The sequence below is a fragment of the Tenrec ecaudatus genome, chromosome 13 (assembly GCF_050624435.1).
Source record: "Tenrec ecaudatus isolate mTenEca1 chromosome 13, mTenEca1.hap1, whole genome shotgun sequence".
Lineage (NCBI taxonomy): Eukaryota > Metazoa > Chordata > Mammalia > Afrosoricida > Tenrecidae > Tenrec > Tenrec ecaudatus.
The window spans coordinates 51,163,034-51,293,287 of NC_134542.1; the positions used below are offsets into that span (position 1 = coordinate 51,163,034).

General features: G+C 38.3%; 1 protein-coding gene across 4 annotated transcripts; it reads left to right on the plus strand.

Moving 5' to 3' along the window:
* Positions 1-48,519: 48,519 nt before the first annotated feature.
* Positions 48,520-116,929, plus strand: TFPI (tissue factor pathway inhibitor). Of its 4 annotated transcripts, none has more exons than XM_075529918.1 (9): positions 48,530-48,891; positions 70,815-70,944; positions 81,309-81,506; positions 86,322-86,354; positions 89,485-89,661; positions 93,473-93,553; positions 99,873-99,953; positions 114,504-114,683; positions 114,989-116,929. In XM_075529918.1, the coding sequence occupies exons 2-9, from the start codon at positions 70,815-70,817 to the stop codon at positions 115,093-115,095; spliced, it is 987 nt and encodes a 328-aa protein (XP_075386033.1). In that variant the 5' UTR covers positions 48,530-48,891; the 3' UTR covers positions 115,096-116,929. The 4 variants fall into 4 exon arrangements, with proteins under 4 accessions (XP_075386034.1, XP_075386035.1, XP_075386033.1 ...); XM_075529917.1 differs by having other exon boundaries at positions 48,533-48,791; XM_075529919.1 differs by lacking the exon at positions 86,322-86,354 and having other exon boundaries at positions 48,520-48,791.
* Positions 116,930-130,254: the final 13,325 nt, after the last annotated feature.

Genomic DNA, 130,254 nt, shown 5'->3' on the forward strand with positions numbered 1-130,254 from the left:
ACTACTCTTTTGCCCAATTTATTCCCTTTTATACTTCCTTATGTATACACATTTCTATATTTCTACTCTCTTTCCAAAATTATACTTTTAGCCAGAAAATATGCTAGGAACTCCTTTCAAATTTACAACCAATAATGGGGCGGGGGGAAATTGATACTTTCTCAAAAAGTTAAACATAGAGCTACCCAACAATTCTCTTCTTAGGTGTGTACAAAAGAGACTAAAAAGAAGCGATACAAACTGATGTATGCACGTCAGTGTTCCTGGAAACTCTGTTCATAATAGCCAAAAGGTAGAAATAAATGTCTGTCAACAGAGGAATACATAAATCCGTGCAATGGATGCTGCTCTGCCACAAAGAGAAAAGCAGTCCTGATACATGCCCTCGCTGAGGCCAATGTCAGTCACAAGAGGACAAACATATTCTCTCACTAATGTGACATATCTAGAATGTATAGAATTAAGGGTTTAGTAGCGGTTGCCAGCGTTAAAATGAGTTGTGAAAGGTGAAATAACTGCTTAAGAAGCAGTGATAATTTTTATGGTGATAAAAATTTTGACAACAGATGTTAATAGTTGTACAATATGATTTATATAGTCTCATTGTACTGTAAACATAAAAATGTTGGATTATTGAATGCCGTATTAATTATATTTTACAAGAATAAAAAGGGAAATGCATATGACCATGTATAATCCACAATGCAAGTAGGCATTGTAGACTTCAGTCATATATGTATTATAATTAAGACATTCAAATGTCAGACACAATCAAAAGGACATATTTGTTACCTAATTTGATTTGAGCCAGGTATCATGAACATTATTTTATAAAGAGGGAAAACAAGATACAGAAGCGTGTTAACAATATTTTTTAAAAGTTGTCACTAAGTAACTATAATGTAAAACATCTTCGATATTTTCAGGAAAAACCATCTAGTTATTACGCATATAACCATCTTACTATACTAAATGTTTACTCACTGGTGCTTTACGTAAAGCATGTTGGCAATCTCTGTCACTGTCATTTCACAAAGGGAAAACAAATGACTGGACGCCCTTTCGACACACATGGCAGAGGCCGCCAAGTAATGAAGCCGCCACACTGATTCCAACCTGTCCTGAGTGCTCACGCGGTTTGTCCAGCTGCACTGCTCCTGTCCCTGCAGGCTTGCCATCTCCACGGTGCTTGGGACAAAGAGGAGGTGCCTGCTCCTGTAAAAGTTCGGTTCATAGCCTCAAAAGTCCCGCGCAGCATCGCTGTGAATCAGAATCTACTTATTGGCCATGGGTTTGGAGTTTTGCTTTGTTTGCGTGTTTTTGAAGGTCAGTTAGAGAGGTGGGGTCTTGCTTTCTCTCCCTGCCATCATGGAGCTGTGGAAACCTTGGGAGAGTCGACTTTCCTTTAACATCTCTGAATTACTATGTGTTTTAAAACCTAACTCTGCTTTGGAGGGTCCCTTAGAAACAGGTGCAAAAATATCACAGTTGTATCCTCAGGTTTTAGGGAGACATTCTGTAATACAAGGCCAGAAGTATGCAAAATTCATTTATTGTTAATGAATTGGTCGACTTAATTGGTTTTAGTTTGTGATATGGAAGGAAATCCACTTATGCCCATCTTAGCTGCTCAGCTTAGCTTCTAATTTCACACTGTAGTGAGTTTATCTTTGCTCTTCTCGTCACTTAGACTGCTCAGGTATTTCTGCTATGCTTGGTTAATAGCTGTTTGCTTTGGCAAGGGAGCCTTTTCTTTGACCAGCCTCCTTTCTGATTTAGTCAATATATTCTACTTCACTAAATATTCCAATAAAAGGTAATATAGGGGACTAGAAAAAATAACTCATGTGTTCGTCAGGTTGAATCTTGAACACCTGAGAATAATTTGACTTCCTCAAAAACTTTTTATGGTAATGTATACTCAGCATTAGATGATTGTGACATAATGTCACCTGAACCAAATCAAATACATAGGCATCAAGTTGACTGTGACTCAGCGTGACCCTCTAGGCTAGAGTAGCACCACCCCCTTGGATGCCCAAGTCTATACGCTTTCACGGAAGCAAACTGCCACATCGTCCATCGTTTGGTTAATGGCCAGCTGTTTACTATCACCAGGGACTCTTTTGACATAACATTCATCCTCGATTAAGCAATAAACATATCAACAACAATTAAACAACACAAACTGCTTATAGTTGATTTCATCTTCAGCATGTTAACCTTTGATTTTACTCATATTTCCATGTCTGTTCCCATTACATCATGGACATCTAGCAATTTCCAAAATAGTACAGAAAATTTAGTTTTTTCTCAACAATTTTAGTAAACTGTGGCATTCCAAGGAGCCCTTGCACTGTAGTGTTTACATCTGGGACTACTAACTGTGAGGTCAGCAGTTCGAAACAACCAGCTTCTCTGCAGGAGGAAGACAAGGCTTTCTACTCCTACGAAGACTCAGTCTCAGAAAATCACAGGGAAGTCACACCATGCCCTGTCGGGTTGCTAAAAATCAGAATTAACTCCATGGCAGTAAGTTTGGTTTGTGGTTTGGCAGCATTCTAGGGGGTCTCACCAGGAAATTATGTAACACGTATTGAATGTTTTCGATTAAACTCCAAGCTGAGTAATTTCACTTTTAAGTAAAAGAAGACATGTCCTTTCAAACAATGCATGTATCTTCTTATTACAATATACATAACCTTATCACTATCATCTTTATAAGGCCCTGATCCCAGCATCCTGAGACCCCTGCCTTCCTTACATTACAAATTTTGACTTTTTTGGTCACCTTGTTAAATCTTGGTGGAGAGTTTATCACGAATTCTCCCTTGAGCTTTCCAAGCAGCTCAAGGAAAAGTATTAACATAAGCAAAAACATAAAATAAATGATCGTTTTCTTCAAGTAGTGTTTTTAAGAGCATGATAGAATTCTAGAAGTTGGAGAGGAGTCCAGGGAACATTATACTACAGAAAAGTACCTCTGAGAAGGTGCGAAACAACAGCAAACATTTACTGAGTGGTCCTCACCTCTCAGGGGGTTGATCAAAGCTTTACCTGCATCATTTCATTCAAGGTTCCCAAGAATTCCAAGATGCAGATGGGGAGTGTGGAGGAGGGGGATGAAGCAGTTTAGACTTTGACTTGAGGAAAAATTCTACTTCTTTAGCTAAGTGTGTTTAGCAAATTTTTTCATTGTTCTTTGCCCCAGTTTCCTAATTTCTAAAACATCAATCATTGTAGATCTATTTTGAAGGTCATATTCTTTTCTACACACAAAATGACACCATATCTTTCCAATAGAAAACTAACTATGACTATTTTATTTTCCTGGTGGCATTGAGATTATGCATTTGGCTGCTCAACACATGCCATGATGCCAACCCCAGCTGTTCCACCGGAGAAAGACGGAGCTTTCTACTCTGTAAAAACCTACAGGGGGAGTTCTTCCCTGTCTGATAGGGTTGCTATGTGGCAGAAGAAATTCCATGACAGTGAGTTTGAGTGAGAGGTAAATTAACAAATAGCTTGATTTTCTTCTGAAATTATACTGTGAGTTTTATTTCTGAATTCATTAAATAATTGTGTCTTAAGAAGCTCCTCATATGCTCTAACTAGGAAAGACATCAAGCAATTAACCATAAGGAAAATCAGGCAGTCCCTGGACTCAATGACATCACATCATTATAACCCCCTAGAGCAGTGGTTCTCAACCTGTGGGTCCCAACCCCTTGGGGATCGAGCAACCCTTTCACAGGAGTTACCCAATTCATGACAGTAGCAAAATTACAGCTATGAAGTAGCAATGAAAATAATTTCATGGTTGGGGGGGGTCACAACAACATGAGGAACTATACTAAAGAGTTGCAGCATTAGGAAGGTTGAGAACCACTGCCCTAAAGTTATCACATAGGATGAACTCAGATGTAAAACATGCAAAGAAAAATTATGCAAATAATTTCATAACTTACCTACAGTAATTTTAAGGGCAATGTGTACTTAGCTATTCCAAAAATGTCTTCTAAAATCATACAAACTAGGATTTCTATCCCCCATGTCTCCCAGCATAAATTTTAATTTGATGATAATTGCCAGGTAGAAAAGTTTAAAACAGAGTCATAATAAAATTCAAGGTTGAGGTATTTACAAAAGAAGATCACAAACTCTAAATTAGGAATATTTGACAGTGGGGAAGAAAGATGGAAGTAACAAGCTTTTAGTATTAATTGCAATATGAGGGCTGGCTGCTCTAGACTCTTTCTTTCTTAAATACACCCCATGGGCTTACCTTATTGCTCTCCTCGCACATGTCATTCTTACTGCTGTGACGCTAGAATTGCATTTCCCATAATTTCAAAACCAGGAGATAATTCACCTTCTGTGCTAAATTGTATGAGGAATGCATAAGGGATCTTACAGAAAAGAGTTATTTTCCTTGTATTAAATATTATGGGTGTTGCGCATGAAGAAAGAATACCGTATTCTCTTAGTTGTGACTGTGGTTTTTCAATATATCCAGAAATGTCTGTTCTTCCTTATGTATAACAATAATTCATTTGATGCAATGAAACATGATTTTTTTTTGTTTTTGAGATATCAATAGCTTACTAGCTGCTAATATACCAAAGTTTCTTTTAGACAAGTTAACACTAGAGAAATCCATTAGTTGCCTGTGCCATATAGAAAGTGACCATGACTTCATTTCGTCTCCGGTAACAGTGCAGGTGTCTGGGCTGTGAAGGAATTAAGCTCTGGATCACGTAACTTGCAGGGACTATTTGAATAGAATTTATGGGCTAAATGAAAAATAAATCTCTAAGACAGCCTTATACCTTAGTCTTCTCAGCGCATACCTGTGATTTCCAGAACCTAGCTTAATTGCTTCTCTTCCTTAATGACCCATTCAGGCAATAATTCTGCTCTCTGAGCAGTTACACTGCTCTCTTTGTTTTTGCTTTTTAGATCATTTACGAATTGGGCAAGTTAACACTGATGCTCTTTTTATAAAAGAAAAAATTCTCCAAGACTCCTGACAGAAAGGTGATGTTCATCTTCAAATCTAAATATTATCTGGAGGTAGGATCCCGGGGAACTGGAGATCCTTAAAAAACAGCGACTTCTGCAAAGGGAGTGTTTTCAAATATCATCCCACTATTTCTGGAGTTCACAAATATTCTTATCAAAGAAATTAGTAAAACCCAAATATTATCATCAACGTGTAATTATTGGTCTCTTCTTTTTCACTATAGATTTCCCCCTCTATAATGCATTTGGAAAAATCTTCAAATGAAAAGGAATGGTGGCCCAATGAGTTTCGTGTTGAGCTGCTGCATATTGTTTAATGTGGCTTCCAGTCACACACTCTAACTCTCAACAAATGATCTTTCTGCATGGCTTCAGGTAAGAAGGTGGGTGGAAGATACTGATAGGACTCATCTTTGTATAATTGTCAGCACCACTCATTGGAAACCCATCTTTCTGAGTATAAAAGGAGTCACCTGGGAAGGAGAGGGGAATCTCACAGCAGCAAGAGCCAAGGGTGGAGTGTATCCTCTGGACCAGAATATCCCTGCGCAGTGAAACTGCGGGATCGGGAAGACAACTGCACCATCAGAGGAGCAGCAGAGCAGAACCACCACCAGAATCCTGAGCACAAACAGAGTGGTGGACTTGCCAGGCCGAAGAGCAACAAGCCTACATGTTTTGAGGCAGGAGTAATGGGAATACTCCGAAAGTAGAGATATTGTATACAGTTCTATTGTCAGAGGGGAAGGAAGAAGGCTGAAAATTCTAACACATCTTTTAAATTCAGAACTGTATGCAACTGGATAAAATTCCCTTGTTAACAGAAAGACTATATCTAATCTTTTTTCACCCAATGCACTTGAAGTTCACCCATGAATGGTTGTGAAATCCCACACAGTTGGATGAACCTGGCAGATCTGCGGAAGGCTGCCTCTTACAGAGTTTGACCACAGCAATTTCCAACCTCACTTATCATACAACTACCACTTAAAGATCTGTTCACTGCTTATTAACATCAGTCGGACCTGACATAAAAATTCCCTGAATGCTTAAAGGAATTTTCTTTATGCTTCTTGTGGGGTGGACTTTATGTCAGAAATCTCTGCATGTACTTGACTCTATACTATATTAAGAATGTGGGTACCTGAGGGAGCTAATGTGTCATTAAACAAGGCATTGTTTCAATGCTCTGTGACATCATGGAAGACAGTCTTCCCTGCCATGTAAGATAGCTTTAACTTTCTGCCTGCGAATCATAATATATATATATATATATATATCTGTAAGGGAAAGCTATGACATTTTTCACTCAATGCCTACCTTTTGAAAGTGACAATATTTTAACAGAAAAAGTCAGAAATTTCTCACTTCAGCTACTTTTTAATACCATGATAATTTGTGATTACATAATATATGCTATAATTATCATTCATTTCTAGTATAGGAGGACTTTTTAAAGTTCATGGAAAAATGGAATTGAAAGAAAATGAATTTTTTTTCAAGAACTTTTGAGCCTCTCTCACATACATTGAAAGTCAGAGACACACTTTCTGGTAGTCAAACATCCAACATGCTCTGGGTTTACAATAGGAGCTTCACGGAGAAATGGTTGATAAAATGCCTTGGTTGAAACTCATTTGGACAAAGACTCCTCATGAAAAAGAACTCATAACCTTCCTAGGTTCTAACAAAGACCCTAAGAGAGGACAGAGCATCTGGATTGGCAGTCCTCTTGTTCTTGCAGGTGTCACCCAGTTTGACCAAACTCCTAGTGGCCCGTGGGCAAGAGAAGGAAACCTTTCCCCACCCTGCGTCATGCTGACAGTTGTTTAACTGGATCCATTGTTGCAGCCATGGGGCCAATCCTCGAGGGTATTCTGTTAGCCCCCCCCCACTAACACTATCAAACACGATGTTGTTTTCTAGGGACTGGTCACTCCTGATAACATGCCCAAAGCTCGTGAGATGAAGTCTCATCATCCTCATTTCTCAGTAACCTAAGGTCAGCACTTCTTCCAACACAGATTTGTTTATCTTCTTCAGCGATAGTTTCCAGTCTGACTGATTCATTGTCCAACTTTTAAATGTGACAAAGGAGATTGGATATCCCGTGGTCTTGCTCAGGCTCACTGAGTTCTCAACGTGACATCTCTGCCCTGCTGCCTGGAGAGGTCTTGTGCGGCAGATTTAACAAGGTGAATGTCTTGACTGATGCTCCCATGGGTGTTGATTGTGCAGCCAATACAGTGAAGTCCTTGAAAACTTGAGTGTTTCTCTGTGTATTGTGATGGTACACTCGTGTGGATTTTTTTTACATTGCTTTGTCATCCACGCTGCAGGCTGCCGCCTTTGGTCGTCTTCAGCAAGAGGCTTCAAGGCATCTTTACTTTCAGCAAACAAGGTTGTGTCACCTGCATATTGCAGATTCTTAATAGGCAAGCTTTCCTCTGATTCTGATGCTGCATTCTGCTTCATGTGGTCCTGCCTTTCCAATGATTAGTTCAGCATAAAGTTCAAAAATATAAAGGGAAAGAGTATTACACTGATGTAAACCTTTCCTGGTTTTAAATCATGGGGCTAGTCACTTGTTCTTTCCCATGACTGTACAGGTTCTACATTTGCACAATTAAATAGTCTAAAATTCCCAATTTGCACAATGTTAGAGTCTATTATGAGCCACAGAGTAAACTATCTTTACATGGACAGTAAAATACAAGTAAACCTCTTTCTGGTGTCCTTTGTTTTCAGAAAGCTTAAATCTGATATCAGCAGTGATATTCCTTGTTCCATATCAGTTTCTGAATTTGACTTGAATTTCAGTCATCTCCCTATCAATGTACTGCTACAATAATTATTTGAATTATCATCACATTTTTATTTGCATATGGTATTAATGATATTGTTCAATAACTTCTGAATTCTGTCAGATCACTTTCTATTTTTTTAATATGCACAAATATGAACAAAATTTCCTAGCACAAACTAGGGCGTGCTTCCAGTACTGCATCAATTTGTTGAAAGCGTTTAAGTGGTACTTCACCAGTTCCTCGAGTACTGTTTTTAGCCAATGCCGTTAGTGCAGCGTGGATGTCTTTCTTTGGTTCTCGATCACACAGCACCTATTGGAATCGCTGAATGTTGACCAATACTTTTTGGGACGGAGGCACTGTGTGTTCCTTCCATGTTCTTTGATGCACTCTACGTCATTGAAACATTTGCCGTTGAAATGTTTGCCGTAGAATCCTCCAACATTGCAATTTAAGGCTTAAATGTTTTCTTTAGCTCTTTCGGATGTGCTGAATGTGTCTGTCCCTTTTGATTTTCTAACTCCCAATCTTTGTATGTTTCATCATGATGTTTCACTTTTTGTTCTTTAACTGAAAAAAATTGTTCAGCTCTTTGGTTCAAAATTTCTTACATTTAGTTTAGTGACTTATATTCAAGAATAAGTCTTTTCTAACATCCTTTTTGGTCTTTTCTTTTTGCTTTCTTCATTATATTGTTCTTGACCGCAGCATGATTGAGATTCAATCATTAGTGTTCAGTACATCAAATATGTTCTTGATATGCTTTTTATATTCAGGTAAGATATACACAAGGCCATATTTGGCTATTGTGGATTTGTTTCCATTTTTTCAGTTTCAACATTATCTCGCTCATGAGGAACTGATTGATGGTCTACTCTACAGTCAGTCCTTTGCCTTGTTTTAGCTGCTGATAACAACAAACTAAAAAAGTAATAATTATACTTTAGTGAGAATTCACAAAACTAAAATTATTCCCTTTAAGTCAGTGGTTCTCAACCTGTGGGTTGCCACCCCTTTGGGAGTCAAATGAACCTTTCACAGGGATTGCCTAAGACTATCGGAAAACACATATTTCTGATGGTCTTAGGAATCAAGACACTGCTCCTCTATATGTCTCCAGGTGGGTCCACCCACATGCAGATATGCCCATATATGAGTACCCAGCATGATGACATCATCATGCCAATCCCATCACATACACCAAGTGCAATTATAGGTGTATGTGACAGGGTTGGCGCCATAATGTACTTATGTGGACCAGTCACACATGTGCAGAAGACAGCTACTGTGTAGAGAGCAGCTGCTGTGTTGAAAGCAGTTACTCTATTAAAAGCAGCTATTCTGTTGAAAGCAGCAGTATTGGAGGTAAAATAACAACTCATGAATTATAATTACTGGGCAAATATAAAATCATATTCTGTAAAATCATCAACTATTACCAAAAAATCTGTACCAGTCTTAATCTGGATGCTGATTGGTCTTTTTATATTCAGCTATGGTTGATGTGAATACTGCCTCCTTGTGATAGTAACAATAAGTAAAAATGCACAGAAAATGGTAAATCAGAGGAAACTTTAATGAACTGTATTGGCTGAATTATGCCTTGTATCATATTTTGTATTACTAAAGCTATTGTTAGGTATTATTTCCATTAACAAACCATCCCATGAAAATGGATCATGTAGAGAAGAATGTTAAAAAAGAAAATTTAGTGAGGGTTTTTTACAGTATAGTTTTACCTCAATAATTACAGCATGAATTGAGAAACCGCAATATTATTTGTTGTGAAGTTCTATCAGTTGAATCTATGAAGCCGAACAAACTAAAATGCCATTTTGGTAGCAAGCATCCAACTTTGCTGGCAAGGATACCAGCTATTTTAGAAGCAAAGCTAATGGACACAAGAAATCCAGACTTGACACTGGTGGCAAGTACTGCAAACAAAATGTGGCAGCCATTGAAGCTTCATATTTGATGGCACTCAGAATTGCCAGAGCTATGAAACCTCACACCATTGCTGAGGATTTACTGTTGCCAGCGGCCAAAGACATTGTTTGAGTTATGATCAGAGATGAATTTGTTATGAAATTGAGTGCAATTTCCATATCTAATGACACTGTCTGCAGAAGAATAGATGACATGTCTGCTAATATTTTTGATCAGGTCATTAAATCTGTTCCACTTCCAATATTTAGCATCCAGCTTGATGAATCTACAGACGTTGCAAACTGTTCAGTTACTAGTTTATGAAAGTTATGTTAATGATGGTGACTTAAAAGATGAGTTGTTTTTTTGCAAACCTCTTGAAATGATGACTACTGCACATGATGCATTTGACACAGTTGGTTCATTTCTGAAAGAGCATAAAATCGCTTTGGAAAAGGTTTGTGGTGTTTACACAGACGGTGCTCCAGCCAAACTAGGATGTTGATCTGGATCTCAACGTTTAGTACTGAATGAGTCAACAAAAGTCATCAGAACTCACTGTATGTATGACTCATTGACAAATATTAACAACAATGACGCAGCCACAAGAGTTACAAGTAATGAAAATCATCATAGGTTCTATCAATTGTGTAAAGCAAGCACTTTAAACGGACGACTGTTTTAGCAACTGCGCAATGAGTTGGATGTGCCTAGTAATGCTCTGCTATTGAAGTGAGATGGTTGTCAAGAGGAAAAGTTTTAAAATGTGTTCTTGAGCTTCATAAGGAACTCAAAACTTTTTTTAATCAGGAAGCAAGACCATAGTTCAAAGCACTTTTCAGTTATAAAAGTGAACTGCAAAAAATAGCTTACTTGGTTGACATATTTGCCATCTTTAATGAATTAAATTAATCACTGAAAGGACCAAATGCAACATGCCTTGATTTATCTGAAAAGATCTGATCATTCCAAATGAATCTTCAGCTTTGGCAAAAAAAATTGTGATAATAAAATTGACATGTTGCCTACCTTATCTACTTTCTTTGGGGAACATGACATTGAACCAGATAAAGGGATTACAGTGACAGTTTCTGTGAAAGAAGATTTGCATAGGCTTGCAGCTGAAATTTCATCATGCTTTCCAAATCTACATGATGCCCCCATTTGTACTTGCCTATTCACAGTCAAGGTTGCAAGTGCTCCTGAGAAAGCACAAAAGTAGTGTATTGAACTTATTAACAGCGATGCAGCCACAACTGATTTCTCTACAATGCCAGTTACAAAATTCTGGATCAAGTGTTTGCAGTCATACCCTGTTTTGTCTGAGACAGTGATGGCCTTCCGCTTCCATTTCTAGCAGCCTACATTTGTCAAACCGGGTTTTCTAACTTGTTGGTTATCAAGTCTAAATACAGAAGTAGACTTGTTGTGGAAGATGATCTTCATTGTGCTCTTGCAAAGACTGCCCTGTGAATTTCTGATCTGGTGAGAAAGAAGCTATCTCAACCTTCACACTGACATAGGCTTTTCACGCATACTGTCACAAAATGTAGCAATGTAGTTTACTGTTGTTATATTAAGACTGGTACCAAGGCTACATCACACTTCAGGATAAAATTACATTTATTTGTAATTAGAAATAAATATTTCACAACATATAATTACATATTGTTTTTGTGATTTATCACTGTGCTTTAACTATGTTCAATTTGTAACAATGAAAATACATCCTGCGTGTCAGATATTTACATAATGATTCATAACAGTGGCAAAATTACAGTTATGAAGTAACAAGGAAATAATTTCTTAGCTGGAGGTCACCACATGAGGAACTGGATCAAAGGGTGGTGGCAAGGATGTTCCTTTGAGGACTAGGGTTGGTTTGACACAGCCATGGTAATTACAATTGCCTCATATACATGCGAACATTGAATATTGAATAAGGAAGAGTGGAAAAGAATCTATGCATTTGAACAGTGGTGCTGGAGAAGGTTATTGGAAGTACCATGGACAATCAAATCTCTCTTAGAGAAACACTGCCAGAATGCTCTTTAGAGGCAAAAATGAGAAAGTTCAGGAAGGGCCAGTCCCTAGAGAAGAGTAGAGAAAGACAGGCTTTCTACTCCATAAGGAGGCACGGTCACAAAACTCACAGGGGTAGTTCTGCCCTGCTCTATGGGGTCACTGCAGATTGACATTGAAAGGCAGTGAGTTTGGTTTCTTTGGCTTATTCCATTCAAAACATTAACTTACGTGGCCATTATGAAGAGCAGATGAAAGATGTTTAATATAAAACAATTACATAATTCAAGAACTGGGCAATCATACATTTTTGAAAAGTCAGGAGAAAAATCCCAAGTAATTACCTGTTCTATTTTTGTAGTAAAGTTTGAGACACACTAAAAGCTTATCCAGAGTTTTGAGCTGAAGAAATGTTCCAATGTCAATAACTTATTTTCACTTTGCTTATATAGTTTGCTTCTCCGTACTATGTATCTTCCTCCCACAAAAGCCCAATACAAGCACCGCCAACCCAATTAAAATATTGAAGAATCAGTCTATATGGGTCACTGCAAGCTGTGTCACCAATTTAGATTGCCAAAAGATAGTTTGAAAAATCTCTCTTTTTTTGTAACTGATCAATGTTACTCCGCAGTATTTCATTGATTTCACTCTGTATAACTAAGTCTACACTTTTCTTGACTTTTTGAAATTGTGTTTCAAACAAATATTTAAAGTAATTATGTTTGTTTATCCCTATAACCATTGTATAATTATATATGAAATAAATAGTTCAAGTGCTTGAAATAAAATTAAATAAATGAATAGATAACTCTTTAAGCAGTCTGTGTTAGCCTGGGTAGACTAGAGAAACAAATCCATGGACACACATATGTGTATAAGAAAGAGATTTACATACAAGAGCAATTGTACATTGACAAAATATCCCAGCCCAGTACAGATAGAGCCCATAATTACGATATTAGCCCATATCTATGAAGTCCTCTTCAAATTCACACAACACAAGCAATGACGCCGAATGTAGAAGATCACAGGACAGTGTGTAGAAAGTCCTTGGATCCAGTGGCATTGGAAACATCTGAGCCCTGGCAAGGGTCTCTGCATCAGGATGGGTCCATGTGTCTTGTCAGCTGCCATGTCTCCCAGCGTGTGTGCAGAGAGTCTCCCACCTCCCAGGAGGAAATACCAGATTTCCCAGAATTCTCAGGAGAAGGCCATGCCCACATGGAAGCCTCATTGACTATGATCCGATTGACAGGCTAGACGCCATCCCTTCACTCATAAACATCTCAAATTGACAATTATATAATTACCACATAGTCTACTGTCTTAGAGAAAAGGATCAAGAACATGAAAAGTAAACATGAATTTCCAAGTTATATGGAAATTAAACTAATTAATGGAAAAATTAATCTATTATGTAGTATTATGTTGAACAGTATATGCAACGCATATATGTATAAAGTCACATGATTACCACATCATAACTTAGGTAACTATGTACACATTGTATTCATATAAATTATGATCATGGAAGGGGTACAGAGAAGCTTGTTTTTTAATCCTACATTTTATTTAATATATTTTAATAGAAATTTATTTCATTTACTTTTATAAAGCCATACCTATCATGGCACAATTTCCCATACACTAAAGGAGCAATTTTCTGGCTATGGTTCTCATGAAGCCCTGTAGGTGTGCTGATGATCTCTTCTGCTGGGTCCTAAAGGTCAGCAGTTCTAAACTGTTTGGATACTCACAGGGATTTTCTTGTCCTAGAGTGTTGGCCTGAGGCAGTGTGGACAGGGTGGCAGAGAGGTTGAGTGGAGTATTTTCAGTGTGACCCTGGAGAACGGGTACGTGGATCAAGAGCGAGTTGTGCAAAAAGAACAAGGGGACAGTGCAAGGCAGATAGCAGGGATGTGCCCTCCTCATACTTACTCAAAGTGCATGCCCAGAGGAGATAAAGAAGAACAAGGCACCAGGATTGGAGGAGGTGTGCAGATGAGACAACCTTGCTTACTAAAAGTAAGGAGGACTTAAAACACTTGCTGATGAAGATCAAGGATTTCAGCCTTCAGTATGTAATACAACTCAATTTCAATCAAACAAAAATCCTCACTATCGGAACTAATAGGGAATATCAAGATAAATGAGGAAACAATTGATGTTAAATATTTCATCTTGCTTTCTTTGATCCACAGTCAATGCTTATGGAAGCACCAGTCAAGAGGTCAAAGAAGCCATTGCATTGAGTAAATCTTTTGCACAAGACCTCTATAAAGTGTTGATAAGCAAGGTGGTTACTTTGAGTAGCAAGGTGCCCCACCTCCTATCCATGGTATTTCCAATTGCTTCCCATGGGTGTGAAAGTTGAACATTGAATAAGGAAGATCAAAGAAGAATCCACGCATTTGTATTATGCTGCTGGTGAAGACTATTGAAAGTGTACTGGACAGCCAAAAGAATCAACAAATGAGTCTCGGAGAAGTTGAGCCAGATGCTCCTTAGAACGAAGGTAGGAGAGGCTTTGTATCACATACATTGGACATGTTATCACAAGAGATCAGTCCCTGGAAAAAGACATCGTGCCTGGTAATGAGGAAGGGCAGAGCAAAAGAGGAAGAACCTTGACAGTATGACTGACACAGTGATGTAAAAATGGGCTCCATCATAAGAGCAATGTTGAGGCTGACTCAGGACCAGATGTTTCTTTCTGTTGCACACATAGGGTCGCTGTGAGTCAGAAATGACTCAATGATATCTAACAACAATCATACACTCTGCTCGTGATTTTAGTAACCTAGTCATAAGGACATTCCAGAAAACAAAGACACAAACAGAAAATTGCTGCCATCGGGCAAATAAACCATCCTGGTGGCAGGAAGAATTAAGCACATGAATGTGAAATGGATGGTTGAATTCTATTAACTGAGTCTGCAGAAAGAGGAGGCTGTCTGCCTCAGAATTCCCCTGGGGGAAACTGTCCTCTGTCCTCCACGATTCTAACTCAAAGACCCCCTCCAGGACAAGAGGAAATGGCCTCTGTGGGTTTCTGAGATCCCTGGAACCTCTTATGAGAGTACAAAGATCTGTGTTTGTTCCTCAAGTGGCTGCTGGTTTCCACCTGCTGGCTGAGCAATTAATAGTCCAACACATAACCACTATGCTACCAGAGCACATACATTTTCTATTAAATCTTCATAATATATCTTAATATCAGATAAGCTCAATATACTCTTGTGCTTCAAATCTCTCCTCCCTACCTGTGGGCCTTTATTCACACTTAAAAAATTAAATCAAGTGATCAAATTGCATAAAAGTCTTTAGATGTATTAATTTTAATTGTATTGATTGGTTTCATTTCAGAAGCGTCTGAATTTTGTCCCAGAATGTCCAAGCACTAGCTTTATTATGCTGGAAACAGATGGTCATTCTACATGTTACTCTTGCCATACATTTAAAATTTCCTTCTACATCTGGCAAAGGGACACCTGCAGAGTGAAGGAACACTGGTGGCGTAGTGTGCTACGTTTTGGGCTGCTAATGGCAAGATCAGTAGTTCAAAATCATCCGCTGCTCTGCAGGAGAAAGTGAGGCTTTTCTACTCTCCTACCTACTCGCTGCTCAACTTACTTCGAGCAACCCTACAGGACAAGGGCGACCTGATCCTTTGGGGTTCTGAGACTTTATATCATTATGGGATTAGAGAGCCTCGTCTTTCTTCCCCTGAGCAGTTGGTAGACTCTTTCAAACCACTGACTTTGTGGTTTTCAGGTCAATGTGCCGCCCACTAAGCCATCAGGGATCCAAACAGTGACTGTCTCCGAAGCTCACAGGAACCGGTCTACTCTGCCTATTGAGTCACTGGAGACTGTGATCAACTCGAGCGACTTGGTTTTAGGTAGTAGAATTGAGATTGCATGAAGAAATATAAATTCAGGAATGTATGGGAAAGCCTGTGTTTATATTTTTTGTTCTGTAGAGGACGAGCGACTAGGGGAAGGTCAGTGCATATCCAGACAATTCAGATCTTCTGTCACAATAATCCTAACGTTAAAAACATTAATGTGTAACCTCCTCTCTGGGAGATGGGCAATGGGGAGGTGGGTGAGGGGAGACGCCGGGGAGTGTAAGATAAGATATAATAATTATTCATAAACTATCAAGGGACCAGGGGTGGGATCGGGGAGGGAGGGGGACGGGGGAAAAAAGGGAAACCGAGCTGATTCCAGGAACTCAAGTGGAAGGTGAATTATGAGAATGACGAGTGCAACGAATGTATAAGGGTGCTTTGCTCAATTGATGTATGTACAGACTGTGATAAGAGCCTTATGAGCCCCAATAAAAAGATTTAAAAAAAAAAACTAAAACTGGTTTCTAAAATCCATGTATTTCCATTTTTAATTATAACAATTGTATCCATTTCTTATCACCATAAATGCCATATTCGATGAAAATTATTATTTTAAAATAAAATTTTGGAGGATTGAGATTGTAAAACAAAAAATAACTATCTCCTTATCACACCTTGCTTCTCTCACCAATAACACTTCAGTTCCCTCTTTACAAAGCAAACTTCAGGCTAAAATTCCATGGAGTATTTTGATTTCCCATAAAGAAAAAGCACATTTTAATTGACAAAAGCATTCTGGACTTGTTGGCAGCTATAAGCTCCATTAAAAATGAATAGCTCAAAGCCTAATTTTGTTTATCTTATAATACATTTTCAGGAAAACTTATTTTCACGAGGAATTATTAAAACATTAAGTTTATGGGACCTTTGAAGTAGGATGCATTACTTTTAAAAATAGCTACTATAATCCCCCTGTCTATAGAGCTACAACACTTTATAGTTTGGTTTACTTTCTTCAATCAAGATATATTTATTTTCCTCCCTTTAAAACATAGCCTGCCCTTGTTACTTGCTTTGATCAAGAGAATGAAATAGATTATTCTTGACTTGCAGCTTCCATTATCACCTTCTGAAGATTTTGTGGTAACAATATAAAGACATTTGGGCCAAGCCGCTTAACATGTGAGATTGAAGCGAATTGTAAATTCAGTCTGTTGGTTGTTAGCTAGGGCTTGGGAGATTATTACCTATAGGCCTATAGATTCATCACCTCTTTATTTACAGGCTTCCAATGAGTAACAATAATGAAAAAAATCATGAAAATCAGCATAGACTTCATGTGGCCCACAGTAAAAACAGATTTACGATCTGATGCCTTACAGTCTAGATTTATGGCAGCTTTGTAAGCTGCTCTGTTTCCGGTGCTTGGCTGTCAAAGCGTGAGCCACGCTGTCACACCAACCAGAGCCAAAGGCTTGTCTCTGACTGGCTTCCGTCCAAAGGCAACTCTGCATTCATTAATGCCACCTTCATTCCATCTCACTCAACAGAACTAATCAATATTCCCATATGCCATCTATAATGACTATAAACATGAAACACTTTTATGGATTATAAGGTACGATGAAGTATAAAGGAGCCTGGGCGGTGCCATGTCTAGGCATTGGGTGGCAGTTTACAACCATCAGCCCTTCTGTGAGAGAAAGATGAAGCCGTGCACCCTGTCAGATTTACAATCTTGGAAACCCTATATGAGGCTGTAGTGCTATGAGTCAGGTTAACTCTATGGTGTGAGTGTGTGTGTGTGAGGTTTATGAATTCTAAGGTAGACTGGCTGCTTTTCAGGGAAGCGAACGATGACTTGATGTTGTCTGGTGCCATGCAGTCAGCTCTGAAGCTGTGCCGCCTGATATCTATAACAAGACACAGCACCGCCCTACTGCTTCCGCACCAATTATCCTGGTTGTTCCTGTGCTCGAACCCGTGATTGCGGGGCGCTGTCAATACATCTCATGATAGCTCCTCCTCCGCCTCCTCCTCCTCTTCCTCCTCTTCTTCTCTTCTGCTCCTACTTCTGCTGACATTCTGCTGTTCCAAAGATGAAGACCTCCTCTAAAGAATGATGTCCTTGACAAACTCAGAAGCCTTTGCCTCGTCCCTAGTCTTTCTGCATCTGCATGCTGCCACCCTGGGTGACCCTACTGAGAGTTGAAGCACCTGTGCCTTAGCTCTCCACATCCCAGCAAGCCACAGCCACCACAGTACCACGATGGATAAGCAAGCGAGGAAACGTACAGCGAGTTTCTAGAAGAGAGTGGATTTTACCAGAAGAGTGACTCTAGGAGTCATTCAACATCAGCCTTACCAAAACAAAGATAAATCACTCCCAAATTAAAACCAGTCCACGGGATCCCCAAAAGACCCAATTTCCCATCTAGATTTAGAAATAATCCAAATTCAAGAAAGTTGATAGAAATACTTAATATTATGGAAATGTCAATATTACCTAAAGTTATTGATATAGTGAAATTTTGATCCAAATAGCAATATTCTTCAAAAAAGGGAAAAATCATCAACTTTATATGGAAATGAAATATACTCAGAATAAGCAAAATATTACTAAAAAACAAAATCAAAATAAGGGCCTCTCACTCCCTGATTTTAAAACCTGTGACAAAGGCACAGCAGTCAAAGTAGCTTGGAATTGGCACACTAGATATGTAGACCAATGAATCAGAGTAGGGAACCCAGAAATAAAACTAAACTCCTACTGATACTTGGGTTTTGATCAAGAGCTAAACCACATTAAATGGAGAAGAGAGAGACTAATGGTGCTAGAAAAGGTGTCACTACGAAAGACTGAAAAAGGACCATTCCAGAGTTTAAAAAAAGATGAATTAAAGACTTAAATATAAAGGTCATCAATGAAAAATAGGAGCAAACTTATGAGCCCTAATACAAGACATGAACAGTGCATGAATCTCTTTGTCGAATCAATAGTAAACATTACTTAGAATTTACTGAACACACAACAAACTTAAAAGAATCTATAACAACTGTTAATATATAGAAAAGGATTTTCTGATGTGCATTTTACCACAAAAGGAAAAAATTAATTTGCTTTATAGTCATTGAATATAAACCACCTAGGTTAACATCACTTCATTTCACAGGATACACTTCATCCATCTCACAGGATACACTTCATCCATCTCATACACTCCATCCATCTCACAGGATACATTTCCTTTGGTTCTTTTCAATATGTTCTTTGAGGCAAACCAAATTTTCCAATTAGCTTTTATCACATAAAATTTAGCATGTACCATGAACTACACAGTAGATAAACATGAATAAGTAATGAAAAGGCCATGAATTTCCTTAATTTGATACAACTATTTGTTAGCACAAGTATGTAGGATCACAAAAAACATCAGGATTCTTATATGGGCAGTTCAAAAACGCTGTGGAAAATGAAACTAACAGGATTTTTCCACAAACTTTTTGAAGCCTTTGCATACATTGCTACAGTGAACGAAAAATGGTGTCATCGTTGTGGAAAACAGTGTGACAGAGCCTCAAAACACCAACAATAGACCTACTACCAGTGGTCCCAGACTGAGATATATACCCCAAAGGCTTGAAAACAGGAACTCATAGAAAGCCTTATAGACTAATATTCATTGAAACATTATTCACAAAAGTCAGAAACAATATACAGACTCATATACCTAGGAATGAATAAACAAAACATGGCACATAGGTAATGGAATATGACTTAGTCAGTAGGAGAAATGAAATCTTGATGCATTCTACAATACGAAGGGAGTCTGATTGCTTAGTGAAATAAGTCAAGCACAGAAGGACAAATATTATGTGACCTCGCATATATAAAGAAGAATAAAGGTAAATAGATAGAGTCCAAAGTTTATTAATAATTACCAGGCTTAAGGGGGCCAGAGTGATGGAAATATCAAAATAAAGGTAGGCTTGTTAGCAAATGTTTTGCAATCACAGTCAACGAGGTGTACATTTGTAAAAAGTTAAAAGTGTGGTTAGTATATATAAAATGACGAGAAACTAACCAACCAGCAAAAAGAGTAGATTCTGCAACTAAGTTGTAGGCAAAATCGACTTCAAAGAACTTGTTTCTTTGAAGATTTGGGGTCAGGGTAGCATAGGTCATTCAGGTTAATTGGCCTGATAATTCCTTTGGTGATTAGTTATATTTTCTGGTTTGTTGTATAGTGTCTAGCTCGGGTCTTAAAAACTTTCAAGTACTTGTCTTAAGCACAATCATTTCTCTCATTTAGTCTGGAGCAACAGATAAAGAAGGAAAGTCAGGGATAGGAGGAGGATAAGGAAGATGTGTTACCCTGGTGATATTCAATGAGGGTGTTGATTTGCTAACCACAGTCCACAATTAAAATCAATCAGCCCTTGACAGAAGAAAGATGAAGCAGCAGAGGTGAATTAATACAACAGCAAGTAAATTGGCATTTTGACTGGTTGATGACTCCCAGGATAGACAGGCTATATGGCAGTCACAGACTTCAGTTCATAGGACCAAAGGTCAGTGGATGAATCAGATGCAGGGTCCATACTCAGAAAAAAAAGTCTTTTGACAATGTCTAGTTATTGTGAAAACAGGCCTCACCCGAGGAAACATCCTTTCAGTTGATTGGATGAAGGCAGTGATCTGAGTAAGGGAGTTGGATCCCACCCCTAGTCTTCTTACAACTGATGGACTTCTCAGAAGCAGAGCGCATTAACTAGGTGATTCGGTGATAAAATTGTCTTAGATCATATCATAGGGATCCCCAGGTCTTACCTGCCAAACCAAGGAGGATCCTGACCCAACCAAATTGATTCAAACCTTTAACAATTACAGAAAATATAAATTTTTCCTTTATGTTTTTGAAGGTTTTTATTAGAAATGACACTCCAGCAACCAGTAATAAACATCAATGGTAAATCATGTTGAGAACTGTGTTAATGTATCTATGTTGCTCTTGGAATATAGTCAATAAGTAATAATTATTGTTTAAAATGTTTAGTATAATACAAGGTTTTGAACACAGGAAATCATTGGCACATTAGGAGAGAAAAGAAAGAAAGATCAAAATAAATATCAGAATAGACTGAAAGCTGCTATTAATCACAGAGTAGGTAAGGAAAATGGGAGAGATGACGTGAAAGAGCTGAACAGAAAATTGCATTTATTTATTTGCTATTTTATTTCATTATTTTTTTCTCAATAATTTATTAGGATCTAATCCAGACATCATATCATTGCACAGTTCAGTCGTATCAAGGAGTGTTATACAATCGCTACCACAATCATTTTCAAAATATTTTCTTCCTTCTTGACCTCCTGATATCAGCTCCCTGTTACCCCACCCCTCTCCCGACACACTGCACCTGAACCCTTATTCTAATTACTGTCTCTATAGAGTCACCTATCCTGGTTTCATATACTAAAAAACCGAGAAAATGCATAACAGAGAGTCAAGAAGGCTGTCAACAGAGGCAAAATACAACATAAACAAACCCACAAATAACAAAATATCCCAGAAAATATTAAAAACCAGATCAAGCACAATGTATATCAAAAAGGATCAAATAACAAGATTTCAACCTTTCAAATTATATTTATCACTTGAATCTACTATAGTCATTTCTTCAATACCCTCTTTCTGACAACCAGGTTATTTCCATCCCTCAATAATGGCTAAAGGGAAATCACTAGAGGTTTATTTCCTGTACAGATTCTGCAAATGTATTTTGGGCTTCTACTGTCACCCATTGCCTCAGAACAAAAAATCTGAAAGGGTAGTTCAGAAGACAGAATAAAATATTGTAAATAAATGTGCCAAGACCTGGCATTAGCAAACCAAAGAGGAAGCACCTGTTTAGCATATTAACATTGAAATTACTCAAAATAATTTCAAGCTTCAAGTTGTAATATTGAAAGGTTCTATGGAAAAATATTGAATACTGCAGGAAGCATCAAAAGTAGGTGGAAAAAAGGACAGGTTCACTGTATCAGAATAGCTATTAGACACTGAGTCTTTCATGAGATTCAGTGAACAAGACCAAAAACAAGAATGGCCCTGAAGAAATAAGTTCAACCTGAACTGAAAACATGGGCCCAAAACAAAGTCCCAGGTCCTGATGGAATAATAATGAAAATGCTTCATCCAGCAGGTGAAACACTGGAAGCACTCACTCATTTGTGCCAGGAAATTTGGAGGCAGCTACTTGGCCAACTGCCTGGAAGAGATCCATACTTATATCCACCAATGCCAAAGAAAGACCACCAGCAGAATCCTCAAAGTGCAGACGGTGTCGATGATTCACAGGCAAGGAAAACGGTCTTCAGCTAGTCCAACAGCAGTTGCAGCGGTTCATCGTCAGGTAGCTGCCAGAGGTTCAAACTGGATTCAGAGGAAGAAGCGGTACCAAGGATATCATTGCTGATGTCAGACGAAATTTGGCCGAAAGCAAAGAATACCACAGACATGTTTACTTGTGCTTTAATTTCTAGGTCAAGATATTTGACCCACGTGGATCAAGTTCTCATGCATAGTAGTCTGACAAAGAGAACGAGGGTATACTGCAGGGTTTAAAATCAGGAAAGGTGTACATCAGGGTTGTATCCTCTCACCATACTTATTCAATCTGGATTATATGGAGAAAAATGCAGCATAGAACCTGGAGGAAGGCTTATTAACAACCTGCCATGTACAGATGGCCCAACCTGGTTCCTGAAAGTGAAGAGAGCTGCAAGCACTTGCTGGTGAAGATCAAGGACTGCAGCCTTCAGTGGGGATGACAATCCAATACAAAGAAGACCAAAATCCTCACCATTGGACAAATAGGTAATAATATCAAGATAAATGGAGAAAAGATTGGTGTTGTCAAGTATTTGTTTTGCTTGTATCCACAATCAATGTATATGGAAGTAACCGTCAAGAAATCAAATGCACTGCATTAGGTAACTCTGTGGCCCAAGACCTCTTTAGAGTATTGCAAAGCAAGGATTTGCTTTAAGATGCTCCTGACCCAAGCCATGGTATTCTCCATTGCATCATATGCATATGAAAGTTGGACATTGACTAAGGAAGACTGAAGAACAACCGATCCCTTTGCTTTACGGTGCTGGCCAAGAATATGCAAAGCCCCAGGAGCTGCCAAAAGAACACGCAAATTTGTCTTGGAAGGACTGCAGCCAGTATGTTCCGAGAGGCAGATGTGGTGAGACTATCTCGCATACTTTGGATATGTCAGGCGAGACTAGTCCCTGGAAAAGGACATTATACTTGATAAAGTAGGACGCCCTCAGCAAGGTCGACAGTGTGGCTCCCACAATGGGCCCGACCATGAGAACAATTCTGAGGATGGTACAGGACCAGGCAATGTTTCACTCTGCTGTACACAGGTAGCTATTAGAGTTGATGGAATGTCGCCTAAAACAGTGTATTGTTTTCTATTATTTTTATTTGAAAAGTTTGCCTTTGCTTGGTTTTGATTCTGTTTGTTGTATCAATTTTAGGTTCCCGAATCTCATATTCAATTCGTCTCTTGAAATCATAGAGTGTTTCGAACTTGTTTATTTCCATTCAGCACAGAGATCCAGTTATGTCCCAACTCCTATATGGAGACACAAATGCTTAAAACTTGAGAAACTCCAGGTAGCTCCAGCATTCATCTGTATTCTCAGTACCTGCAGACACCACCGAATTCAGTTTCTATTGTTATGTCTTTAAAACACACATCTGAGAGACCCTAGCATAGAAAACCTCAGTCTATTTGTTTTTATTACATACATCCTATTGGGTGCCTAATAATGTGGCTTGTATATGCAATTGCAAGACTTGTACATTATTTGCTGTATGAGTAATATTACACATCGGACCTCCCATCCATTTTAATCCTAAGGATGGATGGAGAAAGAGGGAAGAGAGGAGAGGGTGTGTGTGTGCTTTGGATTTGACAGTGAAAGGGTCTGGGAAGAGATACTTTTTAAAACATACTACGTTTGTTGCACGCTTGAGTAAATGAAGACCACTACCATGTCCAAGCCAAATTAGGTGAAGTCTTCCTTACAGCAGGCTAGCTCGAACTGAAGGGGCCATCAAAAGGAATGACCTGCCATGCTCCACCTGACCTTGTCTTTGGTAGCGGCAAGGGGAGTCGGGGGCACAGAAAGCAGGCAAAGCAAGTTAAAAATCCATACATTACAGAAGTAAAAATAAAGCGTATTTGGTAAGAAAATTGCTGGTGCCTTGTTTTACAACGAATATCTGGATCTTGTCTTTAGCTAAGGCAACTCAGTCAGGGAAAAATAAACCCAGCTGCCCTGGGAAGAAGGATAATTCCTGGCTGGTATTCCATTGCGATGATAAACACAGGTTGCCTTGGACAGAACAAAGGCATATCAGGACAGGATTCCTCAGCGAGGCTTTGACAAGAGGAAGAGGAATATTTTGAGGCATTTTAACAGCCTTTAGGTTATTTAAAATGGGGTGACAGGAGACCGGCTACTTCACATTTTTATAGAAGGAACCAGGAAAATGACTGTCTCAAGAACCATTATAAGAGAGGCTGGAACATCTTTTGACTAAAATTCAGGAAGTGCTCTAAAAAAACATATGAAATTATTTGGATATAAAACTTTGGTTTAAAATATTCTGTATATTTGTCCAAAACCATAACACAATATTTTGATTTATTTCCTCAATGATGTTAACTTTGAATTAATGTTCTAAATTTTAGAATGAGAAATTATATGTATAAAAGTTTCAGTACTAAACATTGCTTGATATGTAGTCACATATCTCTCAATAAAGGATGTTAAGTAAATTACCATTATGTCTTTAAGTATAATAATTTATGTAACATCTAAATCTTATTTCATTATTTAACACATTGTTTTGAATAATTTCTTATGTGCTAATGGATACTTTGGGTGATGGTGAGGTTGCTAATGGGTTGGTTCCAACTCATTGTGACTCACAATAGCAGAACACCCTCTGAGTCAGGCTAACTTTGCTGTGTTTAGCTCATCACTGCAATCACTGGCTCCATACATCTTGCTGACACTCTATAATATGCACTGTAATATACTTGATACTAGCAATGAATAAAACAGACAACAGACAGGAATTTTCAAAGTTCACAACTAACTAAAGTAAGTAATGCATTCAACACTATATGGTATAGAGGTGAATATGGAAGTGGGAAGCATAAAATATGTGTTAATATAATGCAGAGTAAGATACACTAACCCAGTATAAGAATCCCGGGGGAAATAATGCCTTAGAAGAGAATCCCTTAACCATCTAATGGCGGGTAAATGAGGCATGTATAAAGCACAAGAGGAAGTCTGGAGAAAGAGGCTTGGTATAGCATTTTTTGAGATAAGCTAATCTTTTATAGGCCATTTTATCTGGATGCAGTGGCAACCTAGGATGCCTTTTTTTTCCCCTAGATATATTATTTTCTGAAGGAAGACATTTTTTTAACATTTTATTAGGGACTCATACAACTCTTATCACAATTCATACATATACATATCATTTGTATAAAGCACATCTGTACATTCCCTGCCCTAATCATTTTCAAAGCATTTGCTCTCCACTTAAGCCCTTTGCATCAAGTCCTCTTCCCCCCCTCATGAGACCTTGATATTTATAAATTATTATTTTGTCATATCTTGCCCTATCCAGCGTCTCCCTTCACCCCCTCTTCTGTTGTCTATCCCCCAGGGAAGAGGTCACATGTAGATTGTTGTAATCAGTTCCCTCTTTCCAACCCACTCACCCTCTACCCTCCTAGTATTGCCACTCACACCCCTGGTCCTGAAGGTATCATCCACCCTGGATTCCCTGTGCCTCCAGCTCCTATCTGCGCCAGTGTACATCTTCTGCTCTATCCAGACTTGCAAGGTAGAATTCGGATCATGGTAGTGGGGGTGGAGGGGGAGGAAGCATTTAGGAACTGGAGGAAAGCTGTATTCTTCATTGGTGCTACATCGCACCCTGACTGACTCATCTCTAGACCCCTCTGTGAGGGAATCTCCAGTGGCGACAAATGGGCTTTGGGTCTCCCCTCTGCACTTCCCCCTTCATTCACTATGGTAAGATTTTTTTTGATGATGCCTTATACCTGATCCCTTTGACACCTCATGATCGCATATGCTGGTGTGCTTCTTCCATGTGGGCTTTGTTGTTTCTGAGCTAGGTGGCCACTTGTTCACCTTCAAGCCTTTAAACCCCAGATGCTATATCTTTTGATAGCCAGGCACCATCAGCTTACTTTACTACATTTGCTGATGCACCCACTTTGTCTTCAGCGGTTGTGTCGGGAAGGTGAGCATCATAGAATGCCAATTTAATAGAAGAAAGTATTCATGCATTGAGGGAGTGCTTGAGTAGAGGCCAAAGGTCCTTCTGCCACCTTAATACTAAACCTATAGATATAGGCACATAGATCTATTTCCCCATCCTCATATATATATTTGCATATGTACATGTCTTTGTCTAGACCTCTATAAATCCCCTTTGCCTCCAACTCGTTCCTCTATTTCCCTTGACTTTCCTCCTGCCCCACTATCATGTTCCGTCCCCCCCTGGGTTACAGCTATACCTCTTTGTTATGTTACCTTACCCTTGATCATTCCCTACCAGGCCTGCCACTCCCACCTCACCACCAATTTGGATCCCATGTTGTTCCCTTGTCCCTGGGTTAGTTAACACCACTTCCTTACCCCCCACCTTCCCCTATCCCAAGTCCCCCCGGAATTGTCGGTCCCGTTGTTTTTCCTCCAGATAGTTCATCCAGCCTATCTTATTTAGACAGGCCTGTGGAGATAATAGCATGCACAAAAACAAGACAGAGAAAAACAAAGCAACAGTATACACCAAAACAACAACAACAAACTACTAACAAAGAACAAAACAAACACATCAAGAAAGAAAAGCTTGTAGTTAGTTCAAGGATCGTGTTGGCCTTTAGGAGTGTTTCCAACAGACTGGACTGGAAAACACTCCTAAAGGCCAACAAACGATCCTTGAAGGAAGACATTTTAAACACAAAAAATATCTCTAAGTATTACCATGCAATGGACTACAATGGAAAATATATAGGATGAAATCATTTCAATTTTATATTTAGGACTTCAGTTCATAGATTAGTACATTGTTGTTAGGAGCTGTTGAGTCAGTTCAGACTCATAACAACCCTACGTGCACGGAACCAGGCTCTGCCTGACCCTGCGTCACCCCTACGTGCACAGAACCAGGCTCTGCCTGACCCTGCATCACCCCTACGTCAACCTCACTGGAATTCCTCTGTTGGATCCCATTGCTATAACCAGGGTGTCAATCCATGTCATTGAGGGTCTACTCTCTGTCAATGGCTCTATTTTACTAAAGAAGCCCTGGCGGTGCAGCTGCTGTCAGGAAGAAAAGGAGGCAATTGCTGCTGTAAACATCAACTCTCGCTGAAACCCCGTCAAGCTTTCTGAGAAATCTGTTGCTCTGTCCTGTAGGATAGTGATGATTACTTAATGCACTTAACAGCATTGAGTTTGGTTGGTTTTGTTTGTTGTTGTTGTTTTGCTTTTGTTTTCTGGTTTGCTACTTTATAATGCATTATGTCCCTCTCCAGAGGCTGGTCCCATCAGATCAAAATCCAGCCACCCACGCGTCTATGGTAGAATCATTCATTCTTATGGAAATCCATGGTATATTTGATATTCTTCATTGATACTAAAATTCAAATGCATGAATTCTTGTTCAGTCTTCTTTATTTATTTCCCAGTTTTTGCATCTATATGAGAGGATTGAAGGAACTTTCATTTTACAGTTGGTTAAGTGTTGAAATGCTAACTAAAAGGGTAGTGGTTTGAAGGCTCCCAATCACGCCATAAGAAGGAGATGAGTCTGTTTGCTTTGGTAAAGATTTACCACCTCAGAAACACTATGGAGCAGTTCTACTCTGCTATAGAGTCTCTATGAGTCAGCATCAACTCATATCAATGAACTGAAAAAGTATCCATTTTCTATTATGTAAAGACTCTGCTTGAACAAAAAGAAGAACAAATGAGACTCACTATCATTGAGTTTATTCCAACTCAGAGATACCAGTATCTATTAGGAGCCCTGATGGCAGGGTGGGTTGTTGTTGGGTTGCTGACCACAAGGTCAGCCATTGAAAACCATTACCCATCCCATGGCATAAAGAGGAGGCTTTCTACTACTGTAAAGATTGCCAGCCCAAGAAACTCAAATTGACCATTCTGCTTTGTCCTATAAGGTCCCTCTATGAGCATACACAAAATGAAGTGTCCAGGAATGCTTGCTTATTCTTCACAATATTACCCAACATTTCTTATGAATGTTTTTCATAGTCAGTAAAAGAGGTAAATATTGTTCTGAAGTCCATTACTTCCTATCAATGTCCATCTGCATCAGCAGTGATGTCCCTCATTGTAAGTCTTTTCGTACGTTCAGTTTGGATTTCATCAGTTGTTTGCTTCGATCATTTGTTAATTCCTTTTAGCATAATTTCATTTGTATGTGATATCAATGATCATGTTTAATAATTCTCTTTGATGACTTTTTCTGAGTTTAACCAGAAGTGTGGAATATCTGGCCCACAGGATCATATATCAGAAACTAAATTGTCCACTTATAGAGACCCTATAGTATAGGGTAGAACTGCCCCAATGCCCCATCTTTCTCCCTCAGAGGGCCTGGTGGATTCAAACTGCTGACTTTACTGTTAGCAATTGATTGCTTAGCCGCTGTGCCACCATGTTCCCTTCATGGACAGACAAGCCTGTGAAAGCATGACTACTAGCTAATATCATGTATCTCACCATGGGTTAAGTAACGATTTGACCAATATGACCTATGGATAATGGTATAAATAGAACAGGTCCTCCACCACCCCTTGTTTAAATTTTTGGATCTGTTCACAACAAAATATAGTGAAGAAAGTTTTTGAGAGCAATGGATGGTTACAGGTGTGTTTTTCAGTAATGCCCTTGTCTTTGGCTTGTTACTGTGCCTTTGAAATACCTTCTATGGGCCATGGGGAAAAGGATTTTGAGGTCAGGGCTAATATCAGTTTTTTTTACTCAATAACTGGAAATCTTCCAAAATCATTGTAGCTTTGCAATAGCAGTTTTAGATGGACCAAACATTTTAAGAAATCTCGGGAAATCTTAAAGAGAGGGAAGCCCATCAATCTCAACAAATGAAGAGCTGCTGAGAGATCGGTGGGAAAGGCTTGCAGGATTCCTGTTGATGCAAAGCTATTGTGGAGGGGTCTCACCTGGTTCAGTGTTTTCTGTTTTAAATGGACATCTGCCCTCAGCAAGCTTTTAGTTCCAGGTGTGCCAAAACCATTTCTTTGAGATCAGTCTTTTAAAAGCAAGATTGAGGCAAATTAAGACAATTTTATGGAACTAATCAAAACCAGGGTGAACCTTTGATTTACTAATATGATCCATATAGTAAGATTCATTTAACACTGTGACTTCATAGGGGATCTACTAAACTCGTTAAATTGAAGGTAGCGTCTTCATCTCCAGAGGTCATGGAGAATCGTTTTGGGAATTTGAAAAATATTATCTTGATAAATTTTCTTGAAGGAAATATGACAATCACACAGGCTTACCAGGAAGAAGTTTTAAGAAAATTGAAATCTGTATTGATTAAAACAAACAAACAAAAAACCACAGGAAAGGGGTTTGTTTGTTTCCTTTTTGTTTTTTTCTTTTTTGCTTTTCTTTGTGCCAATTTGCAAACTCATTCTTCAAGGGTGTCAAGGACTGTCTTATGAGAATTTTAATGGGACACCTCACCCATCCACTCTACAGCCCTGGTTTTGCCCCTTCAGGCTTATTTTTGTCAAAGAACCTTGAAAAGGAACATGATCTGATGCAATCAAGATCCACTTTGACATGTTGTAAATCAAACAACCCCGAATCTTTCAGTTAAGGATTAAAGACACAGGAATACTACCTTCAAATGTGTATAGGCCTGGCTTTCTTATATCCAGATATATTAAGAAAGAACAGTTTCACAGTTTGATATTTTCATTTAAGAAAGTTTCTGATTTTGTACCAATTCTTCTTGACTTATTCTCATACATATAATGTAACAGTATGTCAATTATAAAATAATTTTAACTTTTAAAATATAATATTTATTATTATACTTCATATGTATTAAACCTTAATTCATTATTTGTGAAAAAAATATTGCTCAAAATAGCTCTAATATGAATGTCTTAAAGAATTAAGGATTTTGTTATTTGAAGTATGTCTTTGAGAACAGGAACTTATCATGTAAAACATTTTTTTTCTGTAGTTCTTGCTTTGCCATGTAGATTAGACCTAAATCCAACTGAAAAGAGGATATGAAGTGGATTTCTTTGTTAATGAAGTGCTTAATTAGAAATTATTTTTCACAATGATTGTCTTTATGAACAAAGTGTTATATTTGGTAAAGCAACAGTGACATCCGGTGACTACTCAGATTTATTCAAGGAGTGAAACTTAAAATTCACCTTAATATCAAAATAATAAGATTGTAACATATTCACCTATATATTTTCTGTGTATTATAAGTGTTTTAAGCTTGCATCAATTTGACAATATCATTGGATGAAAATCTTATAAACAACAATACATTCTCAAAATGGAAAAAATAAACCACAGACTGGGAGAAAATGTTCACAACACATGTATCATATAGAACTTATAATCAAAATATATAATAAATTTTTAATAAAATTAAAAAATCTATTTAAAAATTGGCAAGAGCTGAATAGATAGCTCTCTAAAAAGAGTGTACAAATGGGAAATAGACAAATATAAAGTATTCCATGTCATTTATCTTATCATAAGGAATTTAAAAGTGAAAACTGACAAAGTAGTGTCACATACCTATTAAAATAGATAATAATGGAGGAAGGCTGGAGCACACATGACCTTAGAGCGAAATGGATTTGAACCTTTCTTGATTACGACTATGACTAATCTAGCTTCCTAGTCCTGCTACAACATGCATATCAAAAGAAGCAAAGAGTGCCAGTCCAGGCCATCAGTTCTAGGGAAGGCTCTCTCATATCTGGTTCGGAAGATGATTCTTATTCCTTTCGGAAAAGGTTCCCAGTTTTTGCGTGTGGCCTTTTTGGCAATTATCGTAAGGCATCTATTTCCGCATCCCTACCATATTTATGTTTCTTATCTCTGTCTCCGTTATCCTTAGTACTCAGAAATGATTAAGATTTAGAACATGTTATACACCGAACTGGTCTCCTATCAAGTGTACAAATCTTGTACAAAACGTCCTATTTCAAAACAGGATTACATTCACTTGTACAGGATTTAGTGTACTAACACATATTTGGGGAGTGATTCAATCCTTAAGAGACCATCAGTTTGCTGTACTGTGGTGCCTGAATAGTTGCCATGATGCTAAAGGCTCTATTAATATAATAATATTTCAGATAACTGCAAAGTAAATCGTGATAGATATTTCCAGGGGAGATTTCAAACAAAGGCAAAAGAGGAAGAAAAACTTTACAATATACTTCTAAATATTAGCAAAAGAAAACATTATGGTTAAAACCAAAACATTTTCTAACGCATTCATGGAAAATGAGAGTCTCATACTGGACCTGCTCCAACTTGTCATACATGAAGATGTCATCAAAGAAAGCATGTCTGTGTTCTGCAATAAGATGAAAGTTGTTAAAATACAACCGGGGAAGCGCTGCATTCTCAAAATAGAGTGAACCTTAATGATGTAGAAGGATCAAGGCTTTCAGAATCTGCATTTACTGATATGGCACTTCTTGAAATGAAAATAAATAGCTGCAAGTATTTATTAATAGTTGGAACATGGAATGTAGGAAGCATAAATCTAGGAGAGTTGGAAGTTGTTACAAATAAAGCAAGATACAGAAGCATCAATATATCCTAGGCATTAGAAGCATTGGTGAGTGTCAATGGACTGGTATTACATGTTTTGAGTCAGATAGCCATATAATCTACTATGATCTGAGTGATATATTGCAGAGGACTGGAGTCACATTCATCATCAAAAAGAACATTTCAAGAACATCTATCCTGAAGCATAATATTGTCAGTAATAGAATAACGTAAGTAAAACTACAAAGAATGTCAATGTGTTAGGCTCGGTCCTCTAGAGATGCAAAACTAGTGGTACATATATGAAGGAAATTTGATATCAAGAAAATGTCTCACACAATTGTTGAAGAGGGTAAGTCCAGGATGGTTCAAGTCCCTGGGTTGATGGTAATCTGGAGGTTTCTCCTGACTTAAAGTGTTGCAGGGACTAAGGAAGCTAGAGGTAAAAAGACCAACCACAAAGCAGAAAGACAACAGGGTGAACATCTGGATGAATCCACGGTTAGCAAGTCAGGCTAGTGACTGCTGAGTCTGACGAATCTAAGATGGGCAGGTCAAATAGCAGGCTACAGATGGCTCCCAGGGTTGGCAAGCAATATGGTGGTCCATTGGATCAAGACCAAGTGCAAAGAACTAGAGATTGATGAGCCAGATGCAAGACCCAGATCCAGCAGGAAGCAAACAAGCTCTCCACAGTGTCTGCTTATTCAGGAATCAGACTACATCTGCTAGGAAACTTCATCATGGGGAAACTATTAAGCCAAATCATTTAGGTTACTGGCCCCACTCAGTTGATTCAAAGCCTTACTATCATAAACAGAGAGTACAGCTGTGATTCAAATTTACACACCAATCATTACTGACAAAGATGAAGAAATAGAATATTTTAAATAACCTCTTCAATGTGAAAAGGTTCAAATATGAAACCAAGGTGTGTTGGTAGTGACTAGTAAGTAGAATGGTAAAATTGGAAACAAAGTAGAATTGGTTTTTGGTAGAAAAGAGATTGCAGGGTAGAATTTTGAAGATAAACAACTTTGTTGCAAATGCCCTTTTGAAACAACATAAATGATGGCTATTAACCTCATCAAATGGAAAATCCAGGGATCAGATTTGCCACATTGTGGAAAGACACTAAAGAGAGACTTGATAGAACAGCAGACAATGAATGGCTCAGATATAAATTCAAAGTAAAGCAGTGATTCTGTTTCCTTTAATATCAGAAAAAGTGTACCTCCGGCTTGTATCCTTCCACCATGGTTTTTGGCATTAGTACTGAACAAATAATATCAGAAGCTACATTTTATGAAGACAAAAGTGGTATCAGGATTGGAAGGAGATTCTTAGAGATCCTTCAATATGCAGATGAAAAACCTTGTTTGATGCCAATAAAGAGACCGTGAAGCACTTCCTGATGACAGTCAAAGATGACAAGGATTTCGTTTCACGTAGATCCACTATCAATGCCTATGGAAGCAGCAGTCAATTAATCCAATGAGGTATTAACAGTGGGCATATTTACTGAAAATGAGCTCTTTAACGTGTTGCAAAGATAAGATCACAATTTCGGAACAAAGGCATACCCTTAGTATTTTCACTCACATCCCGTGCCTGTGAAAGATGAATCATGGCTAAGGAAGAACAAGGAAGAATGGATGCATCTGCATCATGGTAATGGTGAATAATATTCAATAAACCACGGACTGCCATACAATGAACAAATTTATCCTCGAAGGGAAGCCACAGCATTCCTTGGAATCAAAGATAACGAGACTTCATCTCTCCTATTTTGGGAAGGTTATCAGAAAGGAGTGGCTGCAGAAGGACCTCATGTTAGTCAGAGGGTCTGCTAAGAGGAACCCTTGAAGGAAATAAAATAGTGGCTGCAATAATAGGACCAAACGTAACAAGTGCTGTGGCCATAGCGCAGGGCCAGGCAATGTTTGCTCGGTTGTGCACCCGGTCTCTGTGAGTGGACACCCACAATCACAACCAATGGCGAAGGCCCCGGCTGGGGCTGACTTGATAGTAACAGTAACAATGACTACGGGAAGTAAATATTGTTCAAAAGTAGAAGGTTTCAGGCGGGGCAGTGAGTAGTCTTGAAAAACTTACACAGAATAAATATACAAAGAAACATTTCAAGATGGAAAGGAAATCCCTAACTTACTCACATAAAGAAATGGTCATGTTTACTGAAGATTAGTTCCAGGTTTAGGAGCATATAAGTAAGTGAGCCCAAAAACAAAAAGAAAAAAACCACAAGGAAATGCACTACTTATTTGTCATCGAAATTGTAAAAGAAAAGGTAAAAGCATTCTCTGATTTTCATATAAACACAAAAAATCGAAACTGATGTTATCATTCATGCTCCATAAAGTTCTGTGAAAGAATGAAAGTGAGCATTGTCTTTGCGCTGGCTATGTTTAGCCAACTTCTGGGAATAATGAATGTCACCTGGCTTCGGAGTGGCTTCTCCTTTGAAAGAAAAATTACTCTTGTCAAAGCAGTTGAAATAGATATTCTTCCCAATCCTGGTGGATTTTTTTTAACACCTCACTTTCTGTGATGTCTAATGAATCACTAATATATGAAGTTGACACAATACATCCCATGAATTGCTTGAATTGATTTCAATGTTAATGGGCCTGAATATACAAGCACAGTTATTTTTAATTAACCTCGACTTTGTATGCAAAAAGGACAGCTGCTATTTATCACTGTGCTTCTATGGGGACACAGAGGATGATTTGGGCCTTCTTTATCCCATGCTATGTTACTAATTAATCAACTTCATTCTGTTTACATTCCACAATACGTCTTTAATCTGAAAGAAAGGCGCCATTTAAATCCAGTTTCTCCATTTCTTCCCACTTTCGATTCTTTTAAAATGTTGAGGGTCTGCAGACATGTTCTGATTATCCTTCTTTCTTCTTACCTCCATAAGATTTCCTACAAAGCCAGGTTTTGTTGTGTTTGTTTCAAGAGTTCTGGTTAATCCATCCGTGTTTATGACTGCATCCAACCCAAACCAGATGTTAATTCTGCCACAACTGGATATGCCACTGAAGAAAGTTGGGAAAGTTTATGTGTGACGTTACGTGGACAAAAGTTACATTCTATGTCTGCGCATACCCCTGATCCTTGAAATGAAAGATGGATTAAATGTAACTTCAGAGAAAACAGGAATGCTTAGATGATTTGTTTACTACTAAAGCCCTATCACAAGTATCATTAATCGGTAAATGAATGATTCCGTAAATGCTCTATTTTATATAAGGTGGGAGGTAGAAAGGTATTATGGTTTTTAAGTACTAGATATTAAAGGTTATAGCTAATGCTTTCAAATTATTAAATTAAAATGGTTGTTAGATAAAATATTTCATAAAAGTAAAACTTAAAGATATATTAAAAATTTTCATACGGCTCTTAAGTTTAGATGAATAATAAATTAAATTCACACAATTCATAAGTATTTATTTGTGCCCAGTAATGATCTTTCCTGAATTCATATCAGTAAAATTGATCATTATGATATAATCAAGTTCATCATATTGTTAATATTCTACTAAATGTAATGATCTAAAAGATTTAAAATGAATACATAATTGCCTTTAAGTAAATTCTATATAAATATCCTTTGGCTAAATAAAAGCAAATTAAGTTCAATCAAACATTTAATTTTTCTATATTTTCATTATATTGATTTCATTAAAAAATTCTTTTTCTAAAAAGCTCAAAATTAGCTCTTGAAAAAAATGAAAGCAAAAAAACTAACTTTTTTACTGTTTGGAAATTGTAACTAACTTTTAAGAAATATTTCAAGTAAAACAAAACTTATTAGTAATTCTAATATTCATTGTCTAATTGCAAACGAAAACAATCTTACTTGCTCTTCACATGCTAAGTCTTGGCCCATATATATTAATATCACATTTATATAAATTTCTTGATAAGGAAATGGATTTATCAGACTGAATTGCTTCAAATTCCTCATTAATTAGTGCACTTCCCCAGAAAAAGGAATTGGACTCAAATGAAAAATAAGAAAATGGGCAGTCAGCACCATTTGGGATGATAATATTTAGCATTCTATCATCCATCACTTCCCTGTGATCTTAGAGGAAAGGAACTGACAAGGTAATTACTCTGCTTTCTTGTATCTTGGAGGAGCATTTCTGTCGTTCATGTGCTCAGGATGCACAGAATTATATAAACTGAGGGAGATTACAACGTAAAAGTCTGACTAACAGCACCTTAATCAAGTGGTCAAAGTGGACATCCACCATCAATAATGAGACAAACCAAAATCAAGTATCCCCTGATAGAATGAAATGATAACGAAACAGTCTGTACTAGTTGTACAGAAGATGCAACCAGAATTTACTTATGCACAAACACGACTCCCAAACCAAACTCACTGCCACTGAGGCAATGCCAACTTACAGGGACCCTATAGAACTGCCCTCTGCGGGTTTCCAAGACTAACTCTTTAAGTAGAAAACCCCATCTTTCTCCCACGGAGTGATTGGTGGTTTCAAACTGCTGACTTTATAGGCCACAGCCCAAGGATTAACCACTTAGCCACCCGGGCTCCTTGGGCAAACAATAGATCAACATAAATTAGGCATGTTCTAAACTTACCTATAATTCTCAAAGTCTCCTATCAAAATAACCTATATGTCCATGTACTGACATACAATGTATCTTATGATATATATATTAAGATTTAAAAAAAGGATTGGATTACAGAAACTCAAATTTGTAAAGGAATACAAATACAAATAGTCTCTGAAACATTTAATAGTGGCCACTTCTGTAAGAGGTTTAAGTTTACCTTCCTGCTTTTCTGTACCATATCTTTTGCTTTTACCTATATATATATATATAGTATATTGTACGTAATATATAGTATATAAATATATATTGTAAATTAATTTTTCCTTTGACTATTGGAAACGAATACTTAAGTCTCAGAAAATGTAAAAGTACTGTCAAGCAAAACCAAAACTACTACTACTTAAAGTTAATGAACACAGACTGTTCATGAAGTGCAGGTCATGAACCTAGAACCTTGTCCTTTTCATGCCATTAAGAAGCTATGGATATTTGAGGAAGGTATTTCAATACTTTGTGATTAATTACTCATCTTTATAGAATAGGTAGCTTGGAACTCTAAATATCCTTAAAATATCATGTAAGATGCATAAAACATGTTGTCAATAGAGGGCAGTAATTAACCACAAATAGTTCCATGTTTTCTGTGAGTCGGGATGTAACAATTTTAGAAATTGAATTTGAAGAGGAATAGCACTACTGTTTTTTCTATGTTGCCTACTATTTGCTTCATACCCCATTCTTTTCTTCTTCCTTGTCTTCAGTGAACTAAACACATCTTTGTCTGAAGCAACTGAAATCATTTAGGTTAAGAGGAGAAGACATAAGAAAGAAGGAAATATTGTAAAGCAAGTCTCTTTAGGACAAAGGAGGCCTTGCCAATGAACTCTGAACACCATCGACTGTTTTATAGAAACCTGTGTGCCAGATGTTAATGTAGTAGAGGTCACTGGATTGAACACAGTCACTGGAATATGACAGATGTGAATTTTAAACCATGTTCAGGCACATATTGCCTTAGTACTAAAACTGGCCATTTAAGTAAGTTCTCCAATTATCAGATGCTTGCAATTTAAAATAGATTCACTTGCTTATATTGTTGTAAAGATCAAAATATTAATTTGGAAGAGGTATATTATAGTGCCAGGTATATTCTCGGTTTGAAAAGAAATTAATGGAAAACTTCCATTCTCTTTTAATTCCATTTTTTCCATGAACTTATTGAAGTACTCTTGTATAATAATAGGTGTTCAGTAATGTTTATGATTATTTTTGAAGTGGCATCAAATAGTTATTGTTTTAGAAAAACAAAGTTTACATTTTATCCTTAAATATATGTATACATGCTTGTGTGTATATTTGTATTTTTATATTCCTCTAATAAAATTATATTCATGGTTTTTGTATGTTTGAACCAAATATTGGAAACATTCTTTAATTTTTTAAAAAGGGTAAGTTAACTGTCATTTCAGTGGTAAGGCTTTTGGAATGGAAAATAAAGGTGAGATCAACTAGGATGTTAACACTCATAAATCATTTTTTAAAAATTCAAACAATCAAAATTTAAAATGGGGAAAGAATATAAATAACAATTTCACAAAGCAAAAAATAAAAATGCACAATTGTAAGGGAAACTTGACTGTTATTCAATCAACTGCAAATGAAACATTTTGCCCTATTTTGTCTTAAAACTGAAAAAATGCTTTTAATCTCACTGAAGGTATTAGCGTTTAGTTATGTACTATCTTGGCTGTGAATTTGAGTAGTAGAAATGTATCTAAAATATAATTTATCAGCAATAAGTTCTACTTAAATAATTTTAAAACTAATAAGTATATGAACCAGCCTAAGATTTACCCAGAAATTGTTCCTTCCTCTTTCTTTTCAACTTGCCTATTCTAATGGCTAATACTTCCCAATGCATCTTGGTTGCATACTTGATCAATTTTTAGCTGAAGTAGTTGGTCAAATTCTTCACGTCCTTCATCAGCAGCTTTGGTGGTTGGTGAATGAATTTGACTTACAGTTGTATGGACCAGTCTTCATTGTAAGCACAGAGAAGTTATTGATTCCGTCACAGACAGCACTGTATGTCAAGACAGAAAGTGAGATATTCTATTCTGAAGATGAATGTGATGCTATTCCTAGTGATTACATCACTCCAAATACAGTTACACAATATGATTTTACAATTTTAAATGGCCAATATTGGTTTACTTTCGCTCATCAATACCTAGGATATCAATCTTTATAACTTTAATTTCATCTTTGATGATTTCCAATTTTACAATAGTCATTCTTCATACATTCCATTGTCTGATAATACTGCATGTTTGAAGTGGTTTCTTCTCATTTTGATATGTTCACCATCAGTGAATGAAGGACATCTGTATATCTTAGATAGTTCAACACAGTTGAATAGCTTTCTGGTGTTCTCTGCATTCAGTCTAGATTTGTGTAGTGTTAGCAATGAAACCCCTCTTTATCTGAATCTGGTTTTTCTGGTAGTGTCCTGTTGGTGTAAAACATTTTACTTCTGAAAAAATTTACTTGCATGGGATATTAAAGAAATATTAGCCAGTGATTTCTTTTACCTTTTTTGGAATGGAAATAAATATGGCTGTCTTCCAGTAAATTGGTCAACTTATTGTCTTCCAAATTTTTTGAAGTTCAGTGAGTTTTTCCAGTATTTCACTCATTTGTTGAACCATTCTTTTTATTTGTTGCAAAACTCATTCACCGAGAAAAAATTGTGTTCATTATTAACTCAGCTTACTGCATTCAAATGAATGTTCCAAGAAGATGGAGTTTATCAATGTCATTTTTTATTGTTTCCTTAAATCCTAAAGCAATCCTTGTTATATAATTAGTGTTCAATAAATATATCCATGTGGCAAAATTGTGTGTATTTTATGTTTTTACATATTTTTCTAAAAAGATGTGTGAGATAGTTTATTGTACCAGCTTGGCTGATAAACACAAATGGGATTAATTGAAGGGTGGAGAGATAGTGGCTCAGTGAGCCTTGCCTTTCTTGTCTCTCTCTCTTTAATCATTGGACCAGTGTGCAGCTGCCTTGCTTGTTCTGTGCCTCAATTTAAAGGGTACACTACCTGTGGGACACCTAGCCTGTGGACTGTGTCGCTGTAAGTTGAGGTCCCTTTAAGACCACACGAATGGAATTTACATCTCCGGAGCTGAGGACTGACAGTTGGTGACCTGGCTGACAGTTGGTGACCTGCCTGGCTGTTTGCTGCCTGTGCTGGGATAGCCTAGCTCTCTCTTTACAGAGGACTACCTGACGGCCCTCAAGACTTGAAGGACTGCCGGTGTCTCACAACTCTCACGGGAGTGAGTCGCACAGAGCCATTTGTACTGCTTTATAATTTAACTGTTCATTTCTTGTATTATCTATCTATCTTTATAAATATATATATAATTATCAGCAATCTGGTTTTATCTCGCTAGAGAACCCTGTCTAACACAATATATAGAATATATTAAATGATATTTTACTTACAGGAAACAACAGTTTACTTTTCTAAGACAATCATTATTTTTATCGATATTTGTATGACTCTTACTAGTAATTCAGTCAAGCCCTATAGCTGGCAACGATTCTTGCTTCTTCAGATTGTGGCTTCTACACTAGACAAAGGGAAATGCTGCGGCCGCTGCTGCTGCTGCTGCTGTTGAGTGCAGTTGACTAGACTCCCGCTCACAGCAGTACGATCTACAACGCAACAAGAGTCCCAAGTCTTGAGCCAATTTCAAAACAATTGTTGCTATATTGGGGTCCATTGTTGCAGCCATTGATAAAGTGTAGTGCGTTATAATAGCTTAACTGCAAAAATTTTAGATTTAGTATTTTTTAAAATTAGCTCTCTGTGTACTATCATTAAACAGCCCTGGTGATATTGTGCTTAAATCTCTTGTCTGCTGAGCAAAATGTCAAGGTTTGTACCCTCAAGCTGCTCTGTGGGAGAAAAATGTGATAGTCTCTTTTGAGAAACACTTAAAACGACAGGGTTTAACTCCTCCAAGAATATCAAAACAGCTGTTTTGGAATGCTATAAATCTAAGCATGCAGAATCTTTCAGAACAGAGTTGAGAGAGATAAATGCTACATTCAGAGGTGTATAGACCAGGGGTGTTCAATACGTTGATCACGATTTACTAGTTGATCACAAATGTAGTGTGGGTAGATTGCATAGCTTTTTAAAAAAATAGACATAAGCCTATCGTCAATCCCGTCAGTTAATCGATATACAGCACAGCCAATCAGGTGCAATCTTAGGTGTCAAAACACATGCGCACACAACTGCCCTAAGTGCAGCAAAACTGACAAGCTAGGTGATCGCCAAATTTTAGACCTTGATTTTTTTTCTCTCTTAAACATAAGAAAGAGTATTAAAATGAGTGGGGGAGCTGGACCAAGTAAAGGCAAAAATGTGTCACTTTCATACGGAATGGAAGATTTTGACACCACAAGCCGACATTCAACTGAAGTCCAGAGCGCAAGAACAGTTCTGGAACTTACTCGCAGAGGGAAAGTACCCAAACATGAGAAAATGAGCTACCTCATTGACTACATTTTCAGCTCTACTTATATATGTGAGTTAGCCTTTTCCCACACAAAGATCATTAAGTCCAAGTACTGTTCCACCATGACTGATGATCATTTGGAAGTGTGCTTGAGGAAGGCTGTCAGCAGCTACTGTCCAGACGATGCATCCCTGGCTCATTCCATTCAGTGCAAGTTATCAGAGTTAACTCAGGTCATGACAAAAAATGTACACAGTTCATTGTGCTGTGCTGTGCAATATGGACTCATGCGGTTATGCAAGGTACATAAACAAACATTGTACATATACAGAATTTTCAATGCATTTATAAATAAATGCAATAAATAAATATAAGTAGTTCACATGCTGAAAAGGTGTGAGCACCCCTGGTAGATATTAAGTCTGTGTTGAAAAATAATAAACACACAATCTGATAGATTTGTTTCTTAAAGGTTTTTATGATTCTGTGACGATCCTTTTTGACAAACTGTCATGTATTTAATAAAACATACCTTGATTACGTAGAATAGTTTTAGCACATAGAGGCATAAAAGCTTTAGGGTTCTTTGTTAAATACAACATTACGTCTCCAAAGACACTCAAGCATACAGAGAATGTATACTGTGTAGATGAATGCGCTTTCTTCATCAGATGCTTTTCACGTGTGGCAGAACTCAGACAAGAGATCCTTTAGAAATTAGAACACGCTTTTCAGAGTTTATGAAATTGTATCTGGCAGGGAGTTATTTTTTTCTCTCCTAAGAAAGAAAGGAAGAATTAAGCTTGGAAAGAGTCTTGATTTTTATTTTCCACAAAAAGTGGGGGAAGAAATAAAAGAGACAGATCTTCTTTGCTAGATGTCAAAAACTTTTACAGTAGAGGAAAAAATGTATTTCATTGCAAAAACAAAAAAATAGGAGAGGGGAAACTAAATTTCTTGTGTGTGCGTTCTCTTTTGCCAAAAATTATTTGACCCAAGATTTATGTTTAAAGTTGTAAGACTATAGATGTCTCGGCTTGAGTATTATCATAGTTTTGGGTTTCTTTAATCATACAGTTCGCATTACACAGAGTTGTTGTTACTTATCTTGGAGATTCTGTAAAGTACCCCATGAAAACTAAAGTTTATTGGTTTTACTCAAAAGAAAAACAAATGGAGGCAAAAGATTTCCTGCTGGGAATGACTTTTGAAGGCATTTTTTAGCAAACTATCTAGCCCTGGCTGCCAAAAGAACACATGCTAAATTTCACAAGACATGTCAAGAAGGTCACTGGCTTTGTGGGAAAGACGATTGACCAAAAAATAATATAAATAGAAAGCAAACAGATTTAGAGAATCTTTTTATTTGTTTCAGAACTGCATACATATTTATGGGATTTTCACAAAAGGAATTGGACAGCCTATAGTAGAACCCTGGACCTCGACACTCATCCATTCTAGAAGGAGCGTCGAGATGTGATGCAGTCCAGTTCTGAATCAATTTTTCCATAAGAAGTAACTGAAAACAGGTTAATCTGTTCCCAACCACCAACTTTTTACCCAACCTTTCCTTTTATACAAAAAATTACACAGAGATTTCAAGGTAAATAAGTTCAGAGTTAAATAATATAATGTAAATAAGAAACAGAACATTAAAGGTTTTAACAACTACAATATGACCCATACCTTGAGACTGATGAGGATCTGGGTCTGTGGACACTGGTGTGGAGAGGAGGGATGGAGAGAGAGTCAACCGGTAGCTGCTTTTCAAGAGTTTCCCCAACCACCCTACCCCCGCCTTCTTTGTCTTTTTCACTAGGACCTAGCTGGCATTCTCTAAGAAAAAATCTAATGTATCTAATGTGGTCTGCTGTAGGCATTTGCTTAATTGCTTTCTAAAAGGGTTATTGCATTTTCATCAACAATATCGATAACACGGTTCACCACTTCCATAAAATGATGATTCTTTTTTTAAAAAAACGATTTCTTAGGACCCACTTTTAAAAATCTAGAATCAGTACAAAACCCCACAAAAACTAAGACAATTATAGCAAAACGCTAGGAACACAGCCACAAAAGGTTTAAACAACGCGCACTAACGCCATGTGATGGAAACATGAAGTGCTTCTGTTCACAAAAACCACGTGTCTTGGGTCAGACTCCAATATTTCATTCGAGCTCTGATGCAAAATGTTCTCGACATTTGTGTGTGGAAATCCAACTATGTCGAGGACCAGGGTCGTACTCTACACTGAGTTGGGGGGCGGGGACCCCTTAAGAAAGTGTAAGGTTATTTGAAATTCCACCTTCCTATGTAAAAGAATATATGACAAAGAAAGAAAGGAAAACTAGCTAGAAATACAGCTTACTTTATTTTTTCCACTGTGAGAGATTTTTTTTAATATTCATAAGTAGCAATAAAAAACTCATTGTAATTCAGTTCCTACCCATAGCAACACTAGATTAGGTTTCTGAGCTTGTCAATCTTTAAAGGAGCTGACAACTCATCTTCCTCCCACAGAGTGGTTGGTGGGTTTGAATCCTCAACCTTATGGTCAACAGCCCAGTCCCTTAACTCATTGCACTATCAAGAGTTTCTCACAAGTAGCAATACCACATTATCAAATATAATGCCTGGACAAAGATCATATAAACATTAGTATTCACCATTGAATTAGTTAATATGTTTTGTCTATTGAAGAAAAACTACTTTTCCAAGCTCTCCAAATTTTGACAATATAAATTATCACAGATTTTTTCCCTGAATCATCTTCCTGGGTTACTTAGTCCTCAAATTATGACAGGACTTTTATGGTTCATAAATAACAAGAAACTATCATTCTTTAATTATCAAAGGGACACCTTATTATTACAAAACATAAACCACTAAAAGAACAGTAATATAATGGTTCTGATCATCAAATTTGACTGTGTGTTTTTGTTTTGAAGTCCATGGAAATATTAACCTAATTTGAGAACATTTTTATTACTACAAATGAAATATACATGCGTGAAATCATTATATTTCTGAATACACTGCTGTTATTACTACACTGCTTAAATAAGAATTTCTAAAACACATTTCAAACTAATTCATGTTTAAATTTTATTCATACTCTTTTGTCAAAAGCATGTTTTCAGAATACAGTCCGCTCAAGTTACTCCTTCTCCTGGAGTAACTTGAAAGACACAGCCAAAGTAAAGGAGAGGGGAGATTCAGAGGGCTGGGACCAGAGTTACTTAATCAATAGTATGGGTTTGGTTAAAAACGACTCCCTGCCATAGAGTTCATTTGGACACATAGTGACCTATATACAGTAGGGTAGACTGCCCTGTGGGTTTCCTAGATTATACATCTTTACAGGAGTAGATTATACATCTTTACACTCCCATGGAGTGGCTAATGGTTTCAAACTGTTGACCTGGTGGTTAGAAGCCCAATGTGTAACCATTACACTGCCAGGACTCTTTGATTTGAGTCGAGATACCAGCTGTTGGTGAAGGAAAAGAGACTAGGAGAGGCATTATTGATTGCTGCCTAGATTACGTTGCTATACAAACATTCCCGAATCAAAGAGCTGCTAGCAACAAAGCGTTCCTGTATCACCTCTTTGGTGATTCTTTGTGTGTGTGTGTGTGTGTGTGTGTGTGTGAGTTATCTGTGGGGTACATGTCTTAAGGATCTGGTGTTGCTAGGAGAGACATGCTAAGGATGGGTGAGTTTAGGACACAGAAATGAATTTTCTCACAATTTAAGGGGCTGGAAGTCTTAATTTGCGGCAGCAGCTCTCTTCCTCTGCTGATTCTGGTGGAAGGTCCTTGTCTCTTCCCAGCTTGTTTCTTTGTGGCTTGGTGATCTCATTTGCTACAGCATTGCTTGTTTGCTTAATCTGCTTTTATATCTCAAAAGTTAAAAATGATTCATTTAAAACACATATCACACTGATTTTAATCCTGCCTCATAAACAAAGGAATGAACACTTATTTTTTAATGTGATCATATGTAGAGTAATAGAATTTGCAACATAATTGGGGCGGGCACAATTAAATCTATAACAGTGCTCCCTTTCTGTTGTTGTTGTTGTTGTCCCTGTGAAATCATAGTCCTTATATGGCAGCTTTCTGTGGTGGGAGGAGGGAGGAGAGTAGATCCACAAACCTTATAAAAGTCATATTGCTTCTAACATGCCTCATGAAGGCAACACAAAAGATACTGTACTGCATGAAGTGTGAGGGAGAAGGTATATGGTGCCCAGATATCAGAACAGCATCTGGAGTCTGAAAGGCTTGTTTCTAAACAAGCAGCCATCTAAGTGACATGTCAACTAAGTCCACATGGGAGAAGCACCCCAACATCCGTGACCCAAAAATTGTAAATCACATAGTCCAAAGCCAAAGGATGGAACAGAATCAGAGCCTGGATTGTAGGATTCTGGTTTGCACAGGGTAAGGAAGACAGTGTAAACCCAAGGTCCTTTCGGGAGATTTACTTAAGAAATAAGCTTCTGGTGACTTTCCTCTGCCCAAAATGGAGGGATGGGGAACAAACAACAAAACAAATTACCAAACAGAGTACTGAAGAAATGACTACAGGAGGTCACAAAGATAAACCTGACTTGAAAGGTTAAACTCTTGTCACTTGATCCCCTTTTACACATGTTGGGCCTGATCTGGTTTTCAACATTTTCTCTGTTTGGCTGTTCGTTTTTATTTTTCATAGTGGGTGTGTCTCTGATGTATTTTGTCATTGTGGGTAGTCCTCTTGGTCTTTTTGTTATATATTTTTCTGGGGTTTGTTATATGAAACCCAGGGATTGAGAAACCTATAGAGACAGCAAGTGGAATAAGGCTTCCTGGGGGTACAGTGGGGAAAGTGGGGGTCTTTGGGGGAGCTGATATCAAGGAGTTCTAAAAGGAAGGAAATGTTCTGAAACCGATTGTGGTAGCAATTTTATAGTACTGCTTGATGTGAAGGAACTATGGATTGACATGGCATCTGGATTCGTTCCAAATAAAATGGTTTTGAAAAAAACAAACAAAAATCTACCTCCATCTAGAAATTAAGAAAATAAATGTTCAAGCGAAGTAAATCAGAGGTCGACGGCAGCGGCGATGGCTCTGTGGCAGCTTGGGACTGACATGCAAGTCCCACAGACACCCTGGTTCCCCAGAGGCACCTCAGGTTCTCCTTGGTTCAGTCAGCAGTCTCCGTCCATTTCTGTCACTGCAGTGGCCATTTAATAAGGATGCTATTAAATGGCGTTATTCAGAAATGGTGTTATTCTGATGTTACTCAGGAACTTTTTGCAGACAAGATAAGCGAATACAAATCAAAGCAACATCGGAGGACCTGTTCACACTGGTCCAGAAGATCAGCAGGAGATAGAGAAGGACAGATTTAATAGACATAAGTCGGTCCCTCTCTTCACATTTGAAGATCCCAACTTTGAAACCGATGAAAAACCTCAATCTTGAAGCAATATGTAAAACTAGTCTGGAAATCTGTCATGGATTAGTTGTATAGTTAAGCAGTCATCAGAATAAACACGTTTGCAATTTAAAAAAATCCTGTAGATCTCTTAACCTCAAACTTACACTTCATACATACTATAGACATCTAAACTTTTAAAAAATGCACCCGCTCTAAAATTTTGCTACAAAAGCCAACTGGATTACACTGGTAATATTTTCATTTAAAACGACCTGATATATATTTTACATTTATTTGTACCCTCCCCTTTTAACTCAGGTAAATAAGACCAAGAGGAAAACAAAACAAAACAAAGGGCTTAGATCAGTTGCTAAATTGACGTCCAAGCACATGGAAGAAGAAAGAACACGATCTAAAGTGAATTTTTTTTTTCATTCCAAAGCAGTGAGACGCGTCCAACAAACAAAAAGATGCCTCTCAGCGAAGCCCAGCAAGCACCCTAGGTCGGACGGAGACCAAGGGCCTTTCCAAACTCCCGGGGCGATCTCTCTCCCAAGTTTGCCGAGAACCAGCTGTCGTTTTCACTGTGTGTCTATCTTCTCCATATCCAGCTTACACAACAACCAAACCCACCGTGCAGTTGACTGACAACAGACCGCGTGATCGCAGCTCACGGCGTCCCCGGAAGCCAGAGCAGAACCACCCGGTGATCTCCAAGACCTTAAGTCTTAGGAAGCAGGAAGTCACAGCTTTCTCTCCTGGGGCGGCTTGTGATTACGAACTGCTGACTTTGTGTTTAGGGCTGCACCTCCAGGGCTGCCTTCCCGACTTAAATGGCCACTTCCAAATGAGAAAAACAACAACAACAAAACCCAAACTCACTGGCAGCGAGTCGGGCTGACCCCTAGCTACCGGCTGTGGGTGTGCTTCCAAGCTTGTAACTGTTTCTCCAGAGTAGAAGTCCAGTCTTCCGCCAGCTTATATTGACCCTATTTTTAAAACCTCGCTCATCTAGGCAATTCCACCTCGAAGCAAGCCTGTGGGACCACCCTTGTGGGTGTCCGAGGCTGGACTTCTGCACGGGTGCAGCGCCTCCTGTTTCTCCCGGGAAGCAGCCAGTGGGAAATAACCACTTACTTCGTTAACAGCCTACCTGTCACCCATTGTCAAGCCCCCTCTAGGATTTATAAAACTGTCGCATCGGGTTTCCTGGGATGAAAATTTTATAGGAATAGATTTCCTGGTCTTTACCACGGAGTATCTGGTGAGCTAGCTACTTTCCTAGGGAAGAGAAATGGACAAGAACTTTCTTTTTAAGGTGTTTATGAAAATCAATGTGCCAGGCAGTTCATTATTTAATAAATATTTAAATATTTAAAACTCACAGAGAGCCCTGGTAACAGTGGCTATGCATTGGCCTGCTCACCGCAAGGTCAGCAGTTCAAAACCACCAGGCAAACCTCTGGAGAAGATGAGGCTTTCTACGCCTGTAAGGAGTTAGAGTCTCAGAAACCGGCAAGGGCAGTTCAACCCTGAGTGAGTTGAGTGAAACTCAACAAAAGGATCTACCTACTGCATGGAGTCCATCTCAACTCATAGTGACCCTATCAGAGTCAGACGATTTACAGCACAAGAGATCCAAAGAAGAGATCATAAGCAGAGAGCAAAAGAAAGGAAAAAATTACCGAAAAAAGTGAACTTATGATGGAGAAATAAAGGAATGGCTTTTCTGATCCAATGGCTTTAGCCTTTATGGCCAAGTGGCTTCTTTCAGGCTATTAAATGTCCAGTAATGTTAGTTCTGATGTGACCGTATCTCAGTAGGTAAATGTGGAGGGGAAACTGCATGTCCGTTTTAAAGATAATAGCAGTACAACCATGATAATAGTTAACATATATATTGAGGCTTTGTTGGCTATGTCCCATGAGATTTAAATATATTCATCCCTTCAGTGCTCATATCAAACATGTATTATGCCTATTTTCAGGAAAAAGAAACCTTGGCCAAAATTCCAATACTAGCAAGTAGTCGAGGCAGGGTTCAAACCGCAGACTTTCTGGGATTAAGGGAACCAGGCATTGCCTCCCTAATCAGAGACTTTCAGTAGTCCTTAAAGATTTTCCGTAAATACACGGATACCGTGGCTGACATCATTTGGAGAAAATAAAATGTTCATATGATTAAGGGACACAGTGATGACAAACATGCAATGTTTAAGGACAATCTGAAAAGCAAAGTGCTGCTCTTGCAGCCGCTGCTGCTTGTTTTTCATTTCTTTAAAGAATCCTAAAAAGTTAAGAGAATAATTATTCACAAACAGCAATGTCTGAACTCGTGGTGTCAACTGTCCTTTGTCATTTTCCTTCGAGACAGAAAGGCAACATCAGCGTTGGCAACATCAGCCTAGCTACGGTCAGAGCTGAGTGACCTCAACAGGAAGTTGCTGGTGGTCCCTGAGACACCCAGGCTCCGCAGGGCTGGATGGACAGGAGGACGTTGGCTGGGTAGTTCCCACTCGCCCTTCCACTGCGTGCAGGGCTGGATCGACTTCCTCCCATTATCCTCTCCTCCCAGGCTTCTTGATCTGTTTCGGGGAAGAAGCATAAAAGGTAAATATTCTCTTTATTGCCTGGAAGGGAAAACAGCTTCAACTGTGTTTTGAAAAGAGGGAAAAAATCTTTTCAAGAACTTTCTTCAGAGATTTTACTCGTGAGTACTTGGCAATATCCTTTGTAACTCTTAAGAAATAACTTTCATTGCTTTTTTTCTAGGGAGTGGGCGTTGGTGGGGGTGAAAACAGGCTGCTAGAAGGCAGAAAACCCTGTTGGGGCGCTTTCCTCCAAAATGAAAATCACTGGTGCCCTGTAAACAAAGTAAACTTACATTTCAGCGCAAAATTAAGTTCTCAGCATGTTTCATTTAATTGTCACACAAAGAACAGATTTGTAGTCAGGCTTTTAGAATTATGAACCGTGTGTTTTATGAAGATGTTGAAATGCATCCTTTTAAGTGTGAAGCATGCTGTAACAATTATTAAGTGTTGGTTGATTGGAATAATTTTGAGGGTTTGGCTTGTGTTAACTTTATTTAGTAGTATATCAAGAAATAAGCAGAACATCTAACAGCTGTATTTTAAAAGACATTTCTTTTATAGCCATTAGTCAATGCTACTTAAAAGGAAATAAAGCATTAGAATTATCATATTGATTAAATATTTTAAAAATATATTATCTAACCCCTCTAAAGAAATATTCAAAGACTAAAATTCAAACTCAGGATGCTTAAGTAAGAATATGAAAATTCAAAAGTCTATATAGTACAATTATGGAAATTAAAGCAATAGATAGCATACCTCTAAGATGTACTGTCAGATTCTGGTTGCTTATGATACAATATTAATGGTGCATCTAGCAGCAAGGAAAAGCACATATTCCAGTATACAAAACAGAGCAAGCATGAGACAAGTACTTATTTAAATTTAATGTATATTTTAAAGTACATTTTTTCATTTATATTTTTAAAATTATGAAGAGAGACAACAACCAGTTCCATGTGGGAAAAAAGAAGAGATAAGCAACGGCTACAGTGTGACTCAGTGCTCTGGTAATGAGGCACAAAATGACTTTGTGCAATATGTGATGACATAAAGAGAGCAGAACCCACGCAGGAAACTACAGTTCAGAGTCCTAGGTTATGTGCATCGCAAAATACTTGTGTAAGAGGGAAGAGTCGGGGACGATTTGGGAAAATTACAAATTTTTTCTACATAACAGAATCCTTTTTAGGACATGTTCAAGCTTCTCTTAAATGTGTCATTCTATTGCATGATTATTGCGAAGCATACTATCCATAGCTCATCTAACCCTACACTAAAGTGTAAAAAGTCTCTTGGAAATTATTTTGGCATAAGAAAGTTGTACTCCAGACCTATCATCTAATAAAATTAGACATGTTTAGAGGGATTAACAGAGTTTGATCTTCAGATGGTTACAGAATCTTGTTGGAAATTTTTAGGACATAAACACTGTCATTTGGTTGTTCCCTTTCTATTAGATATTCTGAATTGGACATTTTAAAAGGGTAATTTTGATTATCAGTAAATCATTTGTTTTATCTCCAATACTTAGATGAGAGCCCCCTAGCAATGTTGTAATTTTCCTGATTGTTACTGTGTGCTTTAAGAGAATTCTGTGGACATGAACTAGCTACTCAGATTATTGTTTCGAGATAATAAATCTCAATACGATGAGAGGAAAAGTACATATTTATTCCAGAGTTCCTCACATGCTGGGACAGTGCTCTTAATTCTCCCAGATCCTCAGGCTGTATACTTGGTGTAAACAATCTTCCAACTACGCTTTTGTGGCTGTGTTCACTACTTCTTTCAGCAGTAGCCAACTTGTAGAACCAGATTTTAAGATTCAACTACCGATAATAGTACCAGGAAGCTGAGGACTACCTCGCTGTCTGTGCTCCTCTTCTTCACAGGACCCGCAGTGGTGAAAACAAGGCCCTCCAGTCAAATCTGCTATTCTACCTCTCGGACTCTCCCTCTGGGAGTCCATGTTCTCCCGTAGTTTGAACAATGACATTGAAAACACGTTTGTTTTAATTTTAAAAATTAAAGGGCACCAATGAGCCCTCATGGCTCAGTAGGTTAGGCTACTAACAAGGTCAATGGTTCAAATGCACCAAGTGCTTCCGGGGTGAACGATGAGGTTTTCTTTTGTAAAAATTTACAGGCTCAGTAACCCACAGAAGCTGTTCTCCTTATGGATTGGCATGGACTCGATGACAGGGAACTTGTTTGTCTTATATTTCATAGTATAAGTGCCAACGCTGAAATACTTCTCTCCCAATTGCCCCTCTGATAACCCACACACCTGTAGGAGACTCGCAATAATTGAAATGAACTCTCCAGTCAAAATGTGATAGTAGCATTCTCTCTAGACAAAATAAGCTTATCTGTGGAATAGGGCAATTTCAACACCAGTGATGAAAGTATCCATCAATATGACCCTGGGAAATGAAAAAATCACCTTTTATTATGATGTGTAGTGTGGTACTGACACTATCAAACTGCTCCTACCACCATCCTCGTTGTATATCCCCTCCTTCTAGTTTCATTGCTTTTCACTCTGATTGTTATTACCTTTATGCGTCCTTTAAGGCTATAACTCAATATTTTGTTCTATTTTCTTAAGATAAAACCTAAGGTCATTGCTTTGAGACCTTTATTTTCTTAATATATTTAATGCTACAATTAATATTAATACTTCATCTTCAGCTGCATTTTGATATCTATATTATCATTTAAGATATTTTGTAATTTTTATTGTCATTTTAACATTGACTTATAGATTTTTGTTGTTGTTAGTGGCCTTTGAGTTCATGTCAACTCATTGTAACCCCATTTGTGCAGAATAGAATTGCTCCCTAAAGACTCCCAGGTTGTGACATTGCAAAGCAGATCATTCGGCCTGTCTTCTGGGTCATCGTGGGATGCGTTTAAACTCTGAACCTTTTAGCTAGCACTTAAGCACTTAACAGTTTTCCCAACCCAGGAAACCAAGGAATTACTTAAAAGTGTATTATTTACCTTGAAATATCTGGAGATTTTTCCAGGTTCTTTCTACTACTGATTTCCAATTTAATTAGATTGGGTTCTGATAATATATTTTACATGGTCTAAAAGGTCTTACTTTAGAAGTTAAGCTCTGATACTGTTCCTTCCTCTGAGTACAATATCATTTAAAGTTATCATATATAACCCTTGTATCACTCAGGTTAGAGAGTTTCTCTGGGTGCAGTTAGCTGACTCTTCACATAGATAGCTGCTTGTTTTAAGACAAGCCTCGAAGACCTCAGGTACTATGATTCTTTCTAATATCGGACACCATCTAGTTACTTCACCACATTTTGCTATAGCATTCACACACAAAAGGGTGAGTGCTGAGGTGAGCCATGTCACAAGAACTAACTGTTCTTACATTCTGGCTAGAATCAAGAAAGGTTAATCCATTGATTTTGGTTATGTCCCCGATTCATTTTTGAGACATCATTATTGTTTGATTGGAGTCAACCATAAATCACCCTACAGGATATAAGGCAATTCTATTGATAGTATCATTAGTTTAGTCATTGATCTAGAATTTAAAACACTGTTGAAGAAAGGAATGTATACAGGTGTAGGACACCTTTTTAGACTGCAATATTTGAAAGCCCCAAATCCATTTCAAGGTCCTTACATTGCCTGAGTCTCTGATTCATCTCCTCTGACCACAGTCTCAAACAAAAAAAACAACTCACAGCCATCAAGTCGATTCCAACTCTCAGTGGCCTTATTGGACATGGCACAACTGCCCCAATGGATGTTCTGAGACTGTTGCTCTTCATGGGAGTAGAAAGCCTGGTCTTTCTCCCATTGGAGTCGCTGGTGGTTTTGAACTGCCAACCTTACAGTTAGTAGTCCAATGTATAACCGCTATACCACCAGCTCTCCTCCTCACCACAGTCTAGGGCTGTGAATGGCCTTACTGTCAGACAGAGAGCATTGGAGAGTGACCTTTAGCAGCTGTTGTTCGTCTGGAATGGAACACTTTGTCATTTGGTCTGCCCTTTGACCCATTTTAACGTATTCCAGTTTTTAATATTCTGTTTTCTTTCCTATTGAAGCTTTTCTGTGTTCTATTTGGTCATTGTTATTGCCCCCTTCCCCCCCACACACATATACACACACACACTTTTGTATTTATTTTTCTGTGTAGGGAATTCAGAATGGGTGGATCTGTGGAGAACATGACTGGATTAATAATTACCCAGGGGCATCACAGTAGAGGCTGGGAGGTAATGGGCATCAGCAGCAATGGGTGTAAGAAGAAAGAAAGATTCAAAAGTTACTGTGATGGTTGCACAGCTCTTCTTAATAGGATTGAATTATTGATTTGCATATGTTAATTTGGATTTCAAAAATGAGGTCTTAATGAATTAACACTAGTTTTAGGAAACTGAATATAGTTAATATGGTAAGCGTTCCATATGCACTTGAACAGTACGTGTATCATGCTGTTATGCAATGTAATGTTTTAAAAATATCAATTAGATCAAGTTGGTTTTTAGTGTTAATCAAAAGTTTTAAATCTATACGAAACATATTTTATACTCATTTTAGTGAATATTGGGGGCTGGTTGCTGAACTCTGACTGTAGTTCTGAATTTGACTATTCCCCTTTCCAGTTTTGTCAGGTTTTTGTTGTTTTTGCTTCATGTAGTTTTAATCATTGTTATTAAATGTGTAAATATTTAAGATTGTTTAGCCTTTTGATAAGGAGTTGTGATGGTGTAGTGGATTCTGTGCTGGCCCGATTACCACAAGGTCAGTGGTTAGAATGTATTAGCAATTGAAGAAGACTTAGTGTTCCTGTAAAGATTTACAACTGTAAAAATCCTTTAGGATTGCTATCAATCAGGATTGACTCAGTAGCAGTGAGCTTGGTTATTTATGTTTGGCTTGGTTTTAAATACTTTATAATCAATATTCAATTATTTGGTATATATTTAATACTGTTTTTAGCCACTTGTTGAATTTTATTTACCTTTTTTCATTTCAAAATGACATTATAATTGGTTTCACTTGCTCTAAAATATAATTTTGAATAAGTTTACCCATCCTAGGTTTTTATAGATTAGTGTGAACATGGTATGTTATCTATCTTTACCTCTCGGTCATGGGCGGCCAGAGTGAACTAAGCGTGTGTTTCCTCTGTATGTTTCACTTTGCATAGCTTCAATTGTATGGCTTCAGTTTCACGATCTCTTTTTCTGTACACTATAATTTATTAATAATCTCATCCAGTATTTTATATCACATATTTTAGTATCTGAAACTTTTCACATCTGAAAGTTAAGATCATCGTTTATTTATCCATTTTTCACACTCAATATTTCCTTTAACTTCTAGAACATACAGATTATAGGAAATTCCAGTTTTACTATCCTTGTTTATGAATTCTCTTTTCTATGTTATTTCTGTGTCCATTTGAATTCTTTCAGCTATTTCTCCTTATTGCATGTCAAGTAATTTTCATATAGGTGCCCAATGTTGTGAATTTTCCTTCATTGGGTGATAGAATGCAAATATTCAGGAGCTCTATTTAATATAGTTAAAATATATGGAAACACTTTGTATCTTGGCCTTAAGCTTTGTTGGGCATGGCCATAGCAATGCTTAATCTATGGTTAATTTGCCCTCACTATTTCTGATGACTCTACTTTTAATGGCCCAATAATGAATAATTTTGCCACTTGGGAAATTAACTGATTCCCAGACCTGTGTAGACTCCTGGCTCTGGTCTCTCTCACCTGGTTTGGGCCTTGCTTTGTCTCCACAGCTCACAGAGTGTGCTGAGCTCCTCCTGGGTTACCCCTTACACCAATTCAGCAGAGAAACGATTGAAGGGAAGTTTATTGGAAAAGGGTAGGACTCAGCTCATTTATTTTCATGGGAACACTGCCCTTCATTCAACCTAAGTACAATTAGATAAAAAACAAATTTCATATATTGTGTCTGCCTTTACAGTCTTTTGAAATAGGAAGACAAATTGAGTCCCTGTTAATCCATCATGGCTGGATGATCACTTAAAGCTATATTTTCATGATGGATTTTACTTACCCTGCATCAGTAAATTATTTAACTTTTATGAACTAAATGTATATAAATTTTAAGGGTATGTAACCTATTTCTCCTGAGACACATCCATTGCCTAGTATATCTAGTAACTATGCTCTGTGAAAGGAGCTCTCATGGTACTATCAGGTGAATGTTGAATTGCTGATTTCTAGGTTGGAGGTTCAAACCCACCATCCTCTACATGGGGAAAAGTTGACGCTATTTTCTACCATAAATATTTAACTCTTTACAAACTCCATATTGGTATGGTTAGTTTGGTATGGGTTGGAATCAACTCAATGGCAGTGGATTTTGGTTTGGGTTATGCTTTGCAAGTATATACATTTGCATATTTATTCAATACAAAATTAAATTTCAGTATTTTCTAAAATAGTTCTTTGTTTCTATTTATTCATTTCATTGTGTTTTTCTGATAGTAGGAGCTTTTGAGCAATTTGGTTTGCTCTATTTTGGGGTGACACATGAGTTCTACCTGCTCAAAATCAGCCAATTGTCTCATAGACACTCAAAAATATTAGTACTCAGTATTATTTTCCTGCAGCTCTAGAATTTCATTAAGAGTTGAAAGATTTCTCTTTCTGAGAGTTTCAAATCACAAAATTTCTCAAATCTCTCCTCTCTGATTCTTCATTACTTACTTCCACATATAGCAACCTGGGGTGGGGGCGGGGTTAAGACAATGCACAAATAATAACTTTTGTCTTTTAATAAAAGGAAACATAGTGTCTGGTACATTCTGTTTCATTATTTATCTCATATGAGGCAAATAAAAATATTATAGACATAATTTATACTTTAACATTAGAATGTGGTTAGATATGTAGGTAGAGATATGAACATAATTCACATTCTTATGTATCTAGCTTGAATTCTGGGATCTTAATATAATTCAGCAAAATCATTCAGTCTATGAAAAAAAGAAATAAGTACATACTAAAAGAATTACTGTGAATAATCACACACAATGGTTCTTATCTACAAAGCAAAGTATCAGTTGATATTTAATATATATTAGATACTTTGCAGGGCCCAAAATGTGTGCTATGTGCTGTTTTGCCCTCATTTATAAATTAACCTAATTAATTAATTAACCTAATTATTGGGACTTGAAGTACCTTCCAAAGATATCAAATCTCTGCTCTCCATGTTCAAGAAAATTATAATCAAGAGCATTAAATGGGACATTTCACAAATCATCTGGTTCCTGATATAAGGTTGAGTATGAAATAGGAGTTGGTTAGCACGGGGAGGAAATTTTAGACTAATTTTAGACAAAATATAAAAAAACATAATTTTTTTAAATGTAGTTAAGCTGTTTCTAATCAAGTCCAAACGTTTGACCAAGTGGAATGCCCAGTGTGAGGAGCTACAAGGGACAGAAGAGTTTCCCCTGGGTTGGGAGTTGGTGTTCACAAAGGAAAGCGGAAACTAGTGCAGGTCGTTCCTTAGGCCTGTTTTTGAACGTTAGGAGTCTGACGTTTTAGGGTCTGGATGGACAGGGCCAAAATTTAACATTTTAACAGCTCCTAGAGGACCATGATTCAGCCCCACAGAGTTTCAAGTTCATTTACACTGGTGATTCAGAGACGTTAAACTCAGTATGTCACTGAACATACGGGTGTGGTCAGAAACAGCTGCATTCTCAATATTGAGCTTAACTCTGTCCTTTTAGTGTCTGACCTCCCAAATTCTTCCCAATAGAGTTAAGCCATAAATCCAGGGATTTAAATCTTTCTAGATTTATTTGTACTAGGAGAATTATTCTGAGTGAGAAAATAAATCATTATATTACCCATACTTGGGGATAAACTATTTCATCACTACTAGGAATTATAACAATTTTTTCGGTAAGGAAGAAAGTTATCTGAATCGTCATATATCTAAAACCAAATTATTCCCGTTATTCAGCCTCCCATGTGAGTAATGTAGTGGCAAACCAAGAACTTCTTGCTACAGAACATAGTCTCTCTGGAAGCAACAGAATCAATGCGGGGGAGGTGGAAGGATGAACACTGAGGGACAACACTAGGTAACACTGCCTGAGGGGATGACACCAAAAACACAGTCTATGAAATTTCAGCCCATTGCCTAAGCATAAATGCATTATTTTTTAAGAAAACTATTTCTGTAGTTAGCTATAACAACAAAAACTACCAAACTCAGTGCCATCAAGTCAATTCTGACTCGCAAGAGACCGTAGAAGAGGGTAGAACTGCCCCTGTGGTTTTGAGACTCTATCTTCTTTTAAAAATGAGGTAGTTCACTTATTTTTTGACAAGTTCACCAGCATCAAATGCACACATCATACATTTCACTAGTTCAATCAGAGTCGTACGAATTGTGCGAGCATCACCACTCTCAACTCCAGGGCAGGTCTCCCGCTTTGCTTTGTTCTGGTTAGTGTTCCATTCCTGCCCACCTCCTCGGCCATGTTCCTTTTCGGCTATTTATCCAGTTGTCTTTCTGGTTTACCTGTACTTGATTTCATATGCAGAAAAAAACCTGCAAAGTCAAAACAAAACCCAACAGCCCGACAAGGGCAGAATGAAACTGGAAAAGCTCCATTGAAAACCAAGTAGAAAATAGTTTCTACGAATGGGAACAAATATACATTGTATCAAGAGGGAGCTCAACTGCAGCTAAAGTATTCCCTCTATCATGCACCTTATAACAAGGCCTTTTCTCTTGAGACTTAATCAGCATGGGAGACCCTATGAATGGCTTCAGGACTTTCACTGCCATCCATTGCCTTCTGCAAATCACGTATTAAGAATTTAGACTCTAATACCGTTCCTGCCCCCAGGTTTGGTTTTTATTACTTAGAATCCTTGCATCACTCAGGTTGGTTTGCTTCTTTTGTGTAAACTTGGCTGACACCTCACTTAGATGGCTGCTTGTTTTAAGACAAGCCTGTAAGACCCCAGACACTGTTCTTTCTGATAGCCAGACACCATCTTTCTTTAGCACACTTTGCTCTAGCACCCGTATCTTCAGTGATCACTTTATTGTGGGCAGGCATTGAGCAGGGCCACGTCTTAAGAACTAGTTGTTTCTAGATTAGGATTACCATTAAATGTAAGAGGCTAACGAAGTAGACAACCCCATCTTCCTCCCCCAAACCCAGCTTACATGTATCACTATGTCTATAAAGTTAAAATCTGTGCACCTTTCGTTTTTGAACCTTTCCTTGCTCCCTGGTTAGAGGTATCATTATTAACCCGTTATAATGACACTTTTAATCACATAGCTGTGTCTGTGCACGCTAACACTGCGCGGTATTGTTGGTGTTGCTGCCAAGTGGCTCTATCATCCATGAACTTGTCAAATGTTCTGAAATTTTATGTATATTAGTGTAGTGGTTGGTTTTTGTGAACATATATATTAATAAGGTTTTTGAGAATGATATAACATTAAAAGAAAGAGAAAACTTTTTTAAAAGACATCTCAGTTACTGATAATGTGAAAACTAACAATGTTGCAGTTAACATCATTAATATGGATTAACTATGAGATTATGAAATGTTTATTTATTATGAACCTATTAAATTATCAACATTATGAAATATAATACAATGTAGAAAGATTTTACAAAACAATTTTGTTTTTAGCATTCATATAAACTAAGAAATATTACATTTAAGCAATTTACAACTATGTCACCTACATATTATTTTATGTGTAAAATTGATAGTAAACACTACTAAAGATTCTATATGTTCTGGTAGGGGAGGAGGTCCCTGATTAATACCAGGGATTATCCCAGGAGGTGACACAAACCCTCGTGATGTCCCTCCCCTGTCTGAGATTCAGGGAGGACGCAATCTTGTCGACACCTTAAATTTGATGTTCTCGACCTCAGAATTCCCGGAGAATGAACTTCGATGTTTTAAACCCCACAGTATCGACAAACTGTTACATCAGCTCAGAGGGATTAACATAAGGACCTGTGCGTTGCACTAACCGAACTTTTGAAGTAATTGACTCCTAAAGACAATGCTAAAGACGCCTGCAGCCCTTTGTTGCACAGTGAGTTAAGCGTTGGCTTGCTGACCACCAGGCCAATGGTTCAAACCCATCATAACGATTCCCAGGCTAGGAAGCCCAAGGAGCAGCTGTACTAAGACTACAGAGCTGCTCAGAGCTCAGTGGCCTAGCTGGGAGTGGAACCCCGTGAAAACCTATCTATTCTTCATCCTGTTTTATGAATCTGGGTTTAATTCAGTTTTATATTTGCCATAGCACTATCTCGCTTAGATGTCTGGGGTCTGGGGCAAACCTCTTCTGAGCCCTCCCATTTTGTTGCGTAAGGAGCCCTGGAAGCATAGTGAGCTCTCTTTCGGGTTGGCTACCCACAGGTCGGCTGTTTGAACCCATCCGAAGTTCTGCAGCTGAAAGATGAGATTTTCTGCTTCTGTAAATATTGACAGCTGAGAAACCCACGGGAGCAGCTCTCCTCTGTCCATAGAGTCGCTATGAATCCGAATTGACTTGGTGGCAGGGCATTTTTCATGCGGTTATTGTTGTTGTTCCTCTCTTGCTTTCCATGTTCATTTATCCTCTACCCTTACCGTCTTAACCTCCTTATCAGTTCTTCTCTTGGAAATGTTTCTAGGAACTCAAAAGTGTACAACTACAGGCATCACGCATTTTTTTTCTTCAATAACCCTCTCTTCCTTTTCAGCACAAATTTAGTAATACTATGCGATCCTATTTATAAAATCATGTTGCTGTTTTATAATTTATGTTGCTGTCTTCTACCTCCCTCTCCAGCTCACCCAGGGCTGCACCCACCACTACCAGAATCCTCTTTCATAGGGGCACTGATGTCGCCTTTGTCACTACACCCAGTGCCTGGTTTCTAGTCTTTGTCTCATTTAAAACCTCTGAGTTTGTGGTCTTGTTGACTTGTGACAAGTCTTGACATGTTCACTTTTCCTAAAGTCTGTGGAATTAAACTGTTCCAGGTGTTCCACGTTTTATATCTGATTTGTGTGTGGTTGCTGTTATAGAATGGGATATAAAGTGTATTAGCAGGCCCTATGATGATAATGAGGATCCTTGGTGGTGTCGTGGGCTACTACAAGATCAGTACTTCAATCCCACCAGCTGGTCCAAGATAGAAATCTGAGCTTTTGGCTTCCGTAAAGATTTATGATTTCAGAAATGCACGGGGGCAGTTCTAGGCTCTCCAATTCAGTCGCCTTGACTAGGAAACAACTCGACCACAATGAGTGAGTGATGACGTGAATGAGACCGGAGAGCTGCCTCACCCGCATGCCTCAGCCTCTGCTGTGTTGAACTGTAAGCCGTGATTCACATCCTTCTAATGTGTCTCTCTCTTTTCCCAGTAAAGGTGACTTCTTTCCTTCTGGAAAAGTGTATTATGTGAGTGCAATACCCCATCCATTCAGCCTCCGCATGTGCAAGGGGTCCTCCACTCTGCTCTGCTCACTCTTGGTCCAACTGTATCACGTTTGTATCTGTGATTTCAAAAGTTTTTGAAAATTCACTATTCCTGTACTGCACCTTCCAGGTAAAAAGCCCTTCCAACGTACAACTCTCATATCATGATCAGCATCAATTCTTTATAATGAATGTATAATTCACTATCTTCAATTTTGATCAACATGGTGATGGTCTATAAAGGATCGTAGTTTGCAATTTAACACAGATGTGTCAGTAGACTCAACTCATTTTGTTTAGTAAAATTAAACTTACATCATTAACGGTTATTGATGAAGAAGATAATGATTGGCTTGATACTGGTAATGCTAAAGATGCTTAGGAATCCCATGGTGTGGGAAGAGCCAATGATCAAAATGTGCTTTTTAATTTTAGGAGAAACCCTGTTTTTCATATTTACCACTTTTTGATTTTTTTTTCTGTTACCTGATTTGGAGGCACTCATATTGATTATTCCAAAAAGTAAAATGAGCAATGTCTTTTAAGTCACATCTACTCCCATCAAAATTTTGTCTGAGCTTAGGAGGTATTTAAGGGGCCCTGGTGATCCTGTTAGGCAAGCATTTGGCTATGAACCATGAGGTCAGTAATTCAAACCCACCAGACACTCCATGGGAGGGCAAAGTCTATCCTGCTGCAGTAAATATGCATAGCCTCAGCAACCTATATAAGTGCCGGTTTCTCAGGATCAACCTGATGGCACTGGGTTTGTTTTTTGTGTCTCTGTATGTGTGGTGTCTGGAGGTACTTGCTACATTTGTAGAAAAGTCACAGATGTTTTGAGTTTGCCAATTCTTGATTGTTACTGCTCACGTCCCTAAAGTTCAGTGGCAAATGTTCACATTAAGGAACTTAGAATATTTAGTATTCAAAACTATTGCCAGGAGTTATCTCTACTTTCTAAATACAACCTTTGAGTAACTTCACATAATTTAGTGCAGACAGCTACCTGTGTAAGGAAAACCATCTTCCTCTTTTCAGGTAACAAGAATTGACGGATGTGTTTCTGCTCAATAGCATGAACTTTAATGTTTTCGATTTCCATTGAGACATGACAGTAGAGACAGGGGCAAGCATAAAAGGCCTATAAATCTTTCTGGAAGCAGAAAGCACATCTCTTCCTCAGACCAGTCAGTGGGACTGAACTCCTGATCTTGTCCTGCCCTGCAAGGAACCCCGTGTACCACCAACACACGTGCCCTTGTAGTTCCAGATAACGGATTTGCTAACAGGATTTGGAATATGTTTCTCATTTGTAAATTGATCACTGCCTTTTCTGATCTTATGGATCCTTTCTGTAACCACACATGACACTGATAAATCCATAGATGAGTGCGTAAATTTAATTCAACTAATATTCAAGTATTCTTCAACCAGCGGTGTTGTTAACAATTTTGTCATGTAGAATAATGATTACAGATATTTTATTCAGAGTCAGGGATACCTACTATCACTACAGGCTGTTTTCTTAAAGCGTGTATTTTGAAACTCGGTTCTTTCATTCATCAAATGATGTAGGGTAAGTGTGAAATATAAAAAGAATTTTTATATCATAAAAGTAAAAATTATCACAACCAGAAAAATAAGTAACATCATGATAAATACAGAAAGATTGAAGTTGACAAAGATTTTATCTTGCTTGAATCCACAATCAGTATTCATGGAGGCCACAATCAAGAAATCAAACAATGCATCGCATTGCCTACTTCTGCTGCACAAGCCCTCTTTAATGTGCTGAAAAGCAAAGATGTTACCTTGAGGGCTAAGGTGCACCTGACCCAAGCCATGGCATTTTCAGTGGCCTCAACTGCATGGGAAAGTTGGGCATTGAAGAAAGAAGACAGAATAAGATCCGATACATTTTATTCATGATGCTGGTAAAGAGTGTTGGCAATCCTGCGGACTGCCAAAAGTCACACAAATCTGTCTCGGAAGAAGTGCAGCCCAAATGTGATTTGGACATTGATTTGGGACATGTTATCAGGAACGATCAGTCCCTGCAAAAGGACAGGAGGCTTGCTAAGTCGATGTGCAGGGCAAAAGGGGACGGCCCTGGACAAGATGAACTAACCCAATGGCTGCACCAGTAAGATCCAAGAAAGCAACTGTGAGGATGGCACAGGACTGGACAGACTCAAGGAGATTTAACTACCTGAGAAAGCATCTTAGGACAAGTGTAAGATCATTTTGGAGCACACGTGAGGTAGGAAAAAGCCCAGCCCCCTGCCATCAAGTCAGTACCGGCTCATTGAGGCCAGAGTGCTGCCTCTTTGGTTCCCGGAGTCTGTAAATCGTTAGAGAAGCAGACCGGCTCTTATTTCTCCCGTGCAGCAGCTTCTGTGTCAACACTACAGCCCAGGAGGTTGGCATCTAGCCTGTAACGCACTACACTTCCAGGTTCCCTTAGGAGCGAAAGAGGGGGACAAAAGAGATTGGCACATAAATCGCACTGGGTTTTGTGTGAGCTATAAGTGAGAAAAATAAAATAATAGTGAAGATTTAAGAGTAGAGACAAATATTTCATTACTATCATTATTAAATTGACAGATGCCTAACCATCTCTGTAGTGTTGGGATGATGGAAAAGTAGGCATTTGGGGAGAAAATTTATATAAAGACTTAATCTCTCATATGAAAACTAAGCCCAAATAATTCAATAGTTGACTGTAGTTATGTTTTAAGTGGCTCAACTGAATTAGGAATTTGATCTCTTCAATTCTAGTTTTCATTCAATTGTGAGTTAGTTTATTGCGCCAACCTGGCCGATAAACACATGTGGGATTAATTGAAGAGCAGAGGGAGCCTCCGCCTTTTTGAGTTCTTGGGTCTCTTGCTTTGTGATGGTCGCACCAGGGTGCAGCTGCCTTAACCATTTATCAACTTCAACTGGAAAGGCTCACTTCCTGCAAGACATCCCAAGGAGAAGCCACACATGAACCTACTCTGATGCAGCCCTGGGTGCTGGAGCAGCCATGTGGAGACCCCTGCCAGCACTAAGATGCTTACACATTCACTGACACGGCTCTCCTCCTGCAGTTGGCATTGTTGTGTCTGTTTTGTGAGATGGAGGAGGACTTTGTGGATTGGTGTTGGACATATGGGTTAATGGGTTAATGTTGGACTTGTGGGTTTGGGCAGCACTGGGTTGGGATATTTTCTTGATGCACACTTAACCTATATATATATAACTCTTATACATGAGTTTCTGTGGATTTGTTCCTCTAAAGTGCCCTGACTGGTACAAGTTGATTCAACAATTATTTTAATGTGGTTATATGTGGTTTCTATTTCCTTTGAAGTTACTGAGAGAAAAATGAAAATACACTTGACAAATGTTCAAGTGTAGCTGTGCCTTCTTTAGGGATGTCTTAAATATTTGATCAGGCTTTGACTGCTAGGTGAACTGGGTGAGATTCCGTGCCTTTGTCCCCATCTATTTTACAGGACAGAGTCCCTTCTCAAATGTGGTTAACCTAGGGTTTGGTCTTAAACCAACTTCTTATGTGTATATGGTGGTAGCAGTGTGGAATGTTTTTTGCTAGTAAATGAGTCTATTTCTATTTACTTATTTTAAGGAGAACTGTTTTGTGATTTTTTTTGTATTTGCATGAAGGAGCCTGGCACCATCACTACACAGTTCGTTAAGCTGCTCATTAACTTCCAACTACTTGTTCAGCACATTGGAAATATTTTTATATCAATAAATAGCCTGAACTGTAAAATATGAACCAGAGATAGAAAATAATGTAGGCAGATGAGAAGGACCATTTTTCACTTAATTCCATTGGTGATGTTACGTAGCTATTTCCTCTCAAGTCACAAAGACATAGCATTTCAAAGAAAAATGTGATTGATGTGTATATTTTGAACTCATGTTCTGCTGAATTGGACTTTTCTGTCTATCCCCTCCAAGTTGTTTATTTTAAGAAGGCTCTAGGATAATCCAGTTCTTTCTCTGTCACATGTTATCTGGTCATGTGAGGTTAGAAAATAAATTACTTGTCTTTGCTATCCTGCCCTGTTGGCTGCCAAACGTGCTCATTAGGGTACGTGGACACAGGACACTACTTTTTAAACACCTTTAAAATGATGTGTTACATGAGGGTGCTTCAAATACGTCTGGGAAAAATTCAATTATTTTTAAATTCTATTTTCCATGAATGCTTTGAAGCCCCTACATATCTATGGACTTACACTTCTAATATCATTTCTTAAAGGAAGTACATATAGACAGGATGTTTTATTAATCTTATACCTGAACGAATACCCTTGATTCCAAAACAGTGGTTATGATGGTGACTCAATGGCCGAGGAATGTGCTACCCATAAAGGATAGTTAATTAAGAGGCCTGAGCACTGACTTGCTAGGATGTGGATTGTGACAAATAAATGCACAGTTGCACAGCCTGAGCTCTCCCTTGGGAAACTGAACAAACATTTTCATTCCCACAATGTATTTATTTTAAAAATGTTCTTTCCCTGAGAAAAACTCCTCTCTCAAGACTCTCACTCAGATTAAGCAAGTTAGTAAACTTCCATCCTGGAACAAGAATTAGGGGTCTACTGGGAAATGGGTTGAGCCAGAAAACCAGTACTAGACCTCGTTTTGTATTGTGAATCCTGCAGGGTTTTTAGATGAGAATACTACGTATACTAATTGACCTTCCAAACTTAAAAGAGACGACAACAAGGCCAGAACAAAAAAGGAGGCCTTAGGTTTTCTTTGTCTTCCTCATTCCCCTCCTGCCCTATTTTTATTCTCATGTTTCCTTTCTTCATTCACTGGCTTTGGTGTGTGCTGGTGTGCTGACACCTAAATGAAAAGCTCCGAGAAAGCACCTGAGTTCAGGATATGAAGAATAAGCAGTCAGGGTTTAGTGGGCGAGAGGAAGGGGAGACCCCTGGGGATCCATCCAATTGCATGGATGGCAGTAATAAACACCAAGGAGAGGCCGCACTGGCCGCCGCTGGGCAGAAAATTGGAAGTGTTCCTCAAGGTCTTTCTTTTTTCTGTGTCTGATTGACAGGTTTTTGTTTGGTTTGGTTTGGTTTTCTCTCCTGCCTTTCGTTGTACCCTATAAAGTAGACAAAATGATTTTTTTTGGAAAAAGCAAAATATTTATTGAGCTTAGATGTCAACACTGAAACTTTGTAAAAATACATGACACCCCAGTCATCATCTGTGCCCCAGATTGTGGTTTCTAATGCCAGCATGCAACCAATTCCCTGTGGATAACTGCAGGAAGTACTGAAGATGGTCCCACAGCATCCTGCAGACCAGAGAGCAAAGCTTGTTGTTACGCGGCCTTCCGTCATTGGACGGGGAGAGACTATCGGATATCATGTTGGTGTTGCCCCGGAGGTTTCCTACCATCTTTATGGGGGAAGGTCACCAGTCTTTTCTCGCTCACGTTGGATGAAGAGTTTGAACTGGTGATCTTTACTTTAGCAGCCATGTGCTTAAACATTATGCCATGAGGCTTCCAATTGGTTGGTAAAGCCAAACTACCTTCACAGCCTCCATATCAATTCGCACACCCTTTTATCCACCCCCACCAATAAGTGACATGCCAATATTGATCCATTAATTTTTAGAGATCTGTTTTGTTTGTGTATATACCAATGGGGTCAATGCTCATGCACACACAAAAATAAACATAGCTTTTCAAAATAGATATGCATATTTTAAATGTCACTTTGTTTATTTTTCAAGAAGGGCAGTATGCTCTGACTTCACTGAGCCTCTATAATGCCTTTTGATTTAAAGAAGCATTGAAAATCATTGAGTGGTGTGTTTGGTTGTTTTCTCTTTAAAAACTCTGAAGTTACTATACCTCAAACTAACTGCCATTGATTTGATTCAAATTCATCAAAATCCTCTAGGGCAGAGCATACCTGTTCAGTAGGGTTTCCACAGTTGTAAATCTTCAATGGGAAGAAAGCATCATCCTTCTGAGATGCAGCTGGTGGATTTGAGCGGCTGACCTTGTGGTTAACAGCCACCCTTCTCCCACCATGCTCAGGAGGATGCTGCTGCACACATTAATCTCCTCAAAGTCTCATGTCTTTGAGTGCTACTGTAAAGTGTATAAGTTCAAGCCTGCTCTTAGTTCTGCTATTTTTAAAATATGATTTTTGCTTCAATATTTCATAAAGCTGTGTTATTGTTTCTTGCCAAACAATATCCAAAATGGTTGTCTCAATGTGTACTACCTCAAACAATGCAAAGGTTCACAGCCTTGCCAACACTGAGATTGTGAGATTTTCTTAGTAATTTTAACTGTTCTTATTGCTGACTATACCCTCTTACAAGAACTTTCATTTGCATTTCCCTGATGACTAACAATGTGCAGTATCTTTTCGTATGCTACTGGGTCACATGTATGTTATTTAAGCTGTTCAATCTCACTCGTTTTAATTGAGTATGATTTGTAGTTTTTTTTTTAACAATTTATTGGGGCTGATACAATTCTTTTCACAGTTCATACATATACATACATCAATTATGATTTGTAGTTTTTTATATATAATATAAATTTTAAATATGTAAAGTTCAAATATTTTCTCAAAAAGATAACATGCTTCCTGCCTTTTTAGTGACACAATCGTACTTGTCTTGAGGAATGACAATTCCTACTTTCAATGAAATCCCATTTATTTTATGTTTGGTGCTTTCTATATGTTGTTTAAATAATAGCGGCCAACTTTGTCATGAGCTTATTTCCTGTGGTTTTTCCCCTACAAAATCTGTTTCTTTCATATTAGATCTGTGGACTCCCAGTAATTCAATTTCATACAAACTAGGAGTAAGGCAATACATATTTTAGATTGGATGTGAATTATATAAGCAATAACATAGGGTCACTCTGGTTGATTTCCACAAATTATCCTTGAGCAGTGTTGTACCAAGTTGTGCTGTTTGGCCAGTAACATGCCCAAGCCAGCCTTCCTCTGCTCATAGGCACTGAATCAGAGTGCTTTGGGTCACATTTGACAGGCAGCCTTGTGGAAAAGATAGAGCACTACAATGACATTCCAATCACTTTAATTCCAGTGGTAGATTGGCCATTGATTAAGTTTGGTTGATTTTAGTAGATACTTATAGTGTTACCTTCCCAGTACTCTTTCTTTCCTCTCAAACCAAGTCAATTCCTTCTGGGACCTAAACCTCATTTACCCTCAGGAACAACAAAAACAAAAAACTCATTGCCATGAAATTGATTTCAGATCATAACAACCCTATACGACCTGGCATGCTTGCCCCGGGGGTTTTCCGCTGCGATACATTTTAAGAGAGGGGAAAGTGTCGTGTTCTGCCATGGAGACGCTGTGGTTTCAAACTGCTGACGTTGTGGTTAGCGGACCACGGTGTGCCCCATTGCACAATCTGGGATCTATCATAAAGGTACATTAAAATGGACAATGTTATTTCATTGACTTATCCTTTCTTCCTGAATGGTTAAAAACAAAGCCAGACATGAGGCCATCAAGCCGATTCGCCCTCCCAGGAAAGAGCAAGGAGCTGCCATACTGTGACCGAGGGACAGAGGGGTGGCAGCTCAATGAGGGATGTTCAGTTCTAGTTCTGCACAAACAGTAGAACTGTCCCGCAGGGTCCCCACGGCTGTCGTCTTTACAGAGACAGATCGCCACATCTTCCTCTTGCTGACGGCTTTCAAATTCCCAAAACCCAAATCCACAGCCATGATGTCAATGCTGATACTGACTCTATGCCAGTGGTTCTCTACCTGTGGGTCGCGACCCCTTTGGGGGTCAAATAACCCTTTCACAGGGGTCATCACAGTAGCAAAATTACAGTTATAAAGTAGCAATGAAAGTAATTTTATAGTTGGGGTCATCACAACATGAGGAAGTGTCTTAAAGGGTTGCAGCATTAGGAAGGTTGAGAACCACTGTTCTAAAGTGTGTCTTTACGCAGTGTTTCTGAGACTGTAAATTTTCACAAGAGCAACCAAACCAAAGCAAATTCCCTTTCATGCAGCCTCATGGTGATCCTATACGATCGGACCCTAGAACTTCCCTGTGGTTTCTGAGATTGTAACTTGTTATCGGAGTTAACAAGCTTTCCTAGGGAGCAGCTGATGGTCTTAACCTACTCACCTCATGGTTAGTGGCTGAACATATAACTACTACCCCATCAGGGCGCCCATAGGAGCAGCTAAGCCCACTGAATCCATGCGCTCCTCCCCTCCCACCCACCCCCCGTGGCTCCACTTGAACTATATTGGTCTAGAGATGGCACTTATTTCAAACTTAAACTACTGATTGCCATTCTCACACCGTTGAGCCTGGCCCAAGAAGATGCATGCTAGTTTATTGTTTTTGGATGAATCCTTAACTTGTAAAACCCAGAGAATGCCATCCATCTTGTATCTTGCTATGTGCAGAACGCTGGGCTGCACCGCAAAACAATGCAGTGAGCCCCAGCTGCCGTGGTTCTCCTCTCCAGCCACACTTGGCTGTGAGGTGCCACGGCGAATCTTCCCATCGACTCAGACCACTCTACCTGCTCCAGAAGGAGTGAACTGACCCTCTCTTGACTTATCTAATCTGGCTTCTGATTCCTGAAGCCTCTAAAAGTCTGAACTCCTGAAGGCAAACCAGACTTTAGGTCTTCTCTTTTAAGAAAAGTGAAAAACAATAAGGATTCAGAGCCCTGAATTCTCATCTAGTTATCCGACTGGCACCCGTGTCTGTGTGTGCTGCGGACGATGTCATGAATGCATACTGTGCATTGCCACTCACAGGATTTCAAATACGAGCGGAATCTCCCCCGGTCGCTAGGTCAGCTGAGCTTGCAGACTCGGACAGTCTAGGGTGAAGGCCTAAGCAATCTTCCTCCCAAAATTAGCCGCTGGCTTCCTATGGATCACAACAGAACATCGTCCCACTCTCTTGCTTTAAGGACAGTACCAGAAAGGATCAAACACTGAGACAGAATATCATGCTTGCGAGCCAGCAAAAGTGGCCTCTGGTCAGACGGATTGGTGGAGGACATGCTCCAACATGCAGGGGCTGTGCGTCTGTCCTGCTGTCCGTGAACGAGCATCCATCAGTGGCCGTGGCAGACCAATCAATACACATTTTCAGAGTAAAATTGTTTCCCAGGTAGAAGATGTCTAACATGGTTATTGACTAAAAGTGTGACATTTGAACATTGCCAAAGTGTTGTAAGACTGTCAGCTATAGCTTTCACTAGTGACTTTCATGCGCTTGATGCAAAGAGGAATTAATTATACAGCTTCCCAAACTGAAAGACCATGGTTCGAACCCAGCAGCCACTTTAAGAGCTAAAGATGAGACAATCTGCTTGGTAAAGGTTTGCAGCCTGGGAAAGCCTGTGGGGCAGACCTCCTGAGTCCTGGAGGGTCTGTGAGCTGGAAACCACTTGACAGCGGTGGGGGTGCACACGGTCATGGGGTATGTGGCCACTGCGATGCATTGTGGACAAACAGGGAAGGTGCTCTACATGGTTCTTGAAGGAATATCTGTCCTGGCTCTCTGAAAGTTTACAGAAAAGAATCTTCTTTCTTCCTTGACACAATTGTGCTAGTAGCTGAATTCGAACCTTTCTCCCTTTCTTTTCCCTCTTACTGTGCTGCGTGAGCATTGCACCTTCCCCTTCACCTATGAATTCAAAGGAGTAATATATATATTTTAAATTCTGGGTCTTTGACCATTCTTTTGGGCCGTGTATCTGTCCCCAGTTTGAAACAGGAAGTCTCCCTCTGTTGCTGGACCCTGCGTCCCTCAGAGCACACTAGTGTTGGCTTAGTGCCTACAGTCACTTTTTGTGACATTCTCAAGCAGATGACTGAGGAGGTGCAGGAGGAAGGACTGCTGGAAGGCCTGGCTGGAATGTAAAGCATGCCTTTTGTCAGCAGGTCTGTGGGTGTGTTATCTCACAGAAACGCCGCCGGTTAGGAAACACGTTATCAAAACAAAGAGGCCATAAAGGAAAGGGAATGAAAAGTCTGAAAATGTGTTTTCATTTTAAAGTAAGCGTCAGGACAAAGAGAGCGAGGAATTGGGAGTTAAAATGTTGAATTGGAGAAATTATAGAAAATGCAAGAAAATTCAAGAGATAATTAGTTTCAACAGAGGAAAGTATTATGAGAAAGTTGTAAAAAATAGGTCTGCATATGAAAACAAGTCTGTATCCACAGGTCGAAGATTGTCCATGTTTCTCAATTCTGTTATCCTAATTTTCTTTTGATTTTAAAGTCTGAAATATGTCTTCTTAAATGTTGTTTAACATATATGGTCAATTTATGTTTGTCTCTCATTTTGAATACCATATACTTCTGTTATAAGTATGGCTCATGGAAGATATAGAGAGAGATGTGTGGGAATACATTTGAAAAGTCAAAATTTTGTGTTTGGAAATATATATAAAGTCTACGGATGCTTCCACATTGCTGCCTCATTGCCTAGATAAACGTGCGCTCTCTGTTTCACAGATGGGGCGCACACTGAAGACCGCCCCCGTGCTGTGGGCTTCTGTGATCCTGCTGCTGTGTCATTTCCCTGCCCTTCTTAGTGCTGGTTCTGAAGAAGAAGAAGAAGATGATGAGTTTACAAACATTACAGGTAAATGCTAGCAGGCTGAAGCCTTGTAAACATTCAACTCTCGGTTTAAAGCCATTATGTACAAAATCAACTTTCATAGGAGTATCATTATTCTTAGGAAACTTCTAATCTGGAACACATTACAATCTATCTGAGCAAGACCCTCCCTCTTCACCCTCCCCCACCCAATCGAGATATACTGTTATTGGCTGGGGTCGCTCTGGCAATATCATGCTGCAAGCAGCTCGATATTGTAGAATTCTGTTCATCCTTCTGCAAACTAAAACCTCTCTCTGAACTTCTCTGAACTCTGGCTGGCAACAATGCGTGAGAAGGCCAGGACAGAGAGCGCCGGCTGATGCTTGGCTTTCTCTTCTCCGTATTCTCAGTAAGGACTGCCAGGAGTAGTCCTCTGCGAGCGTCTAGTCAGATAAAATACCCACCGACCTCCAGGGCAGACATAGCTCTGTCTTGGAGACATTCAAACCAGAAAACAGAACCAAGAATCAGGTAGTCACAGGCACAGTGGATGTCTACCTTTCTTAAAGATTGCAATGAGTGGCTAATTAGTAGATTATCCATAGAAATTGCAGGACATTATGAATAGAGAAATTAATAACGTGACAGCTTCTATTTGTAGCTAACTTCTAAAACTACATCTGTATTTGCTACTTCTAACCGTGCCTCAGAGTAATTGCTTCAGGGTACTTCCCTGGGACAAAACGGAAGAAGTACATCTGGTGTGCCTGAGCAGGACACAGCGGCGACTGTGGCCAGGCTCAAAGGCTCCTGGCGTTTCACCGGGAAGATGGAAGTGTAGACAGATTGCTTCAGGATAATAGGGTTAAATGAAGCCATGGAGACATCAGGAGGATGCTGCTGACGGAGCAAAGAGGAAGAGGACTCATCCAAGTTTGGCCATCTGGGATAAAACTTCCTGTGGATAAACCCTCACGGAGTAAAGTAAACACCGCCAGATGCCCTTTGAAAATAGGAATGTGGACATTGGTTTTTCCATTAAAAAAACTTGGCTGCAGTTCAAATTGTCTGTTGGAGAAAGTTTTGAAGGAAACTACGGGAAAGGAGGCAAGCCCATCAGAGGAAGTGGGTGAAGAGGGCCGTGCGCCCAGGATGAGGCCCTGGGCCCAGCCGGGGAAGCACTCAGCACTGACCTCCAGAAGGCCGCTGACGTCCTGCTGCCGGCTGCCTGCAGGAGCGAACTCCAACTCTCACCTTACTGCAAAGTGCCCTCGAAACCCGCGGGAACTAGGGGGGTTTTGATGACACAAAGGCCTCGGCTGACTGCCACAGTCTTGTCTAGCATGTTTATGTCGAGGAAAATATACACAATAAAGCATGCAGCCGCTCCACAGCTTCACGTGGGCCACCAAACGTCAAAGATCATGTACTTGATGCCATGTCAGCCACCTCACTACCTCTGCCCATATGATTTCACCGTGGTTAACTTTGTAAAACAACGGTGAACATAGGCACTTTGCCCTGATGTACCATCTGTGCTTTAGAGTTACTGCTGCCAGGGGATAATTCTGCAAAAGTGCGCAATACTGAAACAAACATTATTCACCAAATTAAGTAATTGTTCAGTTTAAAGGCGTGTTCATGGGACAGTTTCTGTTCATAATTTTTTTTGTTTTGTTTTGTTTTTCAGTTCAAAGTTTAAACGTTGCATCCAGGCAACAGATCGGGGATTCACAACCCTCTGTGGATCCACTAAGTCTGGTTTTCATAAGAACTGAGCATTCTTTCCCATTTTTTTTCTTTTCTTCTTTAACCCAAGATTCATCTAATGGGTCTTTGGTCAATGGGACATTTCTCTGATCTCCTGCCAACTAACATTTACCATTTTATTAAGTACATTACTAGACATTTAGCATCTGCTTTAGTCATTGAAACCATTTTTCACTTCCATAGGGTGAATTTTAGAAAGATCTATTGAGCAGAGAAATATATATTTAAATGTATGCAGTTGAGCTCAATGCCAATAATACCATTCTGTGACAACACCGCATAGTTGTTAAGGATGTGAGAGACATTGAATGTAACATTTAATAATAAGAAGAACCACAGCTATGGAGTTAATTGCAATGCATAGAGACCCTATAGGACAGCCCAGAACTGCAGATTTGAGTTTCCCAAACTGAAACTATTTAAGGAAGTAGAAAGGCCCATTTTTCTCCTTAGTTGGGACTGGTGGTTTTGAACTGCTGACGTTGACGTTAGTAGCCCAATAAGTAACCATTAAGCCAACAATGTAAAAGTGGAGGTGCTGGAAGGGGTGGGAGTTGATTCTAACAGTTTGACCTTGTGCAATTAACCATCTGCAACCCAATTTTCAAATTTGTAAAATGAGTATCAGTCTTTCTACACGCCCCCTCCCCCAAAGTTGTTGGGGCAATTTAATTGTCTAATGACAGTGTAATTACTCAGCAAACAGCTTTAGCTGTTAGCATCCTGAGCACGGCCGCATGGTGAGTTTTCTTTTGCAGTGCACTCCTCCCATCTGGTGGCAGCCCTCTGAAACAGCAGCTTCAACCTCAGCTGAGCATCCTTAACACTGAAAATAGAAGGGGTTAGCATGATAAGGATTATCAAATACATTAGTAGCAAAATGTAGAGATATCAATAAACAAGAATATGAAAAACTGCAGTTGGTTTGGGCTTAATCGTTTCTCTGTATACATGAATATGTGTACACACACAAATATACTTATTAACATACACATATAGTTTACGATTAAAAAGGCCTAATTTGTAGCAGATAGATGACTAGTTTTGACACCATGACAATGCACCTTCTCAGTGCACCAGATTTTGGCAAAAAGCAGCATGACATTCTTGCTCCATTCACCGTTACCGGAACCTCACTCCATGTGACTTCTCTTTTATCCACAAATGCAGAGGGACATGAAAAGACAGCAATTTGATGACATAGAAGAGGGAAAGAAAAAACAAGAGAGGTGCTGTCAACCATCCAAATAGATGAGTTTGAAAAATGTTTCCAAGAATGGAATCGCAGATTTGACAAATGTATTAATTCTAATGGAGACTACTTTGAAGGTGATAGGATTGTTTGATTAAAAAAATTAAATACATAGCTCTGAAAAAAATTCCATTTTGGGGGGTATCCCCTTGTATGTATACACACAGATATATCAATTCATATATAATATAAAAAATCATTAGATAAATCACCTGTGTTCATTGATATTTGGGATTTATTTGGCATCCTGAAAATTTTAAAGAAACATCAACTTTGGAATGAGTGCCATCAATTTGTAAAGTGCTATAGGAATTAATGTATATAGCTACAAGGTTCAAAAATAATGTATATAGTTATAAGATTCAACATATCAAGATATTTTCACTAGCTCACTTAGATAGATTCATTAGTTGAGTACTGAAATGCACTGTCAGATATTTGTAGAACCGATAGATCAATATTTTACCAGTACAAAAAATATGCCTAGAAAATACAAGCTCATAGAGCTAATTTAGTGATAATTTATGGTGGAACTACATGAAATCAGATTCAGTGCTTAAAATCTTTTGAGTTCAACTTTTTACCTTATCACAAATTTTTAATAATTCAAAATGCTATGATTTTTTAAAGAATTTTAAAGAAAAGGAATTTTTATTATAATAAATCATAACCATATTGTAATCGAGGTGGCCCTGACTCATGGAATCTGCAAACTCAGGGTCATGAGGTGGATTCCTACCTAGGTCAACCTTTAGGACCTGGTACAACTGACCCTGTGGGTTTCCAAGACTCTTCTCCGCCCCCCCCCCAAAAAAAAGCCAGTTTTGATGGCAAATCATTCACATATTATACAATCCAATAGTTCAAGAACATGAAGAAGAGTTTTAAAATCATCATCACAATCAATTTGAGAACATGTTCTTCAATCTTATCCTTGTGATCAGCTGCCTATTTCCTCTGTTGCTGTCTTTATAGATTCACATACCCTGGATTCCAAATGCAGAAAAATATGAACAAAAGCAAACCAACAAATTAACAAAGTAAAAAAAATTTTAAAACCTCAGTGGAAAAGAAAGCAGAAGTTATTCAATACTTATTGAACAAATTAAGAAAGCCTCATCTTTCCTCTGAGGAGCCTGATGGTTTGAACTGCTAGCCCTGTGGTTAGTAGCCCGTCCAGAGCTCCTTCCACCCCCAGAGCCTCAGGGAACAGTACTACATAGGGAAAATAAATCAATTAATTTTCTATTCAAATGGACAATTATAACTTCAGGTTATAAAGGGTCAAACATGTTTCGCATCACATTTTCTTATTAGCAGATGTTTACTAAACTAGTTTTAGCAACCTTCTCAAGTGCTGACCTGTTTACTGATTCATATGGTGTTTATGTGCATTGTAATCAAATAGAGAATTTCAGAGAAGTTTAATTATAATTAATGACAAAGTGATAGCTTCTAATTTTACTTTGGAGTCACTATATTCTCTAATGCCAGAAACTTTTAATATACTTCTAAAGCCAAAAATCATGTTTCACTAATGCACTTTATTTATGTCCAAATGCTTTATTGTGAATTGGGTGAAGGTTTACAGAACAGACAAGAGAGAGTTTGTTTTTTACCTTGCAAGTTTCATTTAATTTAATTTATATATTGTGAGAGTTTTATGGACATATCTTACACATTCCAGTATAACCATTTACATACAATTCTGTTATTCAATCCCACTGGGCGGAGTGATATAATCCTCCATGCTATCAACCATACGCGCGCACACCCTCTTCCTGTGCCCTCAGGGAACCCTTGCTCCTATCACTATTTCTGAAGGGTCATCTGAGATCATTGTTTTACATCCAACAATTGGTGTACATTTTGTTTCAGCTCACTCATTGCAATCCCTTCAAGGTACCATCACTTATCCCACTTCCTCCTGTGCTTCTGGTTTCCTTCTTCTTCATGAACCTTCTGAACTTTCTGTGTGGGCAAATACTGCTCTTTTGATCTTAAACAGAAGTGGGTCAGTTCCAGACCTGAAGAAGTGACTATGGACCATGGTCTTGTAGGCCCATCAGACTCTATTCGACTAGTAAGGCTGATCCCCTATATAAGGTTTATGTTTTGTTTCTGTTTTCTCCCACTCCATCCAGGATCTTATAATACCTAGCTTCCAAAACTTGACTAATCATGGGATTCACCTGAGGATCTGGTGTAACATCCGATCCCTGCGCTCCTTTCCCTAGAGATTCTGATTTATTAGGTTGCAAATGGATCCCAAGGATGTATATGGGTCACTGTGAGTCATAATCAGCTCAGGGGTTGGTGAGTTTGGCTTGTTTTCTTGCCTGTAGATGGGGAAAGACCAATGGTTGCACCATAGCTTTAAGTTGCTCATTAGCTCTAAGACCCCAGTTGTTATTCATTAAAGTAGGAGGTAGAACATTGTCTTTGTGAACTATGGTCTTCTCATTGACCCATTGGCCACAGTGCCTGAGACTATGGTCCGGATCCCCAGATCCTGAAAATTTTTCATCATGATGTTTGTTTATATTCATAACATTTCCCCTGTTTCTCTGCCACCCATCTTCGTGGGTATATTTTCAGCAAAAGTAAGTATGCATACTCTCTCTGTCTCTCTCTCTCAATGCCTTTAGTGTAAAAAACATGACTAAACACTAATCATTGTATTTTAACAATTGAACACTATCCTATAGAAAGTTGGAAACACACACGTGTAGAAATGTGTATATATATGAATGACTATATTTGAATGAATATAGCATATGTATATAAAATAGGTAGTTAGAAATTTATAACATTGATTAAACTATGAAGAGGAGGTAAATTTTATGAAGGTGTGTGTATATATGCATACAGATATATGTACACACAGATGTTGTGCCCCAGAAGTTGCAACATTGTGATCAAACATACCTACGATTGTGAAGACGAACAAAGTTAGGTAGTCAGTGTCATGTTCTTTTGCACAGAGAATTGTTATGAGTTGAAAACGACACAATGACACCTAACCACAGCAACATACAAAAGGCTTCAGAAAGCTTGTGAGATTTTTCGTTACCTTTTAATTCCACTCTAGTTAGATCTGGATCTAGAGATAGAAAATGCCTCTGTGGTGTTGTCTGGTAAGCATTGGGCAACTAACCCCAAGGTCAGTGATTTAAACCGACTGCTCACTCTGTAGTAGCAAGATGAACCTTTCTGCTCCTGTGAAGATTTACAACCTCAGAAACCCGAGAGCGAGAGAGAGAAAGAGAGAGAATGGGTGCATGTGTTAGGTGCCAGTGAGTCAGTTCTGACTCATAGCAAACCCTTGTCCCACAGAACAGAGCACCACAGCTGGGTCCCACACCATCCTGACCCTTGTTTATATGTTTGAGCCCATTGTTTCAGACTATGGTGCTCATACAGCTTGGCAAGGATCTTCCCTCTTTCTCTGACACTTCATTTAACCAAGCAGGATGCCCTTCTCCAGGGCTGATCGCTCCTGATAACTTGTCCAAGTACAAGAAGTGGAGTCTCATTACCCTTGCCTCTGGTACTTCTTCCAAAACAGATTCATTTGTTCTTTTGGAAGCCCATAGTACCTTCAATATTCTGCACCAGCACCATAATTTGAATGTATCAATTTGACCGTCCGTATTCATTGTCCAAATTTCACATGCATATGAGTTGATTGAAAATGCTATGGCTTGAATCAGGAGCATCCTTGTCCTCAAAGTTAGAGGTTTGCTTTCCAATGATCTGAAGGGACCTTGTACAGTAGTTATACTCAGTGCAGTGCATTGTTTAGTTCTTGATTGCTGCCTCCATTAACATTGATTGTGATTCCAAGCAAGATGAAATCCTTAACAACCCAATCTTTTATCCAGTTTTCATGATGTTATTTATTGGGCCAGTTGTGAGGATTTTTGTTTTCTTTACATTGAGATGTAATCCACCATACTTACATATGCAGATACAGATTCCAAATCAAACTCACTACTATCAAATCATTTCCAACTCATGGTCACCCTATAGGACAGGAGAGAACTGCTCTTAGGTGTTTCTGAGACTGTAACTCATTACGGAAGTAGAAAGTCTCAACTTTCTTCCCCCGAGTTGCTGGGAGAAACTCCTTGCAGATTGAAGTCCAATGGTAACCACTATTTGCCAAGAGCTCGCTCTATCTATCTATCTATCTATCTATCTATCTATCTATCTATCTATCTATCTATCTATCTATCTGTATCACATGTACAATATGGATAGCACACTCCTATAGACATGAGCGTAAGAGTGGCCCCATAGTAACTCAGTGTCAGGTTACAGCATGGGGCACAGCATCATGTCCCTGTAATACAAGTTAACTCATGAAACACGCAAAGGCTGTCAGAGGGTGGTGTGGGAGCACAGGTTTGGAATCGATGCCATACAAAACTTTAGGAATCGCTGGCACTCAATTCCTAGAGCAGCTCTTATTTTTCCAGAAAGACTCCAGGCTCCATGCAGCCTTCCTGACAGAAATCAGAGTGACCACTTCTACTCTCAGGGGGTGGGGGACAGTGACATTCCTTGGGATGGCTCTTCTATCTATGACTTGGTCCCCCTCACAGATGCCTGGATGGGACCAGGCAAAGAGGGTGCGTGGAACACTCTCAGAAAGAATGGCTCCATTTTGTCATTCCCAAAGTAAGCCATCTCAGAAACAGGAAAATAACATATTCCAGAACCATCAAGAAAGAAGAGCCACCGATGGAACAGGTGTGACTGGAGAAGTGGAGGTAGCAGAGACTACTGCACTTGAGACGATGAGACAGAGCAGAGGAGTAGTTCCAGGACTGTCAGGTATAGTCAAGGAGCAGCACCTGGCCTGGTAGGGAGAGCAGCAGGAAGCTGCCCCCCAGGACAAAGCAGAACCTTGTGGCCGAGAGGCAGAGGACCAGTGAAAGAGATGCAAGCCAGCCTGGCTGAGAAAAGAATTGTGGACCAAAGAAATGTATCCGTAACCATGTTGTAGCCTATTAGCTTCTGTAATCAACCCCACATCGGGAGTAACATCTGGGAGTCCTCTGTGGCTGCTGCAGTGAATTGTTGCGCCCAGCAGAGAAGCTGCACATCTTTAAAGAGATGGTTGGTACAGAAGGATGGAGAGTGGAGGCATGTCTGACCTCATCAGCCTTTGCCCCCAAACCCTTTTCTCTTGGAGGGTTACACCAGCCTATTCTCCAAGAGGAAGATTGGAATTGGTACAAGACTAACGCATCAGTGGAAAAAAAATAGAAATTTCAGAAACAAGCCCAAATACATACGGAAGCAAATGGATGATAAAGGAGACATCTCAAATGAGTGTAAAGAATGAAGAATGATTAAATAAAACTGTAATGACAAAAATGATCATTTACAGAAAAACTGTGTCTCGTACGTTACCCAAGAAAAACCATGTCTCATACTTTACATAAGAATAAAACAAGCAAGAGATTTCAATATAAAAGAGGTCGCATGAGAACACAATGGGTGATATTCTCTCTAACCTTAAAAAGAGAAAGGATGTGTGTGTGTTTTAATGTAATAAATTAAAATCTGGAATATAAGAAAAACAGACAAATTTGGCTACACGATCCAATACAAAAAAGGGGCTGCATGACAAAAATGTAAAATCAGAAGACAAATGACTTGCTGCAGGTTGCACGCTGTTTTCAAGGTCAGCTCTGCAGTAGCCCACAGAGACTGGGAGCTATGGCTTCGGTTCTGAGTTTTTCTTGACGATGTTCTGGAAACAGATCCTGGTGGAAGCACAACATTGTGAGCATGATTGATGGAACTGGATGATGCACTTGAAAAGAGTGGAACTGTCAAATTTTACATTTTGTATATTTTACCACAAGAAAAAGGGGACAAATAACAAGCTGGAGAAACTATTTGAAGCTCATACCACAGAAACTTAGTTCCTGAAATTTGTGAAGTGTTCATAAAAATGGAAAAAGACCGGCTAACCAACAGAAAAATGTGGTCATAGATCAGTGACTAAAAGCTCCTAGCAACAAATGAGCAATGTCAATTACTTTAGAAATTTATGAAAGTCCCCACAGGCTAACAAATATGAGAGTTTGAATTCCAGCAAGAAGTATTTTTCTCCAATGAGATTGAAATAAAATTGTTTAATGTCTGATTTGCATAAGAGGTCACATGGCAATCGACACTGGCCTCCATTGTGGAACCATTGCCCTGCAGGGAATCCACCGACACAGAAGAAATTGCAGAGGCATTTCCCCTGCACCGAATGACCCGCCGAGTCTGCTTCGGTACTCGGGAGTAAGAAATTACATATAGGCAGTACCATTCACTGCACTTTCATTCGTAATAACAGAAAGTTATAAGAAATGGGGCATCTACGTGGCACTTCCAAACAATTCAATATTATCCAGCTATACAGAATAATGGGAAATATTGTACCTAGTTATTTGGATAAATGGCAGTATTTTTTAGTTCACAGAATAGTATATATGTTTGTATATGTAATGTATTATCTTTATACTGTAAAAGAGGGTGTTAATTCATTTACATACATGCATATATATGTATTTACATAAAGAAGTAGTGGAAAGATAAATCAGAAATAAATATGTTACCTACAAAAGGGGAGGGACAGCATCAGAAATTATGTGTAGAATTGAGAATGTGTGTAGAATTTTAATACTTTTGAATATTGAATTATGTAAGTGTAACCGATATAACATTTTCAAATTTTAATTTAAAACATTTTAATGGAGTGACCATTAATAAGAGGACAAATATTAAGTCCCTGATGTTCAGGTATACTCCTGAAATGCCAGAGAGGTATAAGTAAAATTTTCTGTGTTTCTTTTTTCTGTTAGAGCCACAAATTTAAAATCCTGTGAAGTTTCTCTAATGATATATAGCTGAATGAATGTGAATATATTCTCACTTTAAAATATTTATTTGTTTAAAAATGTTACAGCTGTACACTAGGGAGAGAAACTCAGAAGAATTGGCCATTGATATCTATCTCTAAAAAAGACACAATTAAAAATATTTCATTAGATTCCCTTAATTGAATACTAACCAATTCCATCTCAGTTAACTAAGATCAAAGGTAAACCTATCAATAAGAGACTAGAAAAAGTACTCGTATTTCCTTGAAGAGTTGATTGGCATCATAAAGCATGTGCCACTTGATGAATTTAACTGTACCTACTATTTTGGTAGCTTTGAAGGGTTTTTCATCATAGTTCCCTGTAAACTACATTGTATCATTGATATGCGTTTTGTTATCATTAGGGCACTGTGTGAGGGACGTGTGAAAGAAATAAAGACCATAATTACAGAGTTAATGAATGATTGCATGTTATATCTTATTTTTACCTTATAGATGTTGAATTGCCACCACTCAAACTTCTAAATTCATTTTGTGCATTGAAGGCAGAAGATGGGCCATGCAAAGCACTGATAAAGAGATTTTTTTTCAATATTCACACTCGACAGTGTGAACCATTTATATACGGGGGATGTTATGGAAATAATAATAGCTTTGAAAATGTGCAGGAGTGCCGAGAAAAGTGTATACCAGGTAAGTTTTGGGGGACATCTATCACTCAAGAATCAGAATTTTAAGTCCTGAACATAGATTTGATCATTTTAGGAAAAGTGATTTAATATTGTTTTGACATTGCAAAATATCCCTTTGCTTAGATGTTGAGCCTTCTTTTAATTATTTTTCATAATTTTGTAGCTCCAAATGCCATACTCACTGTAATCCAGTCAATTCTGGCTCATAGGAACCCTGTAAAGTAGAGTGAAACTGCACCTTTGGATTTCCAAGTTACAAATCTTTATGAGAACAGAAAGCCTCATCTTTCTCCCAAGGAGTAGCTCATGGCTCTGAACTGCTGACCTTGTGATTAGAAACCCAACACACAACCCAAGCAGTCATTATACAATCGTTTTATCTTCTCCATCTTAAAAACACAAACAAGAGAGATAAACCCTTTAGTCTTCACAACACGTTTTCTATCTAAATGACTTCAAATATTCTCAGAATACTTGAAGGTAATTCAGTCCCCATGAGCAACTGTGAATTGACAGAAGATAAGTTAGTCACATTGACTTAGTCTCTCTCAACACAAAGTCTCTGGTAATGTGATAAATTAGGTATTTCATTTCGAGGCACCCAATAGTTACTCATTGCAAAACTCAAAGCTGTGCCAAACAGTAAAAATACATACATGGAATTTAAGTCATTCCTGGAACCTTGGAATAATATAGAAAATAAAATATCTTCCCTGATGACACATGAAGATTCTAATAATTCTTTGTGGTCTTTTCATAATAGTATTGATGAAATATAAAATTATATATATATAATACAAAATGAACCGTTCAACTTTATTGGACCCTTTTAAAACAAATATATCTTTGTAGCGTTATATACAGTTTTATTTCATTTCCTAAATTGCCATTTGGAAAATTTAAATGTAAAACCCTTGCAAGTTCAGTTTTTTAATTTCAAGTTTTAATCCTTTAAACTGAGAGTTCTTAGAGGCTAGGAAAGCAGAGGCATCTTTATTTTAATTTTTGGTCAATAATCTCCCCATCGAGTACTCTCCGAATTGAGCTGCATCCCTGTAGAGAGGACGTCATCTGCTAGTAATGGTAGGTGTCTTGTTTTTCCCAATGCCCCGGCAGCTCTGCAGTCTCCCTCCCACGATGCTTCCAAAGTGGCTTCTGCTGACCGGCCGTGGCAGGCATGGTGCTCTAGGCCTGTGGGAAAATCCCAGTGTGGTGAAAAGAGGAAACCCCCTCCTCTGTGGTGCCTTGAGATGCTTTGTTGTTTGTTGCAGACTTGACAGAAAAGACTTAAAGTGAATGTGTTTCTTTACCCTCAGAACACTGGTCTCCTCTTTTCTTTGCCAACGATTTCCTAGAAACGTTACTAACCCAGATTGGGCAACTCAGTGGTCTTGCATGACGCCTTTGTTTTGTTTTGTCTGTGTGGGACTTTCTGGGTCATTTGTCATTCATTGGGATTTATGTACTCAGTTCTCTTCCATACCTCCTGGGCCAAGTATTCTTTTGTGTTGAATTGAAAATTACTATTAGTTTTCAAAATCTTGGGCAGAGGCCTGGTTGCCTCATTTGTTCCAAGTGCTCAGTTTTTGCATTTAGCAACCTGCTTATTTTTGCCAACTTGACTCTTCCATACTCGTTTCTTTTTATGATTTCAATCTCTGACCCTTTCACCACTGTGCTCAAGTTGCAGCCTTTTTAGAAGGAAAACAAATATAGTCATTGAGTTTATTAGCAACTGCCTGTTTCTAACGTCTTCTAAAACAGTGGTCCTCAACCTTCCTAGTGTCGCGACCCTTTAATCCAGCTCCTCATGTTGTGGTGACCCCCAAGCATGACATTATTTTTGTTGCTACTTCATCACTGTCATTTTGCTACTGTTATGATCATAATGTAAATATCTGATAGGCAGGATGTATTTTCGTTGTTACAAATTGAACATCATTAAACATAATTAAAGCATAGTGATTAATCACAAAACAATATGTAATTGTATATTATGAAATATTTATGTATATTCCGGTGTTCTTAGGTGACCCCTGTGAAAGGGTTGTTGGACTCCCAAAGGGGTCATGACCCACAGGTTGAGAACCACTGTTCTAAACCATGACTAGCTGAAATGCAATTGTCACATCACGTCTCTAGCTCACATCTCCTCATACATCCTTCAAAAGTCACTAATATTGTTATGTAAATGGATGATATCTATAGAGAACACTGTTACATATTTTGCTGGCATCTATAAAATTGCCATTAGACATTTAAAAAATTACCTAAAGAGAGAATTATATCTTCAACAATTTTGGGGTATTTGGAACTAGATTTTCATTCCCAACATAAAGAACTATAAAAGTGGATATATTCAAATGGTAATTGGAGATTAGGGGGCGGAAGTGACTGGGACAGTGGGACAGTGTGGGACAGTGCACAGGAGAGGATGGAATTACACAGAGAAAAAAACTCAGAAACAGTCATATATTCAAGAGAGTCACTCTGAGTTGGTTACTGAATAATACAATTCTTCATACATTGGGTGAAATTACATAATTTTTGGAACGTGAATATTAGGAATTTGTAGACCAAATAATTCCCAGAGTTCCTACATAATTGAAAATCTAAGCTCAAGTACTAAGATCAAATGAAACTCTGTAGTAAAAGATATGTTAAACTTCCTCAAGTATGCTCAACAACAAACTTTATATTCCGCATTGTACTTATACAATGAAATATGATTCAGACATAACAATAAAATATGTCTGACATATACTATAAAAAACTTGAAAATACCATGCTGAGTTAGATATGAGTTAGCTAAATAAGTTAGATATGAAATGTCAAATATTATATAATTCTACATAAAGGCAGAGTATTTCTAGGGTCTGGGAAGAGTGGGAAGTGGAGATTTATTATTTTATGAGCACAAAATTTCTATTTGGGGTTATGAAAAAGTTTTGAAAATTTGTAATGGTTACGGTTAAACAGCAGTATAAATGCCACTGTGTTGTACATTTAAAATGGTGAAGCGATAAATTTTATGGCAAAAGAATTTCAATGTTTCTTTAAAGAAGATAAAGCATGATATGAAAAGTATTCATAATTGTTGCCCTTTTCTCCACAAAGCATGGCATATAATGACTGCAGCACATTTTGATCCATTCCTTGGAGAAAAATTCCACGGAAACAAACAAACTCTAGGTGTCCTGGAACTAGCTGTAAAGGACTTCGAAATACCAGCTATGTGTGCACATAAGGATGTAAAGGAAAACATGAATAAACTAAGGAGGGAGGTGAAAGTTATCAAGGAGAAGCAAGAGGAACTTCTAGACTTGAGAAATGCATGACCTTCAATGAAATATCCATCAGAGGTCATTAATAGTAGATTAGACACTCTAAAAGAAGTGGTTAGTGATGCTAGAGACAGAGGAATTGAAACGGTCCAATGAAACATGGTAATGAAAAAAGACTAAGCAAATAAAAAATAACCACAATACCCCATCATACAATATCAATACAGCTATCAAAATCTATCATTGATGGCCTGATGGTAAGAGGTGAAGTGAAATAAAATATATGAAGAAATAATTTCCAAAAAATTTTCACACTGAATGAAAACTCTGACTTGTAGATCCAACGTTTGAAGCTCTAAGCATGAACACACAAAAAATGAAAGAAGGTACAAGAATATAATCAAATTGTAGAAACCAGGGGTAAAAATAAATCTTAAACAATGTTAGAGAATAGACGCAGTAGAAATAAGGGAGGAAATACAAAATAGCAGACAAGAGCCATTCGAAAAAAGAAAAGTGCAGGCCTAATTTTCTTTATGAATACACTTGTATCCTGACACACAAACACACACACACACACACACACACACACACACACCCCTATCAACATATAGCACATTATGAACAAGTGTGGTTTACCTATGGAATATCAAGATAGTTAAATACTTGAAATGGGATCTCGTAACAATTAAATGAGAAAATCACAAAGAGATCTACAAGGACAACCAAAAAGACAAGCAATGATTTATAATAAAATAATATATATTTAAATTTTCAGTCATATAATAGTTACTGTTCTAAAGTATATTATTTCCGTCAATTTGTATTTACACCAGATGAATTCATTTAGCTTGGGCTGATGAAACACAACAATAGGTATATTCTTTAATATTATATAATCAAGCATTTTTATGCTCCCATCGCATGGCTGGTGGTGTATGGACGATATGTTGGGCTGCTACCTACATTGTGAGCAGTTCAGAACTACATTCTCTCATGGGAGAAAGACAAGGCTTTCTACTCTGGTGAAGTGTTAGATGCTCGGAACCCCCCAGGGCAGGTCTACATTGTCTTGTAAGGTTGCTATGAGCTGGAATCAACTGGACGGCAGAGCTTGGGTTTGGGTTTATCATATCATTGCCATCGGGAGGCACATCCAAATAAAGATGCCTGTTTTGTATTCTATTCTTATGTGACATTTGTTTGTAAATGATTTAGTTTTCCATGCAGAATAGTCTTTGTTCCTTACTTTTAATTTCACTTCATTTTAATCAACAATCATTTAAATTGTAGATAGTTTGGACAGTTAAAGAAATATCAAATATTTTTATGTTTTGAAATGTATTTGAAATATTTAACAAAGCTTTTGAGACATTATATGCTAAAACATAGATGATTTCAAAGTTGCAAAAACTAGAAAAATTGAATCTCTAGAGAAAAGAAAATCTCATTTTATTTAAGGCAATTTCTATAAGATTAATTTTGATGATATACTATGTTATAAATTATGACTAAAACGCATATTTTTGCAGGTTATCGAAACATGACGACCACTTTGATAAATGGTAAATACTTGTACATCAATTCCTAGCACTTGCATAAGACTTTCTGAAATTTTATTCTTAAGCTTGCTCATAAATCGTTGTGATTTTTTTACTAAGTTGTAAACAATGGGTTAAATCCCATGAAGGCTCCCATTCCTTTCCAGGAGATATACGTAATAGAGAAATAGAAATAAAACGTTGATATTTTAGGAGACGTGAAGGCCAAAGTACCACATTAACTCTCATCATATTTAGTATCAATTCATCCGTACTATTTTAAACAATGTTGTTGTAATGTCTCATGGTAATTATTTAGATGTTGCTTATCTTGTTTTAGTTCCCAAATCCTTAATCCATTGATAATTTTTTCGATCTGTGGCTTTAGCAAAGCTCATCTTAATGTTAGCCTGAATGGATGTATCAACAGTTATGTAACCAAAGTACCTGGAGTTATTGACCAATAATCACTTTTAAGACTATTGTTCAGTGAGTATGTGAATGTATGCTGTTTAATTTTGTGTGTTTGAATAGTTTTATTAGGTTTTTAACTAAAACTAATAATTTTACTCAAATGTATTTTATAAGCCCAAGAAAATGTTACAACAAATTAAGGAAGTAATGCCCCTTTAATGTTTTAAAACCTAATTTGGTCCAATTACTACTTATGATATTTATGTTTGAATGAGAAAATTTTGAACACAGGTAAGATTATTTAATCTGGGCTACCTTCTGGTATTGCATAAGCAATTCAAGATGCATTTGTATTTTTTATTATATAAGGAAAAGTTTGAAAATACATGTGACTTACTGATAAATTTCAAACTTATTTTACTAACCAGAAATTGGGGCAAAATATGTAAAATAAGTTCAACAGCAGCATTTGTATAAACAACAGAAATGAATATTATTTTCATTTGCAGTATTTTTAAGTAGCATGTTTTAATGCTCATAAAGAGTATTCTATAGGTTAATTAAATGGAATCTTTATACACTGTAACATAAAAAATACTAGCATACATATTAATAGTTTCTCCCCCCCACTAAATAAAAGTTATTTCATGAGAAGAACTAGCCACATTGAACCAGCATTGCCTTTTTCAAAAGAATACAACTAAAAAAATACCTATTCAAGTGAAATGGTACTATAAAATATATATATAGCTATTTAAAATCTACAATCTCTGAATTAATGCTGTGGATGAAAGTTATGAAATAAAGCTGTCAATAGCATTCACATGGAATAGCAAAAAAAATCAACTGCTAGAACTACTTCGCTGGAGTTGATTTGTGATGTGCTCTGTAGCGTTGGAAGCTGGTGGAAGTCAGGGAGAAACTGGGATCCAGGTGAAACCAAGGCTGCGTGGAAGCATGGCCACCGACAGCCGCACACTGCACTGTGGCCAAGGGCAGCAGGCAGAGAGTTCACGGCCCCCAGTCTGTTATTCCATTCTTACTTGGCACCAATTTAGAGCACGAATTTGGTGTGGAAAAGAAATAATCTGACAAATAGGGATCATAGATGTCATAATGTGTGACATCATAAGTATATTAAATGGTTGACCTAAGAACAATTATTTTACACAATAGCATTTGTAACTTTATTGTGAGATAAATTTATGCCATGTAATGCAAATACACACACAAAAAAATACTTGTTCTTTCACTCACATACTCTCTTTCACAAGCTTATTCTTATTATGTAATTTAAAATTATGCTCACCAACATAATTTATGTTATGGGTTTATTGTATTTATCCTCAATATTTTTGGCTGGCCTATTCTTTAACATGAAATTCTCATATTTTCCACTAAGATGATTAAAAATTTTATAAGTACATAATCAGAATAAAACAAATCATAATAATTAAATAAACTAAATCATTCCTTTAAAATATATTCAATATGATTTGTACTATTTTCCATGTATAACATATTTAACATTGATTACTATGGGACACCACTTGCTTTGAAAAACCAGCACCAATAAACAGCAAATATTTTTTTTACATTGGTACTTTTAAACTATGTTCAAGCAGGAAGGAATGTTTCATAAAAATGCACTTTTTAGATATTGATTCTTCTGCAGATTTGCAGCTGTTGCCAACATCATTGGCATTATTAAATGAGTTATTACTTTTACAATAAAGCCACTCATGACTATTTCTTCCCTGAGATAGAAGAGCAAACTCGCTTGAGACATGAAAGAACTGCCACTCACTCTTGATAGTAGAGCAGTATCATTGAAGGGGGAAAAGATGGGAAAATGTGCTAAAAAAATGTTAGTCCCATGCACCTCGAGCTCATTATAGTTTTGAAAATTAGCTCACTTCTCCTCTTCACAGGATGTGTACGTAAGTGGAGCTTGTGATACAGCACACAGGGCCAATGCTTTTGTGACAGCTGGGCTTAGTCTGATTGGGGTACGATCAAAGAGGCGCAGACCTTTTCCAAAGTCTCTTCAATCTCTAGACATGCACGTCCTTTCTGCCTCTTCGTTTCTGGAGTCGATCCAATGTCTGAAATAAGAGCGTGAAGGAGAGTCCACGCACTGGAGGGTGTCCTAACTAACACACAAATACTAATCCTGGACAAGAGCCCAGGAAGTGCCAAAGATAGGCGGGGAGGTGTCCATCCTTATGAAAGTTGAAAGGCAATTTTTATTCTTCTTTAAAACCACCCCTAATGAAGCAACACACTGAATTTTCCCCTTGTAGGACTCCACAATTCAGTAAAGCATGAAATAGCAATAGGTCTTGCATAAATGTTGACACACATGAGCTAAGTAAAACATTTGCCAGGATACTTTGAATTTCAAAACCAAGCATGGTGTATGGTAAAGTCAAGCGTTATCTTTTGTTTTCTTGATTCACAAAAAATGATGTACCTATTTAATGTGAGAACTTAAGATCCCAATTACAAAACTAGGTGTAGCTCGTACAGTATTTTCCTTATCCTGAATACCACAAGAGTTGTGGCAGATAAATTCATTATTTATAGACCTGAATGAAATGATGTTTTTTACATCTTACTTTAAAATTTTCATCTTTACTCCTTAAGTTTCTTGGATTTGACCAGTTATTTATGTATATAGTTAAAATAACAAACATTTACAAATAAGAATATTGCTTTCTGACATTTGTATAATTTCTAGGAAAGCCAGATTTCTGCTTTTTGGAAGAAGATGCTGGAATTTGCCGAGCTTTTATTACTAGGTATTTCTATAACAAAGAGTCAAAAAAGTGTGAACGTTTCACGTATGGTGGGTGCCTGGGCAACATGAACAACTTTGAATCACTGGAAGAATGCAAAAGCTCCTGTGAGGACACAGGTAAGTGTATCTCCCATCTCGCTTTGCTTCTGCTTCACACATTTTCCATAAACAGGTAATTTGGAGGATGGGCCAGCTTTACTGAGATTTTGTTCCACCATAAAAATGAAGATATATCTGTATTTATTAGATAAAAAATTAGTTAACTTCTAGATTAAAGATCAACAAAACAGGTAGTAAGTAAAGAGATTGAATTTTAGTGGAACTTTTTCAGTGTTTAAGTTTAGATTATTTTTTTTCCTTAGAAGAATATTGCTGTATAATTGAGTGGGACACAATGTGGGACCAGTGAAATCCCTTATGCAATTAACAATATCACAGCAAAAAGTTAGTGGAACTGTGCCTCTTAAATGAAAGCAGTCACTTTTACCTGTTTAAGCTTACTAGATAGGGTACTATAAACTTCAACTATTGTTTTGATTAAGAATTACCAAATTACTGTAAAAAATGACCTTCTCTCTCTCCAACATTCAAAATGATGCAGATATATACCAGTAGTATATGTATGTGTGTGTTTATATATGTGTGTATATATGTGTGTATGTATATATATGTGTGTATATGTGTGTATAAATATGTGTGTATATATATGTGTGTGTGTATGTGTGTATATATATTTACTGCAGTCAAGCCAATTCTGACCCATAGTGACCCTCAGGGCAGACAGACTGCTGCACTGGGTTTCTAAGGCTGCGAAGTGTTGCGTAATCTTCATGGGAGCAGACTGTCACATCTTTCTCCCAGGGAGCAGCAATTGTGTTCAAATGGCCTACCTTAGCATTAGCAGTGAGTTATGAACCCTGTGCTTCCAGGGTGCCTTCATATGTCTACATGTGAGGATGGATAGGAGGACAGGTGGATGGATGCGTAGATATAGAGTACATAGTAGGGAACTTCAAATGACTCATGCAGATATCTCTTTAACTTTTACTTCCATGTACTACGGTTTTGTTTTTTGAGCCTTCACATACATATGGGGATGCGTCAAACAGCAGTGCTCTTAGAATCCCAGCTCCCTAACACAGAGGCAATTTCTAATTGCCAGCAATCCTACAGAACAGAGTAGATCAGCCCCTGTGGGTGTGCATGACTGAAACTTTGTACAACACCAGAAAGTCTCATCTTTCTCTGTGTACAAATTGATTTCAAAAAATGTGTTTAAAGCTATGTCTGCAACCAGTGGATGGTGGTAGGTGAGTTATCTCAGTAATACACTTAGCTTAGTCTCCTGGATACCTTCCAAAAAAGGGTTTTGAAGGGATTGACTGAGTAAAATGGCAGGTCGAGAGATTAATTCCAAAGTTTATGGTAATTGCTTTTTGAGATTCAAAAGATTAAAAAAAACTACTGGTAATCCAGTAGAGGATACAGAAGATTCTTGAGATCTTATTAGGAAGAAGTTTTAAGAAAATTGAAGATTACATTGGTGAGGAAAAGGCAAGAAAAGTTGTGCTAAGAAATATTGCACCTATCATTTTTGAGAGTACGAGGGAGCTGTCCTATGATTATTATTGAATAACCTTACCCCATTCACCCTAAATCCCAGGCTTTGTCCCTTGGAACACTTTGTTCCTCAAAATCAAAGAATATTGAAAGAAAACAGACTTTCAGACTCACAAAGAAGCTGCTATTTGGAATGGTTTGAATGGCAGACCACAGAAATCCTTGGAAACACCACCTTCAAAATATTAGAGCTCAATGGAGGATTGGACTGGAAAATAGTCCTAACGGCCAACAAAAGCTCCTTGAACTAATATGAGCTTTTCTTTCTTGTAGTATTTTGTTTGGTTCTTTGTCAGCGCTTTGTTGTTGTTTTGTTGTATATTGTATGTATATTGTGGCTTGGTTTTGCACTGTCTTCTTTTGTGCATGTTATTATCTCTGTCTAAATATGATAGGCTGGATGAACAAACTGGAGGAAAAACAACGGGACTGAAAGTTCCGGGTGGGGGAATGGAATAGAGGAGGTGGGGGAGGGGGGAAGGAAGTGGTGTTAACAAACCCAGAGACAAGGGAACAACAAGCGATCCAATTTGGTGGTGAGGTGGGTGTGGCAGGCCTGGTAGGGCATGATCAAGGGTCATGTAATGAAGAGGTATTGCTGAAACCCAAGTGGGGACTTATCATGATAGTGGGACAGGAGGAAATCCAAGGGAAATGGAGGAAAGAGCTGGGAGGCAAAGGCATTTATACAGGTCTAGACAAAGACATGTTCATATGCAAATATATATATATATGAGATTGGGGAGATAGATCTATGTGCCTATATTTATAGGTGTAGTATTAAGGTGGCAGAGGACATTGGGCCTCTACTAAGGTACTCCCTCAATGCAAGAATACTTTCTTCTATTGAATTGGCATTCTATGATGCTCACCCTCCCGACACAACCATTGAAGACAAAGTGGGTGAACAAACAAATATGGTGAAGAAAGTGATGGTACCCGGCTATCAAAAGATATAGTGTCTGGGGTCTTAAATGCCTGAAGATAAACAAGCGGCCATCTAGCTCAGAAGCAACAAAGCCCACATGGAAGAACACACCAGCCTGTGTGATCACGTGGTTCCGAAGGGTTCTGTTATCAGGCATCAAAGAACAAAAATATCATATCATTGGGTGCACACCTCCATGATACGATTGCTGAAGACAAACGGGTGCATAAGCAAATGTGGCAAAGAAAGCTGATGGTGCCCAGCTACCGAAAGAGATAGCATGTGGGGTCTTAAAGTCTTTAAGGTAAACAAGAAGCCACATAGCTCAGAAGCAACAAAGCATACATGGAAGAAGCACACCATCCTGTGGGATCATGAGGTGTCGAAGTAATCAGGTATAAGGCATCATCAGAACAAAAAAATCTTACCATAGTGAATGAAGGGGGAAGTGCGGAGTGGAGACCCAAAGCCCATTTGTCGGCCACTGGAGATCCCCTTGCCCAGGGGTCTAGGGGAGGGGATGAGTCAGTCAAGGTGTGATGTAGCACAGATGAAGAATATTGCTTTCCTCTAGTTCCTAAATGCTTCCTCCCCCGCCCCCATTATCATGATCCGAATTCTACCTTGCAAGTCTGGATAGAGCAGAGGATGTACACTGGTGCAGATAGGAGCTGGAGGCACAGGGAGTCTAGGGCAGATGATAATTTCAGAACCAGGGCTGTGAGGGGCAATACTTGGAGGGTAGAGGGAGAGTGGGTTGGAAAGAGTGAACAGATTACAAGGATCTACATGTGACCTCCTCCCGGGGGGACGGACAACAGAAAAGGGGGTGAAGGGAGACATCGGACAGGACAAGATATGACAAAATAATGATTTATAAATTATTAAGTGCTCATGAGGGACAGGAGAGTGGGCAGGGAGGGGGAAAAATAGGACCTGATGGAAAGGACTTAAGTGGAGAGCAAATGTTTTGAAACTAATGAGAGCAATGAATATACAGATGTGCTTTACACAATTGATGTATGTATGGATTGTTATAAGAGTTGTATTAGCCCCTAATAAAACGTTTTTTTTAAAAGAAAAAAAACAGTAGTTCCACATTTTGAAATTTTGGTCTAGTAAACGTTGCTATGGTTTTTGTAGCAATATTGTTTTACTTATCCTCTTATGAGTGTGCATTGTATGTATGCATATGAACATGGTACAGCCTCTATTCTAATAGTAGGGACTATAAATTTAACTTACAAGTCATAATTGAATTGACTTTTGGAATGATTAAGAGTCTTATTTTTCTTTACATAATTATTATGCTTTGCTTCTGTGTGTCAATAAAAGCTGGTGATAAGGTTCTCCTATTTTAATTGACTGCATTTTTTCCAGGGAATGATGTAAAAGTCCCACTGGATCCTGTGACTAATAACACTTTGATTCCCCAACCTACCAAAGTTCCCAGGGTCTCAGGTAAGAATCTTGCTTTTATAGTGACCAATAAAATATTATCATCATATCAAAAGATGGACGTCTATGTTAGAGATATATATTGGTTTAAATTTGTATTGGTGTTTCTTAATACCAGTGTTGATATAATTAGATTAATGAAATTTCAGATATTTAATCTTATAAAAGTGATCATTTTCCTAATCTATTTTGAAGTATTCTTTGATTAAATATCACATGGAACTCCTTCAGATGATATTTATTTTTATGCCAATTTATTTCATTAAAAAGTGCTAATAATTGGCAAATTCCTTGTACATTGGTAAAGCCTTATGATGACAGCAGTGAGTCAAGGGCATCCGTGGCCCTTTCACACTGAGCAGTATTGGACAACCTTCTGCTGTCAGACCCGAGGCAGAGCAGGAAGTAGACAAATAATTATGTCCAAAGTGTGTGTCAGTTTTGAAGTCATTTTCTACAGGAATTCAGCAATTCTCTTTTCTGGGATGTCCGAGTGCATGTGTCTAATATCAGATTTAAACAAACTTATATTCAGTGTGCCCACACACACAAAAATACAGACCTGGGAACACATAACCAGTATTGAGAAATTTCCAGACCACTAAAAGCAGTCTAAAAAGTTAACACCAAACCAGATAAAGGCCGTGTCTGGATTAAAAATACACATGATCATGCAGAAATTAGAGATTTTCTTTAGATGAAGTCCGTGTGAAGAGTATATAAACTTGGTATGTGTTTAAATAGTGCCAGACTAAAATTGAAAATATGGGGTAAAAATAAATAGTGTCTGCCCCATTCATGCAGGAGAATCAGACAAGATTTGTAGTCATAGATCCATGAGCATCTCGCTACAACCAATAAAGCAAGGGGCAAGCTGATCTTAACAAAGCCCCTGCCCAGATAGACCTGAAGCACGATAGAGGTTGACTGTGGTTTGTCTAGAAGGAGCATGCTTAGTCCCACCCAGCCTGATCATGTCAGTGGCGCTTGAATTAACCTAGAGGGCCACAGCTTAGGGAAATCTGTTTACGGAAGGAAGGGGGAGTGCAAGGAAACCTGAGATCTCTGAAGGAACACTGGATCTGCTCTGGGTATTTGACACACTGTCATGTGAGTGGAGGGCAAAGTTGTGTCATCTCTCCCCTCTCTCTGCCTCCTCACACCCCGTTCCAGCGAGCATGTCCCAGGCTCTCCAGCTCCTCGTAGCCTGGTCAAAACGCCAAGATTAATGACCGCAATCTGGAGAACATATTTCTCTTTGTAAATGGTTTCCTATTTTAGGTCCTGGTGAGTTCCCTAAGCTACAGACATTCAACAGGGCTCTCATGAGACCCTTGAAATGTTACAAAGGGGATTGGAAATGGCAGTGGGAGTGGGACAATGTGCTTCCGTCACAACACTCTGGAAACCATAGCGTCTGATTGGAACGATTGATTCGATGCCACGTGGAGTTGAATCCAAATTTAAGTAATGTTGCATTTGCATTCATAATAATGTGTCTGTGGTTCTGACTTTTCAACTCTAAAATTAAATAGTTTCATTACATTGTCCTCCAGCTTCCAATGCTATTTCAAATGCCTTCCAATGACATTGTTTTATCCGGGGGATTTCATGCTAAAACACATGTAGAATATTATTGTTATAAAATATGTGAAGACTTTGAAAGAGAGACCTAATAACAGATTTAAAGATATATGTGATACAGTATATATATATGAAAATCAAAGAATTACATGGAGTCAATTTCCAATATGTTCAATATGTCTTACTTAGATCCTCTCTCCCAGCTCAAACGAAAGTCTTCATTTACCTATCAATAAAATATGTAGACTTAGCTATAGAAAGGTTTTGCCTTTAAAGTCTATTATGTACAAAAGTCTTTATTTGGGGCAGGCATTGGATCGTTAGAAAGGGAAAAACTGGAACATAATTGAGAAAAATATTATTAATAAGTTTAAATGTTTTCTGATATTTGTTCTGTCTAGATGTTTATGTTAGTCCATTGAAAATGCAATGAAGAAATGATTATATTGTCATTATATATCAAAAGAGATTATATTATATCAAAAGCAATAGCGTCTGGGTCTTAAAGGCTTGAAGGTATACAAGTGGCCATCTAGCTCAGAAGCAACAAAGCCCACATGGAAGAACCACACCAGCCTGTGTGATCACGAGGTGTCAGAGGGATCAGGTATAAGAGATCATGAGAACAAAAAAACTTACCTACTGTGGCTAAAACAGCATGGTACTGGCACAATGACAGACACACAGACCAGTGAAAAAGAATAGAAAGCCCAAGAGTCAAATCATCCGCATACAGACAACTGATCTTTGACAAGGTTCCCCAAACCATCAAGCCGGAAGCAGATGCCCTTTTTAACAAGTGGTGCTGGAAACAATGGATATCCACATGTAGAAAGATGAAACAAGATATTTACCCCACACCCATGCACAAGAATAAACTCAAAGAGGATCACAGACCTAGAAGTTAAACCCAAACCATCAGGACCATCAGGAGGGAATAGGGACTAACCTCAGAGCACTGGCCCAGGGAGCTCATAGGCTCACTGCAATAGGGAAGGGTACACACACAGGTGAACTGGAAATCAACAATTGGGATCTAATAAGAATAAAGCACCTGTGTACCTCGAAAGACTTCACCAAGAGGGTGACAAGACAACCCGCAGACTGTGAGAGGATTTTTAGTAATGACACTTCAGACAAAGGGCTCATTACTAAAATCTACAACACCATCATGACCCGCAAAAAGAGGAAAATAGTTAACCCCCTAATGAAGTGGGCAAAAGAACTGAAAAGAACTTTCCCTAGGGAGCAGGCCCATATGGCCAATAAGCATATGAGAAAGTGTTCAAAGTTCCTAGCCATAAGAGAAATGCAAATCAAAACAACCATGAGATACCACCTAACACCCCTGACGCTAGCCCAGATTAGCAAATCAGAGAGCAACAAGTGTTGGAGGGGCTGTGGTGAAGTAGGAACCCTCCTCCACTGCTGGTGGTCGTGTAGATTTGTACAGCCACTATGGAAAGCAATCTGGCGATACTTAAAGAAAATGGAAATTGATCTACCTTATGACCCAGCCATCCCTCTACTGGGCATATACCTGGTGGAAGCAGCAAATAAAACACGACCAGTCATATGCGCTCCAATGTTTATTGTGGCACAATTCACAATCGCAAAGACTTGGAAACAGCCTAAGTTTTCATCGATAGACGAGTGGATTAGTAAACTTTGGCACATACACACAATGGAGTACTATGCAGCACTGAAAAGCACGGATGAGCACATGAAACACGTTATTTCATGGGAAGAGCTGGAAGGAATTATGTTAAGCGAGGTAAGCCAGACTCAAAAGGACAGGTATAACATGAGTCCCCTGAGGTAAGTACAATCAGCATGACAGGAATAGAAGCAATAAACGGGTGGAAGCATAGATAGTTGGAAGGAGGGCAAGCCATACCTAGGGAGGTACAGGAGAGCCCAACATAAAGAAGGGGAAGTGGTGCAGGAGCAGGGAGAAGTGGGGTGGAAAGAAACCGAGTGGATGGTTGAGGGGAACAGGGAACTTACCTACCCGGGGGAGAGTATTGATTGTGTCCCCACAGAACTGGAACATGCATACGGACCCCACCATGACACACCAAACTAGGAGGGCAATGTTAAGTACGGAGGATTACACAAAGAGACGGGGCCATACGCTGGCCACATCCAGAAGTAGCCCGACCTCCACAATTGAAGGGAGTACCACAGAAAATGAAAATAGATCATCTGGTGTGGGAAAGGAACTGACCCACCACACCACACCCAGAAGGAAGCTGAAGCAAAGGAAGGAGGAAGATCGGAGTGGAGCACACCTGGGCCCACCAAGCTCAGAGGACGATAGCCGGCTCAAAGGGCCCATCGTACAGAGAGGACCATACAGCTGGTCACACGGCGAGATGTGACATCCTGCACCAACCCATAGCCCTACACGGGACAGCAGCTGAGACACAGTGGGGGATGTGTGACTGAGCTGACCCCACCACACTGAGGCAAACACTGGAGGTGTGCAATGGAGCAGCGGGGGAAGCAGAGCAAAGAGATCCCAAGGGAGTATAAAGGATGGACTTTGGGGCCAGGACGTGGCACCCCACCAGACTCATCCGGAAAACACTCCTAAAGACCAACAAACAGACCTCGAACTACGAACAGAATTTTTTTTTTGCTGTCTTTTTGTTTTGTTTTTTCTTTTTTTCTCTCTTGTAAATTGTGTATGTCAGTGGCTTTTTTGTCTATCAGTGTGTCGGTGTTGCTGCTGTCGAAGCCATGCTCATATGTGCCATTTGGGCGCTGTCAAAGCCATCTGCATTTTGTATGCACATATTACTATATCAGCATTTCCACCTAGATAAGATAGGCTGGACAAACAATGTGAGAATAAAATAATAGAACCAATGGTCCTGGAGGGACATGAGAGGGTGGGAAGTAGGGGGAGGGAGGAGGTGTGGGCCAACACAGGGACAAGGGAAAAGCGAGTGGTTCAAAACCAGGGCCAGGGAGGGGAAGGAAGGACTGGTAGGGAGTGACCAAGGACATGGTAACTGAGAGGAATTACTGAAACCAGAATGAAGGCTGAACATGGTAGTGGGATAGGAGGAAAGCATAAGGAAATAGAGGAAAGGAGTAGGAGGCAAAGGGCATACAGAAAATCCTAAATACAAACATGTACATATGTAAATATATTTATGATTATGGGGGAAATAAACCTATGTACATATACTTATAGGTTCAGTGGTAGGGTACCAGGTGGACATTGGGCCTCCTCGCGCACATTCCCTCAATATAAGAGCACCTTGCTCAGCTAAACAGTCATTCCATGATACCCACTTTCCCAACATGATCGCTGAAGACAGATGTGTGCATAAGCAAACGTGGTGAAGAAAGCTGATGGTGCACGGCTATCAAAAAGATATAGCGTCTGCGGTCTTAAAGGCTTGAAGCCAAACAAGCGGCCATCTAGCTCGGAAGCAACAAAGCCCACAGAGAAGAAGCACACAGCCTAAGTGAATATAAGGTGTTGAACGGACCAGGTAGCAGAAACCAAGGAACAAAAACCATCATTGTGTGATGTGATCACCTTCCTCACATAAACGCTGAACACACATGTGTTCATAAGCAAGTGTGGTGAAGAAGGCTGATGGTGCCCGGCTATTGAGAGATATAGCGTCTGGGGACTTTAAGGCTTGAAAGTAAACAAGTGGCCATCTAGCCCAGAAGCAACAAAGCCCACGTGGAAGCAGCACACCAACATGTGTGATCATGAAGGGCCGAGGGAACCAGGTTTCAAACAACAAAGGCAGGGGGGAGGGGGGAATCACATCACTGTAAATGAGGGGAGTGCATGATGAGGACACAATACCCATCTGTAGACAGCTGGACATCCCTTGCAGAGGGGTAGTGGGGGGGGGGGGGGAGATGAGTCACTCAGGGTTCAGTGTAGCAACTATGAAACTCAAAACCTTCCTCTAGTTCTTGAACACTTCATTCCCCCAGTTATCATGATCCCAATTTTGCCTTGTGGACCTGGTTAGACCAGAGGATGCACAGCAGTGCAGAAGGAACTGGAAATAAAGGGAATCTAGGACAGTTGAACACCTCAGGACCAGCGGTGAGAGTGGCAACACCAGGAGGGAAGGGGGTGTAAAAAGGGAGAACCGATCTTGGGGATCTACATGTAACCTCCTCTCAGGGGGATGGGCAATGGGAAGGTGGGTGATGAGAGACGCTGGGCAGTGTAAGATAAGATAAAATAATAATTTATAAAGTATTAAGGGTTCATGGCGGGGGGAGAAAGGGAGAGAGGAAAAAAGGAAAATTAGCTGATTCCAGGAACCCAAGTGGAAGGTGAATTTTGAGAATGACGAGGGCAAGGAATGTATAAGGGTGCTTTACTCAACTGATGTATGTATGGATTGTGATAAGAGTTGTATGAGCACCTAGTAAAAAGTTTTTTAAAACAGAAAGACACAATAGTTTCACATTTTGAAATTTTGGTCTAGAAAACGTTGCTATGGTTTTTGTAGCAATAATGTTTTACTTACCCTCTTCTGTGTGTGCATTGTATGTATGCATATGAACATGATACAGCCTCTATTCTAATAGTAGGGACTATAAATTTAACTTACAAGTCAGAATTGACTTGATTTTTGGAATGATTAAGAGTCATTTTCTTTACATAATTATTATGCTTTGCTTCTGTGTATCAATAAAAGCTGGTGATAAGGGTCTCCTATTTTAATTGACTGTAATGTTTTTTTTTCAGGAAATGATGTAAAAGCCCCACTGGATCCTGTGACTAACAACATTTTGATTCCCAAAACTACCAAAGTTCCCAGGGTCTCAAGTAAGAATCTTACTTTTATAGTGACCAATAAAATATTACCATCATATCAAAAGATGGATGTCTATGTTAGAGATATATATTGGTTTAAATTTGTATTGGTGTTTCTTAATACTAGATGTGTTGATATAATTAGATTCAAGAAATTCAAGATATTTAATCTTATAAAAGTGTTTATTTTCCTAATCTATTTTGAAATATTCTTTGATTAAATATCACATGGAACTCCTTCAGATGATATTTATTTTTATGCCAATTTATTTCATTAAAAAGTGCTAGGAAGTGCCAACTTCCTTGTACATTGGTAAAGCCTTATGATGACAGCAGTGAGTCAAGGCAGTTCGTGGCTCTTTCAAACTGAGCAGTATTGGACAACCCTCTGCTGTCAGACCTGAGGCAGAGCAGGAAGTGGACAAATAATTATGTCCAAAGTGTGTGTCAGTTTTGAAGTCATTTTCTACAGGAATTCAGCAATTCTCTTTTCTGGGATGTCCGAGTGCATGTGTCTAATATCAGATTTAAACAAACATATATTCAGTGTACCCACACACACAAAAATACAGACGTGGGAACGCATAACCAGAATTGAGAAATTTCCAGACCACTAAAAGCAGTCTAAAAAGTTAACACCAAACCAGATAAAGGCCGTGTCTGGATTAAAAATACACATGATCATGCAGAAATTAGAGATTTTCTTTAGATGAAGTCCGTGTGAAGAGTATATAAACTTGGGATGTGTTTAAATAGTGCCAGAGAGACTAAAATTGAAAATATGGGGTAAAAATAGTGTCTGCCCCATGAATTCTCTGCCCCATTCATGCAGGAGAATCAGACAAGTATGTAATCATAAGATCCATCGCACTGCAACCAAGAAAGCAAGGGGCAAGCTGATCTTAACAAAGCCCCTGCCCAGATAGACCTGAAGCACGACAGAGGTTGACGGTGGTTTGTCTAGAAGGAGCATGCTTAGTCCCACCCAGCCTGATCATGTCAGTGGCGCTTGAATTAACCTAGAGGGCCACAGCTTAGGGAAATCTGTTTACGGAAGGAAGGGGGAGTGCAAGGAAACCTGAGATCTCTGAAGGAACACTGGATCTGCTCTGGGTATTTGACACACTGTCATGTGAGTGGAGGGCAAAGTTGTGTCATCTCTCCCCTCTCTCTGCCTCCTCGCACCCCGTTCCAGCGAGCATGTCCCAGGCTCTCCAGCTCCTCGTAGCCTGGTCAAAACACCAAGATTAATGACTGCAATCTGGAGAACATATTTCTCTTTGTAAATGGTTTCCTATTTTAGGTCCTGGTGAGTTCCCTAAGCTACAGACATTCAACAGGGCTCTCATGAGACCCTCGAAATGTTACAAAGGGGATTGGGAATGGCAGTGGGAGTGGGACAATGTGCTTCCGTCACAACACTCTGGAAACCATAGCGTCTGATTGGAACGATTGATTCGATGCCACGTGGAGTTGAATCCAAATTTAAGTAATGTTGCATTTGCATTCATAATAATGTGTCTGTGGTTCTGACTTTTCAACTCTAAAATTAAATAGTTTCATTACATTGTCCTCCAGCTTCCAATGCTATTTGAAATGCCTTCCAATGACATTTTTTTATCCGGGGGGATTTCATGCTAAAACACATGTAGAATATTATTGTTATAAAATATGTGAAGACTTTGAAAGAGAGACCTAATAACAGATTTACAGATATATGTGATACAGTATATATATATGAAAATCAAAGAATTACATAGAGTCAATTTCCAATATGTTCAATATGTCTTGCTTAGATCTTCTCTCCCAGCTCAAACGGAAGACTTCATTCATCTATCAATAAAATATGTAGACTTAGCTATAGAAAGGTTTTGCCTTTAAAGTGTATTATGTACAAAAGTCTTTATTTGGGGCAGGCATTGGATCGTTAGAAAGGGAAAAACTGGAACATAATTGAGAAAAATATTATTAATAAGTTTTAAATATTTTCTGATATTTGTTCTGTCTAGATGGTTTGTTATTCCATTGACAATTGCAATAAAGAAATGATTATATTGCTATTAATTTCATATCTCACACTAATCGCTGTCTCCCTTCCCCCATGTTTTCTTTTGTTCTTCCCCCTGGAGAGGGGTGTATGCTTCTGTGTTGATCATTGTAATCAATTCTGCCTTTCTCCCTTCATCTCCTCTCCCCCACTTTCCCCTGTCCTTCTGGTATCATTGTTCCTACTCCTGTTCCTGGATTCTGTGTGCCATGGGCTGCCATCTCCTATCTCTACCTGTGTATATATTCCGGTCTAGTCTGAATTGAGATTCAGCACTGGGATTGTGGAAAAATAGATCCTTAACTAAGAAAGCAGTGAATGGATTTAAATTTTAAAGCAATTGTAGAAGATTTTAAATTAAAATAATAGATGTTCATGGGATTTCCCTCCCCATAGGACTACATTTAAAATTTGTACAGTTTTCTTGTGTATTTATCTAGAAATGATCTTATTTTTCAGTTTCAATTTGTCTCACAATTGATATTCCTCTAACCAATTTTGTCTTTTCCATTTTTTTCTAGGCACACAATGTTTTCTTCTAATTTTGTTCTGTAACTTTGCTCTTTTAAAACACAAATCACTGTTAGACTAGATCCTATGAAACACTTGGTACTAAGTGTGGCATTAACACACTGAGTGACTTTAAAATTACACAATATGCCACCAATTCATTAGGAACTAACACTGGTCAAGCAAACTCAGCTGAGTAGAAAGAGGATGAGAGGAAGACAGAGAAAGAGAATGAAACAGATATGTGATACTATATCTGAATACATCTATCTATCTAACCATTGCATCTAGCCTATACATATATATGCTCATGGGAGAAAAATCTTATTGGTTGAGGTTAGGGTTGCTCAATCAGTTAATGTAATTTCTATCAATAAATTGTATACTTGTAAAAACATGTATCTGCTTAGATATAAGATGTACCTGAAGCACATCTGGCCTGTGCACAGTCACATACAATGTGACTAAGTTGTGAACATTTTGTTATCCTTTAGGTCTTTAATAGGCAATCTTTAGTGAAACAATTGTATAGTTTTCTCCTCCATTTTGAAGTGTTTTTTTAAAAAAAAAAACTTAATGGATAAACACTTGTGTTAATTTAGTCTCTATCACTTAGCTTAAATTTCTCTACATCTTTTACTCTTCTATGGACTCCAAAGTATTTCACACCTTCCTGGCTTGAATGCGTGTTTCTGCCCATGCAGACTCCCCTCTTCATTGTCATTCAGCAGTCTTCATCGCCCTCATTTCCCATGGTCTTGTCTGTGGTTTCTCCATCCTAAAATGCATTCGTGGTCCTCAGCTGTCTTGTCTGAGCTGCTGGCTTTTCACCACCAGTAAGAAGCCATCTGTCTCTCTTTTCCCTGGTCCCTTTTTGCAATAAATCATAGCTTTATTTAATGTTATCTCATATCTGTCTCGTTGATTAGACTACAAATTCATAGAAGGAAGAGGCCTGATTCTATACAGTATAGACTGCCTCCTCTTCCTCAATTAGCTAGCCCAGTGTGAAGCGCTAGCTATGAATGACGACTTACAATGTTTATTTATTAATTTTGTAATCTGCAGTTACAAAAGAAACAACAAATGATGGTTGGAGGAACGCTGATCACACTTCCCAAGTCATTCCGAACGCCTTCTGCATACATTCAGCACTGCTCCTTTTAGGATTGGGTAGTCATTTATGCATATATTAAGATTCCTCATCTGGGTATTTCTTTGATATATGATATGTGTGATACATTTGATAGCTATGCTATTAATAAATTTTGAATAGTTGCATGCATACAGTGAATATATTTATTTGAATATATCTTTCAGAAATATGCCTAACTTGCAAAGAAAAACAAACATTCTCGTGACTACACGTATAGGGTCTGGGCCTTTTTGGTGGACCTGAATCCTTCCTGTGAAAAATTAGATATCTTTCTGATTTTCATAGCTCCTTTGGCTTCTATGTGCCCTCTTCTGACAGCGTTGGGACTGTCTCACCTTTATATTTTAGAGGGACTCTTCAGACACACTTCCCAAACCGACTGCCAGCACATTGTAGTACTTGGTCTCTGACTAAGGAAAGGTCATTCTGTTAAACTCCGTGTCCAAGGAAAATGGTGGGGCATCCTCCCGAGGATCAGTTTGCTGCTTGACTCTCTCTCTCTCTCTCTCTCTCTCTCTCTCTCTCTCTCTCTCTCTCTCTCTCGATAGTAGCCAATGTGTGATCCAGTACCATATTCAATGTGTATATGAAAAAAATGGTAAGAAAATAGTCCAACATCTTCACAAATAGGACAAATTTACAGATTTTCAGGGGAAAAAAGTTATCTCCTATGTGGTCTCTGACTCACATATAAATGAATTCCACAATCCTAAAATATTTCCAGAAAGAAAATATTCTACTGTCAACTAAAAGAAATACATTCATAGCTGCATTTCTGAAAAGCTTCACTCCCTCCACATCCCACTTTCACAGTCCCAGGGATACCTCTTATGATGTGTTCACAGATGATAAAGGTTGGAATAGCTTTCTTAATGTAAATATACCTGCATATTAGACCAGATCCCTCATGTGCTGCCACATGCACTAATATGCTGGCAAGTTAGTTTTCCAAAAATAGAAAACAACTTATGGAGAGGACTCATCAAGCCTTCTACTTCCTGGCAGTGGCCCTGGTAAGAAAGAAAAATGTAGTACTGCATCCCTGCCAAGAATTCTGCCATCCAAAGCAGTCACCCCAGGTCACTGCTGCTTACTTTGCTAATCCCTTTCTTCCTGGACCATCTCTGGCCTTAACCTAGTTCAGTTTTTATCCAGGTATTAACGCGCTACAGATATTTCAAAGTGAAAAAATATATAGGCTTACAAATAGTAAATGAAATTACTGTAAACATCAAATACCATATATACTCATGTATAAGCTGAGTTTTTCAGCACATTTTTATGCAGCTTTTTGTGGTAAAGTTAGATGTCTCGACTGATATTCAGGCCGGTTTATACTCAAGTAGATACAGTTAATGCATTACCTTTTAACAACAAAGTAGCTATAAACCCATGATATTTTTTTACCATTTTCATATAATTATAAACCAAGATAAAATTACAAATTAATTCAAACAGCTGTAAATACTAGATTATAAACTGACCCCAGTATAAGCTGAGGTAACTAATTATTACCTGGGAACCAGAAAAACTGATTGACTGGAGTATAAGCCTAGGATGGAAAATGCAGAAGCTATTGGTGAGTTTCAATAATCAAAACAAATGAAAATAAAATTACTGAAAATGGAGACATCAGTGGGGTAATGTATTTAAATATTTATTTTAAATAAAAACATAAATAAAAGGACAAGTCATTTAACATTAGTAAACCAGCACAGTAAGTGGAAAATAGGTTCAACAAAAACAATAATGTATCAACAATGATATATTAAGAGTACTATTCCCTGATCTCAATCAGCAACCAAGCTAAAATGTAAAGAGTTAAAATCCTTCAAAACGGGATTCCTCATCATCATCCGAATCCCAATGCAGAGCTTCAGCTGGTGTGAGGTCATCATAGACACTGTCCTCACTGAGATTGCTGTCATCACCATCACTGCTGTCATTTTCATACAAAGCGCACTCTTCACTGCCATCCATAGCATTACTAATACTAGATTTCTGGCAGGCACATCGCACCATGTCTTCTGGAATGTCTTCCCATGCATCTCAAACCCACTTTGCTATTAACTCTATGTCAGGCTTCATGAGATTTCCTCCTTTTGTTAGTTGGGCTTGACCAGATGGCATCCATTCATGCCACAACCTTCGCACGTGGTCTTTAAAAGGCTTATTCAAAGATACAGCCAGAGGCTGCAGTACAGATATAAGCCCACCTGGAATAACAGCTAAAGTAACTTTCCTAGAGTTTGCCAATTTTTTTATGTCATCTGATAGGTGGGCTATGAACATATCCCAAACAAGAAACAATGGCTTTTTCTTTAAGGCTGTCCCTGGTCGTCGGTTCCAAATTTCTTCCAACCATTTTTTTTTATTCCCTCTTTATCCACCCAGCCTTTAATATGTGCACACACAGTAATTTTTGGTGGGAAATTGATTTTTTTTAGGTAAGGTCTTTCTTTTAAAAATCATGACAGGATGCAGCTTAGTTTCATTAGCCAAACATGATAGAACAACTGTAAAGTGTTTTTTCATTTCCTGTGGTTTTCAGAAAAATGTTTTTTTCTCCTAAACTTGCCACAGTTCTGTTGCTTGGAAGATTAAAAGTCATGGCCATTTCATCCATATTCCCAATATTTGCCAGGTCATAATTATAAATCCTACTTTGTTTTATAATAAATGACTGGAATGACATAATTTTTTCTTTAAGATCTTGTGGCAATTTCTGGAAAATCTTTGTTCTCTGTTTCAAACATAGTAGGTCAAACCTATTCATGAAGCGGGTACACCATCCTGCTGATGCAGCTAATTTTTCAATGCCTGTTGCTTTATATTTGTCATCCTTAGTCATTTGTAGAGCATGTATGCGGATTCCCATGTGTGTTACACAGTAACTATTTTGACGATACTCCATAACCCATTTATGCAATTCACTCTCTAGAGCCCCATAAAAAGACATTAAACCATGACGAGCTTTTTTAGCTTTTGGAGTCTGTTCAAAGTCAGCCTTCATTTTCTGCCACTCCCTCACTTGCTTTTCGTCCACACAGCAGTCCCTACTTGCAATACTATTATTGCTCTCTTCTCCTCTTGACACAACCTTCATTTTGAAACCAGCCTCATATGACCGGCATTTTTGTTTTGGTTCAAGAGTATCCATTTCTAATAGGATAAAAAAACAAGACTTTGAAAAAGAACTTTCATGGTAATGCCCCCACCCACCCCCATGACATCTTAGCCGGGAGGATGGAGGGTAGTCTGTGCGGGCAGGGGATGCAGGATGTGAATTAACACAGAGACCAGAGGGGAGAGACAGCGCTGCCCCAGACACATCCTTACCAGTTCAGCTGCTGGCATAAGTGAATCACTACGGGTGCTTCTGCGAATTGGAGCCGGCCACATCATAGGACTGCTCTGATTGGTTAGATGTGAGTAAACAAACATTCAAAGCCCTGCAGTGTCAGCGGGGCTTTGAATGAACAGTGGAGAAAAGACAATCACCCACGAGATAATAGGCGCTCATCCTGTTACCTCGGGGGTTAGGGCAGCAAGATGTTACACCTCACTGGGGTACCACTGACCCGTGTATAAGCAGATCCCCAGTTTTTCAACACATTTTTGTGCTGAAAAACTTGGCTTATACACGAGTATATACGGTATATTCAGAAACTCAAAATCCTTGCAATCAAGTTGATGCCAACTCATAGAGACCCTTATGGGTTTCTGAGACTGTTATCTCTTTATGGCTATAGAAATCCCCGTCTTTCTCCTCCAGAGAAAGTTTGAATTGAAACTTGTACGCTATGGAGCAGTAAATTAGCAATACTACTTTGAAAATAGGTGACTGTTTTGCTAAAAAAAAGAAAAAGAACACCTGATTGTAACGTGAAATCAGGTGCTAAGTGGTATTGGGTACGTTAAGCATGAGGACATCCCAGGTTAGAAAAGCCTGTGCTACCCTGTGGTGTATGAATCCATTCACTATATTTCCATTTAAATAATGCAATATTTTTGAAGGAATAGATTTGAGAACCACAGCAAACTGTGCTAGCTCTGTGAATTCCATTCACCCATCCTAGGAACATCTCTGAATAGAGGTTTACCTTTTGTATCAGACCCAAAGATTATTAAGTGGACATGACTGAACATAACCTGATGATCACAAGTGTAACAAAAGGCCGAGACATTGGCCTGTAATTTGTAGCATCTGTGCAGATTGAAAATGCCAAACCAAATAATCCTGGCCTTTAGTGCTCTATCATTTTGAACACTGTTTGACTCATTACTACTATTCCAAAGACTCTTTCCTTCCCCCATTTCATGGTCCAAAATTTGATTATAGTTACAAGCCATAGTTTATAGACATCCAAGGTAAGGATAACCCATACTTGCACTTTGATGTTACATAAATTGTCTTCACTCTGAAATTATTTGACTAAGCTCTCTAGAAACAAAGTCTTTATTAGTCACTTTTGCTTGCTTCACGTGCAGCTTTTAAATCAGTAAAAAGGATTCAACCCTTTTCATGCACTAAATAAAGACTGTACACACCTGTAAAACTACTTAGCAAATAGACTCAGAGACACAAAGGAATGGATCTCTTCTGTAAACTGGAGATGGCTTCCAAGATTGCTCGTATAGTCCTTTCTCTTGGTCAAATTCGTTAAGCCCCATCTCACTGTATGCACTTGTGGGTAAGAAGCACAAAGCACCTTCTGAACCTAAATTTCAAAGGAAAGTGGAATTGGGATTAGATATAAAGAGGAAAGGTTGCCCACCTTCTCTTTGTTTTTGATAAAATTATTAAATATCTTTGATCAATTCTTGGTTTCTAGTTACTTTTTAAATAGTTGAAGACATTGGGTTTGTGGGCAAACAGATGAGTTTCGGTTTCCACAAGACGCCACAGCCTCACTGCCCTCGCTTCTGTGGAGCATTCTGGACAACACTGATTTAGACACCTTTGCAAGAATATACATTTACTTAATCTTCAAGTAGAAAAACCATCAGTGTCTATAAAGTTATAAACTAAATATACCTTTAAATTTTCTAAATTTAGAAATATGCAGCAGGTGTTTTACACAATGATGTTAATGAATCTGGAATTGAAATAATCTAAATATCTACAAATAAGAAATTCAGACTAATTATACCATCATTTTATTCAATACAATACTGTGTCTACATTATCAAGAAAAACTTACTTATATAGATAAATGTGGAAACAAATAATAAATTATATTATCATATGGTAATATGATATGAGCAATATGCTAATGTATGCTGGCTTGCATATTTGAGCAATTTTGGAAAAGTAATACACAAAACCACTGATAATTGTATTCTCTCACCATACTTATTCTGTCTGTATGCTGAGCATATAATCAGAGAAGCTGAATTATATTTCAAAGAATGTGGTATCAGGATTGGAAGAAAGTTTTATTTTAGCAACTTTTTTAATTATGAAAAACTTTTGTTTTATACATGCTCTTACATGGAAACCTTGGTGGTGTCATGGATTTTAAGTTGGGCTGCTAAGCACAGGGTAGCAGGTTGAAACCACCAGTGGCTCCATGGGAGAAAGCTGAGGCTTTATCCTGCCATAAAGATTACATTCTTGAAACCCACCAGAGTAGTTCTGGTCGGTCCTGTAGGGTCACTAGGAGTCAGAATAAACTCAGTGATAGTGAGATAGTCTGTGTATTTTGTACACATACTCTATGTTGTATATTTTGTATTCAGACACTTTAAATTGTATATTTCTCATTCCTATGGAATGATAGGGAAAATAATTTGAACTGATTTCCTAAGGGAAAAAAATCTAACAAGGCAAGAAAAAATAGTTTACTTAACAAATAATGAGGTGAGTCAGAAAGCCTACTTTGGTTGGTACAAGGAAAGTCAAAATGAGGTGGTAGTATGAGAATTACCCAAAAGATAAATTATCAGTAAAAATGGTAAGTGACTATATAAGATTCAAAGTTTACTGTATAAATTTTAAAAATTAATTTATATGAACCATATGTAGAAGCCACCTGTAATTGGAAAGAATACACAGAATCATTTTACCAAAAAACTAGTTGATATTTCAGGAGGTAGCATATGAGCAAGAGTCAAAAGGAAGAGTTGAAGCTGCACTTAAAGCATTTGCTAAAAATAAGGCTCCGGAAGTTGATGGACTACCAATGGAAATGTTTCAACAAGCTGATGAAGCCCTGAAAGCACTAACTTGTCTATGCCAGGAAAGATATCTGCATGGACAACTGACTGGAACAGATCCATATTTGTATCTATTCCATATTTGTATCTATTTGTATGACCAAAAGCATGCCCAAATTATAGAACAATATCATTATTATCACATACAAGTACAATTTTTCTGAAGATCATCCAAGAACTGTTGCAGCAGTGCATTGACAAGTAGCTGCCAGAGGTTCACGCCAGATTTAAAAGAGGACATGGAGTAAGGGATATCTTTGCTGATGGATATCTTATCAGACGGATCTTGGCTGAAAACAGAGCACACCAGAAAGATGTTTACTTGGGTGTTATTGCCTATGCCAAGGCATTCGACTGCATGGATCCGAACAAACGATGGCTAGCCTTAAGAAGAATGGGAGATCGAGACCTCTAACTCTGCTCGTGTAGAACCTGCACACGGGTCAAGAGGCAGTTGTGCGAACAGAACCAGGGCAGACATACAGCATGGTTCAAAAGCAGAGAAGGTGTGTATCCTGGTTATGTTCTTTCACCATACTTATTCAATCTGTACGCTGAACAGATAACCAGAGAAGCTGAATTATACAAAGAAGAATATGGTATCAGGATTGGAGGAAGGTGTTTTTTTTTTTTTTAAACAAACTGATATGCGGATGACACAGCTTCCCTGGCTGAAAGTGAGAGGACTTGAAGCACTTGCTGATGAAGAAAGATAAAAGTTTGTCGACTTCAGTGTGGATTACAACTCAATGTCAACAAGACCAAAATCCTCCCAAAGGACTAATAGGTAACACCATGATAAATGGATAAAAGGTTGAAATTGTTGACGATTTTCTTTTCTTGGTTAGATCTACCGTCAATGCTCATGGACGCAGCAGTCAAGAGAAAGAAAATGAGACAACATTGCATTGCATAAATCTGCTGCACAAGACCTCTTAGAGTGTTGAAAAGCAGGGAAGTTATTTTGAGGCCGCAGGTGTACCTGGCCCAAGCTAAAATACCAAGCTATGGCATTTTAAATCTTCTTAGATACATCTGAATGTAGGACATTGAACGAGAAAAACCAGAGGAAGCACTGTATTTGAATGGTGGTGCTGGTGAAGAAAAATGAAAGCACCTTGGGCTGTCAGAAGGACAAACACACCTGTATGGATAGAGAGCCTTCAGCTCCCGTCCTTTGGGTGTGTTGTCAGGAGAGAACAGGCCCTGGAGAAGAACATCCTGCTGAGAAAGTGGAGGGGCAATGAAACGTGGGAGGCCCTCAACCAGAGAGAGTGACACAGCGGCTGCAACCACGGGTTCCAGCAGGGGAACAATTTGGGAGAACGGTGTGGGACAGGACAGCGCTTCATTCTGTTGAGCACACAGTCACGATGGGCCGGAACTGACTCAGACATCGACCAACATGGAGAATGACTGGAACACCACCTTTCCACTCAGCAGTCACACTGCATTTTGGCCATTGTGGTTCCTGAACTTAAAGACTTACCCGAAGCCCTCTACCTGGAAGCTCTCCACTTTGCATTAGTGACAGTCAATACAGAATCCATTTGATTATTAAATTCACTTTGGAAAATGAACTAAAGGTCAGTGTCTTTATCCTAAAGTTTTTCTGTGAATAATTATAATCTAGACAAACATAATGACATTATGCAACTAGCCTGTATATTTTCTTTCATTGTAGATATCAAAGTCTGGATTTTGAATAGGTGAGTGTCTATGTTTATCTATAATAACTTTTTTATTAAAAAAATGAACAGATCTCATAGAGAACCAAACATTTTCAATCTATTCTCTTAACTAAATGACAATTAAAGATTCCAAAAAGATCCATGAGAAATTGTCATTACTTTATTTTACAGCGATCCGTGCTATTAACCCAATGATAGTCTTGGTGCTCAGAGTTAAGATAGCTTTACGTGAATTGGTTCAAAATGCACGATGCAACATCTTCCCACTTTTATACCACTATCAAAAATGATTTTTATTTCTAGGCTAGTAGGCTCACAAGAGATCTGGTCTAAGCTTTACCGGTGGTACTTGAACTCAGGGAAAACAGTGAATTAGATGAAAGATTAGCACAGGACTCTGAGTAGAGCAAGTATCTGTAATAGGGCAGTTAAAATGTGCATATCAGCTCCCAGGCTGCCAGAGGCAGCATGTCAGATCTCTTTGAGTTCAGAAATCATCAAGGGTCAATCTCATAGTGAGATATGCTCTGATTATGCCTTTGATGGTAACCATCACTTTTCCCTCAAATCTACCCTTCACTCTCCCCTCACCTTGTATCATGGCTTCGGAGTGAGTCTAGTTAGTGAATTTGATCAGCAGTACACACTGGTAGAAGACTCCAGAGCAGAATGAAGACAAGCTAGGGTGTGTCCCTCCAACCAAGTCTGTGTTGTATCTTCTAAAATTTATGGTCAATTGGAAAGGCCCATTGTAGTCCTAACTTCCACCTGGTGTGATATGCTGGTTTCTAACAACACAGACTTCTTCAAATGTATGTCTAACCTATAGTCTGTAGCTCTAGCATGAATCAGGTTAGTTTGCTTTCAGTTGAAATACCATGGATTTTGTTCAAAACACACTTACTGTAGGCTGTGTTTTAGAGAAAATAATGAAGGATTTGCTTCCTGCCATCAGCAATTGCACTTTCCTCAAACAAAGGGTGTGAGGTAGGGCATGGCTTTTAAAACATAGTAACTAACATGTGTAAAGAAATGTGCTGTTTATACATGCTCCTTTCTGCTCCTAGCTATGGGAAAATACATTGTGTATATAAAGAGGAAAATTGATGCATAAGTCCTATGATTTCATCATAATTATGCATTTCCATATACTAACTACGAGGCAATTGTGAATGAATGCATGTTGAAAGAGAAAAAAATGGCAATTTCTTGGCTTCTTGTATCAGGCTGACTACATTTGCTTGATTCCTTTTACATTTGAATATACACCTTTGAAGCTGATGGAGTTAAAGTTGGAAGGACGTGATAAATGTCCAAACTCTGTTGAGACTTCATAGGACAGACATTGGCAAACTCTTGCAGAGGACTAAGGCTTGGTTACAAGAACCTCTCTGAATTGATAGAGGCGCTCCTCCCATAGAAACCATTTTTAATAACAGGGGGCATTAACATTTTCTAGAAGCTCAAAAGCATTCTTTGTCCTATGTATTTTAATTTTGATTTATAATGACACACAATATATAATGACACCGTAATCCCCACATAAAGTGAGGTAAAATGAATTATGCTACAAAATTTTGAACAATGGTTATTTCAGAGAACTTATTACTTTAATTTGACACAAAGTGTTTAAAGACCTGTATCAAGTCTTAAGTAAAACTTACAATTGTTTACATAATTACAGTTCATGTAACCAAGGGATTCAAAAAGATTACCTTTCTGTAAATTTCTTATATGTTCTTGTCATAGTTTTTGCCACTTATATTTCCCCAAATGCCTTCCATTGCTCATAGCTATCACATCACAACACTCTAAAGTTCATTTAAAATGTTTGAAGGCAGGTTCAGATAACAAATATAGAAGGAATTTGGGTGTTTTTTCTCTCAAACCATGGCTTTTGTTATACAGCCTATTCATCTGGATTCACTTGTAATCAGAGCACCTTTTGCTTTCTGCGCGATTTACCTTCTTGGGCTCCTGGATTCCTCAAAGTTCTGCTTTCCTCTGATGTTGAGCAGTTAGCATTCTCTTCAGCTGCATTGATGGTGCCACCTTCTTCCAGTTGTCAAAGTTACTAAAATCCTCCACTAATTGATTCCTCGCCACTTCACTGCTTACCTGTAGTGTTACAGCTTCTCGCTATCCACGGGAATTCTCCAAAGAACTAAACCTATCATGGGAGTGCAGCATTTCGGGGCCTTTCCCCTTGGGAATGGATGCTCCTGGACCAACCTCATGACTTTTTGTTGCTGTTGTTTTGGAAGTACTTGGTTCCTTTGGTGAGCCAGTTGTTCTTCTGTTAATGATTTTAGCAATGCTGCTCTCTTTTAAGAACCATCTCACTCATCTAGAACTGATGCTTCCTTTCACAAGAGTCAAACAATGTTTTCTGTTCTTCTCCCCTGAAGCTTAACGTTAAAAATTACTACACATGAATCCTTCCATGTTGTGTAGTGATTGATACATCATTCAGAATTTATCTTCGTCAAAAGAAGAAACTCTTCTTCAACTTAATTGTTTATGAATAAGGACTTTGCCCATCAGAATTGTCTTCAAAGTTGAACCCTTCATGAAAAAATGATACATAAATATGAAGAGTTGAAGAGGAAATTGTTTCAAATGTTAAAGAGCTAAATTGTATGGCCGTCATTTTTCTCTCATGCAACTATCTTGTTTATAGTAAATGTAATCCTCATGGTCTTTTGAGTATATTTATCTATTTTTTTCCTTAGAAAAATAACTCTATAGAGCAGACTCCAGGAAAATGGTCAGTCATTTTCTTTGAATTGCGATACATGGATTTTATTAAATATTACCCTTATTCTTTCAGATTACTGTTTTACATAGACTTGCCAGAAAACCGATCCGTCAACAATATGTAGCAAGCAAGTAGTAGTGTACTTCATATTTGACTTACCATGTTCTCTTTATATTCTTAGGAGTCCGTAGCCCCTCCTGGTGTCTCACCCCAGCAGACAGAGGATTGTGTCGAGCCAATGAGAACAGGTTCTACTATAATTCAAACATTGGGAAATGCCTCCCATTTAAATACAGTGGATGTGGAGGCAATGAAAACAATTTTACAACCAAAAGAGCATGTCTGAAGTCATGTAAAAGAGGTAAAAACGATATTCTTTTATTAATTAGTTATTGAATCATGCATTTATTGAAACAGTAAATGAATTTCAGACAGAAAAATCATGAAACTGTGTTTTACCTCAAAAAGGCATCCTTTTCTATTACAGTCTGATACTATTGCGGGGTGTACTCATTGCTAATCCTCCCTATGTGTCCTCATAGAAAAATTATCCATTTTAGAAATGAAATATTTTACTCTTTTAATGTTTAATAGTATTCATTCTTTTAAAAAATAGTCTACTAAAATATTTTAACTTGTTGTGATGTGTTTCTTCTCTTCTTGTAGGTTTCATCCAAGGAAACTCCAAAGGAGGATTGATTAAAACCAAAAGAAAAGGAAAGCAGAAGTCAGTGAAGATAGTGTATGAACAGATTTTTGTTAAAAATACATAAATTTCTTATGTTATTAGAAAATTAACTCTGCTATTCTGAATGAAGCCTGTGACTCATTTTGTTTCTTTCTTAATCCTTTTAACAAATATGTTGGGGAAACTGTTTTCTATGTAAACCGGCCCTCCTATCAATAAGAATGAGTTTCAAAAAGTTCATGGGAAAAAAATCCACTATCCTTTAAACCATTTTTCCATACATTTTGAAGCCTTTTATATATTTAGATCAAACTTCCCTTTTCTAATCTAATCAGATTGCTTATTATAGACTACAATTTATTAAAAACAGTGCTTGAAGCACTCCCCTGCTAACCTAATTGCATGGCATGGGAGAGGGATCTGACAGCATACTTACATAAATATTTACAATCGTGGAAACTCCATGAGGCAGCTCTACTCTGTTTCATAAAGTCACTAAAAATTAGAATAGAATCAACAACGATGGGTTTGTTTTTGAGGATTTTATTGCTAGCTACACTCCATAGCTCTTTTTCTTTCCTCCTTTTTAGCTACTTGCTATTTAACTGCAAATTATCACTAATGCTGTGCACACAGAACTAAACCCTTGTTTGAATCTACTGGAGAGGCTGTCTCCTTCCATAAACAGTGACAGTCTCAGAAACTCACAAGAGCACTTCTACCACGTCCGACCTGTCGGCTCGCTTTGAATTTGCATCACCTCCATGGCAGTGTTTGGTTTTGTTGATACTTCCTTTATCTTTAAATTCATTCAAACCAGGCCTTTTTATCTTTTTAAGGAACCTTTTATATATATATTTTTTCATCCCATCCCCCTGCCCCCGGGGCCCAGGCGCCCTTTAATCCGATCCTCTTGGAACCTTTTATATTTTAATGTGAAGCTTTTTTTGCCAACTAATGCATCTTCATATCAGTCTTAGATCTATAGAATTATTCAGTATCTCTCTACCACTAAGTATATGTCAAAGACTCACTAATTGCTACTCAGACTCTCCTGAATTTAATTGTAACATGTATATCCGGGCTTATCTTCCCTGCTCTCTTTCATGAATGCTTCAATTTAGTTTAAGAAATGTATTCACTCTTCACTAAATATGTCTTTAATCTCTCACATTTTTCATGCTGCCTTCCTATATTTTCAAAAATTGGGTATCCATCCACTAAACTGAAGTCAAAGTCCTGCTACGGCTACAAAGTGGTTCAATATTTGAAAAGTTCAGATTACAAATAATTTTCCCACTGTGAATTAAAAATTAAACTACTACAAATTAATATCCATCTGTAAATTTAAGGAAGATATTAAAACTTGATTTTAAATATTCAGTCCACAAATAAAAATTTGGCCCATAGCCTACCCTGTGTCTTTCTGTGAAATCTGAGATTTTATTTTTAAAAATTGAATCATTGTAAACTATTATTGTCCATTGTCATTTACTCATTGAAAACAACATTTTTACGAGAAAAAAAAATCTAGAGACATTGACAAGTTGCTACCAGAACTTATATAAGCATGTTAGGGAGTTGAATATCTGTTTTCTCTTCTACTATTTCTTGGTCCATATCCGGCTCAGGACAGACACTGGGTTGGTTTTCAAAGTTTGACACATGACTACTACTCAGTTTGTGTTTTTAATTAAAGAGCATGGTAACATTGGATTGCTATCTTTTGCATAATTATATACATTTAAGTGAATTTTATATAATGTTAAATCTCCCTTCATATGTGTATATTTTTATTCTCTATTCAAATTAACATGGTCATCTAAAAACTGCTCAAATGAATTTATTTTTTATATTATAATAAAATACTCATATGATGCCAACCTGAATAATAAAAAAAAACTAACTACTGGAAATGCTTTACTTAGTTCTGGTCAGTTATTTCAACTTCGGACGTGGTCATTCCGTTTCCCTGCACCGTGCTGTGGAGGGCAGGAAACCTTATCCTTGTCAGTTCCTCAATGTCAATGTGGGAAAAACTCCAAGCACCTGATTGATGTCCTGACTGAAAGTCCAAAGATACATGTAAAGGACAACTTTAAATAGTAGTGGCAAGAAAGACAGGGTTTTCTACTCCGGTCAAGTGTTCCAGTCTCAGAAACTCCCATTGGAAGTCCTGCTCTGTCCGATAGGCATGCTCTGAGTTTGCATTGGATTCGATTGTTGTGATTTTTAGTTAACATATGTAACGGACAAAAAAAGAGAGCGTAAGGGAGAGGGAGAAAAAAAAGAGTGCATTTTGATTTTATAAGTCAACACTACAAATCCAAGGGAACACCAGAACAATGACTATAAATTCTTCATCCGTTTATTCACATGAAGAGAAATTCCTACCCAAATAGACGCGAACCACAGGGGTATTACTTTGCACAAACCTGAAAAGATCAGAGAAGTTTGACTAGGTATGGATGGATTCAGATCCTCATATTAAGTCATGCAAACCCGATCTATCGTCTCTTCTTAATTCTGCTAGCCAACATAGTTTGCCTTACTCTGGATTTGCAACTAGTTGCTATAAACACTATCTGAAGCATGTGGGCTGACTAAGAAAAATTGGTACTAAAGGTTAGGCAGATGAGAAAATTTATTGTGTTCAAAATTTATGGCAGCAATCAAAGACATAATCCTTGAAAGAAAAACTTCTGTTCTTTGAAAGACTATGAACACAGAAGCCCCAGGCTCAGAGGAAAGAGGTGCAAAACACATAGGTGATGTAGAAGTAAACAATAACACAAAAGATAGTAAAAGATCTAAGTAGGTATTTCATCAAATGAGATATAAGATAAGAAATACAAGCGAGTGAAAAGATGCTTGACATATGCCACCAGGCAATTATAAATAAACATAACACTACACACCATTTAGAAGGACTGAAATCTAAAATGTTCTCAACAGCAAATGCCAGTGACTCTGTGGAACCATAGGAATTCCTGATGGACTTACTGGTGGAAATATGGAATAGCACCATCACTGTAGAAGACAGTCTAAATATTTTTACTAAATTAAACACCAGCATACATTATGATCTAACATTTTATTCCTACTCGAATTACTCAAATGTCCACAGAAAATCCTGCACAAAGGTGACTATAGCAGCCTTACCCCAAATTACCAAAAACTGAACATAAAGTACCTTGTTATGTGTGAGTGAGCACATTGTGGTATAGCCATACCATGGAGAATTATTCAGTGGGAAAGGATCTAAAGAAACGAACTTTCAAGCCAAGAGGAAACAAGAGATGGTAAGAACTTCAAAGCCATATCACTAAGTTAAAAAGGCAATTTTTGTAGGCTATACACTATAACTACGGGGGTCCCTGATTGAAAAGGGAGAGATGGCATGGGCATTGCATCAGACCTCCTCTATCTTCGAGGGGAAAGAAAATCAAAATCTTCATCCTCAACCACCCAAGATAATTACTATGAGGCCGAGGTCAGACTTGACTCCATGCTTTAAATATTCTACCAATTCTGATTTTTTCCGGCCTTAATGTATATAATGGTAAACTGCTCAAAATCCCAAAAGCCAAATAGTCCCCCCCTCCTCCTTTTTCTCTCTCTTACAGACCCTTCCTTCAAATGTAAATCCCCTCTTCTCGCTGCAATCCTGTATGGAAATACGTATCTCTCCAAATATAAATTTCTCAGAGGGGTATGCTGGTTTTCATAGCTGCTGCATTCCAATCAACAGCCTATGTTTCCACAGTGCAATGTATTATTTCATACAACGCTTCTCGCCTTCGCTTTGTAACTCCTACCAAATGACCTTCCTTCCTGATGGACCTGGGTAAGATTGTGGATGATGTCACCTGTTGGGTTGTACAATAACCGTGAGGGGCAGTCCAGAGGGAATTATTGTGATTGTCAACCTAGAGGTGCAAAATGAGCTATCACAAAAGCAAGCGTGGGAATCTCACCACAAGAAAGAGAAAAAAAGTCAGGACCAGTGCTTGTCCCTTAAACCGCATGAGCACTGTGCCTTGAACCTTCTTGATCCAGGAGAGGACTTGGGCACTAGAGGAACGGCGGCGGCAGACTCTGCAGCTAGAGCTTGACACAGGGCTGCGGACTTCCCGGCCACAAAGCAAACAACGCTGAGTGCTTTGGGGCAGGAGGCTGGCTTCTGGCATGGGGGGCCTAGGGGGCACTACATTGAGGTAGCTGGATTTGCTGACCCATGGAGCTAGATCAACTTTCAATGACGTGAATGCAAGGTTTTCCTGAAAAATTGAAAAAAAGATAAAAATTAACTCATTTAACATTTTTATTTCCTACCAGATGCTTTTTCTTGAGCATGAATTATGAGATATTGTTTTGCACCAACCCAGCACTAACCTACCCTGCATCTGATGTGTTTTGGCCTTCATGAATTCACATGTAGATTGCATGTTTGGCCTCCATGAATTCACATGTAGAACACGTTTCACTACGATCTGCTTCTAGGAGGCATTCCAGTTTTGAGATGACAAGAGAATCCTTTAAAATGTAAATCATCTAGAATCATCCACCACCACTCTCGGTCACATCAAGTAATTAGAGATGAACTGGGATTAGTTTTTCTTACCTCAGTATTGGCCAACTCCTTGTCTTGGCTGCAGCCACGTCACTTCTAACATAAGGTCACTTTCAACAGTCTACTCGGTTCCTTCAAAATGAATTCTATTGATGGAAGTTGCCATCTGAAAACTGCTTATGCGCTCAACAAATTTCTCTCTGCAGTGTCTAAATTTCTCGTAAACATCAAACAGTTTTATGGGAAATGTCAATGCTTTAGCTGCCCAGGAGCTTCGCTTGCTTTGGGAGATTCTGAATGCAACCTTTGAGTTTTACTTACTCAAGATCATATATATTCTAGGGCAAAACATAGATTCTGAATTACACCAGACTCTTAATGCATTTCCACTGAAATGCACTGAGACAGTTTTGAAATCATTTTAGAAGTCTCATTAATATATATATATTTCTTAGAAGAGCTAGCAAAATGAAGTTAAGAAAGTCATTTATCATGGTAAAATGTTTTATTTCAACCCACCTCTTATTCTCATAAGCATTAAGGGCATGCTAAGGTGCAGCCAATAAGTAGCACGTTACTCTCAACATTGTTGACAATACGCTATTTTTCATGAATTGTAACATGAAGCAATCCACTGCCTTGAGTTGATCCTGACTTAAAGCCAACAGGTGCCGCAGTGAGTACACCTTGAACTGCTAACTAGTTGGCCATTCACATCAGCCAGTGACCCATGGAGGGAGGGGAGGCTTCCTGCTCCCACAAAGGTTTCCAGCATCAGAAACCCATTGGACGGTGCTATTCGGTCCTAATGGGCCACTGTGACTCAGAATTGACTTCATAGCAGTTAAGTGTTTGAATTTGAGTTTGTTGTTTTTAATTGTAGTATAGCAGCCACTAAATGAGAATGAGCCTGAAACTGGATTTTCATGAAGGTTGTGATTGTAATTTACGAGATTATTGTTTTATACGGCCAGGGCTCTAAAATTAGAAGCCAGAGAATACTGCTACTTTTTTTTCTTTTGAGTAATTTTTTTAGAATGAGAAAGAGACAATTTTGTCTTTTCAATAGTCTTTCTTCTTAAAACATAGCCCTCATTCTCAACACAATGTTCTACAAAATTAACAAATCACTCTGGGGAAACTTCCAGGGAGTTTCAACATGTGAACAGCTGTGAGCTACCTAAATGGGTCATCTTGCCAAGAATTTGTTACTCCAGAGATGAAAAAATAAACAATTACCATGTTTTACTCAAGGTATCTGCCACTGTTTAATGAGAGATTCTTCAAAATTTTAAATCTTAACTCTCTGTGTACTCCCTAGGTTTTCTTTCACAAGACACACGCACACCCACACACACACAGTCTTTAACTACTAGAGGGAAAATCTGTAAGCCTTTCCATTTCTTCAGGTCGTCTATAAATTGTCAGACTTAAAGAATTATTAAAATTGAGAACTTTGAAGATTTTAGAGGAAAAAATCCAAACATCAAATCATATACAATAATAAGGAACATTTACTTTCTATTGGATTATGATAAGAGTTGTACGAGTCCCCAATAAAATGATATTTAAATAAATAAATAATAAGGAACAAAGGTTTATATTCATATTGTCATAGGGCAAACCAATCACTGCTGCTTAGGCCTAATTCCCTCATATCGTACTTCTTTACCAGTGAGGTGGCATTACCTAGAAACAAATTGTGCTGATCGAATGAAATATGTATGTCAAATGTCCAGCAGAGTGTGTTTCCTATGTAGAAAATATTTGATAAAACTTAGCTATTGGTACTATGAATTACAAACATATTAATATTTCAAAGTTTTAAATATAATCTGTGCTATAATGGCAATAATTAAATCAATTATATCAAACAATAAAATAAAAAAATTGAGACATTTTTGCCAGCATAACAGTCATATAAAATGTGAAACATAAATATGTAGTTTTTATTGTTAATAAGATTAAGGAAATAGTTGAAATTATAAATTATAAATTAGAAACTTACTAACTTGGATTGGGGATAATTGCCTAAGAAGTGCTAATAAAATCTCCTAAGATGAAGACTTTCTTAATATTAATAAAAGAGTAACTTCTATTTCTTCAGGAATTCTATGAAAGTGTTCCTATAAATTTTTAAAAGTACATAAAACTATTATTTGTTTTGCCGTGCTCCCAAATATTCATAAAATTATATTATATTTTATTTTTAAAATATTGGAAATGTATGCTGAACAGAAACTGGGTGAATACAAATATATGAAACCACAAATATAACCAAGCTCCTAGAAATGTTTTAAATGAAACTTGCTGATTCTCTTGTTATTAATAACCCCTACTTATATTTAGTTAGCTAAAATCCCAATAAGGCCATATATAATTATGACTTACAGTACATACAGTGGTCTTCATAAAATACCTTAGCTAGTTATTCAGATTAAGTAATTAGCAAATCATTGAAGGTCAAGTTTAATAAACACCTTAGTTTTCAAATTCTAGTTCTACCAATTTCTAGGTTTATAAACTACCATAGCTTTCTCATATGCAAAGTAGCAATAACATTTTCTTCATAGAAGCAAAATACCCAACACAATGATTTTAAAAGGAATATCTAAAGAAGTTAGCATCATTCTGAGGGGAAAAAGTAGAAATACTGTCATCAGTGAAGTTGGGCAAGTAATGTTCTTGTCAGATGCAATGCCAGGGGATGAGCATCTCAAGTCGAGGGCACTCAAGATACAGCTTGGGAAGAGCTGTGTCCTCAAAGTTGACCATAATTATATGGAAGGAGTGATGCTTACAGGATTTTGATTTCCTTGTGGGGAACGATTCAATCAGAAGAAACAACTACCAACATCCATAGCTTGGAATGTATGGTGTGTGAACCTAGGAAAACCGGAAATCATCAAATATTAAATAGAAGGCATGAAGATCAATTTCCTAGGCATCTGTGTGCTGAAATTAACACAGGTATTGGCCTGTGTTAATCAGATAAATGCCATATATTGTTTCCTATGCCAGGAATGACAATGCAAGATGAAAGGCATCCCATTCATTATCCAAAAGAGCATTTGGAGATCTATCTTGAATACACTGCTCTCTGTGATAGGATGACACATATATACTTACAAGCAAATACAGCTAATATAACTACTATTCAAATTTATGCACCAACAACTAAAGCTAGTGATGAAGACATTAAAGAAGTCTTCTGACATTTTCATTATGGAATTGATCTAGCATTGATTAAAATGCACTGATAATTACTGAAGATTGAAAATGGGAAATTTGGAAACAAAGAAAAAGGGACAGTAGTTGAATAATATGGTCTTGGTGACAAAAATGAAGCTGGAGATCAAATGATACAATTGTTCAAGGCCAACAACTTCTTCATTGCATATGCCTTTTGTTTCAACGACATAAACAAAGCACAACTGCACACATGGAGCTCACCAAATGGAATACACAGGAGTCAAATGACGTAGCTCAATATTAGCAGCCAAGCTGAGGCAAGGGACTGACTAAGGAACAGAACACCCGTTGCTGATTAGGAGCCCCCCGGGGTGTGTACATTGAGCCACAACCTGAAAGGTCAGCTGTTAGAAACTAGCAGCCGCTCTGCGGGAGAAAGATGAGGCTCTCTGCTCCAGTAGAATTACAGCCTTGGAAACCCACAAGGGAAATTCCCCCCTGTCCTACAGGGTCACTATGACTCAGCATTGATACCATGACAGGAAGATTTTTATTTTGGTTTTTGGAAGTTCAGGCTTAATTTGAAGCAAATTAAAACAAGTTCATGAAAGTCAAAATATAACCTTGAGCATAGCTCACCTGAATTTCAAGAACATCTCAAGGCCATATTTGACACATTGAACGCTAATGCAGAAAACTTGACATGTGGGATGACGTTAAGAACATTACATGAAGAAACCAAAGGGTAATTAAAAAGACAGAAAGAAAAAACACAAAGTTTAGGTGAAAAGAGACTGAATGATGCTCTTGAAGAAAGCTGCTAAAGTCTACTGAAGAAGTAGGATGTAAAAGAGCTGAACAGAAAATCACAGAGCAGCCTGAGAAGGCAAAGACGGTATAATGAAATGTTCATGGGCCAGGAGTTAGAACATCCAAAAGGAAGAACTGAAGAAAAAAACTCAAGATTCAAGTTGTAATATCAAAGCATTTTTTGGCAAAATATTCAAAGATGCCACAAACATCTAAAGACTACGGACGTAACACACAGAGGCACTGAACCAGAAAGAACTGGTTGGCATTTTCCCCAAATTTCAACATGTAGCACATGGTCAAGAACCAATTATACCGAAGGAAACAGCCCAAGCTACACAGCAGGCAAAAGTGATAAACCAGGCTCCGGGAGTTGATGATGCACCAGGTGAAATGGTCCAACCACCTAATGAAGCATTGCAAGCACCCACACATCGATTACAAGAAATTTGGAACATAGCTACCTGATCAAGAAATTGGAAGAGATCCATATTTGTGTCAAAATGAATGCAGCAATTATGAAACAATAACATCATTATCACATGCGTGTAAATTTCTACTAAGATAATTAAATAAGAGTTGTGGCAACACAGGGACAGGGAGCTGTCAGAAATTCAAGCTGGATTCAGAAAAGAATAGGAATTCTCGAATATTTCATGATGCTCCTGTGGGACCTACCTATGGAATGAGAGGCAGTTGTCCACACAGAACAGAGGGATTGCTGCCGATTTAACACCAGGAAAGGTATGCAACAGGCGTGTATCTTGGCACCATACTTGTTCAATCTCCATGCTGAACAGCTGGACTACATGAAGAAGAGCTTGCCATTAAGATGAGAGGGATGCTAATAGCACCCTGGGATCAGCAGATGGCACAAGGCATTCTGCGTTCCTAGGATTGGTTTGAGTCAGAAGCTGTTCAGTGGCACCTAAGAGCAAATGGAGTGCTTCCATGTCTCTTAATGTGATGTTCTCAGCATATGGTATGCAATAAATACCAGATTACGGTACCTCCAATGCATGTGTCATAATGTTGGCTTGGAAATCTTCCCCTTGGGATTTTTTTCCGATAGGAAAAGGGAGATAAAATTATATTATTATTCCAAATAAAAAAATTTTGTATGCTTCCAATTATTAACACTAGAGGGCAGGATGAGACTGTAGATGCCCAACACCTCAAAACTAAATATTAAAAAATAGGTTCTTAGACTTTCTCAAGGCATTAAGAGTCCTCATTAAACTAGATCATCTTCTTCTTGAATGTATGTACTACATATTGTCATATACATTTATACTGGACATAGTAAAATGATATAACATATCGTAGAAAATAAAAAAGATACTTTCTAATTTTTACAAAATTTTCTAATAGTTTAAGTTACATAATAATGAGGCTGAATAAAACAGCCTGAAAGCAGCATTCATCACATTTAAAATCTTTCAAACTTAATGATAGAATCATATAAGAAGAACAATGGGGTTGATCACTTAAATAAACATTATTTAGGTCAAGTGGCACATAACCACCCCCTGCCATGACATCAATTCCAACTCATAGGGGAGCACTGGAGGTGTAGTGGGTTAAGTAGGGGATCACTGCTAAAAGCAAGGTCAACAGGCTGAAACCAGCAGTCATTCCAGGGGATAAAGACATGTTTTTACCCTGCAAAGAGTGGCATTACAGTCTCAGAAACCCATAGGGGAAGTTCTTCCTTGTCTTACAGGGTCCCGGTGAGTAAGAATCGATTCGATGGCAGTGAAAACGGGAGAGGGAATGAGGGTTGTTGAAGCTGGAAAGCTTTACAGGAGCATGTAGCTTCATCTTTCTCCCAAGAAGAGACTAGTGGGTTTGAACCATTGACCTTGAGTTTAGCAGTCCAATGTCTAGTCTGTACCACCACCTGGGACCTTTGCCTAAAAGCACAGCAAAGGCAAATCTTGTAATTTAAATATCAAGAATGATGCTCAGCAAGTATTTCAGAATAAATTCACAATAAATCTACATACACAAAGGCAAAAAGGCTATCTTTTTCAATATCAACTGAAATCAAACTAGAAATGGGAAGAAGTGCTTTAAACTCTTCAGAGAAAGGAGGATCTTGTTTCCAAATTGTATTAACTCGCTAATTTAATCAACCAGTATCAATATGTAAGACCCCTTGTTCAGTGCAGCTTGGGTCAGTGTGACTAGGGTGACTTGGTATCATTTATGATCCCAAACCCAAACTCTTTTAAAAGTGAATATATAAATTGAGACTACCTTAATCAGACCATAAGGATGCTCACTTTTGGAAAGCTCATTTTATACTTTTAAATAAGTATTTATTATTTTATGTAAAGAAAACCAACCTTTTTAAATCCATGTCAAGTTTCATTTGTTCTTTATTGGAGCAACAGATATTCCTAAAACACGCCCCTCCCCCCTCCCCACCCAGCGCAAGGCTGCGGGAGTCGAGGTGACCTGTGATGCAGGTGCTGGGCTGCAGACTGTACGGTCCACTTTCCACCCCCACAGCCCCTGCGTGGAAGAAAAATGAAAATATTTGTTCCCGAAAAGGTTTACAGACTTGGAAATCCTAAGGAACAATTCTTCCCGCTTATCGAGGCTCGCTGAGTCTATAGTGTTGTCGATTTTAAATACTCATGAATATGTATAAGTAAATAATGCGTTTCCTTAAAGTTCCAAATATATGAGACATTAGTAAAAGTTGATCAAAAAAAGATGCAGACATTTGACCATTTTTTTATGTGTTGTTTAACATTTGGGGAAAACAAAGTATAAAATAGCAAGAAATAAGTTAACTAGTTGTAGTTAGCTAAATATGGACTTTTTGTAATAACTAATGTTTCATTTTCTGCTCGATTCAAAAATGTATTCATCAAAATATTTTTAAACCATATTATAATTTCTCTCAAGGTGATACTTAACACATGTACACAATTACAGTGGAAATCAGTCAGTTGCTTTTAATAATAGATGGGAGTGATTTATTTGGACAACCAGGTTCTCAGTAACTCTGTCATTAGCTACAGATCCTTTTACTGAATGCAATTTAATTAGCTTTGCTTTGGGAAGTCACATGTAAAATGCTGGCAGAACTTGTTGGGTATAAAAGTAAAACGTTAGCTTGACTAGTTGCTGTAAGAAGTGTTTGCTCTAATATAAAAGTTTTAAGAATTATTTATTTCCTCTTAAATTCTTGCTACATTGTATTAATAAACTACAGTACATATAAGATTTCTGAGTAAATTATCCTGAGGTTTAACTTACAATACATTAACTGGAAAAGTTACTGTATTTTCATGCTTTCACTAAGAGGGGCCCATCCGCTTTATGTTTTATGTAAACATTTTTTGTTGTTTTACAACAAAAACTCTTCCCAAGCAGTCTCCACATGGTTTCATGCTCAATTCATTTACCAGATATTTAGAACCACAGTTTTGGTTTGATTTTTCTTAGTTGGCCTACCTAATCACTAATCCAGATAGGTGGGGTTAGTTTGCACTGAAGTATGAGTCAATGTATATCACAGGATAACCAGTACTCACTGGTTGGTTATATGGTGCTCATGAACCTTACTAGAGGCAGGGTAGGACCCAGCACAACTATATCTAGCTCAAAATACATGCCTGATCATTGATTACAAGTTGCTTTAGTACTTTAGAGAAATAAATCCACAGAAACTCATGGGTTAAGTGCACATCAAGAAAACATCCCAACCCAGTGTTGCCCAAGCCCACAAGTCCAACATTAACCCATATGTCCAACACCAATCCATAGAGTCCTTCTCCATCTCACAAAACACACACTATGACACTGACTGCAGGAGGAAAGCCGAATCAGTGAATGTGTAAGCATCTCAGCGCTGGCAGGGGTCTCCACACGTCTGCTCCAGTACCCAGGCTGCATCGGGGTAGGTCCATGTGGCTTCTCCTTGGGATGTCTTGAAGGAAGTGAGCCTTGCCAGCTGAAGTTGGGAACTGGCTAAGGCAGCTGCACCCTGGTCTGACCATCACAAAGCTAGAGACCAGACAACTTGAAAGGCAAGGCTCACTGAGCCATTTATTTCACCATATGTGTTCATTGGCCAGGTTGGCACAATAAACTATCTCAAGTATGTTGCAAGAAAATTCTGTAATGGGCATACATAGATGTTTTCATCATATATGCATGGACGTACATCATGAACTAATGTCACATTGGTTTGGAATTCCCCTCTCTGCTATGAAAATTATTTTTTTCTGCTGCCATATAAGTGGATGTCATCATATTTCAGCTTTCCTTTGGGTAGGAGCATCCATCTTTTCCCCCACCCCTCCTTAGCTTGCCATACTCTTAGCTGCTTTCTGGAGGTCCTCATATTTTTTGTTTCCCTTTCTGAGAATTTTGAAAAGAATTCTGGTGGGAGAGTGTATTAGGCATGGGGCTGCTAACCACAAGGTCATCAGTTTAAACCCATCAGCTTCTCCTCAGGAAGAAGATGAGGTTTCTGTAAAGATGTACAGCCTCAGATACCTGAAGGAGCGATTCTACTCCATCTTATAGGACTATGAATCAGAATTGACTCCATAGCAGTGAATTTGGTTTTTTGAGTTTGGGGGATTGTAAAATGCCAGCTCTTTTGGTCATGATTAACAGCCTAAATTAGACGTTTGGTAATGCTGATGAAAAATCATTTCCCAGGAGATTTCGTAACTGTTACCATGTGGCGAGATGCTGGGTCCATAGTTAGAGTTTCAGCCCTATAACTCCCTGAGACCTCCCTTTCGAAAGAGTTGGTGATGTACACTAACTGAAAACCCAGGCACGGCCATCTGTCAATGCTACCCTGAGACCGGCATGAGATTAGAAGTCTCGGGACAAGTTCAAAATGTGGATCTTCCATTTACTTTTAGTAAAATGAGTAAACACAGCGTTTCCTAAGTGAAATTGATGACTGGGAAGTAAAAATATCAAAGGTTTTCAAAAAGTTCACAGAAACATTCCATTAACATAAAAAATGATTGTTGTTAATTAGGTGGTTGGCAAAGCCTATCAAAGTTTTACGTTAAACATTTTGTACACACTCCCATTCACCTCATCCATTTCAATCTCTTTGATGCACCATCTGGGGCTCCTGCTTCCACCCCTCCTTTTTCCCACCCTCTGAACTTTGTCCTTGGGTAAATACTGCATATAGGTATACCTCTATATACACACGGAATCTTAAGTGAGTGATTATTCCAACAAGGAAGTGAGTGTAATTTTAGACCTGAAGGGTTCCATTATCTTTTAATTGCATTTTTCCAAGAACTTTGTGAGGTCTCTGCACATGAATGCTCTCACGGGCTTACGGGAATAGTTTAGTTCTTCATAATTCAAGTAACATAAAATAAAAACTAAATAAGTATCACTAAAGCTTAGTTTCTTCTAAGCATAAGACATAAATGATCATGGATCCTGATAATGCTATGAGATATTAAAATATCAGATGTGAAAATTCTAACAATCGATTCTGTTCTCAACTTCAAGATGGGGATACCAAGACTTCAAGAGTGTTTGGCAAAGGCCATACTGCAAATTTGATTTGTGATCCGATTAGAGTGTTTTCTAATCCTGTCTCTAAAACATTCTGTAAGCAATGTGCTGCCACCATAGTCACTAGTCACATTGATTTTCGAAGGATCAAGGCGTATGTGGGGTGTGCGCGTGTGCGTGTTTTCTGCATTGCCTTTTCTTCTCACAAGCTAATGGAAACAGTTCCCAAACAAGCACAGCCCCTCGTCCCCTGCCCCTCCTCACGCCAGGAAAAGCTGACCCAGCCCTCACGCGGGCATTCTGTCTCTTGGCAATTTAACTCCTGTGGTTATTTTCTACTCCCTCACACTCCCAAGAAAAATTGTGTGTGGCTCAATTTCTTGTTTCTCTTTAGTTGCTGGAGGTTCACGTGTAAACCTTCTCCTCACTTAGCAACTCATTATCCAACATTTCACAGTTATGACGATGGAAATCTGCTTTGATGATATTGCACACTCATGATGTCCTTTTGGCAGTAACATGTGACAAGAGTAGCAGCGTGGCAGGAGTAATACTGGCTGATAGGTAAAGTTACGTGTCAATTCAGCTGGGCCATGATACTCACTGGTTTGGCAGTTCTGGAATGCTGTATGATGTGATTTGGCATTTATGTGACGATGATGTGTTCATCTTTGTTTTATGCTCTCAGACTCCCTTTTTACACAATGACAATTTTTACATAATGACTGGTCTTTGAAACCTACCCACACTGACAGGGGAAGAGAGCATGTGTTCTATTTCTTACCTACCTTGCACTATTTTTCTTTGCTTGGTCTTCTTCTTTTATTTTAAAAATCATTTTATTGGGGACTCATACAACTCATCACAATCATCATTGTGTCAAGCACATTTGTGCATTTGTTGCCTTCATCATTCTCAAAACAGTTGCTTTCTACTTGAGCTCTTGTTATCAGCTCCTCAATTTTCCCCTTCCTCCCCGCCCCAGCCCCTCACAAACCCTTGACAACTTATAAATTATTATTATTTTACCATGTCTTATGGTGTCCGATGTCTCCCTTCACCTACTTTTCTGTTGTCTGTCCCCCAGGAAGTGGGCTATATGTAGATCCTTGTGATTGGTTCCCCTTTCTACCCCACCTTCCCCTTCCCCTC

What these genes read in the sequence shown, in the direction of transcription:
- TFPI (XM_075529918.1), top strand. Translation starts at nt 70,815, where the DNA reads ATGGGGCGCACACTGAAGACCGCCCCCGTGCTGTGGGCTTCTGTGATC. An exon ending in TGAGTTTACAAACATTACAG is followed by an intron (nt 70,945 to 81,308) that starts GTAAATGCTAGC and finishes TTTACCTTATAG; the next exon opens with ATGTTGAATTGCCACCACTC. An exon ending in TCTGAAGTCATGTAAAAGAG is followed by an intron (nt 114,684 to 114,988) that starts GTAAAAACGATA and finishes CTCTTCTTGTAG; the next exon opens with GTTTCATCCAAGGAAACTCC.